The 144179-nt window shown below is 40.3% G+C and overlaps 2 protein-coding genes across 5 annotated transcripts; one reads left to right on the forward strand and one right to left on the reverse strand.

Annotated features, from left to right (window-relative positions):
- Nucleotides 1-1152: 1152 nt before the first annotated feature.
- Nucleotides 1153-46333, forward strand: SNX14 (sorting nexin 14). Of its 4 annotated transcripts, none has more exons than XM_040059838.1 (29): nucleotides 1202-1341; nucleotides 1429-1549; nucleotides 2355-2431; nucleotides 2540-2618; nucleotides 9231-9274; nucleotides 13660-13747; nucleotides 17329-17413; nucleotides 19606-19762; nucleotides 20037-20112; nucleotides 20962-21006; nucleotides 21093-21173; nucleotides 21318-21432; nucleotides 21824-21979; nucleotides 22267-22391; nucleotides 23457-23515; nucleotides 27101-27127; nucleotides 30802-30934; nucleotides 31576-31777; nucleotides 32733-32816; nucleotides 32953-33053; nucleotides 33331-33442; nucleotides 35234-35274; nucleotides 35442-35561; nucleotides 39803-39926; nucleotides 40446-40610; nucleotides 41649-41744; nucleotides 42442-42533; nucleotides 42688-42744; nucleotides 46138-46333. In XM_040059838.1, exons 1-29 carry the CDS (start codon nucleotides 1202-1204, stop codon nucleotides 46174-46176), a joined length of 2841 nt encoding a protein of 946 aa, XP_039915772.1. In that variant the 3' UTR covers nucleotides 46177-46333. The 4 variants fall into 4 exon arrangements, with proteins under 4 accessions (XP_039915773.1, XP_039915772.1, XP_039915775.1 ...); XM_040059841.1 differs by having other exon boundaries at nucleotides 1222-1341; nucleotides 2358-2431; XM_040059839.2 differs by lacking the exon at nucleotides 27101-27127 and having other exon boundaries at nucleotides 1153-1341.
- Nucleotides 46323-73396, reverse strand: NT5E (5'-nucleotidase ecto). Its single transcript, XM_040059843.1, has 9 exons — nucleotides 73073-73396; nucleotides 68230-68452; nucleotides 62673-62861; nucleotides 58027-58224; nucleotides 56461-56612; nucleotides 53154-53262; nucleotides 52189-52338; nucleotides 50480-50680; nucleotides 46323-48891 (listed from the first exon to the last, which is right to left on the reverse strand). The coding sequence occupies exons 1-9, from the start codon at nucleotides 73394-73396 to the stop codon at nucleotides 48734-48736; spliced, it is 1704 nt and encodes a 567-aa protein (XP_039915777.1). The 3' UTR covers nucleotides 46323-48733.
- Between the last annotated feature and the right edge of the window lie 70783 nt (nucleotides 73397-144179).

The raw sequence follows: 144179 nt of genomic DNA on the forward strand, positions 1-144179 counted from the left end.
TGAAATGATACTGTGCAGAGACCCTGGAAGAAATTCAAGCTGACCCTGGGCTTCTGCCAAGCTCTCTTGAGAAAGGTCAACATACTGAAGTCAAACTGCAGCATTTCACCTAGTCGAGAGGTCAAGGGAAGTGTTGCATAAACTGACAGAGCATCTGAGCAAAGATTCTGGAAGCTGTTTTTGGATTTCGATTTCTAGATGCTGACTCACCCTCCAAATATCACTATTTTATAAATAGCAAAGTTGCAGGGGATCTCAGTGAAGATTTGTAAACACGGTTCATCTGAACAGATGCATTTCAGTGTGCCCAATGTGCCTGTGTGGGGCTCGTGCAAATACAATGCAACATACAATGCAACAGCAACTTCTCGAAACAACTAAAAGTGGGCATCTCTCCCTGAGCGCGTCTCTTTCATATTTGCCAGTTAGAAGCCCCTTAATGGATACGAACTCCCAGAAGTTGCTTCATGTTGCCCGTTGAACTGACACACCCACAACCAGCAGTGTCTTATTAACAGAGCCTTGAGTTTCCTCAAGACTGAGTAGCTACAGAGCTGCTGAAAGCATTCCAGTGGTTTGGGAGCTTGTGGCTTAGTGTAACTGAAGGTGTTATTCGTGTGAAGTTGGCTTTAAATTCTCGCTAGCAATAAACCTTCTAGAATTACTCTCTTTTCAATGTCTTACTCTTCTATAACAACTTACAATGTAATAACAACTTACTGGTGTTGTTATTACATTTCCTACCCCGTTCCTTTTCTTTACAGCCAATTACGAAGCTTTGAGTGGTGTTTATAGGGTTTTAGTGTCCCAGTCACTGAATGATTTAGTTCAGTCATCATCCAAATATACAGCGTTTAATCAGACGTAGCACTTTCTGGCCGCTTGGCGCTGGGAACCCCTTGTTGTCCAGAGCCCAAGTATTTATAACTAGGTAAGCTTGCTGTCATCAGAGACCTTCTATTTACAGTGCTTAGCACGCTACGTGACACAGCACAGCTGCAAATGCCACGGCGGGGCTGCAGGGACGCTGTTCCCGGGGCGCTGCCGCGGCTCGGAGCGCGGGCAGCCGCTCCTCCCCCGCCGCTGGCCCCGCCCGGCCCGGCCCGGCCCGTGACGCGGGCCCGTCGCCGTGCCGCCATCAGCGGGCGCCGGCAGCGGAAGCGGCCCCGCCTCGGGCCGGGGCGGTGCGGGCAGGGCCGCCATGGGGGGGGTGCGGGCCGCCGGCCGGCGGCTGCTGCGGCGGCTGCGGGGCGCCGAGGGGCTGCGGGAGATCTGCCGGCAGTACCCGCTCTCCTGCTGCCTCCTCCTGGGGCTGGGCACCGCCACTCTCCTCCTCAACCGGTAACCGGGCGGGCCGGCGGGGGAGCCGGGCGCGGGCGGCGCTGCGCCCTCTCACGCGGCGGCTTTTCCTCCCCCTGTGTCTGTAAGGTATCTTCATGTTTTGATGATCTTCTGGTCGTTCGTGGCTGGGGTCGTCACCTTCTACTGTTCCTTGGGACCGGACTCCCTCCTGCCCAATATTCTGTTCACAATAAAATATAAACCCAAGGTAAATATGTCTCTGAAGAGTCTTGTGCTTTCTTTAAATATGATAAGAATTTATATGGAGTAGCAATTCCTGTCTAATTCTAGCTGCTTTCAGAAACGCTGTGCGTCAGTACAGCTCATATACTCCTATTGACAGGTGTTTTGTGGCAAATAGATGATGATTAAGACCTTGAATTCTTCACGTGTTTCTGCACAGTCCTGTCCAATCCACGTATGCCTGCAAGGCCGGTTGTTGGAGTGTCCGTGGATGTTGTTTCCTGCTTCCCTCATTGTACATTTTGAGCATTTGCGTAACAGGCAGAACGGAGAAGCTGTGTTTTTGTTTGCCTCTTTAATGGGGCTTTTTCTTTTCTAAAGATGCTCTCCTTTTGGCAAGCCAATGTCTTCTGAGCTCACTAATCAAAATTCTCTGAGCAGTACTACTTCAAAGAGAAAAATAATCCCAAAGCAAATTGCTCTTTGCTGATTTAAAACAATTCAATGTGAATTTCATAGGGCTAAAAATGTATAGTTGCACTAGTTCAGGGCTATGAGTAAGGCAGAGAAACCACCTGGTCTGTTACTAGAACTGAATAATGTACATGGAGATTAGTGGAGACGTGAAAGGCTATCTGTGTCCTCTCACTTTGTCTCAGCAGAAACGATTTTTCTTTTTGGTTCAGCTGTTTTTCATAGCATGTCATGTTATCTTGTTTTCCTGCTGGGAGTTCTCTGTAATAGTGTGCTCTGAAAGGAAATTCACAAACAGGTCGGTGTATTAATAAAGTCATCACTTTGGAGAATGTAAACTTGTCCAAATCTCTTAGCAGCTGGAATTGCCGGAGCTGTTTCCCCATGGTCACAGTTGTGCTGTATGTGGCAAGGTCAAGTGCAAGAGGCACAGGTAAATTACATATGCCCACTGGTAAGCTTGGTACTGCTGCCATTTTACACATCACAGTAGCAAGCTGTCAATTGCACATTGTTACATAAACTCCATGCTCTCCTACAGGCCTACTTTGCTTCTGGAAAACTATCAGCCATGGCTGGATCTGAAAGTGCCTTCCAAGGTTGATGCATCACTTTCGGAGGTAATTGGTGCATCTTTTCTTTAGTACATTAGGGTTCTTTGGGTTTTTATTACGTGTCTTTGAATCTTTTTGCTTATGGTTCAGTAGATAGTTCAGATGTATCTTGCAGGTGTTTAAACTTGTTCAGGTAAAAGTCAAATCATAAGAGTGTTTGCTGGGAGCAGGGAGCCAAGATTGCCTTCTTTTAAACGTGGACAGCTTGTGTAGCAGTACACCTAGAACATAGAAGAAATGTCTGTATGAATTGGAAAGAATAATGGTCAGAACAGTCACAACTGAACGTGTCTGAGCCTTAAAAAGTTAAGGATTTAGTTTCTTGTAGTTGAGGGTAAAAGATGATTGCTCCAACTACAGAAGTTCTGTAGTGAAGATGATAATTTGATGGTGGGGAGCTTACAAGCAAGATGGAAAGAGGCTGTTACAAGAGTATGGGGGAAGACCAGGGGGAATGCATTCAAACTGATAGAGTAGGTTCACATTAGATACTAAGAGGAGGTTCTTTACTGTGGGTGTGGTGAGGCACTGGAACAGGTTGCCTAGAGAACTTTTGGTTGCCCTATCCCTGGAGGTGTTTAAGGCTGGGTGGGATGGAGCAGCCTGGCCAAGTGGAAGGTGTCCCTGCCCATGGCAGGGGGTTGGAATTAGATGATCTTTAAAGTCCCTTCCAACCCAAACCATTCCATGAATCTATTTAAAATCATCAGACGAAATTTATCTAAAAAAAGAAATTGCTGAGTGTACTCAAAGAATAGCATATATATCTTTTTAGTAAGACTGTAAATAAGGATTTTTTGTTCTAATCTCTTTTAAAAAGAGCTGTTTGAAGAGCAGTTTTTGTTTGGGCTTGGTTTTTTGTTTATTTCCTTGATTAGTAATTGATGAAATGTATTGGGAGCTAAACAGATAAGCTTTGTGTTTTTTGAAGCTAGGAAAATACACAAGCACGTATGTAGATTAATATCCATTTATTTAGAATTCCAGCTTTGTAGTTCTGTGGTAGGAGAATGAACAACTGGCATGGCAGAAGTGAGAGGATTTTTGTGTGTCAGTTTTTGCAATTAACAGCATGGTCTATGAAGTCAAAGCCAAGTGTGTCTGTGGTATATGCTAACACTTCAGCTCTGTGAGATGTTGTCCCAGGCATGGCCCACGGCAGGAGTAGGAGGAGAATGATAACCTTAAGGGAGGCATGGACAGTTGAGGAATGTTTTTGAAAAAGAACAAGTAACAACTTCTTGACTTCCTCTAGTTGAAGGAGGTGACTGCTTTTGTGATTTCGGAAGTAAACAGTTATTCTTTTAAATTTACTTAATCTATTTTTGAAAATAAGTATAAGTGTATTAAAATGACAGTGTTGCCGAATAGAATTTCAATATACTATTGTTTAATAATAGACTATAAAATAAATGCTTCTGTGCATTTAATATTTTTAGGATTTAAGGCACTAAATAGCTGTGGCAGTCTACCCAAGGATGTTGTAAATGCTGAAGAACTGGAAATTTTCTTTGGCTTAAATGGGAATTTGATGCTGAAAAGGTTCTTTGTAGTATCTCTTTCTAAGTGATATGAGTAGATATCTTCTGTCTTCCTATATAGTTATCTTCTTGGCATTTTGTATGTGATTGCCGTAGTTCTGCTTTTACCAAAATAGTGGCTTTTTCTTTGCTGTTACTTTTCACTTTGGTGGCATGTCCCAGGCTCTGCTTTATGTAGCACTGCAGATGTGGGTGTTGTGTATCCATGCCCATGCTTCTCACTCCTTTACCTCCTTTGTGTGCTTAACTAGAGGGAAGAACCAGGCCTGAATTATGGATCTATCCAGGGCAGCAAGCCAGTCACCCTCCTTGATGGACCCAAACAAGTAATCTGAGCCACTTTTTCACCTGTGTTGGACAGATACTATTTGGGATGAGAAATCTCATTGCATGGCTCCTCACTGTAGCTCTTCTCTACTGGTTAAAAGGATAGAAAGGGGTTCTGCCCACACCATATTCCTCTTGAGCATCTGCTCTGAGGATGCAGCATGTAATGCTGGCTTGGAATTGGATAGCCTGCTTCAGGTTGGAAGGAGAGACTCCTCTTAGCTTTTTTTGTGGGTTAGTCATACATTAAAGAGAAGCTGATACAGTGTGAACTGAATTAAGGTTAATTAGATTCTAAAGGAGTGCAGAGTGCGGCCTGTTTCTAAAAAGCAGTTTCTTCAAATACATGGAATAATTTTGGATTTTTTTTTGGATAATGTTTTAATTTTTTTAGTTCTTTTTTTGCAGCTTGAAGACTTTTGGCAATATTCTCATTTCCAAATGTTTCTAATTTGAACCAGGTATATAGCCTTTAAGCTTGTGTTTTCAAGTGCTCTCAAGAATAATTTAATACACATTCAAATCAGAAGAAATCCAAGTTTCCCTCACAAGTATGGATCTTTCTTTCTTGGATTGTGATGATAATGTGTTTCACTTTGCAAATTCTTAATCTTTTGTAGCCTTGTTTTAGTCTATTCAGCTGCTGTGCATGGTTCAGAAGAATAACAAAACCTGTGCCTAGACGTTCCTCCCTGCATTTTTGTTTGTTGTTGTTGTTGTTGAACACTAAACTGTCTCAACCATGCATCCATCAATATTTTATAATTTGGGCTGTATCCTGCACAAAAATAATGCAGTGACCTAAGCATAATTTTGTTTCCAGTTTCTAATCCGTTTTGCGTAATGTTTGTTTCTTCAGTGTTTTCTTGCATTTTGAATTAGGACATGATATTTGTTGGTCAGTTTTACATTGTGTATAATCCAGGTGCTACAGATTGTATAACAGAGAATTTAATCCTGTTGTTCCATTAATGGATTCGTCTTTTTCTCTACAATGTCATTTTTGCTATGTGAGGGACAGTTGCAAGTCAAATCTGTGGAAAGGTGCTCAGCTACTCTTGATCAGCATTGTGAAAAAAAAGTCTCAATGAATCAAGGTGCTGCTGTCTGTTGATCTCAGTTTGTTGTTGTGTTTTTTTTTTTTTTAATTCTTCTCAGGTTCTTGACTCAGTTGTGGCACTAGAATATTTTTTTGTTTTCTAAAAGCAAGAAATAGACAAATGCATGACAAGAAATCAATTATTGCCTGAATGTGCTCTTGGCAAGTCCTGAACTCTCGTAGTAACACAGTGGACTGTGTGCTTTCTTATTGGAATGGCTTGTTCTACCACCTGGAAGTGGCTTCAGCTGTCAGGTTGTACTGTCTTTTAAGGCTTTATAATTGTTATTGTGGTTTATGTATCAAATCCTTGCTCCTTTCTTTTCTAATGGGGCCTGGTAGTTCTGACCTGCTACTGGCTCAGTCAGTACTCACCTCTGCAGGTCCTCCTCCTGACAATTGGGGTCAGTTGGGTGGCAGTCCCCAAAAAGCTTGTCTCAGCAGCAAAGACTGACTAGCTTGCAGTGTTGCAGTGCATGCTAGAAAATGTATATATTTTTTTAATTCAGCAGCTGCTTATATTGCTACCTGCTGCATTTGGTTTTACACTTGTAATCTCTTTCCAATTCAAAGCTACCCACACATAATAAAAGCAGTCATTTTGCAAAATGCTTGAAAAAATAGGTGGGCTTTAAATGAAATGACTCATCATCTGTATTTGAAACTGGAGAATAATACTTTACAGATAAGGAAATGGCTTATCATTAGCTGTCATTCTTTGAGGTGTCCCATCTACTTTATTGATGTGTGTGAAGTGTGGGCAATTGAGCCTGAATAATATTTTTGCTGTTGCTAGAAAGGAAGTGGGTGCACATGTTCTGCTTCCCCAGTGCTTTATGAAAGTGCGGTGGATGATGTGGCAGATTTTTTTCTGTCCAGCAGAATCGCACTGACATAGTCTGGAATGCTGATAGGGTTCAAGGGAGAACAGTATGGACTTTATGCCTTGAAATCCAGTTAGTGGCAGTCAATGGCTTATTGCTTCTTGAGTGCTTCTATTTTTGCAGTAGGGATGTTTTCACACTTCTGTACAGCACCTTGGTGGAATCGAGCATCATACTTAACTGCCTCTGCCATGCCATGTGTTTAATTAATTTGCAAGTAGGGGCTGCTTTCTGTGTCCACACATTTTTTATTAGGGCCACATAGATAACCTGAGTCCTACTCGAATGTGTCCTGCCTTCTGATATCTTGACCAGTGATAAGTGGACTCCAGTGAAAAGTGCATTTTGAGTTAGTTGTCTGTCTTCGTGCATGCTGTGTCTGTGTCTTTGTCTAGTGGGATTATCTGCAATGTTCTGTGGAAGCAGTATTATAAAGCTTTCTCTTACAGCATGGCTGTGGAAGAGAAGCACTGGCAAGTCTGTAAAATGGTTCAGCTGGCACTCAATTACTCCAACATGGGATGAAGACTGTCTTCCACTTTTGAGTGGGAAGGGTCATCAAGTCTTGCACTTTTTTTTTTACTTTTCTTGCTTATTTAATTAAATAACTATGGGAAGATGAATCTCAGAACAGTGTGTGTTTTGCTTAGGCAGCAGTAAGGATCAGGTCTCTCACTGTTGGAAATAATTCTTCAAGTGCCTTTGGAAGCCTCTGTATAGGACTATGGAGGACGAGAGGGCCAGTAAGTTATGTTAGCATCTGATGAACTGACTTTGTAGTGGCGCATTCTTGGAAAGCTTGGTAGACAGGCTCTCAGTTCAGAAGTAGCAGTCATAAATGAAGAAAGCTGTTTCAAGAGGAGTTCATTGAATTCCCTTTGAATAGTGTCCCATGCTTGAAGGCAGTGCAAGTGCACTTTCTACTCCAAACACAAGATGCTCTGCTGCTGTTGCTCCTGATAGGGAGGCCCAGTGCAAAAGTGGAGGAAGAAGGGAAAGGGCTCCTTTGATAGATGGATTTTTTTGCAAGCTTTCTGTAAGGCACTTCGTCTGAAGAGTGGACTTTGAGCCTTGAAAAGAAGATTATTTTGTTAGGAACTCCACATGAACAAAAATAATGTCACAATTCCTCTGAGACTGAGATTTCTTTGGAGTAAACTGGTAGCTCATGTAGTGGCAGTGCTATGGAAGGCATCAGGCAAAATTGGTTTAAGTAGTCTAATAGACTGTTCTTAAGGCCAATGGCCTGTGATTGCTGACTGGAGCTGGATGTGATCTCCTTTCTATTGTCTGAAGATTAACTTCCATAGAAGGTTCTCTGGGATTTCTTAATCTCTCCTAGACTGGGAATTGAAGCATCTGCTGTCATTTCCCTTAACCTTCCACCCTGCTTATAAATGAAAATACAAGACTGGGGGGTAGGGATGACAGAGGACAACATGATACTTTTAGCTTACCCATCCATCATTAACACATGATGATATTACAGTTTTGGGATCTATTACTGCTGTAGCACATAAGGGTAGGGGAAAAGACATTGATGTCTTTGTGTGGTCCATAACCCAGATGTCTAAAGTTATCCCAAGCTGCAAAACATCTCTTCAGAGAGAGAGGAAGAAAATCACTGAAGTGGAACAACTGGAAAAGAGAAAGTATCTTATCAAATCTGAGAAGGTGATATTCTTCCTAGTGAAGACAGAAAAAGAGTGTTCATAAGCTACTCAGCCTGAAGAGTTGAGAAGAATTTTTAAAAAGGCCATGTGTGTTGTTTATTGAGTGTGCTTTTATAATCATGAGAGGAGCAGAGGCATGTAGTGCCCTAAAGATAGGGCACTAATTTACTAAGTCTTGAATTCTTGCAGTGCATACTGTGTGAATGAATGTAGCAGCAAATCTTTTAAGAAGAGTAACTCTTAGTCTCTTGAATGACACTTGTATATCAGCTGTTACATTCATCTTTCCTTTCAAACAGACTTCACATTTTTCTTTGTGCACAGTGGCTTTGAAAAATCTTTCTACAGAGCATGTCAGAGCAGTCTCAGCAATACATGTATTCTCTCTTACTCCCCTCATCAGCATTGATGCTGTTGGGGAAAAACTGATCTCTAAAACCCTGATTCAAATTAAGGAATAGGTTGCAGTGGGAGAAAGAAGTGTGGGTTATGTCTCGGGGCTCGAGTGAAGGAAGAAGAATCTTGAGAAAATGTCATCCTTCTGTGTCCTTCCTTGTTACAGATGGCTTTCATAAGAATTGCTTTTTATGACTCTTCTTTTGCTTTCTTTGAGAGTGGTGAGCATACAGGATTGACCGTCCCACACTAAGGTGGAGGTTTGGGTGAAAAGGGATGGAGGCTTGTGTAAGTGTACTGTGTAACTGTGCCTGTGGGTCACTCCACGTTATATCAGAAAAGAACAGGGACTCATCTGAAAAATTAGGGATGGGCTGTTTAAGGTAAGATTATATTTTTAATAGCATTTGCCTGACAGTGGCCACAGCACTGTGCTTCATGTTACTGATAGTATTTGTGGCAGATGTTTCTTGCTGATACCTGATGAAACCATCACTTTGCTGTTACTTGCTCAGAGTACTGATTATGATGCAAAATGGTTGATCTAGCAACAGGATCACAACTTGCACATTTTTATGTTTTGTGAAGTATGAATTATATCCTATGAGTTTTGGAAGGTGTTCATGATGTTAACTTTTCAAACAGGGATCTGTAGTAAACTGTTTATTTTCTAACATGGTTCTCTTTATTCTGCATAGGTGCTTGAATTGGTGCTGGAAAACTTCATTTATCCATGGTACAGGTAGGAGCTTTACCAAAAAGTTACTATTTTTAATATCACAGATATTGTCAACCTGTTTAAGAAGTTGTCACCTGAAAATAAACACATCTGATTCCTTAGTGAAAGATAAAGCATACTTTTGAGTGCTACAAATCATTATTTTATTGTCTCTTAGCAGAGTAGAACAGATCTTTTAATAGTTTAGTTGTAATAGAGATGGTTCTGGAATTTGGATTTCATCCTAAAAACACTTTTAGATTGTCTCTTTTTGTATGTTCATTTTGTGATAACTCTTACTTGGACATAAATACAGATGGATGAAAACCTGTGTAAAAATTGAACCTGTCACTATCTCTGAAATTTATGTCCAGATCAGAAGCATACTGATCTATCACACTGCTTTAAGAAATAGATAAATAAATTAGCAGGGTTTTAAAGAAAAGACATTTTGAATACATATGGCCAACTTCTTGGAGATCATCTCATAATTTTCTGGCTTTTAAGAATGTCAGTGATTATGTTGCACTGGATAGAATAGTACTGTGTAAATAACTTTAAAATAGTGAATAAAGAAAAGACTATGGCTGATTATTTTTTCTGCGGGGTTTTTTTTTCTTTTGGGTTTCCTTCCTTGTACTTTTATATGCTAATTAGTACTTTGCAAGAAATTTTCTGTTCAGACTTTTTTGCCTCTTGGGTTTTTGATTGTGGCCAGTACCTGCATGTCTCACTTCTAACTTTGTGTGTTGAATATGCTGAAGTGTAAAACTTCACTGCTGATGTAAACAGCAGAGGGAGCTTTAGCACCGTGTGTTGTGAATGCAAGTTGGAAACCTCAAGGTTTTAAACTTTCAAATACGGAAAACTAGAGCATGTTCTATTGAGTTGTTGATAAAGTAAAAAACGTAAGGCAACCATGTCCTGTATTGCATAATTGGAAAAGAGTTTTTTCTTGGCTGATGGAAGGTGTATTCAACGTCTTTGTTATGGACTAACAAGGAAACTTGGCTTCCACCAATTACTTACCTCTCTGACACCCAAGGCAGTGGAAGTCTGGAATACATCATCTGGTAGGGATAATAATTCACTTTGTATATAATATATATATTAGTTAGAAATGTGGTGTAAAATATACTTGGTATGAAGCCAACCAGCCTACATTCTGCTCCATCTTGCCCTCTGGTGAGCAGTATAGGTGTTCCTGCCCTGTCTTAGCTTCTGCATGGCTGCACCTCCGGATTTTGAGCTAGTTCCATAAATTCACACCGTGCTGATCAAATCTAACCAGCTTTCAGTGGACCTGAAATACTGGGAGTTCGGTGAACTACAGTGAGTGCAGTGATGTCCAAGTAATTCTACAGGAAACGGCTTGGTCCTGAAACCTTACTGGTTTCAGTTTAACAGTAGTAATGTCAGGTCTGATCCTATTTGGTCTAGATATTCAGGCGTTTCCAGCAGGGGTTGTGCAGGGAGACCTGAGCTGTGTCTGTGTGCCATAGTTTGAGAGCTGGCTTGTAGAGCATGTCAGTTCTGACTTTTTGTACTCTAGCTGTACCTGTACTTTTGGCAAAGCTCACGTTACCTGGGAGAGTGGATTCTTGCATTCAGGACATGTTCATTTTACTGAGCAAATAAACCTCACTCAGGTTAATTCTTCCCAGAGCCTTTGCATTCACACTGTCCTTATTTAGCAGCGTGGCTGGGTGAGCACTAGCAGGCAATTTATACTTGACAGATAGGCTGGTAAAACAGTTGGCCAGGTTCCTTAGCAGGCAAATGTTTGAGCATAGTTCCTTATGCTAGCTGCTCTGCCTTTCACATGAATGGATTTTGTGCAGAAGCTACCTCTTTTTTTGTTTTTGTTGTTGTTTTGTTTGTTTTTGTTTTGTTTTATGTGCTGTGCCAGCTGATGCTGTCTTGGACATTAGTGTTATCATGATGTACCTCAGAAGCCAGGGAAGTGTAATATTTACAGGGTGTGTTGCAAGATAAAATCATGGATTTTTTGCTTAGGAATAAAAGTGCTATAAGCAGATAAAAGCTGGCTTATGTTTGTTTCATTAAGAAACTGTATAAGAATTTCTAGAATTTTATTAGCAGGTTAAAATTTAAGCAATTCCTAAATTTGGACCACTTTAGGGAAATGAGGATTAGTGCTTAAAATCCAGTGAACTCTGCTGAAATAGGTCGTTATACTTATGTGCATTTTTGGGGTTTATTTTTCAAAGTATTTATGCTGGTTATACTAAGCTATTTTTTTTTTTTCAACTCTGTGAAAAGAATAGGGCATCATTGTAGGTAATCCCAAGTTTGTAGAGCTACAAAACAGAGGTCTAAGTCTATCGCTTATGCTGTACAGCAAAACTATATAATAGCTTGCTTATACCAACCTGATTTTAAATAGAGTTTAAAGTTTGACTGGGTCACTCCGTGCTTACTAAATAGTTTTGGTCACTGATGGTACTACAACTCCAGTTCTCTCAGATTAGGACAGAATTCAGTAATTACCACATTTTTGTAATGCATTGCTGTGAAAACATTTTTCTTCGGTGACTAAACACAATGTTTTCACATATGGAGCTGTTTCTATTTTAAATGCAAGTAATGCAAGAAAAATTCAGAATTTTTGTTGAGTTACAAACCACAGCTTTACATTTTTATTAGCTTGCAACTTATTTTCTACATCTTTTTGAAAGGAATTTGCCAAGTTTTGTAAGAATAATTGACACACAGAGGAAAAATATCACTTTGTTATTTGTATATGATTTTCATTTATCAGTGGATCCCGTAAGACCTAGCATGTGATAGCAGTTGGGTGTATCTTCTCTTGAGACATTAGGTTCTGTAACTGTTTACAATTAGTATTCCTAAAGTTCTGGGAAAATACAGCCAGCTTTTAAAATGTTTCCAAGAGGGTTATTTGGCCTTTTCCCTGTGTCACTAGAGATTTAACATTTTACAGGTTCATGATGTTTCTTTCACCAGTCTTCAGTCTGCTGGTGATTAAAAGAATGTCTTTGCAAATCTGTTGTGAGAATATGTGGCATAAAGTCGTGTCCAAGTAGAACTAGCCAAGATACTGGTTATCCAAGTGTCAATAAAATAACAACTTCTTGATCCAAATTACTTCATATATCTTGTTGTCTGTCAAATGCTAGCAATACCATAATGCAGTTTGTTTGCTAATCCCTTGGCAATGCTAATCCCTTTGACAGTGTGGGTATTTTCTAACCATATTGCTTATAAAATGTCAGCTGCTGATCTTAAACCAAACTTTCCCCTACAGTGTTATCTGCATGTGATTAGCTGTTGGAGGATGGTTGTGGTTTTTGTGCCAGGCTGCTTTCTTTGAGGTGTTTTTTTAATGCAATTAGTTTCTAATTACATGCAGGTCACTGGTATTTCTAGCATCATCAACATGCCTTTGAATGTTCTATAACCCAGGCTAAAATTGTTTAGACAGTTGGATGCTGAATAATGTAAAATCCTTTATGCATAATTTTTTAAAATTATTTTTAAATGTCCTGGTCTTGCTTGTAATATTCTTTTATAATGCAAGTAATATTCCTACTTACTACACTCATTTATCACCAAAGAGTGTGATGGCTCTTGCATATGATCATTAGGTAAAGCTGGATGCAACTTACTTTGTTCTGTCATTGTTCAGCTGTTATACTTCAGTTTTACTAATATATTAGTCATGCTCTAAAGTTCATATTAATAACTGGTAGGTTTTTGCTTTTCGCTTGCATTTTGTGGAATGCTGGCATCTTGATCTCTTTTTCTACTCAGTTTAGTTGCAGTTTCTTCATCTAAGACTTACTGTATTTCCTGTTTTCATTCAGTTTTCAAAAAAAGTCTTGGAGTTAGGTATTTTTCTTCCTGAGTCACATTTAATGATTTTGACCATGAGTTTTCACTGAATAGATTTTATTGCAGCAGATGGAAACTGTCAAGCCAGATTAAAAGTTTGGATGATATTTTGACATAGCCGTTTGGAAATCTATTTAAACTCTTCTTTGCTTCCAAGCAGAAGCCATTTTAAATAATTTCAACTTCCTTTATACCACTGAGTTAGGATGTCTTTCCATATGTAGAAACTAGGTTATATTTTACTCAGTCAAAATCACGCAGATAGTATATGAGAGCAGGAATTGGTATATCATTGCAATTTCCTGATGTTTTTCTTAAGCTGTTGTGTGCACAGACATTGTGGGAATGCTGTGTATTTTCCTCAGACGCAAGACTGCTGACTGTCTGGTTTCATTTCAGTTCATTCCAGCTGAAGTATCACTGTTGAATGTTCTTACTCTTACGCTTTTAATAGTGTCAAATGTATTGTGGTTGGATTAATAGAAATGTATTTTATTCTGTTTTCTCACATGCCTTGCTTTGGAACACTGCAGAAATATTACTGATGATGAGTCCTCAGTGGATGAACTGAGAGGGACACTACGGTTTTTTGCATCTGTCTTAGTTCGGAGAATTCACAAGGTAAGGTGACTTAAAGGTATTTGTGTTGGTTTTCCATCACAAGTAATTGATATCCATTTCTAGTGAGTTCTTAATTTTTTTTTTTTTTTTTTAGTTGTGATTCCAAAGTCAGCCTTACACTGTAGGTTGTTTCTAACCATCTAAGTTACTTCTTTGTGGTCTCTACCCATCTTTCTGGAGCTTATCCCCTTCCTAGCTGTGAACCATCTCTGAAAATTCATCATTGGATGTATTCAGCATCGTGTTGGATGTGGCTTTGAGCAACCTGTTCTAGTGAAAGATGTACCTGCTGTGGCAGGGAATTGAAATAAGTGATCTGTGAAAGGTCCCTTGGGACTCAAACATTTCCCCAGTTCTTGCAAATGGATGTATTTTTTATACCAGTGCAAGGCATTATTAAAACCTTCTGATCTTCTGGCTGTCTTTTGGTGACTTAATCCAAGTGGAAACCATTTTGAGAATTACTGAAAAAGACTTATTAGAAAATGATGAGCTGTGTTACAGCTTCTGCTTGCTTGTCTTCTTAACATGCAAACAAGACCCTTACATTGTCTATAAAGAATAGATTGTCATTAGGTGACTAGATTACTGTAAGAATTAAAACAGATGTGGTTCTTATATTAATGCAACTCTTCAGAAGCATTTTGAGTGCTAAAGTTTTTATTTGCTGTGTTTAATCTATTAGCACATACTTTTTTGTATGTACTCTCTTTTTAACAGCACAGTCTTTTCTGGTAAAGTGCTTCAAGCCTGTTTCACAGGAACTACTTCTAACTTTCTGGCTGTTCTAAGCAGAAAATGGGTTGTTTACTCACTTTCCAGAATTAGTCAGTGCTGGGCTCTTTGTTGGAGCCATTACCATAAATCCGTGTCTTCCCCCCCCCCCTCCTTAGTAACAGCAATATTTTCTGAGCTACAAGTTGTACACGTACCCTGTCGTGACTTATTAACAGCTTGATTATCTCCTTCTTACATATCAAATCCAGATGATTTCCTTGTTTGCTCTAAATCAGGCATGTTGCTTTTTAAAGTGAACATGAGGGAAGATTAGGAAATGTCCATGTAGCACAGGCATTGTACGGTGGTGTGAAAGTGGAGTAAATCTTTGAAGTGAAAATCTAGACCAAGGTGTTTGTTGCATTGTTCATGGATGCATTGTTGACTCAGTAAATGACCATGTCTCCTGTACTGATCATACAATAAGGCATTAATTGGGATCTCTCATGTGAGTTACAGCATCTTGGAGTGTTAGTTTACCATCTCTGCCTTTGACAGTGAGGATTTAAATGCAGTATCTTCAGTTCTCTAAGTAGGCAATATGTGCAACAAACACTCAAGACATATGCAAGTATTAAGCACTCTCAGGAGACTGACATAAATATAGTTCAGAATAAAGTTCATCACAGAAATGTATATGTTGAGGAGAAATTCATCATCATCAGTTAAAAAATAAAATAGTTGTATACCTTTGCCAAGCAGCTGTACTCTGTTTTGGATTTATTATTAAATGCTTGAAAGCAATATTTCTAGGAAAGAGAGATAAAGTGTTTAAGTTGAGGAAGAATTGTGTGAGAAAACACAGGCTGTTTTTTCATTTGTTTAGATTATATCTTTATAATTTTTTTTTTTTTGCCAAAGAATATTCTACTTTTGAATTGAGACTTAAAATTACAAATTGCTTTAATGAAAAGAATGCTTTTGTTTTCTGTTTAAAGCGGCCTAGGTCGAAGTATAGTTATTGAATGAAGTTACAAGCACTTCAGGCCAGTCAGCTCTTAAATGTATGCTGAAATACTTCAAATCTGGATTTCCTTCCTTTGGCCATTTCTGGATTGGTTATGGATTTTGAAGGGAAAGGGAAGGGTTATGCCATGCCTTTGTACGCCGTGGTATAGGTAACCCTGCATCTCATTGAAGTTTTTGACAAAAGTTCAGTGTTTATTGCAGTGTTGACAGCAATTTCCTTGGCCTTGCTCTTTGAGTTACTTCTGCAAGAAGAAACACTGCCCTATCTTTACATGCCGTAGGAAACTCTTAATTTCTAGAAATTACTGTTGGAATGTGAGGCACAAGAGAGGGGGTTTTCCATTGATAAGCAGAAGCTTGTTCTTTTGTGCTTGTAAATAGGAGCTGACCTTGCTTTTAGGCAGCTCCAATCAATTGTACTGGCTTCTTAGGGCTGGCCATGTCAGGTCATAGCTGTGCACCTCAAATATTATAGGGGAATGTGCAGGAATATGTAATATTCTCCTTGTACAATTGAATAAAAACCACCAACTTTTCTCTCAGCTCTGGTGGCCTTTGCAGTTGCATTGTCTCTCCTTGTCTGGCAAAGTGCTGTATCGAGGAGGATTCCTCCATTAGGAAAGAAACTTGTTCAGAACTCTTACATTTTGAACATCAACAGGTGTATGTTTTTGCATCTCTGAGGTGTCTCTTCTTTAAAATAAAGAGTGTGCAAAGTGTAAATCACTTTCTAATGAGTTGCCGTGAAAACTGCTACAGTTGATAAAGAATCCCTTGAAACTCTACGAACTGGGGACTGGCTGGCTTCAGGGGGAAGCTCTGCTTGCTGTGAAGGACCTGGCCCCATAGCAGGCTTGTAAGCTGAATAGGAGGCATCAGTGGCAGCTTAAAACACCAACAGCATCCTGGGCTGTAGTGACAGGAGCAGCAAAAATTAAGGAAAGTGATTATCTGCCTTACTGGATGCTCTGTGGATGGTATCTAGGATACTAATCCAGTTTTGGGCTCCTCTTTTCAAGAAAGTGGAGCAGGTTCAACCAAAGGGCCACCAAGATGATTGGGTCTGGAGGAGGTGTCTGTGTTCAACTCAGGATGTTTTTAGAACCAACTTGGATACAGCCCTGAGCACCATGATCAGAGCCTTCTTGAAGCAGTGCTAAGACATCCCAAGGTCATTTGTGCCTGAATTGTTCTTCAGTTTCTGTAGTCACCAAAGAAAATAGAAATGCAGTACCCTAATATATTCCTTGATGAAAGCATACATATTTTTTGTTTGACTTATGATCACATGGTTTTTGTTTTGGTACTAAAAGTTTTTTGACTCTGCGACTCAAATTCTCTTCTGGTTCTGCCACCACCTGAGGGGTGACATTTTTTCTGCCTATGCCTAGGAAGGTTTTTCTTTGGTTTTAGTCCTTGTGGACATAATTGCAGAGTGTTGTTAAGGCATGCAAGTGCTAGAAGCAGAGCATACTTGACCCTTTTGTTGGTGATCAAATCTTCCCATAGAATTGGGCTTTGTATACTGTGACTCAGAAGTCACACTGCCTTGCTATATTTATTGCGATGAAAAAATCATGATGGGAATGAGTTGACAATAAACGTGTTAACAGTGTCATTTATGGCATTTAGTTCTACGTGATTTTATATAACTTGGCAGAAGAATGAGGACACTGTTAGCTCACCTAGAGGGTTTTGGGTTGTTTCTTAATAATTCAGTTTATGGTTCAAACCAGAATATATAAGCAAATTACTATGTTTGATGGTTGTCTGTAATAAATTTTGGGGGGGGGAAAAAATAACAGTTTTGGTTTTATTTTGAAATTCTTCTTTAGGTGGACATTCCAACGGTTGTAACAAAGAAGATGCTGAAGGCAGCCATGAAACACATTGAAGTAATAGCCAAGGCCAGGCAAAAAGGTAATGTCAAGACTTAATATGTTGTCAGTTTCAAAGGCCAAGTATGAACATTCTCTTATGCGCGCTTGATATTATATTGCTTTGTCTTTTTATCCTTATGACCTCTTTTTAAAAAAGATTAGGTGCTTTTTGATTTCTCTTCTGGTGGTTGCAAAGGCAAATAGGGAGAAAGTTACAGTACGTATTTGTATTCTCTGCTTTGATTTTTATTGCCCCACCATGAAAATACTAAATTTCTATATCTGTACGGGGGTGAACAGGAATATGGGTTTTGTCTATTCAGAGCAGTCAAGATCATTTAGGAATGCTTCTTGAAGTTTTTCCTTTATATTCCAGATGAGCAGTTATAGATGAAAATAGATAAACATCTGTGCACTGTACCTCATAGCTCTTGTAGATAGAATGATTTCAAATCTGCATTAGTGAAGTTGTAATATGTTGAAAAGTTAGGTTCATGTTTGTAAGCCATGGAGAGACTTTGAGCAGAAGCATATTTATTATCCAAGGTAAGAGTATCTTCACAAGCCTAACTTAAAAATTGCACTTAAACTGCACATTGAAGAAATATTTGGAAACACTTGCTGTTGTTATTGTTATTTTTTTCACTGGCTGTGTTCCACAGCACTGTATCTACTAAATGTGGTTTCATTCAACTTCTAAGTGTAGATGTTTACTTTAACTGGAGTCATGAACTTTTCTTCTTTCCCTCCAAATGTCTGCTTAATATCCATAAATACATGCCATTGGTCCTGTGAGTAGCGTTAATGATTAGGATGAATAATGAGACATCATGTTGGATGTCTTTCATGGCACAACAGCAATTCCAAGATAGTAGATAATCTTGCAGCACTGTTTATGCCAAATTCCAGGTTTCCTTTGATTTCTGTCAAGGAGTTGGAAACACTTTTCTTTAGAAGTAAAGAAATGCACAGCATTGAAAATATAGCCATTTTTTCTCGGAGTTTTAAAGGAAAAGACTTGTTTCCTAAGGGCAGATGTGTGAAGTAGCAGCTGAAAATGACCTTTAGTAGCACTTTCTAGTAAACATTGCTAAAGCAGCCACCACAACACATGGCAGCTTTCAGACCTTGGTTTTTGTTTGCTAGTTGAGCCTAGCCTTTTCTCCTTATTTTCTGAATCCTTTTTCAAATAATTGCTTTCAGGGGGCATTTCCTTTACTCCTGCTCTTTTTACCTTACCTCTTTTAGTAATTCCTGTTTGCACAGACACCTCCATGATGCATTACCTGTCCTTGCTAGAGGGTGCATTCCTTCTCTGTGCTTTTGGTGACACCAGCTAGGCAGATTTATCAGGTGATATATATTCCTGCACTCCCTCTGTGAGCTGATGCCACTCACGGGTTTTGGTTGTGAAGCTTTAACCGTGAAGGTAACTGAGGAATATATTATGTACTTCACTGTGTCTAGTGGTGGTGTTGGCACGAGGCTGTGCCACATTGCTAGTTTAGCTGTGTGTGATTTATAACAGTTCAGTTCTTGCCTTTGAAATGATCTGAAGAAATATAACATTGTTGCTTCTAATTAATATCTACAGTTTTTAATCTGATAAAGAGGTATTCTTTCAATTCCGCTGTAATTTAAGAGGCAGTACGCTTGCAGATCCTCCTGCAGGGTTTGGCTTGATTTACCCTGTGTTTAAAATGTATGTTCCTTCACATTTGTTTTTAAGTGTTCTAAGCAGGAAACAGATACTACAGGATTGAGTAAAAGATTACATTGATTTCAAATTGTGTTTTAAGCCAGAAAAATGGGAGATCATGAGGAAGGTCAGGAAAAAGGCAATTAGAGGCAGACTTTGCATAATGCAGTTTTTTTGAGAATCCAGATGTTGAATTTTTATATTTAGTTTATATATATATATATATTTGAATATATAAATATAAGTTTATATTGTTTTATAGATATTTATATATAATGATAAATTCTGGATACCATGCAAACTGTGATTGTTTGGTGAAGGAATTCTTATTTCAGTATGAGATTTTATTTTTGCATAGCTGGGCTTCAAAGTGTAAGCCAAGGTTCTTTTGCAGAGTTTCAACATTTTATCCCTTTGGCAGTTGTATGTGTACTAAAAGCATTAACTTTTTAGCTCAAATGAAAATCAATTGCCTTTTGTTTACCAGTAAGAAAAAGCTGAAGCAACTCTGTAATGCTATTTTTTACTTTCAGTGAAAAGTGCAGAATTTTTGCAGCAAGCTGCTTTAGAAGAATATGGACCAGAACTGCATGTTGCTTTGAGAAGCCGAAGAGATGAACTTCACTACTTAAGAAAACTTACTGAACTTCTTTTTCCTTATATTTTGCCCCCAAAGTCAACAGAGTGCAGGTATATAAATTATTTTAGAATTGTATTTTTTAAAGTGTCTACCTACTATGTAGTACTATAATTTTAGAAAAAGAAAGAATGAACTTCAAAGTCATCTTCCTTCATACCCCTTTTTAATGATTTTTTTTAATTTGTTAAAGTAGCATGCTTTTGATATTATTAAATCCTAAATATTTCCCAGTAGTATAAGACAGCATTGGAAACTTCACTTAGAAATTTACGTAATCTAATATTGCTTTGGATTTTTATTTTCTTTCTTTTATTTTCTTTCCAGATCGCTGGCCCTTCTCATTAGAGAGATTCTTCCTGGTTCTGTTTTCCTTCCCTCAATGGATTTCTTAGCTGACCCTGTAAGACTTTGGAGAATAATTAAGAATCATCTTATTTTATTCAAAATTATTGTTTACCTACTAAGTATGTTGTGGTAAAACAAATGTTGCACAATAACTTACTTGCTGTGCGTTTTAACTAAAGAAATAAGATGAAAGAAAAAGAAATCTTAGAGCCATTTGTTTTGTTTCTTCATACAAATTAACTCCCTGAACTGACTAAAATAACAGTATTGGTGTGATCTCTTAAGAATGTATTTTTCAGTGAAGGGCTACAGCTCCTTGCAGATGGGAGAATGCTGTGCTAGTGTAAACATCTTCAAGTTAGTATTGCTACATTTAGAGAGGGCTTGATGACTTGAATTCTTAACTCTATGGATCTTTATAGCAGTCTAAGTAAACCAGCCTTTTTTGCAGCTGTAGTGAAATAAATTTTTTCCTCTAATTCTTCAAATCAGGGGGCATTTACTTCTGAAGTGGCAACACTGCCATCCTTGTTTCTATATATGCATGTATTTTAATAGGCAAAATTGCAGAGCTTATGCAGGCATCGCTTGGCTGCAAACACAAAGGTCTGTAGTGTGGAAGTATTAGTCATTAGATCTGCACTTAGAGTAAAAATAGTTTGGAGGGCTTTCTTTCTCTGGGTAAAAAATATTTCTGTGCAGGTGTCTTCAGGAATTCCCTGACATGTAAAAACCTGAGGATTGAAGATCAGTTCTCAAATGTGTATTCCCAGGTTTTGTTTTTCAAAAAGTATTAGTATACTCAGCTTTAAACTTGGGTAAAATATAGTATTGAAATTACTTTAATCTATTTTGTTGGCTTTCTTTAATATTAATTTTATTCGTTGTGTTGTGTTTCTCACAGGATACTGTCAACCATTTACTGCTGATCTTCATTGATGATAGTCCAGTGAGTACTGACATAATTAAAACAGTGGCATTTTGATCACTCTTGAAAGCAGCTTTTTTTACCCAGTTGTCTTTTTTTTCCTGCAGCCCGAGATAGCAACTGAGCCTACTTCTTCATTAGTTCCATTCCTTCAGAAATTTGCGGAGCCAAGAAATAAAAAACCATCTGTAAGCAAAGGCAACATTTACTTCCTTTCCTGTTTTGAATAAGTGTTTTACTTTACCTGCTGATTTTGTTCTACAACTCTTTGCGTTATTTATGTTCTCACTGAAAGTTTGAAAGTTGGCTGACTGCATTTTTAACCTACTCAGGTACTGAAACTGGAGCTAAAGGAGATCAGAGATCAGCAAGACCTTTTATTTCGGTTTATGAACTTCCTGAAACAGGAAGGGGCTGTCCATGTGCTGCAGTTCTGCCTGACTGTGGGTAAGATTACAAATGTGTGCTTATGTTACTTGATGATATGGAAATCATTCTGATGGAAAACTACAATTTGCATTTGGGTAATATAGGAAGAAAAAAACCATTCATATGCCAGGAACAACCTCATGGATCTATCCTTACTATGATAAGGAATAATTTATTTTATTTGCAATATATTTTAGTAATAACTTTATGAACAAATCTGAATTTTGGTTAATAATAAGACAGCTACCATATTACCTAGGATTTTGAGATGTCTTATGTTTCTTTTAATTTTGAAGTTTTGCAAATTAGTTACCTACTGGAAAATGAGTTGATGTTATAGGGTGCTTCAAGATGTTATTTGTTTCCCAAGTTGACCAAGAAATGCTTTTTTCTTTCCTTTACTTCTCAGAGGAATTCAATGACCGAATTTTGAGACCAGAACTATCAGATACTGAAAAGATGTCTCTTCATGAGGAAGTACAGAAAATTTACAAAACTTACTGTTTGGATGAAAGCATTGACAAGATTAGATTTGACCCTTTCATTGTGGAAGAGATTCAAAGAAGTAAGTTGGAATTCAGAAGAAATAATGTACATTGGAATTTAAACAGCATTCTGTAATAAAGTGAAAACAAATTTTACGGAATGTCATCAAACTTTTTTTTGCTAGTTTTGAAAGTTATTCCTATGCTATACTGTGCTTAATCCTTGTTTTGTCAATTTAGTTCTATTTTTTATTTGTAAAACTTAGAGTAGCTTGCAAAATAGCCACAAACTCTGACCAGAAGGAAACATGAACTTTATATGCCTGTATCTCTCTCTCTCTCTCCATACTTACGTTTTTTTTAATAGTTGCTGAAGGTCCATATATGGATGTTGTGAAACTTCAAACTATGCGCTGTCTTTTTGAAGCTTATGAGCACGTCCTTTCTCTGCTTGAGAATGTTTTTACTCCTATGTTCTGTCACAGTGATGAGGTAAGTGTGAAAGACTTGAAGAGTAGTCTTAAAAGCAAGATTATATATTTTTAGGATATGCTACTTACAACAGTCATGTGTATGTGGAACTGAAAAATATGGCTCCATTTTCCAGTTCAGTTGATGTTCTAGAGCTGGGCCATTCTCAGCAGAAAAATAAAATTCAGTCTAGTCCAGCATATCATCATAGAATAAAAGAAAAACTTCATTTTTTGATGTAACAATTTGTGTCTATCACAGCTATTACAAAATCCTCTCCACCCCTTCTTTTGTGATTGCAAATTTGGTGCAAAAATAATCTGTCTGATAGATGTAGAACACAATCTCTCTATTGACTTTTACAAATATAATGGTGTTTAAAGACACAAAAGTCATATTTAGGTTTTTTCAGCATTATGCATTCCAGCAGCTAAAAGTCTGGTCTTCTTTTCAAGAAGATCACTCAAAGAAATTTACAAGGTATTTAAGGTTGTTGTGTGATTGGGTTCTAAGTGCCACCTTAAGAATTTCTCACACTGGGTTGACTTTATTTGCCTGTGGCCTTCTAGTAGGACACACTTTAGTCACAGGGGTGAGTCTGAATTCATGTCCCTTTTTTACATTTATGTGTATAAATCAGGTTGTGCAATTAAGCTTCCTGCACTTATTTGAGGCAGAATATATTGATTTGTCTTGGGAATGGGTACTTGCCTTACTTGGAATTAATAAAAAAGAGCATTCCTCAAAAATGGTTTTGATGGTCGTCACTCTCATGATAGCTATAATGCTTCAAATGCTTGATTTTTTAACAAGGAGGAAACATGGATTTTGGTGCTGAAGTTAATTTTTATTTCTGCTTTGTGGTTTTAATCTCATGGTTATGTAAGGTTAAGTAAGTAGTCCTAGTCTCATGTATTGATTATTGTATGGTCTGTCCTTTTCCAGATTAAAATTCTGATTTCTAGATTATGGTCAGTTTGGCTTTTCCTTCAGTTCTGGTTTCCTGAATTTTGCAGTGTTGTTGCACAGTAGCCTTTACCTCAGTTAATCCAGTGTTTTCTTTGATACCTTATTTGTCTGCTGCAGTACTTCCGACACCTTTTAAGAGGAGCAGAGTCACCAACCCGCAATTCAAAGTTTAACAGGTAGGTACGGTAGAACTTTTAAGTGGTTTTCTTTGGTTTTTAATTAAAAGCATCAATATATTAAAATGTAAAAATTTTGTTATTGCCTGATATTAATTTGACTAAATTTTTAGCTCTACTTTTTGTTTTTAAATTAATAAATTACATACTAAAGATGCAAGCAGTATCTTCTCTTTAAGCACGATGTCTCTTTTCTTTAAGTATTTTACATTAAAGAATGTAAAATGTGATTTAGACCTCAACATTTGAGGAGAGGGAATGGGAAAAAAGAGGAGTGAGAATAAGATTATGTGAAAATAAAGTGGTGCTATAATTGACTGTGTATATGTAATATTATTTTAGTGGTGCCAAGCTGTGTCTTCTTGGATTTCAGGGCTCTTACAGGGATATGTACAGTGTAGCCCATGTCAAACCAACCTAGTTATTTGATGGAGATCTCCTCTTGCTGTGACTGGTTTGAGACGGGTTTGCCACTTCTCCTACATGGAATGTATTTTCTGTTCCCCAACTCCATTGCGGAAATGTAGCATCAGCAGCCTTGTTTCTGAGCTTGGGCCATATACTTAGAGGCTACCTTGAGGCTCCTTACTGCCTGTGGAGGAGAAGAGCCTCTCCTGTGGTGGGAATGGGTGATCTTCCGCTCTGGGCTTGGCCTGGGTTGATAAACCTTGGGGTGTCAAAATTTCTTGTGTTTCACTTCATGTTGGATGGCTCCAACAGTCGTGGAGTAGCTCAACTGAATTTCTTTTAAGGTCTTGACAAAAGAAGGAAAACTTCAGTGAAACAGTCTTTCATTTGGATAGGCTTTCTTTCTTGGTATGAAATAAGATCCGTGGTACTGTGGAAAATGCTAATGCTTGTCTTCTTCTAGAGGTGTAACGGTGATTCATTTAACCTTTACCGCTTTCGTTAGAGTTACACCTGACAGAAACTCCTGTTTCATGGCCTACTGTAAGATTTGTATAACTGGCACATACCTTTCTTCCTTGCTCCTGTTCTTCAAAAATGGCATGATTGTCTTCATTATGATGTCCCCATGGGTGACATCTTTTGTGTAGTTTTTATAGTTTTTGTAGATCTAGGACTGGAGCTTTGGTGTAATGCTGTCTCACAGTGGTGCTGGCAAGCTTCTGTTTCTTAGCAAAGAGGCATGGAGTGAGGGCAGCTAGCCCAAACTGCATTCCTTTCCTGCATAGTACTCCATGTAGGGTGACCTTAAACACACTTCAGCTTCTGTTGAAGATATCTACGGGGTTTCACCTAGACCTTTAAATCTGCCTTCTGTTTCTTCCCCAAAATTATTCATGTCAGGGATTAGAAGTATCCTGTCATACACTTCTTAAATCTAGTTAAAATATGAAAACATGTAAGTCACCTCTTTGGTGCTTTGCTTTTAAAAACAGAAAGGGGCAAATTACAGGCCATTTCTGCCTGGAGTTTTTGAAATGCATCTCTGGCTGCAAAATAAACAGATTTTGTTTGGGAGCTGTTGCGGGATGTTCTCAAACAGCATCCATAGCATTACTGAAAATATATCTGGTTTACATTTTAGAACAATTTCAATGCCCTCAGTATATATGCTGATTTACAGTACGAGATACTGTGTGTTCCAGAAGTGGTGCCTCAGTGATTATTTCCATGAAACAGAGGTCCTCTTTTGCAAGTAGTTTGCCTTTTGCTTTGGAATTTCTCTCTGCAGAATTGTATACAGTCACTGCCAAGGGGGTGGGGAAAAAAATCAAGGTTTCTCACGGAATTATTCCAGATGTTATTCCATATATGTTGTTCTGCCTCCTCTTTCTTATTCTAGCATTAGTTCCAGTTGAATGTAATTACATGCAAAGAGATGGGTTTTGTTCCCCATATTTTTGATGTGCTTTTGCTATGGGTACTGTGTGTGTACTGCATAGGTACTGCTGGTTAAAAAATCAGATCAAGAAGTAGGTGTGAAATCCCAGTGGAACGTGCGTGCGGGTAGTGTGTTGAAACATTTTCCCTTATTTCAAGACAAGAAAATTACAGTTTCTAGAAAATACAGGTGAAAGAAGTGACATCTGTGTAATTTTTGGTTTGAATCACTTCTTTGAGCTGTACAGAAAAATCATAGCTCTTTAAAGACAGATAGGACAAATAATGTGCTGTGAAAACTGTTAAAGCAGTAGGTGGGCAGTGTCAAGGGTTTCTGGAGTGTAAAGAAGTTGCATTGAGGACACTCTGACAGCTTGATTACTAACTGTGGTTGTCATCAGTTGTAACTCTGTACTGATGTTTTTTACCTAATGTTTAAATGTATGTGGCCAATGATAACTGATGTTCCGAGTTCCAATTCTGTCAATTTAATTTGGACAGCGTGGAAAAGACAGCACGAATTCCTTTTTCCTCTCTCACATTTATGTATTTATAATACATTACTACATTACTTAAATGTAATCTGTGTTGGAAGTCTAACAAAAGAAAAAAAAGTTGTTATGTAGTTTAAATTCCCAGATTTCTGTGTTGCTGCATGTCTGTCTTGATTTTCTACATACCATAACCACAAATAGAAATAGACACATCGTTGTTTCTCATACTGGAATTGCAGTGAAATTAAAGCACTTTTAAGTAAAGGACCATGTGGAATAGATACTAACAATTTCAAGGAATGGTTAGGAGTAAAACCCATGGAATTATGCCTGTGAAAAGTTCTCTGCAGTCTAACAGTCACCATCATTTCTAACCTGGTAGGTTCTATTTCCTGTTTCACAGTTAACACTGTTAGCCAAAGCCAGTAAGCCAAAGCCAGTGTAGGATGTCTTACAATCAGACCCTTCTGTAAAACGAAATCTAAAATTTTAGTATTTTTTAACCCATATCAGTTTGTCCAGAATTCAGTAGCTGCAATGAATTAAAATGCTGTGTGTGGTGACAGCGTTCATAGTTAATTCATTTAAACATCTCGACTGGAATTATTGGGTTGATGTCCGAGGCATTGGTTCTATATACCAGGTTATGTAGAATGTCAAAAATACAAGACAGTTCTTAAAATCTGTGAAATAAAAATTTTAGAAAAGGTACTTTAATTTTAAATAGTGACTCTTACTATACTGTATTATATATGTATACACTATACTGATACAGGGGGAGAGGGCATGTATTATTACATGAAGTAAGTCCACAGCCTTTTCATTGTATTGGCCAAATTAGCTAGATTACGACATGACATCTGAACATAGGTAATAGGAAAAGTTAGCTGGTTATTTGGCACTAGAGATAACTCTAAGAATGAAAGTTGTTCTCCATTGATGGTGGTTGCTTGTGCTGAATCTCCTGAAAGTTTCAATAACCAATGATTTAAATTCAAAGGCCAGGCTTGTGATGCTGAGATGTGCAGATACTGTTCACATTTCACTTTCTTAGGATTCTAGATCAGGAGCTCTTAATTGTACTACCTCTTTTCTTAACCCATGGTGATGGTCAAAGCCTATTCAGCTTTGTTGGGATAGGTCTGTCAAATTTGGTTTAGTTTGGGTTCTTTTGTTGTTTTGGTTTTGTTTCATTTTTATTTCCTGCTGGGCTCTGAGGTAATTTATTTGCCTGTTGTTGCAGAAGTAGCCTGAGTTTGGATGACTTACGGTAAGTCTAACACTCAATAAATGTTGTGTGTTAGTTATGCTGCATCTCTCATGACTTCATATACAGCCTTTATAACAGGAATTAACTGTTCATTTTATTTGTAAAAGACATTAATGTCTTCTCTGACCTGAGGTGCATTTCTCCTCATAAAAAGCTTTACTTCCTAAGTCCTCTTCATAAGTGTTTAGAAATTGCTTAATTACTAATTTCATGTGTTTGCATTACATTAACATTGTTTACTATACATTAACACTGTTGTGAACAGTCTGTCTGTCGTGATTTGTTTTGAAATATATTTGCAGAGCTTGAAGCTTTTTTTCACTTGTGACTGCTAGCTGCTCCAAAATTTCATTTACTCCATGTCATATTGTTATCCACTTATGTGCTTGTGTTATCTTGCAAGCTATATCTGGAGTGATCATTGTCTTAGCATCACATGCAAATCTAACCATTTTATGATTTTTAAGCACTCGAACCAAACAGTTGCCCAAATTCTCTCTGCAGCTTCTCTTGTGACTGTTAGAGGTTTGATGACAACATATGCTATTTTTTATAATTTGCTTTAGGTAGTATGTGACTACTCATTAATGCCTTAGTAGCTGTTCAGTTGTTTGTTTTCGCATTACTCATGCCTCTGTAAATACATGATATCCAAACTCGGAAAACAATCTTTTCCTTATGGACTTTTCCGTAGAATTTATCAGAGCATCAGTATGACATAGATTGCTCATACTAGTCATGAGGAGGAATATTTCAACTTAATTTTTCAGGTTAAGAATCAAGGTAATTAGATGCTTTTATGTTTTATGTGGCAGTTCAGTGTGTTGAGCTATAACTTGCTTGATTCTTGAGCAATAAAGAGTTCTTGAGTTATAAATGCAACTCATTGATTTTCAAGTGCAGCAATATGTGGTCAGCATTTCTCCTAACTGTGTGTAGGGATTTTAGTCAGCCAGAGGAAGTGGTACTATGGACTTCACGTTCATGTTACTATTTGGCTTGTCTGATATATACAGATGGCCTGGTCCTTCTTGACCCAAAGAGGCTCACAGCATCATTCTTCAGCTGCACAGCCCTGGCTCATCACCTGCCAAGATCTGTTCAGTGCACTGAATGAGGCAGGCATCCTGTGGGAAAATGATTTTCCAACCATGCCTGATTAAAGAATGACACAGTGCACAGCGGACTACTGCAGTCTTCAGTCTGCAGTTCCCTGTTACAGAGAAAACTATAATTGTAATTTTTTTAATGTTAGGTATGCGCTACTTTTGGAATGTTTGAAAAAAAGAAGTGTTCCAAGCATTTGTTGTCACATCATTCTTCAGGAATGTTGCAGTCTGTAGACCCTGTACAGAGGGCCCTCCTGAGAGAGCAACTATAGAATGATGGTCTTATAATGCTGCTACATGGATTAGCACTAGAGGGAGTGGGATATTTTTCCAACAAGTTTTGGATGTATATATATTTGTTGACAGGCCTTAAACAAAATCGAGTCTCTGTTCTAAACTGGCTACCTCCTGTCATCTTTAGTCCTTCCTGTCTTGAACCTGCCCCTGTCCTAGTCCTGTCTCTTTCCTTCTACCCAGTCTCAAGGTCTTTCTTCTATTTCTGCTTAGCCAGTGAATGTACTCGATTTTCATTGTGATACCTTTTGTATATATTTTTTTATTGCTCCATTTCTTTGAAATGTCAAGTCATCCTGTTGTCTGTCTATCCATCTTCGCTAACATCCACAGATTTCTTTCCCATGCTCGTCTAATGTGATTTTTGATCAAGGATTTTTGCCAAACCAGTCCTGTGTTCTCTCCATATATTGTGGAGAGTGTCTGTATACCCTCTCATTCCAGTGTTTGTTCTGAATTTGTCTCTTCCTGTGAAGAGACTCCCATCCTAGTTTGTCACTTTATACTTGTCCAGTTCAGTGATTGCTTTTTATTCACATGGTGTAATCTTTGGGCTCTGTGCTGGGGCTGGAGGGGTTGGTTCCTAGCTGTCAGGTTGGGTTCTGGCTCCATACGGCTTACTACAGGCACAGGTGAATTCTGTCTTCACCTGAAACATTCTCAGTGCGAGAAAGAACTGCTTTGAGACTGGAGTCCTTCTATCAGATCACAAAACCTTGTGTAAATCAATGCTTTTGTTCAGACTCAGAGAACTGTATTAGTTTTCAGAGGAATTATCAAAACTCGCTTCAAGGTCAAGCCAGAGGTTTGAAATATCAGCCTTACCAGAAGCTAGTTTTGTCCGGTTGAGGTTTGTGTTTTCTAACCCAGTGTTGAAGCACTGGAACAAGATTCAGGTAAGGTCCCCTACGTGAAACAGCTCAGTTCGGGACAGTAATGTGTGGTAGAAGTTGTTCAAGAATAGAGTAAAATTGTTCAAATATGGATTTAGACTACAAGCACCCAAGCAACCTTGTCTTTACATAAAAGAGATAACTAAGATAGATGGTGCCAGTCTGCTTTGGAGGCAATATGAGATAGAAAAAGCAAAAGATTTGGAAAAACAGTGGGTGATTTACGCAACTGTCATGTACACAGTCTGTGTAAAATTATGAACAGGAAGGTTTATATTAGTAAAATGCACGTGCATGCTCAGAGTCAAGAGTTGATGTTGTCTGCATGGTTTTGTGAATGACAGAAATGCTTCATTTGCTGATTGCTGCTGTTCTCTGTATGATCCCAGTAGTCAATAGTTTCTTGTCTTAGAGGAAAAAGAAGCAGGATTTTTTGTCCTCCGAAGTACTAATTGTACATCTAATATCTGTCTATAGATTTGTTTTGAGTGTTTGATTCTGAAGTTTGCTGTAAACTTGTCTCTCAGCTGTATATATTGAATCACAATAAGGAACCTCAGGCTGATTCTGTATTCAACAGAAACTTTTTTTTTTTTCCCAAAATTGCTAGCATTTCTATGCAAGATATAATCTTCAGTGTCAGGATTTGTTTAAGAGTGTAAGAATAATAAAAAAAATCTGTTCTCTCAGTGAGGAGTGTGCTTGCTTGCCCAAGTATTTCTTTTTTTATTCCCATACCTGGTTTGTTGGCTTTTGGATGCTTTGTCATAAGTGCCAAGACTTTAAAAACTTCATCTTTCAGTCAGACTGATTTTCAAGCCAAGATTCTTCAACTGCATCTGTTTTCTCTTATGCTTAGTCTTGCTCCTTGCACATTTCTTTTATCTGTCTTTACTGCTTAAAAATGGAGATCTATCTTAAATGATATGTGCTTGTAAAATTCCATTTAAAACTGCATCTACACTTGGCAGAAGGATAAATATTTAAAAACAAGCACAAGGAAAAGGACAAAGTTAATGACCTACTTGATGTGCATGCCTGTAGCAATACCACAGTTTCTGCTGTCAAAACAAAGGGGTTTTTACCTAGCTAATTGTTTATTCTGTGTCATGAATTACTAGGATATTATTGTAAGAGTTTACTCATGGTTAAGCATATGGGAATCCAGTGTCTCTTGAAAAGTGTAATCAAGAAATTTTGCTGATTGATCAGAGAACAGATTTACCATAAATGAATTTTTATTTAAGTGGAACTGTAAATATTTTGGCTACCTGTTTACAGAGTTTCTCTTATCTGCAAATGGTGTGCAATGGCCTAATGAGCAGCTGTGTAATAATGTGCCTTGTGTTGTGAACTTGTGTGGCTTCTGTAATCCTAGGACCACACAGAAGAGAGGAGAATCATTTGGAATCAGCAAAATAGGGAACAAAATAAAAGGTGTATTCAAGAGTTCTGCAATGGAAGGAGCTATGTTGCCTAACTATAACTTAAATGAAGGAGAAGATGATTTTGTGAGTAAAGCCATTAAGTTTTACTTGAAGTCTTTGTTGGGCTTGGATTTTTTTGTTCCCCTTTGCTCATTTGAAAATGTTACATTTCTGCTGTCTTCACTGCAGTTTTCATGCTGACTTCTGGTTAAGTTGCCTTATCTTCCCTGTATTCATTCACAAGCCAAGGTTCCATCCCCACTTTGTCTGTTTCTGAGCTTACTGCTTTAGTACAGAGAACTACCAAAAGTAGCAGTGTCAGATATTTCTGTAAGCAATGATTTTTTTCTTTAATTCTGGGTAGTAAAGCATACATAGGACTGCATGCATGGCTCTTCCATCTGCAGCCTGCCACAAGACCTTAAAACCATAAATTATGTAGTGGAGAAACTGCTGTTGAGTTAGTCTGTGATGCAACACTTTCTCTATAGATCAGGAGCCAGTAGTCTTCTCTCATTTGTCTTGGGTGTCTCCCTCAGTTAATGTTTTTCTTCCATGAATAGAGCCAGTGGTAGAATTTACTGCACAGGTTATTGTTACCTGAGCCACCGTTGGGAGACAAATGGAAAATTTTAAAAAGGGAAGAGGAGGGAATTGGTTAGAAGCAGAGGTAGATTGTACCAGTTAAAATAGAACTGGAGATCTCTGTGTGTGAATCCTTACAGATTGAAGAAGGTGTTATGGTGATGGAAGATGATTCTCCTGAGGAAGCTGTGACTACCCCAAATACACCCCGCAACCTTGCTGCGTGGAAAATCAGCATCCCATATGTTGATTTTTTTGATGATCCTTCCTTGGAAAGAAAAGACAGAAAGGAGAGAATTCCTGTATTCTGCATTGATGTAGAGAGAAATGATAGAAGGGCAGGTAGGCAGTGTTGCCGATAAATAAAGTGGCATTTGAAAGTGAACTCAGAATGTTCTAGTGTGCTGTATTCTAATGGCTCTTGCAATGTGTATATTTGTATATGTAGTCTGCTTTCAAAATAATGGCTTGAAAGTTCCAAGAAAATGAGTTTGATAGGTAAATGATCACATTTAGCATCTGCAAGTTGAGAACTGTCTCTTCAGTATGAATCCATTCTATTTAGGCTTCATGCCAAAGTTCAAAATGTTCTCTTTCCAGAAATACTTACCTTAAAATTCATATTAATAAACACCTGGCACCTTTTTGTTTCACCCACTCTGAACTTTGGAATAATGAACAAGAAATAAGTTTTTATATAATCTTAAAATTAGTTCTTAGGAGATTAAAATGTTTTGCTTATTAGGATCCATCATGGTTTGCAGTCAGTTTATCAGTATCTAGATAACAATACATCCGTATGGAGTGGGGGAAAACATTATCCTAAGGCTGCTGGAATTTGTGTTAGTGAGACTAATACTTCCTCAATAAGCAGAAAGTATTTAAAAAGCATTTAGTGATATCTTCAATTATAAGATTAAGAATGATCAGTGTTCAAGCTGGTGGTGCAGAGGACTGTATTCAACAAGTACTATTTCTGTAATTCATTTGGTTAAAAGTTTGAAAATAGATCTAATATAGTCAGCTATCATAAATGTTGGAGTTATGCAGCTCTCCATTGTTTGGATTGTAAGGATCCCATAAATGATGTGATAATTTTATTGCTACTACCGTATCTGTCTACCAGTTATGCATTTTACTGTCACACTAAAAGTACCTTAAAGTTTATGTTACTGCAACAAGGGGGCTAATGTCATTGAGATTTTCCTTATCATCCAGCATGTGTTTGCTGTTGCTAATTTGTCTCTCGAGTGCCATAAAACCTGGTTTGTTTTTAACTTTTTTTTTTTTCCTCCAGTTGGACATGAACCTGAACACTGGTCTGTCTACAGGAGGTATCTTGAATTTTACGTGCTTGAATCAAAGCTTACGGAATTTCATGGTATGTTCTCCATCACTTGGAAAGCCATTTTCCCCCTTCTGTGATTATCATTCATTACTTAGCTGAAATTTAAAATAATAAGGTCAGTGTTTACTGCATTACAAGAATAATTTAATGTCCTTGATATCTTTATTAGGTACATTTCCTGATGCTCAGCTTCCCTCAAAGAGAATCATTGGCCCCAAGAACTATGAATTCTTAAAATCCAAGAGAGAGGAGTTTCAGGAATATCTGCAGGTATCAAACATTTGGAGCAAAGAATAGTCTAAAACAACAACAACAACAAAATAATCTGGGGGTTTTTGGTTGTTGGTTTCCAAGTAACTTTATAGTTAGAGAAAGGATTCAAGTGGGCAATGTTAAAGTTTCACATGACCAAGAGCAGAAATCATTTGCAAATGACAATATCTGTGGCAGTATAATCATTTTTGAATATATTTTTGCTATGCAGAAACAGACCTTTGAAGATTAGTTTTAAAGTACTTACACCTCTTTTGTTCCTTCTGTCTCAAAGAAACTTCTGCAACATCCAGAACTAAGTAACAGCCAGCTTTTAGCTGACTTCCTATCCCCTAATGGAGGAGAGACTCAGTTTCTTGATAAAATGTTGCCTGATGTGAATCTTGGTATGTAATATGCTACTCGATTATGCTGACAAATAGTAATGGCAAGGATGCTTTGGTAGAATTCTGTGATTCTGTGAATGACAGTAGCAATGAATATATAACTCTTGTGAATATAGGAAATAAGAACTCTGCTTCTTCACAGTCCTAAAAAATTATAGTTCAGCAAGCCATATACACTGATACTTCTTCCTTGAAGAAAAAAGACATTTTGAAATTTTGAAAAAAGTGTTCTAAGTGGTTGCTTTTGAATTTTTGTGTCAGCGAGCAAGATGATAAAGCTTCTCTTAAAAAACCTCATATATAGTTCAAGAAAATTTCCGTTATTGTCACAAGTCAAATCTGTGTGCCTCTATCATTGTTTGCAGATGAGATGGCATAAACACTTAAAAATCTACCTTTGGATTTTAAGTGATTAAAATCCTCTTATTTTATTCTGAAAATTACAATATTTGAAATTTTAGTATTAGCAGGTGTTAAGATATTTTCTAACATCAGCTACTTAATAGAATTTTGAGGCAGCAGTGTGTGTGATACAGGCAGGTCAAATGGAAGCTGAGAAGCTCTAATGTCTAATGACAGTAGTTCAAAATAAATTAAAAAAAGTTGACTCTAGTGTGACTTGGCTGCAATGTAGCTGCCTCAGAATAGTGGGTCTGAGCTGGTCAGGTCAACCTCATGGCCATTCTGTCTTCATGTCTTGTGCCACTTGTGGCTGTGGTCCCAGAGAGCCATGTGGTCCCAGAGAGCCATGTCTGAGCTGTGCCGTTGCACTTCTGCAGCTCCTGGTTATGGTGGTGTTCTTCTGGGGCAGCCCTTCGCTTAGTCTGCTTCATGAGTTGTTGAATGACATTTCTGTTCTCACCCTCCAGTCAAAAGGCTTTGGTTTTGTTTCAGGTCTCCCCTCTAGATCCAACTGTACAACCTTAGAAAAGCTTATAATTATGGTGTTTACTGTAATGCATTTCCTGTCTGAGACTGTGCCTCACTTCCATAAAGAGCATTATAACAAGTCTTGGCATTTCAACAGGGCTTTTTTGTGAGGATGAGAGTTTTTGTTATTATAATTTCATCATCGTACATACTTTCCAATGTAAATTCCAGATTTAATCATATGTAGATAGGAAAAATATTACTGTAACTGTAGTGCTTAAAATAAAGCTAGTCCTAGACACTTCGATTTTTCAGCATTCAAAGTTATTGTGCCGTATCCTGGTAGCCTTATCAGGACACAAGGGCTGATCGTTAAGGCCACAGCTGTAACCTGTCCAATTTAGAAAATTCTACTCACCAGAGTTTTTGAGGCTGGTTCCCCCCAGAATCTCTCCAGATTTGCCGATTTTTCTACAGCAAGAACAGAATCTGAGTTATCTTGGTCTCTTCTGTGATGAATGTTTCTATGACTAAGTTAAATGCAGGAAATTTTGCCTGTACTGGTGTTGTAGCTATACTGCTGTTACGGTGCTAGAGCTGTTTATGGTTAAACTCTAGAAGAGTTACAAGGTAGACCTTCAGTACTTTATTGTGTTTTTTTAAAAAGTATTCAGATTAATAATCTGTACATTTTTAAGTGTCTTTTCTTGGAGAGTACTAATCACTAGGTTACAAGCTGGTTATGTGCAAAACTATTTTCGTAGGGTTTTCTGCCAAATCAAAAAAAAACCCAAGTAAATTTTAAAGAATTACTGTATTTTTAAATAACTGCTAGACAATAAGTACATAAAATCTATGGAGAAAAATGCCTTTCAAATCAGGCAGTGATAACAGAAAGTTTTTGTTTGTTTCTAACTGTAGGTAAAATCATAAAATCTGTTCCAGGAAAGCTGATGAAAGAGGTGAGTAGGTCTTTCAGGTTGCCAATGTCTTAACTTCCTTAGCTAATTTTACAGGATTACTAAGTTGCAGGCTAATCAAAACTTTGTTTGAAAATTCTTTTTTGTTGTTGTTTTTGTTTTCACTTTCCTGTAATTGTGCAAGTGACAGGTCACTCATCTTTTTTCAGAAAGGTCAGCATTTGGAGCCATTCATCATGAATTTTATCAACTCCTGTGAATCTCCCAAACCTAAACCAAGCAGGCCTGAACTTACCATTTTGAGTCCCACTTCTGAAAATAACAAGAAGGTACAGTAAGTCATGTTCCTTTCCCATTTTACAGAAGTGGGGAAATCTGACCATACATTTTCCCTCATACTAGCGAACTGTCTTAGAACTCATTAACTAATATTATTTCAGATGAAGCTAAGCTGGAAAATGCTGTCTAGGAATGCAGACACTGAGAGTGTTCAGTCCAAAGGCCAGACCAAAGGCAGACTGGAGTAACACACTTTCTTACTCTCCAGAGAAGTGTGGCATAGACTTGAGCTGTTCAGTTCTGCACTTTCATTTCTGTTGTGAGATATGACGTCTTTGTGCAAATGTGTAGCTTTGCAGTTCCTGAGGGAAGCCTACAAGGAAGATGGAATGGGACTTTCACGAGGACATTTAGTGACAGGACAAGGGGAAGTGGAACTGAGAGTAGGTTTTGATTAGATATTAGGAAAAAATGTGTATCTGTGATGGTGGTGAGATTCTGCAACAGATTGCTCAGAGAGGCTGTGGATAACTCATTCCTGGAAGTATTTAATGCCAGATTGGATGAGCTCTGAGCAGCCTATGAAAGGTGTCCCTGCCCATGGCAGGGGTCTGGGACTAGATGCTCTTTGAGGTCCCTTCCAAGCCAGTCCATTCTGTGATTCCGTGCAGTAAATGCTGTGCAATAGCAAGGCACCTCACTTCTGGTAAAGGAGGTGAATGCCAAATGTCTGTACCAGGACTGTGTGAGCTGCCTGTATGGAATCAATGTGGACATCTGGCACGCAGCCAGAGAGACGAAAGGTTAGCACTTCCTGAGTGCCCATCTCTGAGAAGAACATGTTTCCTCATAGCAAGAGAGTTCTTTAGTTTTTTAGTAGATGATAGTTGATTTCCAGCTAATGCTTGTATTGCCACCATGTTTTCATGTGTCTTTTCTGACAGAGATCTGTTTATTTCAGTTTCAACACATTGGACTGTGCTGAGATTACAGTGCACGTTCCCTGGTGCTTGTGCTGCCATGAGTGGGGCACATGCAGGCTTCCCTCTTCCTCAGCAGGCTGAATAAGAAATGCCTGAAGGTCTGTCTGGGCAGACCCAGTCAGAAATGTCCCTAATGCTCTTGACAGATCTTCTTCATGCCCCTTCCTTTTGAATGTTCCTGGGGTGTGTGTATGTTTGTGTGTTTTAAATATTGGTGGAAAGGCTTCTAGTTAAAAATGCACAATGAATGTGGGCAGTCAACCCCAGTACAACCAGGAGCAATTGGATTTCATTCTGTATTAGATCCAGTAGAATAAGAGTTACCGACCTGCCTGGTTAAAAAAAACCAAAGTGAACAAAAAACTCAGTTTCCCCCTCCTAGGGGCACTGGAAGGATTTCTGGCCATGTTTCTGTTCTGAAGTAAGCAGCTTGATCGTCTTCTGAAAATACTTTTGTCCAACTTGCTGTAATATATTGGTCAGGACTTCTCAGCTGATGCAGACTTTGCAAAATGTGCCAATAAAGACACGGTTCTGCTGGCTTGTGATGGCCTGCCAACAGCAGTAAAAGCTGGTTTTGGAACACCAGCAGTGTAATATATGTTTTTGAGTAGCTACTTGGAGGAAAATGTGGTCACTCACACTGACTGATATGATTCAGACACTGCATACAATCTTTCTTCTTACCATTTTGATATAATCCTCTGTACTTTTTAAATGAGCAGGAAGAACAGGAGAGAGGTTTATGCCTCTGGCTGTAGATACTGTTCATAGTCATGGTATTGTTTTTGTACAGTTCACGCCTGTGCTGGAATGTATGGGTGTATATTTGCGTATGTACTCACCATCGAGTAACTTTTTTTTTTTTTTCCCCCTGTGAGACACTTTATATGAGTATTCATGCTTCCTTTGCTTGCTTTTCCCAGTAATAGCCTGTTGTGCAAGGAATTACTTTGTTTTTCTTAATACAGGCCTTTTATCTTTCACTGACTTCAAGAGCTTGACTCCCATTATTAATTAATACTAATTCACAGAATTTCCTCATTGTAAGCCTTTGAAGAATATTTCGTGGTTATAATCATGATTATTGTTCAATCTTAAATATATAAATAATGATAGCAGAGGTTTGTGGCGTTAGTCTCAAATATTAGCATGCACAGAAACATCTAAAGCAAAATCCTGTGCTTATCTGAATTGTGAGTATAATCTCAACTTCTGTGCTAGATAACGAATTGTGTGTTTCTCATTTGAATTCCTTCAGAGCCAAGATACTGGAAGGTGCAAAACATGGAAGTAAAAGTCTAATGCTGCTTTGTATTATGGCTGCTGCAGTGCATTGCAGATTGCATTCTGAAATGCTTTCAAAGTGTGCCTCTGATCAAGGAACCGTTACTGTTTAAGGTGCAATACAGATTATCCATGTATGGAGGTACAATCAGCATTCAGAAGATGCTGCTTCTGGTTTGGGATGAAAGTGGAAATAGTGCTTGGAAGTCAAAAAGCTTTGCCCTAAGCTGGCCTTCATGTTTGATTTTTTTAATAGGTTACCTACCAGATTGCTGTTAATGATTTAGTTTGGCCTCCAGACACTGCACTGAGCCTATGTCTACATTGCACAATGGGCTGCTTTGAGTTGGCTCAGTATGTATCACCTTTGTCAGGTCGTGGGTTGCATCTAAAAATAAAGGAGGCTTTTGTTTAAGTTACAATACTGCAGCTGAGGTTCTTCTGCTGTTCTGGTTTCAGTATTAAGGAGGATGTAGACTTCATTTTACACAGAGTTTTTTAAACAACCTATCAGGGATGCTTTCATAATGTAGGTGTGAATAATTATGTGTTCTTTTTAAGTTTGTTACATTCCTGGATACCAGTCATCCACCAGTGCATTAGCCATATTTGCCCTTGTATGTAATAAGTTGGTGGTGTTTAGTTTGAGTGAACCTTGTGAAGGTAATACCAGCAGCTCAGCACTTAACAAAAGAGAGGGCCTGAAGGAGTACAGGTCAAAACCCTGACTCTTGCCAGATGTCCTGATGTAATTTTTCCTAAGAGTGCAAAGCATTCTGTTTAGAGAGTTGTGTGATTCAAAGATTGTTGTGATTTGCATGTTTTTGACTTTATTTATTTTGGGGAGAATTGCAGTACAGAAAGCGAACCACATATAAGCAAATTACTTCCTGTTCCTTGGAGCTAATGTTATTTTGGGAGTGGTAAAAAAACCCTCTGTGAGTGGCAATCACCTCAGCCTAGGCAATCCTGTGATTATGTTGCATTTGCTTCTAGTTCTAGGATTTTCTTAGAACCCTGGCATAAACTTTGGAACTTTCTTTTCATAATACAGAGTATTTTGTATAAATCCTATTTTATATCTATTTATTCACTATTTGGGGGGTGAGTTAATTAAAAATAAACTGTTAGTGGGGATTGGTAGGTATTAAACATGGAAAGCATCAGGATTTAGAGACTTTTTCCTTTCCCTCTGTTGGGGCTCACTGACCTGGGGGAAAGGGAGGCAAGGACTACTACCTAGGTGTCTTGGGACCCCTTTTGGTGTGCAAGGAAGAGCCTCTTGGGGTTTTGCAAGAATCTTGGGGTTTTGGAGTACCTTTTCAGAAATAACCAAAGGCAGGGAAATAGAGGGATCAGGGAGGAGGGTGATGACGTAGGAGAGTAGAAGGGCTAAAGGAATATAAGTGAGAAATGAGATAAATGGAAAGAAACCCAAATGGTAGTTCATTAAGGTTTTACTATAAATAATTAAGCTGGCAGGGGGAAAAGATCTTTCTCTGTGTAAAAGACTTGCATATTTTGTGTAGAAACCATTGTATTTATTTCAAAGTGGCAACCAACAGGAACTTTTAGGAATACTTTCATGTTATAGGCTTCCCTTGTGATTTAAGGCAGACAAGCTCTGTATCTCTTAGCCCCTCGTTTTCAGAACAGGGTGCATCAAGGAAATCCGGACCTGTGATAAAAGTCTAGATGCAATACAATCATACAATTGTTTAGGTTGGAAGAAGGTGGTGGGAGCAGAAAGGCTCATGAACTAATGTCTCAGTGCTGATTTGTTCTGAACGCAGGTGTTTTGGTTATTGTCTATCTTGGCAACATGTGTTGTGCTCTTTATTGGAAAGTGAAGGATTTGAAAATACAAAACTGGAAACTATGAAACAAAACAACACCCCTGATCAGTTCTTTGAAAGCTCTGGAAAGAAGCTACTTCTATGAAAAGGAACCAACCCAAAGGACTGGTGGCTATCGTTTTGCCTTTGAATGCAGTGATTTCAGTCTTATATTTCTGTTTTTAGCTTTTTAATGATTTATTCAAGAACAATGCAAACCGATCTGAGAATACAGAAAGACGACAAAATCAGAACTACTTCATGGAAATGATGACTGTAGAAGGAGTCTATGACTACTTAATGTATGTGGGTAAGAAGTGATTTCTCTTAATTATTCATATACTTCATGACAAATATGAAGTTCACAGTTTCTACTGAGAAATGAAATTCTATTGTAGCAGACATATAACTCAACACTTTCAAGCTAGTATACGACTTCATAGCATGGTCATTCCTTAGAAGACTTTATTGTGGTGCTAAAATGTCATTTATCATTCATCATTGCTTTGTTGCTTTATGTCTCCATCCTTCTGCATCTCAGTAGTATGAGTTTATGAGAGTAGTAAAAAAGTATCCCTTTTCTGGGGTCTGCCTAGGCTGCTGGTAGACTCTGGGAATTGGAATTGTTAAATTAATAGCAATAGCTGAAGGAAGTATTTGAGAAGCACTGTGGAGAATATCAATATTTTCCATGCTGCACTAACAAAACTGAAATATTCTTTTCTTGCTTGCATATTTTTTTTCCTTTTGAATAAATGAGTATTTTATCATGAATATTAGGAGACCCTCATATATGTTACTATTCATGGATGTTGCTGTGACTTTGCAGGTAGGGTAGTTTTCCGCATTCCTGACTGGCTGCATCATCTCTTGATGGGAGGAAGAATTCTCGTCAAAAATACGTTGGAGCTATACACAGATTATTACCTGCATAACAAGTTAGAGCAGCTGTTTGAGGAGCACCGGTTGGTTTCTCTGATAACACTGCTGAGAGGTCAGTAATAGTTACATCTTTGATGAAATAATACTGCTCATTCTGGGGTCCGAAATCCCTTCAGCGAAGTTTCTGAGTGCTAACCTTTGCAATGCTGACTAACTGGTGGAGTATTAAAAATCAAGTGGGCCTGGACTAACTTCAAAGCTTGTTTTGGAAAGATGTTGAGTCACCTATGTTGTCTGTCAGGGATGATTACAGAAAAAACGTGTTATGAATAGTAATTTGCTTGGGTGTGCAAAGAACAAGAAAAACAGAATGAAGGTGGTTTAGTGTATCAACACAAATGTTTCATGAAGTTGTCAAGTTACTTCACTTGTGTACTACATCAGTCTTTTATTGTTCATTTTTTGGTTCTCTTTGTTGTGGTTGGCTCTTGAGAGTGCTTGAGTGTTCCCGACCTTCAAATAAGGGAAGGAGAGAGCAACTAAATAAAATTTTGAATTACCTCACAACTGTGGAGTATTACCTGACTGCAGTCTGACCCAGACAATGCATCTGGCCAAAACTCTGGAGTCAAGACAGCTCTGTCCTTATCAAACCAAAAATGAAGCTTGTGAAAGACAAAAAAGGAGTGCAGTAAGACTTTCAGAGCCTAAAACCAAAACTGAGCACCTCTTATTTCAGACAAAAAGCAAGTTTTGCTTTCTCATTCATAGGTAAATTTGAAGTTTTTGACAGTTCCAGACAGTGTTTTAGCATGATGTAAATACTGCTTATAGTTTTGAAATTGTGAGTAAGGAGGTCATAACTAACCTAAAGTAGAATTGATCCAAACTTAGAAGAGAATGCTTTAAACTTTGAATAGAATGGAAACAAATTGTGAAAAGATGATTATGCTTTGAACAGCGTGGGTATTCTGGATTTGATCGGGCTAATGTAAACAAAAAGTATGATCTGACAAGACTAGAATTCCCTTCTAATCAACACAATAGAGAGAAGAAATTCAGTTTCGAAGCCACAATCCAAAACACATTTCTGTGTCAGTGATGTGTAGCTGCCTAAAGATACATTTTTTTCAATGTGTCTTCGCTGCAGATGCCGTGTTCTGTGAGAACACTGAGCCTCGCTCTCTCCAGGATAAACAGAAACGAGCAAAGAAGACTTTTGAAGAAATGATGAGATATATTCCAGGTTCTGTATTCCATGACTGCCTGTTTGAGTGTGGTTAATTGTTCAAGCAGATATTTAACCCAAATACAGTCACACTATCTTTCCGAATCAAATAATACTCGGGCTGCTGAGATTTGAGTTGACTGGAATACCAGGTGTAAAAACCCATCAGTTCAGTTTTGTCGTTTAAGGCTGCTGATTAAGGTTGTAGCAAAGTGATTAATAAAGACATGGTGATGGAAATCAAGAGCTTTACACGTGTATTTAATACCGTAATTTTTCACCTTTTGAATGTTCCTATGGTTTGTATTTTATCCAGATGAAAACTGTGTTAAAAAAGGCACATCATTAAGCTGGAAGGTACATCTGAGCTCTCCTGGCACTGTATAAAGTAGGAAAAAGGGGCCCATTTATTTGAAAGTAATTTTAAAAAATCAGCTTGTGGTTTATTAAACAGTGCATTAGAATAAAATATTGATACTATAAAAGTGTAGTAATTACTTAGGTGTGGAGCTCTGAAGGAAAAGGAGGAGAAAAGCATGAACCCAGAAGTGTAGGCTTTTTTTCCATTTACCATTTGAGAGAGAAAAAATTGAACTCTTTCTTAAATTTAAACAGTTTTTTTCTTATTAATTACTGGAGTTCTGTAACTGCATCATAAAGCTGCTTTGCAGTGCTTCCTCATGACTTGTGTATTTGTTTTTGGAATTTGGTCTAGATTTAATAGGCAAGTGCATTGGGGAAGAGGCTAAATACGAAGGCATCAGACTTCTGTTTGATGGACTGCAGCAACCAGTGCTCAACAAACAGGTAACACATAATGTGTGACAAACTTGCCTTCTGGCACAGCATTTCCTGTAGTGAATGTTTGATATAGCAGAGGGATAGGCTGTTACTCAGAATTAAGAATAAAAAGCAGTAGTTTTGCCTTGGAGTGTCCTTAATTTTCTGTATTTTCGTTTAGTTAACTTATGTGCTGCTGGACATCGGGATTCAAGAGCTCTTTCCAGAGCTGAGTAAGGTATGTGCTAAATCCATTCAAGAACTGCAGAATTCTTCAAGCTGCTGCTGAGTCTGGTCACTGGTGCATTTTTGCTGTTGTTCTCTATTACTAAATCAATTCTAAATTTTGGGGAAAGTATGTGTTTTTCCAATATGTTGAAATAATTGAATTCTCGATTACTTACATTTTGGCTGTAGCTCTTTCCAAATCAGCTCAGGCCCATTTGTTTAGCATGCAGCAAGTCCAAGCTGCCTTTCAGTAGACTTGGACAGATTAACAGCAGTTGGCATCTCTGTGCCTTTCTCTTTGTCTCCACTCTATTTTATGCATTTCCCAATTTAGGAAAGGAATTCTGTATGCAAAGCTCATGTCAAGCTGCAGCATTTTTCTTGAGAATATCTGGCAGGAGGATTTCTTACCTCTAGTTTGGTCACTGCAATGTTAACTTCAGCTATCCAGATAAAGGAGAAAGAATTTGCACAACAAATTGCTATATAAGTGCCTATCATTAGGTTTGGGATCTGTCTGGTATTTATACTTACGTATATCAAACCTTCACAGATTTTTATATAGTAATTTTACAGTTTGATCTTCTTGACAAGGAGATAGTTAGTTTTCTACTGCTAGTTAGCTAGTAGAAAAAACCCCAAACAAATTAGGAAAACCCCCTCACTAACAATAAATGCTTGTTGCATGACCCCTGTGCCTGAGAACTGCTGAGTGCCAGCAGTGATTTGTTTTCAATGACAAACAGAAACAAATACAAGATATTGGAACAAGCCAGGACGCTTCCATTGTTTTCAGTGAAATGAGGCTGGCTCAGCAAGTCTGACCTACTTTGTGCTTCAGCTCTGAAGCTGCCCTCCTCAAGTCTGCTCAGACAGCTAAAAACAGATGAAAGAAGACCCATCTGACTGAGGGAACAAGGAAATAGCTTCGGAACTCAAGTGCAGAAAAAAAGACCTGATTTAGCCCTCTGTTTTACTGTGCTGAGCTGGTTTTGTATCTCAGCAGCTAATTATATATATGTATTGGAACACTGATCTTTCTTCAGTTGATTATGGAGAAAAATGAGTGGCATTTAAACGGTCTTAAAGCACCAGTCAGGCCTAGAGGGTGGTGATCAATGGAATGAAGTCTAGCTGGAGGCAGGCCAGTAACAAGGGAGTTACCCAAGGGGTCAGTTGTGGCTCCAGTCCTGTTTAACATCTTCATGAATGATCTGGATGATGGGCCAGAGTGCAAAGCCTGATGATGACACAAAACTGGGAGGAGTGGCCGATAAACCATAGGGTCATGCTACCTTCCAAAGGGAACCAAGCAGGCTGGAGAAATGGACAGACAGGACTCTCATGAACGTCAGCAAAGGGAAGTGCAAAGTCCTGTTCCTGGGAAAGAACAGCCCCAGGTGCCACGATGGGCTGGGAGGCAATCAGCTGTAAAGACACAAAGTTGAACAAAAGACTGATGGTATCCTGGGCTGCAGTAGGAGCAGTGTTGCCAGCAGGTCAAGGGAGGTGATGCTGCTCAGCATTGCTGGGGCTACACCTGGAGTGCTGTGTCCAGGCCTGGGCTCCCCAGTACAAGATAGGTATGGACATACTGGAATCTGGTGTAGAGCCATGGGATGATGAAGGAACTGAAGCATGTCTCCTATGAGAAGAGGCTAGAGAGCAGGGCCTGTTCAGCCTGGAGAAGAGAAAGCTCAAAGGGTCTTACTGATGTCAATAAATACCTGAGGGAATTGTACAAAGAGGACAGAACCAGTGGTGCCCACTAACAGGACTGGTGGCAACAGGCACAGGCTAAAATACCAGAGCTTCCCTCTGTACATCAAGAAACACTTCTTCACTCTGAGGGTGACCAAGCACTGTCACAGTGCCCAGGGATGCTGTGGGATGCTCATCCTTGGAGATATTTAGAAGCTGTCTTGAGCAACTCTAGGTGGCCCTGCTTGAGGTCTAGGCCAGGTGACCTCCAGAGGCACCTTCCAACCCCAGCCATGCTGTGATTTCATAGCGGTGTATATTTAATGGGCAGAAATATTTTTTCTTCAAAAACAAATCAAGAGAAAGATTATTCAAGGTAAATCAAGATCATGTTTTCTCCTTCTTAATCTGTTCTTTGTTCCTGCGTAACTGTGACACTGCCTGGCTGCTCTGCAGTGTTTCAAAACCACCTGCAGGGGAGGGACCTCTAGTGCCACCTTTGCTCCTGGTGAAATGGCATAGGGGAGGGGTGGGCTCCCCCTCTCCCCTCTGACTGAAGCTGATGGGGACAGAGCAAGGGAATCTCCAGCCCAGACTTCAGTACAGGAAAGGAAGAAAGATACTTCACCTGGGAACTTGTGCTTATTTCCTTATTTCAGGTATACTGAGAGAAATACAGAACAAAGTGCTGCCTCTGTGATGTCTGGCAGTGGGACCTGCTTGTCTGTGTACCAGCACTGAGAGGGGAAATGCAAGTTGGAGAGGGTATGGGTGGAGGGATGGCAGTGGTTTTCATTCAGAGCCCTAAAAACATTTTTCCAAAATCACTGCAAGCACTTGGCACTGTGAAACCACTTGGAAAGAGAATTGTTTCTTCCTAATAACTGCAGTGGGGAAGCTTAAAAGTAATGACCAGTTCTTACTTAGCTATCCATTATATTGGGGGGAATCAATCCAATGCCAATCCAATCAATCCAGTCAGCATAGACTGGCCCTTTTTGAGTTGCTTCACGTTTTTGTAGTTACCGTGAAGAATGGAAGAATGTTTCTGGCCAGTCAGCTTTTAAAGGGGAAACTGAGCATCCCAGAAGTTTTGTTTTGAGCACTGCTCCTTTGGCAGGAAAAACAGTGGTGAGCGAAATGGGAAGATTTTCCTTAGCGGGGATGTCAGGCTGCTTCCCACTCTTGAGATTGGTATCTCGAAGGTATTTCCTGCTGCACGTACCAGTGCGGATATACTCCGGATCACTCGATGTGTGCTGTGTTTGATGGCAGCATGTGCAAGTGAGCGAGCTCCAAGAGCTGAAAAACTCCTCTGAGATAGTGTACAGCCAGTCCCTTGCGAGTCTATCAGACAGGATACGAGGAGAAGAGTCAGCTGAAGGGGGAAAAAAGGCTGCAGAGTGAAAACAGAAATCCAATTGAAAAAATATCTCTCCAGTGCTATTCCCAGAGCAGAAAATGGCTGTGTTAAGAAAACTGCGTTTAGCAGTTAGGAATGGGGGAGTGGAGAACTTCTAAAGAAGAAAACACCTATTTTGAGAAATAGTATTAAAACCCAGTAGCCTTCCATTCTCTTAACTCTGGTTTCAAGTGAATGTTTTCAGATACCATTAATCATTGCAGCTCAGTTCAGTCATTTCTTTGTAAATACACACTTGCAAACTTAATAAGTAAATTTTGCCCCTTTTCTGTTTAACAGGGTCCAAAGGAAGCAAGCTCTGTGTCAAGTTGGATGTGAGTGGACACCCAGTAGGATCTGCTGTGCACTGTTGTAATGGAAATGTGATATTTTAACATTGCTTTGTATATTTTGTTGTAAATAACTTTAAATTTAAAAGTTCAAAAAATAACTTATGCAATAAAGACAATAAAATTTAATACCAATTGCAAGTAAATAAAATATCTGTACTTTTTATTTAAAATTTGTTTTAGCTGTTACCAGTAAAAGTCTAATTAATTTCACCAAAATCTCTCAGTGTATGAAATTACAGGATGACATCAAAAAAGACAGCTGGGCGATCAGCCAACTTACGCTTTGCTAAAAGAAAAATTACAGGGTGTCTTCCTGAAAGGATATGTAGAAAACTGTTTGGAAGAAGTTGTAGAATGTTCCCATTAAGTTATTTTAAAATGCCTTAACAAATCCTTTTTTTTTTTTTTTTTTAATTTTAACAACAGAAGTGTATGATTGAATCTGTTGCATACAAATAATCTCAGAACTGTCTTTAGCCTTCATCTTTCTGTGAGCATGGAAAATCACATTTGTAATTTAGTCTTACTTGATCTTCAGATCTCAAGCCCTCTTACAATAATGGATGTGAAAAGTGGTTCTGACTTTTAAGTCAAAGTCAGCCTTTATTTTTCTGCAGTTTCTTATCTGGCTTTGTGGGTTTTTTTCTGACATCCTCTTTACAGGCTTAGGAAAGAGGATATGAGTCTGTTCACAGCATTTTATGAAAATTCATTAATACAAAAAGGTGTGGAAGATTTTTCTCTGTAAATCTTAATTTGTTGGTGCAGCCTTTATAAAAGAGATTTTGAAAAAGACTTCTATGTGTGGATTTTTAACAACTTTTACTTGCAGAACATACAGAGATACTTTAGTAGGCATTCCTCAATTTTTCTTTTCAAACACCCATTTTCTCCTTTTTTACAAACAAACCAATCTAATGCAGCATTGGTGTTCTTTGTCAATATAATTTGTTTATTACTGTTGCAAACCTTTCCCTTCTGTTTGTCAAAGGAAGGTAAAAGTGTTATTTCTCTCCTTTCTGGCTCTGCCAAAGCAGTTGTTGCAATTCTCAGAACTGGTGTGCAGGTACAGCTCTGTCCATCAGTGCCCTCTCTGTTACTGGTTTGATGTTGATGGAGGGAAGACCATTCTGTAAATTAACAGCTTAGGCAGTAGTAGTGACAAATCATCAATGCCAGGGCAGAACTCATAATGTGTCAAGCTCAGTCATCATTTTTCTCCCTGTTCTACTACCCCTTACCCAATGCAGCTGTGTGGTCCAGAGCCTTTCAGGCACAGCCCTTTAAATTTCAACATACTGAATGTTTATCTTAATGTACCTTCTCCTTGTAATCTACACATGCAGTGAATGGAAGAGCTTCAGTGTTGAAAAGAGTGTAGTGAGCTTTCCAGGAAAGCACAGCAGGTTTATTCAAAGCACTTATAATCATTTTAAAACAGAATTAAACAACCCAAACATGTTGAAGTCAAAATTCCCAGTAATCTTACAAAAATAATGATTTCTTTTGGCCTAATTTATAAGCAATCATTTCTTGATAAAGCATCAGCAATGTACATTTAGTATTTAATCTGATTTCATACTCATTAGGCTGTCTCTTACAACTATTTTTTTAAACACAGCCTTCCCATAGAAGAGGTATAATCACATTTATCGTAAAGCCAGGTTATGTTGTGAAAAGCCCCATTACCTGACTATTTCCAAGGGCTGCCAAAAGTGCTGCTGGAGTCAGTGCCTGTTATCTGACATTTTCTTGGAATGTTACTAATGCAGAGTGACAGGCAGCAGTCCTGTTCTTTGGAAGAGGTATAAAATTGAGCATCTTTATATGAAATACAGTCACAGATTGTGTTCTCTCTGGACACAGTCCCCAAACTGGTCATATTTAAGAGTGAAGAATAGTCAATTTGTAAAAATTTATGAAAATCAGGTCAAACTTTCATTGCATCTTTTATTAATGGAAAATATAAGTGTGATGTTTCTTTTTCAAAAGTAAAACAAAAAGTTTTTAAAACGGCATATTAAACAGACCTCATGATTTTAATGGCACTGAGTTTAATCCAGCTCTTTCAGGCATTCATGTAGGTATGACAAATATGACTAGAAGCAAAGTAGAGATATTAGATTGAATACTTTAACCCTGAGTGGAGATCAAAGAAAGGAATATACATGTATAATAAATCCATTTCTAGAAGCTTGTTTACATCTGGAATCAGGTTCTTAACTCGCTGTCTAAAGCACCTAAAAGAAATTGACAATTTATTTTGCCCATTTCAGTTTGTCACTGTTTTATGATTGAGCTTTTGAGACCTCAATTTCGGTACCTGCTGATTCTGACCAAGAGAAGTCATGGATTCTGCCCCCCTGCCCTGCACACAGTACTCCAGTGGCACCACCAGGCTAAAGACAATGCAGGGGGCTGCGTTGTCACTGCTGCTATGCAGCAGCCTCACTGCTCATTCATTGTAGGGTGTGACAGAAGAGAACAGGTCTCTTACAGCTTCATCTAATCATCTCTCCTCCTGTATTCCTCCAAACAAAAAATCAAGTGTGCAAGAATGTTACAGTGAACAATACAGAGATCAGGGTGAGACTTGCTTCGATAAGACTTCCAGAAGAAAATTTTATTCGACCTTCAACTGCTGGGTAAACTCTCTTCATTCTCTGGAGGTAGCGGGAAACAACCTCAATGTCAGATTCACCTAAACAAACAAACAAACAGGTTTTCTCTGCATCTGCCAGGCTCTTAACCAAAATGTAAAGACTTGCCTAAATTCCAGTTTTAGCTCAAGAATCAATTTGTTTTCTGTGGTTTGCCATTCTGAATCACACACTTCACCTGTGGTGGTTTGTAGCCAGAATTTTTGATAGGAACTTGTATTTTACAAACAAACATTCTTTTTGCTTTTCCTGGCTTGTTTTGTTTTGAATTTGTTACAATGGTATTTTCCAGTCAGGTAGTTTGAGATAGTCTCCCACCTGTTTGGGGTATAGGGCTGTAGACCTGGCAAAGCTATCACTTACACTTTTTCAAATTTCCTTTTTTTAGGAGAATTTTCTAGTCTGGGCACTGCTTGTGTGCACACAAGGTGTTAAGTGGGTTTTCTGCAGTGGGAGACCCTTTTCAGTCACTGCTACCAACATGGAACGAGCCCCTTCTGATCCAAGCTCTTAAAATCCTAAAGTGTAACCCTTCACCTTAACAATAATTACAGTTTTACTCTTCTGTTGTACTGAAAGACTTTACCAGGACCTTACAGGCTATTCCTTTTCACTATTCCTAATGATTTTTCTCAGTCTCATGGGAAAGCTGATGTTTTAAGTCAAGTTTAGCTGAACTTGATTTAAAGCACCAGTCCTACCTGTGAGAGTCAATTTTAAATTTAAAGACCTGTAGAAAAAAAAATTAGCCTGTAACAAATGTCCAAATTCTTTTTGAGGCAAAAGAATATTTCACAATGCACAAGCAGAACGTACAAAATTAAAGTTCTGCAAAAATGTAGATGGGCTCCTACTAATTAGTCTTTTTTTAAACACAGCACTACACTCCTTTTGTGTTTTCAGGAATAATGGATTTTAATCTCAAATTTTTTCAAGTTTTGATTCATCCTAAAAGATGGACAACGTCAATTGTACAAACACAGACGTTCTAACACTTTCCATGCAGCTTTAGAGGACCTTAAGCCAGCGTTATAAAACACCTCTCTTCCACCTCTGTGTTGTGGTGTCTGGGGCACCCTGCCTTCTCCTGCCTGCAGAACTCCTGGGGGTCCATGGGTTTTTGGCTGGGCAGGCTAATTTCCTTAGAGTAGGTTGGCATCTTTCACCTTACCCTGTGTTGTTCGCCTGAGCTGCATGTTGTTTAGTAGTAGAGGTGATTCTGTGTTTCCAAATGCTTCCGTACAGTGTAAATTTAAGGTCTGCAGAAAATAGCACCTTTCTTTTTGATGCATGTTCAGTAATGAGTACAAGTGCAAGGCCATGTAAGATGTACTCTCCCTGTGCTGTGCTGCTTTTCTGGTTTACCACAGTTTCAGAATTGCTCTCTGAGCACTGCTGAATTGATAAAGATGTTTCTCTTTGAAACTTTTGTGGTTTTAACTGAAGAATAATGGAGTTGCTGCCTACAACCAAATCTAGCAATTTAGAGCTGTCAGAGTAGAAGCAAATTTAACCATTAAGTAAAGGCAAAAAGTCTGAGGTTTGTACTGTAGAAAGCTCTTTTAATTTTTGGGAATTGTTTTTCTGCTACCCTAGTGCCCATACTTACCTGGACTGTATCCCCCTTACCTTTACTGTATCCCAGATTTTTGTCTTTCAGCATAGTGTAGCCATCTCCTCCAAATAACATATAGGATGGCAGAGTCACGTTGTATATTTCATCCATCTGGAGTGGGACATAGGCTGGCACTCGGCAGGCTGTGCAAAGCACTTCTAAGCTAACAACTCTGCTTCCTGGGGCTCTGGAGAGATCATAGACCACGTGGATGCCTACAAAAATACACATTGGAATGCCACTTCGTGCAGTGCATGTTGAAGCAGCATTCTCCCTCATCCTCAGCTGGTTCTTTGCATTACTCTCTGTGACCGAGAGTTGTATCGTTGCGAATTACACCGGTTAATGCCCTGTGTTCTTTGCACACTTACTCCGCTTATGTGCAAGAGCATTCAAGAGAATTACGAATTGCTGAACCACTGTCCCACCTCATTTGCTTGTCTGTTCTCATCCCTACTCCACAAAAGGAACTTACTAGTCATTGGATTGGAATACTGCAAGATAAAAATACCTTCCCTTATTTCTGTAGTCACATGCTTTCTCATTTCCCTGGCCTGTTGGCTGAAATAACTTTTTTTTAAGGCCTGCCAGCCAGCCTAACTTGGTAGGTATCCTGGATAATAGGCACTGTCCTGAAAAAGGAAAGCCAGACCAGGGCTGTACACTGCAGTGTTTCCTCACTTTAGGAGAAGCAACATTTCTCATTGTGAGCCTTCCTTAATCAAGGCCAGGGGCGAGCCAGGACCCCAGAACAGCACTGCCAAGATTCTGCAGATGAGGAAGCCACAAAAGGTCTTCAAAGCACTGAGGCTCTTCCAACCCTGGCGCTCTTCCTGCTCTGTATCTTCCATCCTGAACCTTTTCCAGAGCTACTGGTTTTCTTCTTTTTCTGTGAAGAGGCAGCAAGCAGAGCTTGTTCCTGTTTTAACTTAGAGGTACCTAAGAACATGGGAACTTACTGGTAAAAGTGTGAGACACAGGTTGTGTCTGTGGCATGTGAGGGATCACAGCGTCAGGGTATGTGGGATGAGAGGCATGGAGGGAGGGAATGCGTCAGCCCCTGCCCTTGAAGTTTAGTTCTTCTGCTAACTAAACAATAAAATCTGCACTAAATCACAGAGAGACCAGGAATAAACATGACTGTAGCCTAATACACATCTGGATAAACATATAGGCATCTGCAATTAAAGATATGAATTGATTTTTGATATAACAGTTCATCCATAAAATATTTAGGAATTTACTGGAGCAATTCCATAGCCCAGTTGGACAAACTAAAACTGTCATCAATCATTAGAGAATTGCACAAAATTATTTTGGTAAACTGAAATTCAGCACAGCTGTTCAGTTTGGTGTTTCAGGTAGGCTGCCAGTTAAGAACTAAAACCTGGAGTTTGTTGCACCTATTTCTGTGTTACAGCTATACTAAATTATATTTTCCCCTAGTTAATTGCAGTGTTTAACTGATGCCATTATGGGTTCTTCAGGAAGCTTGGGAACAGTGTCTCTGCTGAAGGTAACAGCAATGGCCTTTGTGCTGCAGCAGCTCAGTTGAACATACATGGGATAAATAGCTTCTGTTGGCTGGCACGTGTGAGGCAGAGGGCGAGGATGTATGGCCAGCCTGACATTCTGTTCTTAAGAAAAGGCTTCCAGATGTAATAAGGTAAACAGGAGGGATGGCTGTTTTGGAAAACTGAGAAGAGGAAAGAAGAAAATATACCTCCAACCTGCAGCAGCTCCCCACTTCCTTTTCCATATCGTCTCACACTGTGCTCAAAAGCTTCTTTCAGTGTGGAGCCTTTTAACGTCACCATATCAAAACGACCTCCAAATGGCAGAACAGACAGCAAATCTTCCACAGTAATGCTACCTGAGGGAAAGAGACTTTGTTCACTTCTTGGTTTGGGTTTTTGTTGTTGTTGTTATTGGGGATTCTTTTGTTTCTTTTTGCTGTTGTTCACAGAATTATTTGGGGATTGTTTAACATCAAGTTTTTGACAAGGAACATGACAAATACAGTTTAAGAGAATGAGGGCTGGTAGGAGTGAGAATCACATGTACTGTCCCAAAGCACCTGCATCTTTTATCATCCAGCAGGTATCAACACCAATAAATCAGAGTTTGATGTAACTGCAGGTATTGCTATTAGAACAGAGCTACTAAAAGACATAATAACCCAGCAGCTTAAGGTGAATAAACACAGCTATTCATACTATGTCAGGCACTTTTCTTAGCTGATTAAGGTTTACTCACAAAGCCCTACAGGAAGACTTATCTAAATTGAGATGGCTGTTTGTTTTCAGGTTGCATTTATGGGGTATCAGGAAAATAAAAACTAAAACCTTAGCATTCAGAAGAATCCAGAATTTACTTACTCTACAGCAGAATACAGAAGGCTCACAGCGACCATACCAGATGACCCTGTACAGCAGGAGACCTTTCTTTGTTCCAAGGCAGCAAGGAGAGAGGGAAATTATAAAAAGCATTGTGTACAAACAATGCTAGAAACTTCTGTCAATGTCAGCCTGAGTGCAGTTGTGCTCAAACTTGCCGAAGTTTGAAATCACTTCTAAACACTCTGCAAACCCCATCAGAACAAGCCAATAACTAACACTGTGTTCAGGCTGGCATAACTTGATTCCTTCTTTCTGATAAAGTTGTCCTTCAGCTGGTAATTTTACGTACCATTAGTGCTCTGCTCATCGATGGGTGAGCGTATCCCACCTCCGTTCAGGATGCACATTGAAACGTGGTTCCACGTCCTTTTATCCGGACGCCCAACATTCTCATAAAGCTACCAAAGAAAAATGTTTAATCAGATTTTATCTCACTTATTAGAGGCTCTGGAAATTTACACCAAATATGGTCTGAGACTCAAAAGAGACAGAAAGGGGTTTTTTTTGTTGTTTGTTGGTTTGTTTTACATTATCTTCAGTTGGTACTGAAGATAATGTAAAAAAATGTTTTTACAGTATCTTCAATTGGTACTCTCATTGCCCATTGTAAAATACTTTGTTATTAAAAAAAACCCAGATAACTCTTTTGCTTTTTAAAATACTTAACATGAAAAATATTTGCCTTTTACTGTAAGGTACTCTTGGGCTCTGGTCTGTGTGTCTATGGCATGGCCAAGGCAGGCCAGCTGAACAAAGGAAAAGTGATTTTTTATTTCAATGACTGTGATAAAGACAAATTATTTAAGCATATTTGGGGAACTGAAAAGTGAAGAGGCCCTTAAATACTGTTGTTCATTAAAATCTCTTAGGGAAAACATAAATTAATAATTTTGCAGGGAATTAAGTTTTTTCAGCTTCTCTGTGGTTGGTTTTTAATGTTTGGAATGGTCTTGAGTAACTAGAAAGTTGCAGAGCACTGGAAGAACAGGAAACAGGCATACTAGATCCGAAAGTCTACTCTGCACAGCAATGTGTCCCCAGCAGTTCAGTGGCGAGGCTCTGACAAAATGTAAGGACAGGACAGAATTTGCCTTTGACGTCCTTACTAGTAAAGAAAATGGAGACGAGATGTTTACTCAGTTGCATAAGGATGATAAGCCTCTAGTGTTAATCCTCAGAAATAACTGAGTGGTATGGGAAAAGGCTGAAATGACCTAGGATAATAGAAAGGATGGACTGGTTTCCATACAGGAATGACTATGGTCATAACTCTTCAGTCTCACAGAGAGAAGTACAGCAAGCACATGACAGAAGCCTATAAAATGAAGAAGGGCATGTAGGAGGCTGGATAGGAACTTGTGTCTTTTCTCATTTCAGAAAAAATTCTGAATGTAGAATGATGATGTAGACTTGGACTGTCTGACCTGGTTAAGAGATAATGGAAGGAAATATTCAAGAAGGCTATAAAATCATGAGTGGTGTGATGGTGGATGTGCTCCAGAGCATGGACCATGTGACCTCCAGCAGTTATGCAGGCAGTGGGCAGCAGCAGGATACACACTGACAAGTCCAAGGTCTCTGCAGGATGTGCAGGTCCGTGGTGGAACACCCTGCCACCAGCTGCTGGGAAGGCTGGAGGCAGGCAAAGGGTGGTGGAGCTGCTCTGCGGGAGTTAATCCCCACTGTCTCCCTCCCTTTCTTCCCCTCTCTCCCTGTTGTTGTTTCTTATCCTCCTCACATGTTCCAGTTGAGCCAGTAAATGTCGAGAGACCACTTCTGCCTTGGGGATGCCTGAGCTGCAAGTTGGTGGGACACCTGGGTAGATCTGAGTAGAGTAACTCCACAGGCTTGTCCAGGAGTATGCTCATCCCCTACCATCCCCACTCCGTCATTCTTGGAGACAAAATTTTGGGATGAATGATCCTGTCATCTGTTCCAGGTGGGTCACTTCTCTGCTGCACACCTATGTGAAGTGTTTGTGACCTCTGACTTGCAGCTGTGTAAATGCTTTGTGCCTCCAGCTTAGTCATCAAAGTTATGCCCTGAGGCCAGATCCATGCTTAGGTTTGTAACTCATAATCAAAGGATTGCAACTTCCCAGCCCTGAGCTCAGCCACTTTAAAAGAGGAGCTCACACAGTGCTGTTATCAATTGCACAGTCTTTTCACATCTGAGTCCCTTTAAAGTCCTTGGTAAAATGCCATCTAGGCCTGTCAACTTTTTATTCTGAGATTTTGGGCTACTGGTCACATCACTGAACTAAATGGACCTCTGTTTTGACCCAGCATAAACAATCAATGAGTCTTCTGCAATTCTCAATCTCTCCATTTCTCAGGACAACTCTAAATATTAAAGCTTGTGGAACAGGCAGGTCTATTTTTTACTATTATACCTCTGATCCCACGTCAGGAGACAGGAAAGCAAGTGTAGAACTGATAAGGCAACGTGGAGAGAAATCAGTGTATCTACTGATGACTGCAGGTGATTGTCTAGAGTAAAATAGAATTTGACCCCCCACCTAAGAAAAAATGTATAGCAAGAAAATCTACAGACTTCTGAAAGGTTACAGGCTTACTTGTTTTAAGCTTGAAAAGTGCCAAGGCATTTGCTCACATTTTTGCAAATAAAGATATTAAAAATTCTAGCAGAAAAAAAGCACAAGATACTGCAATTCTAGGAGAACTGTATGCTGACTTCCCAAACATTAATCTGATTTGAAAATTAGCCCATGAGCTAGAGAATCATTTTAAGAACTACAATAAGAACAATACCGTGGACTCGATAAATAGTTTTGGGGACATAACTAAGTGAAAACTCATGATTATTAATTGTCCCTTAACTTTTTCCCTTTATGGGAAAGTTCATTTTCTGGAAACAGTCACATTAGTGAATATTTTCCCTGAAACACTTAAATGAAATGCTGCTGCTGCAGGGCAGTAAAACAGTCAAACTCAGGAAGTTTAAAAACTGGAAGTGATTTCTTGTAAAAAGAGTTTTCTGGAGTTATGTGACTGTTAAAGCCCAGTAGTGCCTGTCAGAACACAGCAGGGGCTGGTGGCTCCTTCCGGGCTGGGGTGGTCTGTGCCCAGCTGGGTGTATGGCCTTTCCCACCCCCTCCTTGCTTCAGCTGGCACCTTTTATGTCTTCAGGGGGACAATTCTTGTCAGTAGCTTGACAGAAAGTTACCCAGTTTTGTTTTCTGCGCTAGTGCACTGAAGTGACAGCAAAACCCAGTGAGTAATGGGAGGACAGAGGGTGAGTGCTGTGAGCAGGGGCCAGTAGCAGGAGAGGGGCAGGGGAGCTGAGCTCTCCTCCTTGCTGGGATCAGACTGCCATGTCCCTTAAAAGTGCAGCCTCGAAGCCAGCTGTGAAAAAGCTGTTCTCTCTATGAGGCTGTGCACAAAGAATAAACTGCTGCTTACTTTCTACAGCAACATTCCTTACAGCCTTGCTTCTGCCAGGTCTTTCTAGGGACACCCTGGATATTGCACTGTTGAAAAGCAGACACAGAGCCCATTTGCTGATAATTTGGATCTGGATAGCTGTGGAGTAACCCTTAGATGTAATTGCCACCTGTAGTGGTGAAAACATCTTACCACAGCATCGCAAAGCAGATTTCCCATGTTACATTCTTGGAAACGGCATGCTTGGCTTGTACCATCCAGGTAAACACTAGTTTTTCCAATCTCTTCAGAATAATTCCCCAGGTTTTCTCTCCATTTTTCCACTTCTTCCTTAATGTGCTCGTCTGTAAAATAATATAGAAGTGTAAAATAAGCATCATACATATCTCATATCAATGACAAAAACAAACCTTACGGAAAGAAAAACGTGTTCTGTGGTTCTAAAAGGCTGTGCTTTTCCTAAAAGCTTCTCAAGCAACATCTCAACTGTATTCACTTCAAGAAAAGCCTGTAAGGGGAGAAGGCAGCCAGGACAATCAAGGGAACAAGCCCACAGCAAGGTTACCTCCTCTGTACTTTTGCCCAGTCCTGTTCTAACCTCTAACTGAGGTACCTACCTTGACAGGTGAGAGAATTTTTAAAATACAAGCAAGATTGTCTTTGATGTAATTTTTTTCTTTTTTTTTTCTGTTTGTAATTTCCTCCCTTTAATGTTGCGCTAAAATGAAAAATAGCTCAAATATCAACGTCAAGGAATAAACTCTTTATAGAAATTAATTCTCTATGCACAGCTGTCTCTCAGGTGAAAATTTAATTATTTCAGAAAACAACCCCAAAGATACTTGTATATGCAAAAAGATGTTGCAACTATTTTACATCAGCTACTAGTTTTAATCAATTTGCTCACACCTGTCAGCAAGAATAACATTTATAAAATTATATCACCAATGTATCGGAATTTTAAGTTTTACTGACTTCAGAGGGAGAATGTAAAGTTTCATTACATCATCTCACTACATTAATATGTCACTGAGGATAAGACAGTCAATATCTATGAACAAATAATTTTTAAAGGATTTCTTTTATAAATACTCAGGTAGAACTTAGAAAGTCTGATAAAAAACTCAGAACTTCATATGGAAAACACTGTAGAAGAAACAGAGATTAGAAAACCAGCCTTGGGTAATTACAGAACTGACAAAAAAGCAGTTAACAGAGCTCAGATGGCGTTACAAACAAAAAGTGACAGAGAGACTCTCCTCCTCCCACTTCTTTAAATGTTTGAGTTAAAATGTTGAACACAGTTAGCACTGAATACAAGAACTCATGGGTTTGTATATTGTATTTGCACGTTGGCAGAGTAGTTGACAGGGTACTTCAAGTTTTTCCTGGAACGTTTCCACTTCCCTATATTGCTCTAAACTCTGTTCTGAAGAACCCAACCTCTGGCAAAACTGTAAATTAGTCCTCATAATCTTTTAAATCACAATTACAGGTCTAGGTAAAACAGGTTCTACAGAGTGGTAAGGTATTGTATCACCTGAATTCTTACAAAAGGACTTTCAGGGATTTTAAACAGATAAAACCCACACTCTGAATGCATGCATATTCAACTGCAACACAGGCTGAACCCTACACAGAAGAGAACAGCAAGCTCAGAAAGAAAGCCGAGTCCTTGTTCAGACATTGTATTTAACATGACAAGACTTGAATTGTAGCAGGGTGCTGCAGGCAAACTCAAATGCCTAGTCCACATACCTTCAGGAATACTGCTGTCCAGCAGAATGGGGTTTCCAACTGCTTCGACTACATTTCCTTTCTTGTCAAATGTAACATTTAAGTAACCAAGATATTTTCCATAAGCATAGGCTTGTACAACTGGCACCTTCCTCCCGTCATCTGAGTCAACCATGAATGGATACGGGCCAGCTGGCTGTTCAGTAGACGGTGGGGTGCCTGCACAGAACAAGTATGAAAAGCAGATCTTCAGCTCATGTGACCTTCAAGGAGTTACTACAGTGACATTTCAAACGTTTCTCAGCCTTAAGAAACCCAGATAGGGTAGAAACAGCCACGACATATGGTAACAAGCACATATTTGATTGTTCAGTTATCTCATGAGAGACAATGTTGTTTTCAGGACATGGACTCAAATAACCACCACAGTGTTTTATAAATTATGACAGCACACTTTGCCATGACATCACATCAGAACAGCAACAAAGCAACTTTTCATTCCAATTATTGCAATCTAAACCCCTCTAATGCAAACATACCAGCCACTGGATGAAAAGCTTATTGTTGAGCCTTCACACTACATTATCCTGCATCGGATAGAAAATAAGGATCTTAGTAAAACATACATCAGACATCTTGATCTGAAAAAGTCTAATGCATTTTTACTGTAAATAGGCAGATAGAATACCTACAAACAGTTCTGTGAGTTTGTACATAGATCCGGCTGATTTTTTTTTTTACACTATGCCAGACAGCCTCCAAAATTCCAGCTAAACTGCAAACCCTCTGCAAAAACAAACTTCATTAGCATTAGAGTTGTGTGGCCATGGATTTAAAACTCCTATCAACCTGCAAAGTCTGAAAGGTGACTAGAGGTTGGACTTGGAAACAAATTAAGGCAAGTCACTGGCAGAAAAAAAAGAGAGATAGCTCAGTTGGCACAGGCTACCACAGGATTTAGAAACCACACAGGGGCAGAAAGTGGCAAAGAAAGCTGGAACTGCACAGTGCAGCTCTTGCCTCAAGGGTACCAGCCTTCTCCGTGTTTCCTTGATGTTTTCTGAGTAGTGAAAACATTATCTGAGTAGTGACAACATTATCTGAGTAGTATCTCTCCCTGCTGTCATTCCTGTCATTATTTCTGGGCCACCGTCAGGCCAAGGCTGGGTAGCTCCAAGAGGCAGTGTGACAGAGCTCCCCCAGAAGCCTGCTCCTTACTCCTGTCCCAAAGGAAGTGGCATTTCCCATCCCTGTGTTGGTGAGAGCTGGGCTGCTGGCAAGGCAGGGGCACAGGATGCAGAGGACGTGGATCCAGAGGAAAACAGCCCCTTCACTTCCACTGCTCACAGAAAAACTTGTTTCCTTCCATTTACAGTTGTTTGCGTAATATTAAATCCTAGGATAAGCAGCATGATAAATATTCCTTCTAGAACTCCAATACAATTCATATTCCTCTCTAATTCCTCCTGCAAACTGAAACAAATTTACCACAAAACTAGCTTTTCTACTTTCAGCCAGGCCAACAGAGTTGGTTTCTTGGAGTGCCATATAACTATTCATTTATTTGGGCAAGAATTTAAGAAATCCTGTAGCTAATGAGGGCTCTCCAGGATTCATACACACAAAAGTGGCTTTGAGGCTTTCTGAACTGGCGAAGAATCAGTTTTGATTTCTTCTCCTTTTTTAGTCCTCAAACGAACAGAGCATTAGAAAAACATTCTTTCTAGGCACTATTTTAGTTTATATCAGCTGTATGTAGGTAAGTGCCTGTCCAGAATCTTACTAATTTCTTTCTTTCTAATGAAATACTTTCTGATAATGACACTTCCTTGCAGGATTAATTAGCACTACGACATCTTTCCCTTGTAAAATAGATATGCTCCTTCTGAAATTCAAAGACTACTCAGTGCATCTTACCCCAAAGAACACAGCACTGGAATTCATGCTCAGTCGAGGCATGAGATGCTGTTTCATTACGAATGCACAAACTCATACTGGGTGCCTGAAGAACATGCAACACTTTCCTATTTCCTACCCTGTTTTAGCCAACACACTACATTTTCAGAACATCGATGAAAACCAGGAATTAAACTGCTCTACCCCAAACTACCACTGCTGTTTGAATCAGCTCCGCAAACCAAGTACACACCGGAACAAGTCAGGTCAATATTTGCCTTATAACCTGTGAATAAACCAGAGATCGGCAAATTAATCTTAGAAACAGGTTGGACAGTCCAAGATGAAACCCTTACACTAAGATTTCTCTATGGAAATGCCTTCATGGGCAGTATGTCTTTAAACCTTCACGACAGAAGAGGCTGGACAGCTCATACACCTCCACTTAGACTGAGCTGAAACATTCTCCAAGATTGTGCTGCCAGTTATTGATTTCTCCTCCTGATTTAAATGAGAGTTTATAAGCATAGTATATGCATTGAGACATGCACAAAGACATTTCAAATCAGATGTTTTACTCTGCAGTGAAATCACCTCCATAGATGTGGCTGCTTCTCTGGGAATGTTGACTGATGGCTTTGACTCAGCAGGACATGGTTCACAAATGCACTCATGATGCTCCTGAATGAGTGAGCATGTGTTTCACACTACTTGAGATAAAAATTATATTCTCAGATCAAAAAGCATATTTTGACTAAATAAATAGATATTATATTGGTGTATCTACCCCAGACTTTACTTATTATTTATTTGTTTGTTTGTTTTTCTCACCTTGCCAGTATTAATAGAAAAAGTAAGATAGTTTTGTTTTATCAAAACAGTAGAGTCCTTGGAAAAGAGACCAGAACTCATTCCCAGCTGGGATTTTTAACCTGAAGGTTGCAGAGTCTCCTGCAGTGTGCTCTCTTTGGCCTTCTGAATCTCGGACGGCTTCAAATGGGGAGGAACAGCTTGACATAGTCTAGTATAACAGCAAGGTCCTCCCTGGAATGACTAGAGGTGTGCTTGCAAACTCCTGCAGGTCTAGGCAGGATATAAACTCAGATGTTTCAGCTCCTGCAACACTTCACATTATGATTCCAAATTGTGACAAGTGATGCCTCCTTAGATCACACCCAAAAAGGTATTTTGACTACTGTGGTTACCACTATGAGGCACAAACTCTCTACAGGCATTGGCCAACAAGACTGCGCAAGAGAATACGGATTCCACTGTGTAAATCCACAATGAACACACACTTTGAATATGAAATCCATCCTTGTTTTTCCCATCTCAAAAATGATTCGATAACATCGCAGGCTGCACCCCAAGATAAGACCAAGGTCTCTGTGGGTTGTGCACGTCAGTGCCCTGCTATAGGCTGTTGTGGAAGTTGAAGGTAGTCAAGAGGAAATGGAGTCACTAAATATCAAGACACCACTTCTGGCTTGGGGAGTCCCTGAGGTGCAAGCTGGTGGGAAACATGGGTAGATCCAAGCAAAGTGTCTCCACAGGCTCATCCAATCCCCTCAACCATCCCCCATGGTCACTCTTAGACACATGGAATTGGGATGGTCCATCCTGTTCTTCCAGTTTGGGTACTTCTCTGCTGCACCCCTACAAAGTGTTTGTGAGCTCCGACTTGTAGGTAGGTGCGTAAAAGCTTTGTGCCTTCAGATTAGTCATCAAAGTTACTCCCTGAGGCCAAATTCAAGAGATATTCTGATCTGCTCAATGTATAACTGTGGCATGCAATTCTTTCTTTTTAACAAGTGAGATAACAAAAAGGTAAGAGTCCAGATAAAACAAAAAAGGCATGAGAAACAGAGAGGAGATGAATAGGGAGAGGAGAGGGTGATGGGCAGTACAAACCTTTTAAGTGTTCAAGTTCCTAGGGCAGGGTACATTAATTGTATCCCTGTGACTAGGGTGCATGGGAAACTTTTTCTGAAAATTACAGAAAGTTCCCATTATAGTCTCAACCAGTTATTAAAGTTTCTGCTAAATTAAAGAACTTAAAATTTTCAATCAAACAGAACAACAAAACAGCCTTTTAACTCTTTTACTTGTGTCCTTATGCTCTGGGAAGGGTAACAGCACTGGGGAAGCTGCTGATGGTAGGTGTTACCCAAAGTAACATTACTGCAAGAGAAAACAGGTCAGCAGTGTTTATGTCTGGAATGACATCTGCCTCAAGAGAAAAGAAGAATAAAGTCAGAGGCTAAAAAGAGGGATTGAAATAAACAGATGAAACTTTGGGGAAGTATTTTAATGGCAGGCTAAATTGTGACCTATGAATATAGAATCAGATTACACAGAAAATCAACACCAGCAGCACTTTTGAAGTCTTCTACGGCTGATTTTTCTGGTTAAGTCACATACATGCTTAAAAGTAGATAATCAATTTACTCTTTCATAGGCATGAGCTTGAAAGAAGTACAGTATGTTCAGCAGTAATTTACCAGTATTACCACCTTTGTTCCTCTTCCCCATTTCGTACAGGTCACCTTGGACATCCACAGCACTGTGGAAGCTCTCAGTGAGTTGTAGTATTTGGTGTGCAGAGGCTATTCTGATTTGGTTTCTTCCATGGAAGTTATGGACATGTTACAGCTATGAACCTGGCTGAGTGCAGCTAGCAGTAAACTATATTGGTGAAAGCTCTCCGAGTTTAAAGACAAAAAAATTTCAGCTTAGCTTTAAAAGCAACATCTTAGTAAGAAGTAAAATACCTGTATAGAGAAATGTGTTTGTATGTCCTCCAATCACAACATCCACTCCTTTCACTTTTTGGGCAATATTTTTGTCCACAGTAAAACCAGAATGTCCTAGTGCAATTATTTTGTTCACTCCCATGGCAGTAAGTTTATTCACTTGCAGTTGCAATGCTTCAATTTCATCTTCAAAGGTTACATCATCCCCTTAAAAAAAAAAAAAAAAAGAATTTACTTACAAAATACCTTAATTGCTCGTTAAAAATAAAGTAGCTGACATCATATATTAGCTTATATAATTAAAAGAACTTTGAATGGTAGTGCCTTTCACATATCCTCAGCTGATTCAAGCTCTTGATCTGAGCCACTGTTCTTCAGTCTCTCAGGAGCACCTGTGTGCTTAGACATTTCTGCAACAAGCTGTATGTTCTTGCCTAGACTAAAAAAGTTATAACTCCATAAAAAATTTCAGTGACATCAATAGTAGGATCAAAAATTGAATGGCTTTTATTATCTAACTAGAGAAAGGAAACTAAATGTGTTAGTGTTTGCATATAAACACTTGTAATTCTATTACAAAGGTTTTTTTTCTTCCCCAACTGTATTTCTTTGAGATTGTCTATCTTCTCCCAAGTTAAATCTCCCTTTTCACTGCATGCCCATCTTGTCTTTCCTTTATTCCCCCCTCCCCAAGGCTTTAAACAACAGCTTCTTCCACGTCCTCCATTAAACTCTAACTTGTCTTTTTATGCAAATTATCTCACCTAATGTGAACCACTCTCAGTAATACCAATACAGCTACAGGGCAGCACAGATCTGAGATACCATCTTGAAATGACAGCACGAGGAAAGGAAAGACCTTTTCTCGACAAGGATGTTGGGAAACCGACAATCTTTCTGCAAGTTTTCTGTGCCTGCTGAAATTATTCTAATGTAACATGAACACTAGAATAACAGGCGTTTTTACCCTGGGCACAGTGGTTTGGTTGCACAAAAGGACTTCCTATGCAAGGGGATAATTTCTCTGACAAAGTTTTAAAAATTGAGTTTAACGACAGATTCAACCAACTGCAAATTTAGACTTTCTGGTGAAGACAACCAAGTGACTTTTCTACAAATTCCTCATCTACCTGATTCCTCTCCTTCCTGCAGAGTTGTGCGATCATATCATTTTGAAATATGCCTTTAAAGTAAAAAGATTTACATTATTTCATAACAAAGGGAGGAGTGAAACGAATTCACAATCCACTGCAAAATGTTTCAGGAAATGAGGGGGAAGCTGCTACAATGGAAAAGATAAAAGAGGGTTACATAAATTGTTTCAGCACCCCACCCATTCAATAGTTCTGTTAGTGCCAGAGGGAATCTCTGTACTGCACATTGCAGAGTGAATTGTGCAGTGCATCCCCACGTTTTCTTCCTGTGGACCTCTTCTCAGAATCAAAGAGTCAGAAGTTAATTGAGGTTGAAAGAGACCTCCAGGAGCCATGTAGTCCAAAACCCACTCAAAACAGGAACTGAAAGCCAAATGAGGATGCTCGGGGTCTAGTCTGAGCTTGCTGAAATTCCAGTCTCTTTGGGCAACCTGTTTAATGGCTTAACCCTGCTTACCATGACAAATTTTTTCCTTAAGTCGCACCGTACTTTCTTTTGTTACTGCTTGAGCCCTTTTTTTCTTGTCCTTTCTCTTCCCCTCTGGGAAGTGTCTGTCCCTGTCTCCTCTATACATTCCCTTACACCAGTGGAAGACTGCACTTGGTTCCCTCTTACCCTCTTCTCCAGGCTGAAGGAAGCCACTGGCTTCAGCCCCTCTTTGCACATCATGCATTTGACAGCAGCTGGGCCTGAAGCAGAGCTGCTGGCAGAAAGGGAAGTGCAAGAATTGATCCCTGAGCGCAGGCTCTCACCACCAGGGACCAGCTGCACCCCGATCGTTTGGGGACCAGTTCTGCAAAGAGAGCTGAGCTCTTGAAACAAAGAGCAGGAACGAGCCACTGACGAGCTGTGCCAGCAGGCAGGTGCCTGTGGGCTAACTTGTCCCATGGCCAGTAGCCAGGTGGTCCATGAAAACCAAACTCTCCCCATCAGCACCAGCTCTGTTATCCCTCTGTGCCACTGCAGCCTACAAATGTGCCATACATTGAAGATACATCGTTATTAGTCTTCAACCCACAGAATCATGGAATTCTTTAGGCTGGAAAATGACTCTAAGTTCACAGAGTCCATTGCCAGGTCCACCACTAAACTGTGTCCTTAAGTGCCACATCTACACCTCCAGGGATGGTGACTTCAGCACTTCCCTGGGCAGTCTCTTCCGGTGCTTGACAACTCTTTCCAAGAATTTTTTCCAAAAATCCAATGTAAACCTCCCTTTGCAAAACTTTGAGAGCATTTCCTCTTGACCTGTCACCTGTTACTTAGGAGAAGGGCACTGTTCCCCACCTTGCTACACTCTTCTTTCAGGTAGTTGTAGAGAAAAGGTATCAAAACAAACCAACCCACTTCCATAATGAGGGACAAAACAAGGCCCATCCCATGCAGGTAAGCCCACCCCTCTCCCAGGACTGTTATGGCAGGACAGGCAGACACCAGAGCTCAGGTGCCAACCACCGTGAATCCACTCACCCACTGATCTCCTGTCGTCTGCCTTGCCCTCAGAAAGGGAATTCTGCTTGGGGCTGCAGGGGCTTCTTTCACCCCTTCTCCATGGCCTAGCCATGGCATTGCACACAGCTTTGCATCCCAGCCATCTGAGTACTTGATGTAGTTGGGAAGAAATGGGCCAGCAGGTTTGAAAGTTATACAGCAGGAGATTGTCAGAGCAATTACACAGTGTTCAATTCTCTAAGAAAGCAGGCAAAATGCAATATACTGCTTAGCACTCGTCTGGGCATTTTTCAAAACAATCTGAATCAAAATGACTAATTTATTGCTCAGGTCAATATTTCACTTCTCTTTCAAGGTATTAAGCTGATGTGGCACCTTCTTCTCTTTTTAGATGAGGCAGAGTTTCAGACAAACCAGCCAAACTGCTACAACTGAAAGAACTGTCTGCCTGTTAAAAACATTATGCAAGACAGCCAGAATAAAGTGGAATAAATGCATTTTAAAATTCCATTGATTGATAGTTTTAGTAAATACGGTTACAGAGTAAGTAGCTTTGGGTTTACACCTTATACAAAAATACAGTGTACCAAAAAACATCACAGAACTAAAGCAAGTGAGCTGGAACCATCAAACACTAGAAAGATAGCCTTGTGATTATTAGTTCAAAGTAAATACACAGATAACTATGTGCCAAGTTATGAGCAGCTCTTGCAGGACATGGAAAAACCTGCTGGGCACTCAGCTGAGATAGCTGTATGCAACAAAACAGAGAATTCCAGAAAAACTGCCAACTGGCTGTAATCTATGTGTTCCCCATCCCTATGGTTTCCAAACAGTGACATTGATAGTACCCTCAGCAGAGATTAGTTGGTCCCTCCCAGTGGAAACACTGAGATTTAAGCATTTTATATCCTGTTCAAGTCTTTCGATAACCTTTTTAAAGCAGACTGTGAACAGTACAATTTGTAATTTCATAGCTGGGTGGAAGTTATTGAGATTTAACAACAGAAGAAATCACACTCACAAAATACTTCCACAGAGGGCAGTAATGTAGGAATTCACGTTTCAGCATTCTCAAGCTTCCTGTTTGCTTTGAGAATGCCCTAAGAGTGTTGAGCATGCCAAAGCACACAGAGGCAGAGAAAACGGAATCATCTGGAAGAAATGTGTAGAGATTAGCAAGGTGCTGAATTTAAAATTTGCAAGGCCCCTTATTAATTGAATATAAGGAACTAGGCTGATAGTTACCACCGACCCATGTCTTCCATGATTTTACCAGTCCGAAGGATTGCTAGGTCATGGGCAATAGTCACTCATAACTCATAGTCACTGAGTTATATTAATGTGTCCTGAGGTCACATTTTCAAAGCTTCTAAATGTTCCTCCACACACCGAGAAGGCAAAGCACAAAACTGTAAAAACTCTGATCACTATAAATGTTGGTGTTAGCTTTTGCTCAGTTACACTTTGGAATATACTTCCTTAGGGCTGCTTCAGCTCCATCTGTGGAGCTAACAAGACTTCCAATTTGACACTGCTTTTTTATCTAGCTGTGGTCTCCTACAATGTCTTAGCATACTGAGGCACTGGATATGATGTCTAAATGTTATTGGAAATGTATTCAAATGCTTCATAGAATCCTTCCAGCAGTATCTGGATTTTCACCTAGTGTATTTATTTGCAAAAAAGTTACTTTGATGATCTCGCTGCCCCAGCACATGTGTTTGGAAGAAGAGCGGCATCAGATTTCATTAATCCCTATAATGGAGGACAATATTGACTGTCATTATTCAAACTTAGCACGACATCCCATGATATCCACCCTTGTGCCCTCAGGCACAGGTAAAATTCTATTGCCAACACAAAATAGAGATCAATATTCTTTTTTGTTGGGGAGAAAAAAGATAGGAATCCAAAACCACATCACTGAAAAATAGAAGTGAGACAAATAAGTCTATTCAGACCTCAGATGTCCATCTCTTGACAGGTTAAACATACAGCACTAGAATGAGGAAACACGGAATAGTTTTACATTCTAATATGTCCTGAAATGATTGAACATTCTTTTTGTCAGGAAAACAATGCACTATTTCTGTATTACTTAGGAATAGAAAGAGTAATAATAATATGAAATCCCTTTTCAATGTGAAAATGTTTCAAAGCAGTGCTTAGAGCATCCCAAACTGCAAAACCCAGGGAAGAAACTCTGTTTTTGTTACATGTAGCCTGAACTCAGTGGGCAGTGACTCATATCTCCTACAGATGATTTAAATGTGTTTCTCATTCCAGCAGACCGTTTTATTTTACTAAAAAAACCAAACCCAAACAAAACCTTCATCAAACCAAACACCCTGAAATGCTGGAGAAAATAGTCAGAAATTGAGAAGCTTTTTTCCTCATCAATTCTAATTTTACTCATGAATGAAGCAATTGTGGTAAAAGCTGAATGGGTGTTCCTTCTGTAGTCTATTCTGCAAATATTTTGAGAGGCTAAAAACATCTTGGGCAACTTTTGCTTCAAAAACAAGTATGAACCTCTCTTTGTTTTTGGGCATGAAGGGATCCAAGAACAAAATTTCAACACACAGAGAAATGTCACACTTCATGCTAGAGACAAGTTGTATTTAACCTTTTTTTTTTTTTTTTTTTTTTTTTTTTTTAAGTGGATAAATAACAATAAAATGTCATGGAATATAACTTTAAAAACCCAAGCAAGAATGAAATCCCAATGAGCTCTCCTGCAATCTCACTGATATTCTTAGATATGGTCCAGGTCTGTATAAAAGACGGTTTTAATGTTAGCAAGCCTTTTTAAGGTTAAAAGTCAGGTAAAGTTGAGCAATACAAGTAAATCCTGATAAAAAAGACTTCTTACTTTTCAGCTGAAAACATTCATCTTTGGATTAAAAAAATGTAGGTAAATAACAAAATAGTAACTAAGTACATAAACTTACTAAAGAAAACATACCTGGCTGTGAAAGAAAAGAAGTTTCCTTTGTAGTGTAGCCAACAATTCCAACTGATTCTGACTCAAAATGAACTATTTTAAACGGATGAACATATTTCATCATTTCATTTGCTAATGGAGTTTTCGCTTTAACATTTGCACTCAGGACTGTAAAATTTACATTTTTAAGAAGAGGATCCAATAACCCACTCACACCTTCATCAAACTCATGGTTACCCAAAGCCTGCAAAAAGAAAGAAGAAAATGAGAGACCCTACCTCAAATATTCAGTGTAAATAGTCTCTTAAGTTATAAACATGGTATGTTTGAGACAACAAAGTCTACGTTCTGTGAAAGAAAACCCTAACTTGTCTACACCAACACATTCCTGTTTCTCATGAACAGGAAGTTCATGAGAAGTGACTGGTTTATTTTTCTTTTTAGATGTAGGTTTTTGTTTTTCAGACTCTTACATGAGTACAGACGTGAAAATTGAAATCCAAAACCTATCTGTTTGTGACTGTGTACCAGATCAAAACCCACTTACTTTACATCCTGTAGCTCTAAAAAGGAAGATTAACAATAACCATAAAGGAAAACATATATTTTGCATATGGGAAATATGTTGTTTAAATACTAAAGAAAACAGACATTGTCATTGATATTTAGCATTTTCTTTAAATAAAAAGTGCATTATAAGAGCTTTGTGCTTGGACTACAATTTTTAAAACATACCTATGATGCTCTTAGTAAAGGTTCTTCTGTGCTTTAACATGCAACAAGAAAATATTATTTTCTATCCACCCACAATATCTTTACTTGCCTATGGAAGATCTAATGTTTATCAACTAGGAAGAATCCCCAGAGCCAATCCACAGTGGCTGTGTGTGCACAGGTGGGTGTGCGCTTAACACGGTGAAGCGTCGAGACTGCCACATGAAACGAGCAGTCCAGTTTATTTATTAACAAGGGAGTACCAGCCAGATGAGAATGTTTGGTTTTTCCAGGCTGGTTAAGCAGACAAAAGAGGACTTACTTCGAGGGAAATTTCTCCTATTTTTTCATGCTCAGCCTAAGTTGCCACATGCCTGTGCTTGCAAGTTTGGTGATAAGCCAGCAAAACCTCCGTAGATGGCACTTTGCAGAAGCACAACGCACGCAAGGACTTTGTAGCACACTAACGTGTTTGGGAAAGAGAAGATGTATCCACAGAAACACAATAATTGTGTAATCTGGTACATAATATATTCACACGAGATTTTGAGGTTACGGGTTGCAGCTGGAGCAGTGCATGTAAGAGGTATCAAAGCAAATGGACCAACTCTTCCAGGAAAAAGTGTGCTCTTAATTTCATTCTGAGATTAAGTGGGGAAAGCTGCATTCATCATCTCAGAAGGCTTATGCACCCTTCTGTTCTACTTAAACAACCTACACACCCAGCTGTGCTTGCCCCAACTTTTATTCCCCAAATGGGTGTATTAACCCTGATCACGTTCCAAACCAAGCAGGACCTTGAAGCCACCACAGGTTTGGGAGCTCAGTATTTCAGTCAATTGATTGGCAATGTCTTTCTTTTGGGACAAAGGTCCCTGACTCCTTTTATCCTCACAGGCAGGTAGTCAATGGCTCTGTGGAAATTTCAGGGTATCGGCAGTAACTTGCATTGGAAATCAGCTGCTCCTGCTGACACTGGTGAGAACACTACTCACGCCCGGGAAGGAGCCAAATTGTTTGTGTGCTGCTGCAGCACTTTTCCAAAAGCATCAAGAGCTATAGAAAAATCCTGACTTGGGAAGACACAAGGCACTCCAACTATGTCCCATTTCTAACTGTATTCTAATTGCAATCTAATCTGCTGTTAAAAAAAAAACAAAAACAAAAACAAACTAATAAAGAGAAAAAAGGAAAAGGACATTCATCTTGATGCTGTCTGGATGTTCTAAAAAGGTATCTATGGACTGGTAGAGTATATCAGAATGGTAAAGAGCTCTTTCTTTTTGGCTAGTGCATATGCCTTCTGTTCCTCCTTAATATGCAATCAAAACCCAATTAAAAAGTTGCAAATGAATTCAGAAATTGAATTGGTATAACTGCCAGCAGTTTGTTGAGGGAAAAAGCCCCAAAGCCCTAACCCAACCAACCAGTTCAGAAAGATTTCTTCTCTTGGCTTTGTCTTGCATTTGGATTATTTCATATCCATTAGGACACTTGCTTTAATCAAAACTTTTCCCATGGTGTGGGTGGTTACATCACTGGTGGCTAATGAGACAGTTTTATTTTTGCTGCTACTCCTCCTCTGAGAAGGAAGATGTGGACCATTTTGGGTTCCTATACTCTGTCTAACTGTCCTTGCACCCAGAGCTCCTGAACTCTACCTGCGCACAATCCCTTCACCAAATCCGAATCCGTTGGCCAGTGTAAGTGCAAGTCACAAGGGGGAATAAACAGAAATATCCAGGCACACAGCATGTGATTATATAATCCTCTTTTTCATGAGGAGCATGTCTAAAAATATTTCAAAAATCAGGATACAAATTAACAGAATGATGCAACTTAAAAGTAAAGCTAGAAGACTTCCATCACCTCTCCAACTACTGCCTACTGCCTTTGAGGTATTTAAATTGGTTCACAGTCTTAATTACACGCACACACACACACACACACACACACATACACAAAAAAAAAAAAAAAAAAAAAAAAGGCTACTGCCATGGAAAATTTTTTGGAAGACAACCAAACAGGAGAAGAAAAGACTGGAGGTGATAACAGGTATAAATGAGAAAAAGGTAAACTGAAGAAAGGACATTTCTCCCATTAGTGGAGAAAACCTCTAATGTTTACCGGCTGTCCTAAATCCTCCGATGGCTCCTGCCCGCATCCTGTAACAACTTCAATGACTCATGTTCTCTCCTTCATCCTGTTTGTAATCCTCGCGCTGTAGTTCACTTCTAAACATTTCAGTGTTCCCCACCCCTTCTGTCAGAGATGCGACTTCCCAAATTTTGCTTGAAGGAACACCAGCTCACCCTTCTCAGTGCGGCTCTTACCTTGCTCCCTGTGCCCCCACCCAGCCACCATCCCCACTGCACGGCCCCCACCACGGTCCACAGACAGAAGAATAGAAAGAGATGCTGCAGCACTGCCGAGTGTAGACTCGGCATCAGTTCCTCCGGCTTTTTGGTCGCAGAGAAAGACTGAGAAGCTACAGAAAGTTTAGCGCCTATTCTGTCACCTTCTATTCAAATTATAATAAGCAGCACCTCCACAGAGAACAAGTGGCTGACTACTTCACCTAAAGCCTTCACATCTGACACAGGCCTCTGGATATCTGGTATGGGGTGGGTTTAGTTTTAAAGCTTATTCTGATGGAAAAAGCTCATGGTATCTCCAAAACCAGGTGCTTCTTACATAATTTTTTCTAAAACTGAACAGTACTTCAACACTGCCTGAAAAAATTTCTTCTTGTGATGTAATCAGGAACTGTATAGGCTCGCAGGCTGCCCATGAACCAGTTATACCAGCAAGAACAAGACTGAAAAATGACAGGTAGCAGAAAACTTTATGAAGAAAGGTAGGAAAAAAACACCTCAAGCTATTTCTGCAGTGCAGAATCCCAAGGTACTTCCCAGCTCTCAGTGAGGATGAGTCCTGAATGCATTCACTCTTCTCCATCACCATTGGCAGCAAAGATCCTGTTAATGTTAGTTTCACAACTGGAAAACCGTTCACTAGGTCATGTGAACAGGGAGCAGTATTCCTCACAGACCTCTCTGACTGGTGCTAAGCCTAAGAAAGCTCACTGGAGCATGACTTTCCCTTCCACAGCTGTCCTGAGGCAGAGGGAATACACAGGTGAAGCCATTTTCACCTGGAAAGGAAAGACAGTACTTTCCAGACAAAGCAAAAAAGATGAAGACAGAGAATGTGATATGCCCAGAAGATTTTCCCCTCAAGCTGACAACTGGGATGAAATAAATATCTGGTCACTCTCACAACAGCAGTCATTCTCAAATATGAGTTTAATCTCTCTCCTTTCCGGGGTTGTACGCAAACAAAATTAGTCACCACGCTGAGACAAAAGATTTAAGGACACGGAGTGACATCCCCCAATCTCAGCCACAAAATGTACCTTCCTCTCAGCACTTGCACAACCGAAAGAGACAGAGAAAAGGTGTACGATTAGCACAGTCTCAGAGACCTTCCTCACTACGGCGCTGTTGTAGTCTCTGGGCTGTTTGTACACAGCCCCTTATATACCCTGTCATGAGCACAGCTCTGAGCGGACTGGACGCAACCAGGGTGGGATTGACGAAAACTAAAAGCCTCCACCCTTTGAAATAGCACTGTCAACGTGTGCCATGTGTCCCCTGCTGCACGACCCAAGCAGGTCAGCCTGCGAGCCTCAGGCAGAGTTAACTCCTCTGTCTCAGATCAGATTCTTCGCCGGGCTTTTGCTGGGAACATTTCCATGGCTTGCCAACCCCTCTCCAACAGGGCCGGTCCAGCCGCTCGCCCTCCCTCAGCCCTTGCATCTGCCGAGGAGAGTTCCGTTGCATCTCTCTGCGCAGCCTTGCCATCATCCCCCGGTTCCTGGCAGCTCGTGGGCTGCCAGCTCACGACTTTATTCTGCCGGGAGTCCATCACCCAACAAATCGCTTCCCTTCTCCCCTGCCTCCCAGCTGCCTTTGGCCACGATTTTAGCATTACCTGCAGCCTTTCCTGATGCAACTTTACGCATTGAAAGAGGCGGCAATGAGAAAAACCGACAGCGGGCGAGAAAAGGCAGGAACAGACCCAGCACCCGAAGGGAGAGAGGGAGAGGAAGACCCCCCGGCCCCTCTCGCCGTGCCCCGGCCCTCTTTACCATGGCATCGTAGCGCAGGAGGTTCATGAAGTGGACCGCCTCCCGGCCCTTGAAGCGGGAGAACCACACGGTGCCCTGGTACTGGTCCCCGGCGTCCAGCAGCAGCACGTTGCGGTGCGCGGCCCGCTCCGCCGCCACCCGCGCCGCTCTCCGCGCCACGCCGCCGAAGCATCCCGGCGCTCCCGCCGCGCAGCGCCGCGGGCCCTCGCCCTGCGCCTCCACCCGCCCGTGCACGTCGTTGGTGTGCAGCAGGGTCAGCCGCAGCTCCGCCGCCGCCGCGCACAGCCACAGGCACGGCCACAGGGACAGGCAGAGCCCCGCCATGCCGCGGGGGCTGCGCGCCGCTCCGCCGCGCCGCGCACGGGCTGTCAGCGGCGGGGGAGGAGGGCCGGGGAGCGGCGCGGCGGGGCGGGGTGCGGGCGAGGCGCCGGGAACACCGCGCAGGCTGCGCGCCGCCCCGGGGAACCTCCGGCCGCCACCCGCCCGCCGCCGGGCACGGGCACGGGCACGGGCACGGGCTGCCCGCCGGGCGCGACCGCCGCAGGCGCTCCGCATCTGCTGGGCGTGCGCCGGCACGGCTCGCCGCGGCCGCCCGCGCCGCGTCCTCGTCGCGCCTCGCTGCTCGCTCGCTCGCTGTCCGCCCGTCCTCGGGGCTCCCCGAGCTCCAGGCAATGTCCTGCGCCCGCGCACGTCCCAGTCCCCGCTGTCCCACCGACGTCCTTCACCCCAAGACAGCTGCTGTCGGGTTGGAGAAGGGCATTCAGCCGGCCGCTGGAGGTCAAACGGGATGGAAATCCAGCCAGCAGGGAAAGGACAAACTCCAATGCTCACAGGAAGCCTTGGTGAATGTTTAGTACGCTGAAAGGAGTTTCCAAGCCTTCACATGGAAATGTTTTCCTCCCTCCTCCTCTTTCTCCAATGATGCTTAAAATAAAGACTGCTATTTCAGCCATAAAAAGAGTTACACTACTTTAAGAGTTGATTTAATTATAGCTCTAGTGGTTTTAGTGTAGATTAATGAATTGCTTTCAAGATTTTCCTTCCGTGGCTAAATGCAAAGCTCTTAGTTGCGGTTTGGCAAATGCACGGTGAGGGGAAAATCTGCCAATGCCTTAAATAAACAGCTTGTTAGGAGTACAGCATGGGGTGACCATCTCTTGGGTAAATCAGACTGACTGGGGGTCCCACCTGCTCCTTTAATTCATGCACTCACAGTGCAAGTCTACATCTTCCAATATTAAATGACAAAATTATTTGGAGAAAAAATTTTTTCGAAGTTGGAGCGCTGTCACTTCCATACACTTCGTTGGAACTTCTGGACAATCACACATTGTAAGTGGAGACTGACAGGTCACTTTTTCCCTTTAAAACACTGGCTCCCCCACTGTGCAGAGAAGTGGCGGTTTCTTACAACGTTACAGAAGCTGAACTGGCTGCTGTCTCTTTTCTGCTGGATGATGTCATGCCCCAGTTTCCTGGGTACCTGAAGTCCATGGAATGGAATCTGGACTCATTTGGTTTGCTTGTTTCCTCATATGGCTGGAAAGTGAATGAACCTGTATTTTCTTCCATGATGGCTGTGCTCTGCTGTCCCCATTCTCCCATACATGACTTGAATTAAAACAGCTGTGTGGTGTCTTGTTATTGTCCTGGTGACTGCGCTGTGCACTGCTCACCTCACCACAGGGCAATCCTCAATGGCAAGAGCTGCACGCTAGCAAAACCTGGAGTTATGCTTCCTCCCCTCCTTTTCACATCCCCTTTGGCCATTGCTTTCTTTCTCAGCTGGCCTCTGCTGGCAGCCTGGCTGGGATTCAGTTCAAAGCCAGAGCACGTTCAGGTGTCCACAAAGAGGTGACTACATGTGCTCTAGTTCACTTAAACTTCCTCTGTGGCCAATGGAGACCTGGTTGGGATGGTCACAGGCAGTTAGAGAGGGATCTGGTCACACTAAAGTAGACTCACCAGCTGGGATTCATCACTCAAACAAAAGTGCTGGTTTTGCTCGGTGCTCTCCAGGTTTCCCTCCAGTAGGGAGGATCTTGTGTAGGTCTTGTGCCATATCTGCCGGCCTCATATGCAGAGGTCTGGGTGTCTGGCTGACTCTTTTTGGGCAACTGAGTGTCCCATGCTGACCAGGTGGCAGACCTGATGAATTGCTCTTTGGGGTGCATTCTCTGCAGTGACTAGATCTCTGCTGACATGGTAAGTTTGAATGGCCCACAATATGTTGAAAGTAAACGCTGATCCCGAGTTTAGTCACATCCACTTCATCTGATCCAGTGGCCTTGCTCTAATCTGCAAGACAAATAGCAACACCATCATTAGCAAGTGTCTCGAATCTGCTAGGAAGTCAGCTGTGTGACAAACAAAGATAATTTGGCCAGTCGCTCTGCTTCTGGATGTTTGTGTGCACCAACACCATTTATCTTGTTGGCATCTGTCTGGCCTTGTTTCCTCTCCTCATCAATCCCCGTCTGCAGCCACATCATGCTGGTTCTGCCCACCACAGCTGTGTGCAAACAGAGACACAGCAAAACCCCAAAGGAAGCAAAAAGGACTTGTATACACAATATTGTCTTTGGCCTGTACAGCACAGCCCTACCCCAAACACCACAGAGCTCTTCATGCCTGGAACACGCATACATTGGTCTGGTTGGGCAGAGAGCGTAGCAGAAACAGCTTGGGCTGTCCTGAATTGACCCTGTGCCTCAAGGAACAGGGTGGACAATGAAGCACTTGTGGGGGGTCATCCTGCCACTTGTGTCTGCTGGCCTTGGCTGTTCATGATGACTCTCTTAGGAAGCTGCTCCTTCTGATGCTGTGAAGGTCTCATCTCATGTGACATCCATTTACGAGCTGATCAGATGCATAAATAGGCACCCTTTTGCTGTGGGAAGGGATCTTTGGATGATGCTGTTTTTATCCTGGAAAACAGTTTCTTGGATATTAATTCAGGCAATAAGAGGAAAATATGTGGGACTAGCTTTGTGCTAAAATGGCCTACTCCAGAATCAAAACAAGGGTATCCGAGCCAAGGGATGTGCTACTAAAACAAGATGTCACTGGATACCTGATCCATCTGCTCCTACTGCTGCCTCTCCAGCCTATCACTGACGCTTTAAGGAAAAGAGTAACATCATGAAATGTACATGAATAAACCTGAGACTGCTGGAACTGAAGTGAGAGAAGTCAAGAGAGCATCAGAGAGTGTCTGTCAAGCAAGTCTGTGAGAAAGAGAGGGAGCTAAAGAGGGAGAAAAAAGGGACATCAGTCTTCATACTCAGCACTAGCATGTATCTCAGAAAAGCTCTTCTGAAGTTTCTTCAGCCATCTCCAAGCCTCTTACACAGGACTAGTTCTGACATGGGTGAGCATTGCAAACCTTGCTTGGTGACCTCCACCAACCAGCCAGCAGTACCTTGAGAGACCCTGAGTATTACCTCTCCTTTGTTGTTTCCCTCTATGAAGTAGGTTGCTCTGTAATGTTCTTCTAGGTCACCCAGCAGAACTGGATGGGAAACAAGATCTTGGTCTTACTCTGGAGGCCAGCATGGAACAAAGGCTAATTTATATATTCTGACTTTATGGTTCAGATCTTGCTAGAAGAAATTTCTGGAGTGTCCGCACAGGACTTCCTGGTAAAAGGCTTGTTTTGTCACTGTATTCCTTCCCGGCATCTCTGTTGCAACGCCAGGCAGCTCACATCAGATATTACAAAACACTTGGTTTCCAAATGTTCTGGAATGGCCAAGACAGGGCCACTCAGCTGCACTGGATGAGGAGCTCAGAGCAGTGAGGCCAAGAGAGCCCTCTCTTCAGGGACTGGCTCCAAGATGATTAAGAGCTGTTGCAAACCCTGCCAGCCGGCTGGGTAAATGTCCCACATAGATGGAATTTCTCATGCTCTACCACAAAGATTCCAGGATGGTCTGGCTCAGCAATCTACTAAGCTGCAAGGAATGGTGATTCACAGCATTTCTTTCCTTGGAGGTATTATAGGAGTAACCAGACTTCACTCTTCATCTTTGACATAGGCTATCCTTCTAGATGTGTGATGGAAAGAGTTTGAATTGAGTGGGAACCCAGAGCAATAAACTGCCTCAGCAGACTTCAGAAGGCTGCCAAGGACTTAAAAATGTCCTTGGCTTCTCATATAGCTCATCCTCTCCATGCATGGCTTCATTTTGCCCTGGCTTACATAATCTCTGAGACATGTTGTCATTGCTTTTCCAAGGAAGAGCAAGAGCATGACCTTCTTGGGCACACTCTCATGCCTCAGGTAATGGGCTCACAGGCATGTCTTATAAGACAAAACAATCCCCCACACTGTTCTTTCCCTCAGTGAATCCTCTGGACACCATTCTCATTTTCATCCTGGTGCAGTGGGGATCCTCATCAAATGTCTCTCCCTTCTGTTGGGGAGGATGAAGCCAGAAAGCCCTATAAATATGATTGCTTAGATTCTAAGAATGTGAAGTCTGTAAGTGAGATAGATTGAAAGAAAGTTTTGATGTCTGAGATGTCCTAGCTACTGGATGTCTGGGAAAACAGTTATGTGACCAGCTGAAGGTTACCTGCAGCCAGACCCAGAGGTCAGATGGAATGTTCTGTCTCACCCCTCAATGTATGGTTCATCCCACACCTGTACCCCTCCCCTGAAGTATCAGGTATCTGTAACCCCATTGGCCCAAGCCCTGTTCCAGCCCACCTTGAAGCCCCCTGATAAGGGGTCCCCAGGGGGCTGGATGCTCTCTTTGCTTGCACCCTTTTCCAAGGACTTTCCTCTCTTGGAATTTCCTCTCCCTACCTCTCCCTTCCCCCACCTCCCTAGGCCTTGCCACGAGCTGCAGCCTGGCAGCTCAGAGCAGGGCCTCACATCCCTTACAATAAACCTAATCTTCTGAAACCTAACTTCAGAGATCTCTAGTCTACATTCATCCGCACCGTCCTGGAGTCCACAGCAGAGAAGTTATTTCTACACCCTTCTTTGTCTAAGAAGTATGAGTCTCCCTTCTTTGTCTAAGAAGTATGAATTTTCATTGCAATATTTAATCCTAACAGACTCAGTCACTTTTGATGCAGCTATATTTTTTACTTTTCTCGATATCACAGAATCACAGAATGGGACAGGTTGGAAGGAACCACAGTGGGTCATTAGGTCCAACCCCCCTGCTCAAGCACATGTGAAGTGTCTCTCTCTCCCTTGGAGCCCCTGCTCCATTTTTTCCTCGGCTAGCTTGAGAGAGAAACTACACAAGAAGGAATTTTCCCTTCAGGGGCCTAAAAGATCCCAAGGAAGCTGCAAACCTTTTTCTTTAGAGAGAGCAGGCATCCGTCAATGGCAAAAGGAAAGAGTCTGCCCTTGGTCCAGGGGGAATCACGGCTTTATTCTGGGGTCCTGCTCCTGCAGAGTCCAGAGCTCAGTCTGGTCCCTGTCCAGGTCCCAAGTGCTAGAGAGATCCCCACATGGTCCCAGGGCTTTTACCCAGGGGGAAGGGGCTAGAGGCAGGGACAAGTCACTACCCAGTCAGGGATAAGGTGGGAGTGGAACAGAGTTGGGTTACATTCCAGTGTGGGTGAATGGGTGGGGAAAAGGAGCAGGGACAAACCTCGTGATACATTTTCCAGGGGAACAGGGTGCTACAGAAGAAATCATTACAAAACCCAGTACAAAAATGAAATACAATATAAACCAAATTAATGCACTACAACACACAGGATTGCATCCAGATGGTTGTCAAATATCTCCAGTGAGGGAGATACCACACCCTCTCTGGGCAATCTGTTCTAGTGCTCAGTTACCAGCACAGTAAAGAAGTTCTTCCTCATATTCATATAGAATTTCCTGTACATCAGTTTCTGCCGATATCACTAATTGCTCTTAGCCTTGTGACATTAACTGATGTAATATCTAATGCTTTATATCCAGTATAGTGATTTTAACTTAATAAAATGAGAAGGTGCTTTGCTTTCCTTGAGGATAATTCACTCCTCTGTGCATATGATTGGAGAGTTAGGGAGAGGGAGAGTGTCTATCACCCCTAATTTTTTTGGGGAGCTCTATAATGACATTTCTCAGGCAGTATGACTAATCAGAAAAGAAGGGTAAAAAGAAAAAAAAAAAAAACAAAACTCTAGAAGAATGCCCCTTCCATTCCACAGTAGAGTAGAGCTGAGTGGGAAGGTGCCAGTGACTCATAGCGCCCCTTCCAGCTGCCACAGGACAGTCACTACTTCTTCCCTGAGAATGGAACAGCAACCATGTGTGGTTGGTTGAACCCTGTGCTGCTACTGAAAGCAAATTTAACTTCCTCAGTCTCTGTTTCCATTCCTATAGCATCTTCAGGTAATGGCTCACTGCAGAAATTTCACCACTACTCTAGATCTCCTGGATGCAGTGCTAGATTCAGCTGTGGATAACTGACATGTACTGCTTCACTTCTGCATCACTGAAACCATTATGATACTGGAATTAGGAGTATTTATTACCTGTTCTATGGAAGTGCTTAGTTCCAAACCCAAGAGGTGTCTCAGATCTTAGGTGTTACACAGACAGCACATAAAAAAGAGCCCCTAGGCCAGAGTTTAACAGTCCAGATTAGGAGTACATGAAGCAGGCTGTTAAACAAAGAACTGTCTAGGGAAAAGTATCAGGTAGGGGGAAGGAAAAAAAAAAAAAAAAAAAAAAGGAAGAAAGAAGAAAAAAAAAGTGGAAAAGATAATGTAGGAATCTAAAATAGAACAAGTTTTGACATCAAAAGTTGGGTTTTACCTTTATTGTCTGGTCAGAAAATAAAGCTTGGAACTCAAATTCACCAGATAGCTGTGTGTCTTCTTGACTGACCTGGTGTAGTTGTGTATTTTGCACATACCATTAATAAAACACATTGGTTTTCACAAACAATGTGAAATATCATAGTAATTTTTAAGCCATGAAGCAAAATACCTAGTTCTTAAAATAATTTTTCTCTGAGAAAGCAGCTAGCAAGCAGACACAGAGAGACAAGTGCCTGTCAGAGATGCCTAATTTGAAATAAAATCCCTACTGACTGGAGACAGTCTAGATGACTAAAACTAGGTCAGATGAATCCTGTGTTGGCCACACAATATTAATTTCACTTCACTCTGTATGTGTTATGATTGGGTTTGAATTAGAGGATGATAAAATATGCTTTTTAATCGCACCTCTGATTCTTGTGCAAGATGGACTATGGAATCCCTAACTGCTGCACCCTCAGTGTTACCAAAATTTTATTTAATTTCGAGATTGCTTCTCTAGAGTAATGTAGTGACATCATCATCACAATTTTATAAATCAGGGACTTATGCTGAAATTCAGTTAGAATTGTCACCTTCCCCAGCTTCCCCAGTCTCGTAATACCTGTTTTTCCAGAGCACTCAGGTGCTTGTCTCAAGCAGTGTACTGCTTCAGTTGCAGCCTTTGGTAATCCTACACAGTGCACACCACTGATCCTCAAGTCAAGCACCCTTTTACATCACGACTTAGAAAACAAAAGTGAGCATAAAAAGCAGAAGAGAGCAAAAACAGCTAGCAAAGTTTCACTAAGTGAATTCCCAGATATCATGGCAAAGCTAGGAAGGTGCTAAGGCACTGAAGTAAAATGCTGTTATTCAGGGTTTGTCCAGTGACTCTAACGATGTCATTGTCTCCTTCTCCATAAACTTCTCTCCACATGTCTTATGTCCTTTGTATTTTTGCAACAAATGAGGTATAAAAGGAGGGAAGTCACCCTCCTTCACTGTACAAAACTGATCACCCCCAAAACAAGATTTTCCATACAGAAAATGAAACAGAATTCCAGTGGGAAAAGACCCAGTTGGCCATGTACTTCAAGGACCCATCATAATGCCTTTTCACAGAGAATTAGGTAAAATACTCTGACTGTCTCATTGCCTGACTTTTCCAGATTTGACTCTGCAAAGAAGAGTATTTTCTTTTAAGAAAAGAAAATGAGAACAAAAAATCATAAATTCTATCACATGGCAGCTTCTTATTATCTCCATGACAGCACAGTTGGCTTGGGACCTCTAAATCCACAGTATTGGTCTCTTCCTTGTGATTTTTTTCAAAGGGAGAGACGGCAACAGCATGTTTTCGTCCTTGATAGGACAATATTATATTACGTCACACATGGGGTTTCACAGAGACTCGCAGGAAGCAGAATAGCAATACATATGCATCCCAAGGCCTCTGTAGAGAGATGAGCTTTACTGGTTAACAGAATACCCTTTCTGCTTATTCCTTCTCTCTTTGGTCCCACCTGTCTCATCTCTTCCAGTATGTTTTTGCATTTCCTGTCTCTGGCTCCAGGTACTAATTCCCTTCTCTTTGCCTGTACTTCCTCTCATTTCATTGTCTGCTCTGTCAGTCCCATGAGTTCATTTATTTCCAATGTCCTGCCCTATCACCAGGCTACCAGTCAACCTATTAATTTTTTGGCAGACTTTTCACTCATCCCCATGTGTCTGGCTTGGATCTTCCTGGCTCCCACTTCCAGTTCCAGTCCCAGATTCTTTCTCCTACTTTCCATCGCCAACACATTTATTGTACACAGTCAACCATTTAAGAGCATGTAAGAATTATTCAAAAGTCAAAAACTGAAAAGTGTTATTATTTTTCAGAGAGATTTATTTGCAGCAGACAACTACTATTTTGTCTTCTATCAGTAGGCAAGCGGTTCTCAGACTTCATGCTCATGCACAGCTCATCCGGGGTGATGCTGCACTCTGCTGGAAGTGTCTAGTTCTGCTACCTGCACTTTTTCGTCTGCTCTCCCCTATTTTCCTGGAATTAGTTAGCACTTTTCAGTACATTTCTACTCCGCAGCATTGATTTTCATGAAAGCCGACAGACATCCTTCTTTCTGATTTGACTTCCATTATTCTCAAATTCTAAGTCATAAGAAAATCAGAGGGAGATAAAAAGACCCCCGACCATCCAGGTGTTTCCTTTGTGCTTGCCAGTCCTCAGTTCTGTAAGTGCCATCTCCTATGAGAATTCTCCATAGTCCAAGCATCAAACATCCCAACTATGATAGGCTCCAGGCATCTTTCTGTAGTTCCTCTTCTTTAGAAGCACCGCTAAGGAAAAGTCTGCATGAAATTTGCAAACAATCAAGGACTCAACTGGTCTAATTAAAACAGAATGTACTAAGAATGTATAGGAAAACCAGAGTGGACTGAAAGGACTTGTCTGAGTGAGCGACTAACTCAGTTTACTCAGTAGATGTCAGGCTATGGAGGTACATCTTGGATTCATTACAAAGGAAGCAATATCTTACTAGTCCTCCGCTCCTATCCTCGGGCAGCTGTCAGCAAGACAATCTCTTCCTTCCTCTCCTTTCTGATCCTCTTGACTACAGCGTCTCAGAGACACAGCCTCCAGTGTCCGACATTTCTTGCCCCTACTGCTCCCACAAACACTGTTCCTTTATAGCCTGTGACCACTTTTGATGTTCCAGTTGTGACAGATTTCATTACCTTATAACATGGGCTGGTCACAGTTGTATTTCAACAATGAAATGTCTGCACCATCTGGGATAAGAGTCTCTCTTCTCTCTACAGTGGTTAACACCTTCTAACATGACCCTCATCCCTGCCCCCTCCAGCTAGCTCTGGAGTTATATTTCCCAATTTCCTTTCTCAGAACTTGGCATTTCAAAAGCCTCTTTGATCTTGCCATCACCTCGGCATGCCTGAAGGGTAAAGATGTATAGACCATGGTTTGCATGTCAGTCTCCCCTCATTCAAGGTGTTGGACTGGCTAGGTCAATTTGTCCATAAAGCAACAAGACTGGTATTTTCATATCATTTTATTATTGATACTTCTCTGTAACACTGATGAATTATTGACAAATTAAAGTCCATCTATCCCAGTGACTAGGGAATTCACTGCTTTTTAGTCCACAGAGTTCTGTTTCTGGACTGCTTTTAATTCTGCATTTCTCATATCTGTTGCGTTTGATTCATGATTGCTCTGAATTTTCAGCAAATCAAAAGAAGATTTCAGATCAGGGGAATGACAAGCAAAATGAAAAGTACAACACGGCACTTCTGACTCCTTATTTATTGCAGCAACAGGTATGCAGGATCTGAAAGTCCTCACCTATAAAGAATAAGTCCAGCCAAACTTTGGAGAATAAATTCAAACCATGTGTTCACACAGGAATGGTGTCATACTACCTAGCTGATAATACCCCGATCACTTAAGAGTACAAATGGCAGTAATTTTGCTTCTTCAGTGCTATGCAACAACAAAAGGCAGTATTTTATTCTACAGAAACCCAGGACAACTTCAAACAATAAAGTTTTCACTGAAGGACAACCTCAAAAATCTGTAACTCTCTTTCCCTGGCTCCAGCTCAGGTACTTTCCTTCTCGCACTGTTCATTGAGCGCTTCACCAAGGACCTTGAACACAAGAAGGACCCAGTAGGCATCTTCTTTTACCATATTATTTTGCATACTCAAAAGCCAGCTGCTGTTTCTGACCTATTCCCATACAGTTTCCTCTTAGAAAACTACAAGTATTTCCCCTCAGCCCATTTTTTTTACCACCCATCTCACATTTTGAAAGCAGATTTTATTTTGTAGATGCTACTGCCATAGCTAAATGGAAACAGCAGGTATTGCACAGTGCTGTGTCTAGATACCAGAGACACTGGGATTTCAGAAGAGAACTGGGATCGCTTGCAATTTGTGATGCCAAGTTGTGTTGGTGATATTATAATGATGATTACTGTGATGATTATCATCCCACCAGACAATGTTTACATTTGAAATAAAATGTCAAACAAAAAGGATCAGTTCCTATTAATCTTAAAGGAAAAGTGTTTTGAAGAGGTGCTAAGAGCATAACCTGTTTCACCTTCTAAATTGAAACCTTTTATTTTTTTTTTTTTTTTTTTTTTACATTTAGAAGGACACATCATTTTGAATTTTAGCTAGTTTATTCTTAAACTGGTGGAAAAATGTTAAAGTCAAAATAAATTTCCTTTCCCATTTTTTAGTGGATCTGTTTTATTTTCTATACAGATTATTTGTTCATGAAAATATCTGAAGTGGTGCCCTTTGGCTAGTTTTGGAGCAAGACTTCCAGTTTCAAGACGTCCGGTTTTCTGCTACAAATCTTTCCTGCAGGGCTATAATGCCACTTGCCTGAGGTGTGTATTTGCAAGTCACCCACCAAGTTCACAGATCACAGCAGGCCTGTGGGTGACAGCAACAGAATCACAGATTCAGTTAGGTTGGAAAAGACCTTTGAGATCAAGTCCAACCTATGACTGAACACCGCCTTGTCTACCACAGTGGCACTAAGTGCCAAATCTGGTCTCTCCTTTACCACCTCCAGGGATTGTGACTCCACCACTTCACTGGGCAGCATCTAATCACTTTTTCTGTGAAGAATTCCTCCTAACGTCCAACCTAAATCTCCCCTGGTGCAGTTCTAGACTATGTCCTCTTGTCTTGCAGCTGGTTGCCTGAGAGAAGAGGCTGAGCCCATCTGGCTATACCCTCCTTTAAGGAGGCTAAACAATCCAAGCTCCCTCAGCCACTTCTTGTAAGACTTGTGCTCCAGACCCTTCCCCAGCCCCACATGGGAAAATGCAAGTACAAAATTAATGTGGAGGAGTATTTAGGCAAGAAGGCTGCATCTGGACTCAGATGGACTGGGATCAAGCTCCCAGGAGGAGCCAAGGATGCAGTACGTCCCTAAAGTTCAGCAGGGCACCTCAGCGTCTTCCAAAGGGCAGTGTGGGTGACAGTGGTAACGTGTGGGAGAGGTTTATAGCATGAAAATGAAAGTCCTGCTCTAAAACCAGCCAAAAGGCACCGCTTCAGACGTTTTCATGAACCAGTAATCTGAATAGAAAATTAAACGTGCTCACTGAAAAGCGGAAAGGATGTTTCATTTAGACCTGAACACTCTTCCACCAGTTCAGCACAAATTCGCCAAAATTCCAAGCGATTTCCCGTGCCGTTTTCCTGCCTTTTCTGAGGCGGCTCCGTACGCTCCAGGACGCTCCGGGCACCCTCTGCGCCGCGTTCCCGAGGCACAGGCGGTGATGTGCGGCGGTGCCCGGCCGGCCCTTCCTGCCGCCCTCCGCGCCCGCGCTGCTCCCTGCGCCCGGCGCTGGGGATGCGGGCAGCGCTCCGGCTGGGACAGGCCATGGCTCCGAGCTGCAGGGGCTCGGTCTTGCCCCCGCCGCCTCCTCCCCGCAGCCCGGGGTGAAGCCTCGGACGGGGTGACCGTCGGGAGCGATTGCGTGAAGCTTTCTTAGACGACATGTGGCTAACTGGGGGCCGCGGGCAGCTGAGGGGACGCAGCAGAAGGTTTCCCCCTCCCCGTTGCCCGCGGGGGAATTGAAGCAGCCTGCTTGAGGGGCCGGTGGCGGGGCAGGAGCGGCCGGGGCAGAGCCCCTCGCCCGCCTCGGGTGCGGCACGGCCCGAGCGGGGCACCTGCCCTCTCCCGCTCTCTCCCCAGAGCATCTCCTCCGAGGTGTAGAAACGCCTCGGGGCCAAGGTCTTGAATAGTTCTTCCTCAGACCGAGGCGGAACGAGCGGCAGGACCCCCCTTTGCCTGGGAGGAAGAGCCCTCAGGGGGTGGAGGCGCTCCCGGCTCCGTGCCGCTCCTCCGGGGCCAGCCGGGCTGCTGGGCTTCACACGGGAGCGCCAGGGCTCTCCCAAACCGATGTGCCCAGGAGATGCCTCATACGCCCTCCAGGGCAGCGTCTGGATAATCCCTGCCTGCAATTCCATGTGGAAAACGGACGCTACAATCCTAGTATGCAAGTATTGCGTATTTCAGAATGTTTAGGTTCTATGGTATATGTGAAGCTCGAGTACAATCTGTCGCAGAAAAAACTTTCTGCTAGCGTCTTTCACCGAGAGAGAAACATTCTGCTGGTCTCTTTCGTATCTCCCCCCGCTTTCCTCATCAGAAGGAAAATACAAAGATGACATTTTGTTTAGATCCTAAAAATAGCAATAAAATGAAGTAGCATGAATGAGACAGCTGAGTTGGTGTGCCTCTCTGCCGACAGGGTGCAGCAGACCTGGGGCGAAATGGCTGCTGGCTTTGTACGTGAGCAGCAGTGATGGAGACATGGGGAAAACGCGCACAGATCCCTGCTCCCTAGCTGCATTCCTTGATGCCACCCATTATCCTTTGCAGATTCAAGGAGATGGGTTTTGCTCTGAAGCTTGTGGGTGTCTGCATTTGTAACTTATTTAACGCTGTGCAATTCTTAGTATTTTGCCTTTTTTAAGGGTTTTCAGGCAGTCAGTATCAGTATTAATTGCTGTTACCCCTAAGGCACAGTTTATGAGTATCATAAGGGCTTGGATAGTTGAAATTTGCCTTTTTTTTTTTTTTTTTTTTTTTTTTTTTTTTTTTTTTTTTTGTGTGTGTGTGTGTGTGTGTGTGTGTGTGTGTGTGTGTGTGTGTGTATAATAGGGAAAGTGTGTGGTTGAGACCAGTTTGAGAGGATTTTGTTTCACCAAAGGCGTTAGCTCCAGTCCTGCTAATCCAGTGGAAGGGAGACGTGTTACCAGGTACTGGGCACTGTCATCTTCACAAAAGACTCCAAGTCTGTGAGTCTTCTCCAGCTCCCAAAGGGAGCTTTCCTCCTGGAACGGGCAGTTGATATAAGAGCTGATAAAATTTAAAATTATAAGCAGCCTGAAGATGCTCAATACCTGACAAACAGGTAAAGTAACAGATGAGGGAGAAAAAAAAAAATCCTGTTTTTTCACCATTCTGTTGTGATTATCTAAGGATGCAAATGAGGCAAAGTTTGCAGGGAGTTAATGTTTTATTAGGTTATAGAGCTTATAGAGCTAGAAAAAGACATACAAGCTCTTGGGCTCTTACATGCAGATAAGCACTTCTTAAGAGAGTTTATCTGTTTTCTCCAGTTATATCTCTTTTGATATTCAGCTGAATATATGAATTTTCAGGTGTATGAATTTGTCAGAGCCTTCCAAGGTCTTTCTCAGAGCTTGATACACAAATTTTGTAGTTTATGTCTTCAATTTCTTTTGATTTATTTATTTTACTACTAGATGTATGCATATGCAGTGCCCTGATTTCTTCCCTAATACCAATATAAAATATGGAAATGAAAAGATAAATATGCAGAAAGTTATTTCCAAGAAAACAAAGTTGGTTATTGCAGTAGCTAAGCACACAGAGGACTGTAACTATATAATTCAGGAAGTGAGAACATCTTGCGTTGCATAGAAGATTTAGGATGTGCCTCTTTCCAGTCGACTCTTACTTCCCAGTAATAGCTGCTGTCCATCAGAGGGCACTCCTGATCCTACAAAGAAATAACGCGACTTAGAACAATAGTGAGCAGCCAGACTTTCCTAATCTGGAAACATGCTTTACATGATTTATATCCCATTGGCATCTGGATTATGAGTCAACAGATGATAAAGTCAGATATTTATGACACCTCCATTTACCACCCTTTACAGCACAGTGCTAAATATCGTATAACCGAAGCACTTGATTTAAAAGTCACTTGCAGCATAGTAGTTCTAGTGATTTCTTCACAATTTAATATGGAGCTTAGCTCAGGCTGCGAGGGAAGTTTGCTAAAAGCAATGATTAACAATAGGGCCTGTGTTTCTTTAGCAATGTCCTTGGTGTCCATGCAAGAGTGTTAGTCTGGGTCAAGATGCTGAGTCTGCTGTGGTGCAGTCTGTTCTTACTGACATTCACCAAGGAGCAGCTTGGCTGTTGTGTGTGAGAGGAGTCAGACAGGTTAGGTGTGTGATTAGCAAAAAAGTTAGGTAAACTTTAATATTTCCTTTATTGTGGTTTTATATCCCTGTAAATTTTGCCTTGTGTGTCCTTTTGGATGAATGTCCTTTTTTTTTCCTGTGAGAAACATTCCTAAAGTATGCTTTTTTTTTTTTTTTTTTTTTTTTCCCTATGCACTTCTGTCCTGTCTTTGAAGGGGAACACTTTTTTCTCCTTGCAAGGCAAAAACTTGAAAACAGTTTCTGAAAACAATTTCAAGAATTTAGAACAAAATGTTCACAAAAAACAACAAATCAACTACCAGAACTTTTCTTTTTCCCTTCCCATTGAGAAAGGGGTTACCTAATGACACTTCTGGCCCTAAGCCAGGCCTAAAATGAAGAGGGGGTGACAGGACGACACCTGCTAAGCCTTTTTTTACCTCCAACCTCAGCCCCACAGGGTATTTGAATGTTTCTTCCTTGAGAATATACATCTTCATGCAATTGGTTATACGTGGTCTCATCTGTACCCGTGCCCAGACTGCATAGAGAGATGTGGCAGAGGAAGGAGCAGGCATTACTCACGTGGCTGATCCACTGGCTTCAGCAGTCTTAAAATTGCTCCCTGCTCCTGTGATGGTACAAATTGAGCTGATATCTAGCTTGACTCAAAATCCCAAATTCCATCCCAGATCAGTGTGTCTCCAGGAGAGTTCTGGAGAGAATTTTCTGGCCTTTGCCACTGCTGTTCTGGGAAGTGATACCTTAGGTTTTAGCTTTCATATTTTTTAGATTCTGTACTGCCTTAGTGTATGACTCTGAACTTCATATAAAGAGTTAGCAAGTTCTCTTCACAGGGTAGTTAGACAAAGCAATCCTTTTCCAGCTTGAGACCAAGGACACCATTGCAGCTTTAGGTTCAAGAAGTATAAATGACCTGGGAGGTTGGGACTTCATAACCTGAAGCTGTGATTGGACAATTAACACCAATATGTAAACGGACCAAAATTTCTAAAAACGTGAAAACTCCTGACAGTTCATCCATCTTGCATCCATCTTGCATCCATCTTGGGTCCATCTTGAGCAGAGCCCCAGCCAGGCTCTTGTACTGCCCAAGGTGTATCCTTGGAAGGCCTTCTAATAAATACCTGCTTTATTCCTTTAACTCTGTCTAGCCTTTCATCTAGCTCAGCCTCTCTAGGCATCAGTGTCAGTTGATGGCTGGAAAACAAGTGTATGTAGGCATCTTCAGAGGTGGTTTTCAAGTTTCTGGGAGTGCAAAAGGGAAAGATTTCTCCTTCATATTGTAATAATAGGCTTTTTACTTCTCTAGAACTAATTTGCATGATAAGGCATTGGGAAAATAACATGACGGAGGTCTGTTTACTTATTACTGTGTCTCATATAGATGACAGAAATACCCAATATGAGAGTAGAGTTTGCTTTTTATGACTAAAACAATCTTGTTTCATGTATGTAACTTGCTGTTGAGTTCTGGGGGTTTAGGAAGTGTTGCTGTTTGGTCAGCTCTGTTTCTGTTTACGGTGTAGGTTCAGGAATACTTTTAACTGAGCAAATTCATCCAGAGCTTTTTTTGTGGCATATTAAAATGTCTTTACTGATAGCAAAGAATATGAAAACAAAGTGTGGGTTAGGAGTACATGCCAAAAGTGTATTTCTCTTCAGCCAGTCAAATATTTCCGAGCTGGGAACAAGAAACATTTTTAATGGCCTGGCACACTCACAGGGAACCGCCTGAGGTGCGTGTGTGTGTGTGTGTGTGTGTGTAGACACTGTGCTCCAACATTGACTGGAAGCTTGTAGTAATGGAAAGCCCCTGGGCTGGGCGGGGTTTGGCCTGGATGAAGCACGCATGATGGCTAAGGTGAGGAGAGCTAAGCAATTGTCACCTGCCGGTGGGATACTTGGACTCTTTGCTTCAGGCCATGGTCAGATAACCTAAATCCCACCGCATCCCCTCTTCCTAGCCTGTGGGGAGAGCCAGGCAGCTTTGATCGCTTCTGGAAAGCAGCCCAGAGACCATAAACAAGTCACTGAGCAGGGAGATACCTAAAGGAACAGGGAATTGGAATTAGCTTCGCTCGGTAGTAAACATGGACAGAATGTCCTGACATGCTGAAAACTGAGATTTGGGGGAATCACAGCTATTAGAATATGGTTCTTCTGTTCAGCAGTTGTTTCTCCCACCTTAAGGATGGAAGTACGCAGCTGAACTGTTGAAGAAGAGGCCAAAGTCAGTCACTCTGCTCATGAGAGGGATAGTATCCACCATAATCCATGCAGTCAGGGGCCAAGAACTGATGTAGACCCTAAGTTCCGTGTGATTAGAAAAACGCAGACTTCCTATTTTTACTTAAGTTCCAACTTTCACTTAGAAGGACAGTACAAGAGATTTTTTGTGGTTCAGACTTGCAAATTACTACCTATTAGTTTTTGACTTTTTTCCTCCATGGGAAATTATGACAAAGAACTCTTGTAATTACTTGGCTATAAAATTACTTTAAACAATTTTTGCTGTCTATTTTGAAAGTATTTCTCTTATCAGTGTCTCCCTTTTCTCCATATTTTCCTCACACTTTCACAAGATTTATTAAATGCTTTTCTGCTGGAAAGAGTTGTGCAAGAGATTTCTGCTCCTCTTAAATCAAGGACAGCGGTCATAAGACTTAGACTGCATCTGATCATAGAACTGTTTTTTACATTTCCTTGAAATGACCCATTCATGGAGAAAAATGATCTAGGAATAATGAAATTGTTTGAAATTCAGCAGCAAAGTCCACCTGGAAATGACCTCCAAGGGTTTTAGGTGTGGTGATTGCAGCCACTGCAGACCTCATGATCTGCCACCCTGGGCTGTCCCCAGAGCAGAGCTAACAGAAGAGGGCTGTTGGGGCGCAACATTTTCTGCCATCTTCGAGCTAGGGGGGGGGTCACCTCTGGAATTGGGGAAAGGTAAGGCCTGGGGCACCAGTGTCTTAGACTGCTCCTCAGCTGGGCCTGTCAAAGGCTGTACCATAAATCCCAAGCAGAATAGAGGGCTTGTTCAGTGGCAATCTTCCAAGCAACCCTGAAGAAGCTGAGCTCATCCTATTTTTCATAACTACAGAAGGGATGTGTGAGGTTGGCTGAAACATTGGGATTGTAGAGATGCTGGAGAGGGACAAGTGGAGAGCTACCAAGGTGGCCAGAAGCCTGGAGGATGTGCCCATTACAGAGAGGTGAAGGGTGCTGTGCTTGTAGTGCCTGACGAGAAAGCAGCTATGGGCATCCTGGAACTGCTTGAAGGCAAGCTATGGAGGTGATGAAGCTAAACCCTTCTTCATAGCTTCAAGTGGTCAAAGAGGGGTCACAACATCAAATTTTGACTGTGGGAGTTAGAATGGAAGCTAGGAATAATCTTTTTGGTTTGGATGATTGGAACAGGGTAACCAGAGAAGAGGCAGAATATCTATCCCTAAAGGTTTTTGGGGCTTGACTAAGGAAAACCATGGGTGGCTTTGTCTGGCGCTGGTGATAGTCCTGCAGACAGGCAGAGGAACTAAACGACCTCTGGAAGACCCCTCCAATATCAGCATGTTAGTGATTGTGTGAACAATGTAAATTTTTTTCACAAAATTCCAGAATCAATTAGGTTGGAAAAGACCTCTGACCAGGTTGGAAAAGACCTCTGAGATCACTGAGTACCATATTTGACCAAACACCCCCAAGTCAACTAGACCACGGAACTAAGTGCCATGTCCAGTCTTTTCTTAGACACTTCCAGGGATGGGGACTCCACCACCTCTCTGGGCAGCCTGTTCCAATGCTTGACAATCCTTTCTGTGAAGAATTTCCTCCTGTCCAATCTTTTTGCCCAAGACTGACTTAAAAAAAAGACATATTTGCAAGTTGCAGCATATTGCAATTCTGAAGAGGTGAATTTTTAAATTAAAATTCATACTCAGAAGTGGTCACAGAAAACTTACAACACTGCTTCTCAGTGTTTTAAACAATGCCAGTGTAGCTGTAGGCTTTGATTAAAATTATCTTCATTTTGAATAACCTTAAAAAATGAAGTTCTGTCATTTCACACAAAATAAAGAACTTTCCTTTACTTTTCTTTCAAGACACTGTATAAGCACTGTAGATGATTAGGTATTTCTCCCTATTCGGTATGTATGAATAGCTGCTGCACATGCATGTGTGTGCATATATAGGATATCTCTAGAAAGGATAAAGGCAAACATTTTTTCACTCAGCAGACTGCTAGCTCTCAGTTGTCACCTCATAACTATAAATAATAGCTCTGGAGTTAGGTATATTTCAGACAGAGGCACAGAAAGAGCAAGCAAATAGAGTTATTTTTTTTCTCTGTCATTGGCACACCATTGTTCCGCTGTGGTCAGTGGTAGGGTGTACAAACAGTATTTCAGATTCCATAGGAACCTGTTTCCTATTTATACTAGGCTAGCATCATGTGCTACTCGACCGACCGAAGGGATGGGAATGATAACCAGCAGCTTTTTTGGGCAAGAAGGAAGAGGTGCTCTTCCCTAGTTAATAAAGAGGCAGAAACTTGAAATAAAATTGGACTAAGATATACACTTTTAGAACTTGAATTTGCCTATATCAGCTAAGTTTTGTCATGGCAGAAGTGCAAAGAGGAATGTGGGAATGCTTTCACCAGGTTGTCTTCATTTGGAAAAACAAAGTGAGAAAGTAATCAAATGTTAACCAGAAATTGAACACTAGTCAGTTCTGTGAGTCTTTAAATATTAACATCTATGGAAGGAATACTGTATTGCTGTGGCTTTTCCTTAGTGCATTTGCAGGAAATGCCCAACCATAATGCTCTCCAGTTAAAGACATGAGTCCTCTGATAGAAGGAAAACACATGTGCAAATAATAGATTTTCTTCATAAATTTTATTGTATTATGTTTGTTTGTTTGTGTCAGCTTTTTGCTATAATCATTTCTATGGTATCACTGTAGAAAAGCAATGCAGTGCTTGCACACAGCTGTACTCTGGCAGTGTCCTGCGATTCAGCTGCACACCAGTTTGCTCCTGTTGCATTAAGAGTGTTTTAAAATGGGCCATCATTTACAGAATCCACTTAAAGTAGTTCTCAACTGGCCCTGCAGTGCGTCTTTATTACCATTTCCTCTGCTGCATATTTGTCCTTGGAGAGTTACAAAATGCAAAGACCAAGTTCAGGTTCAGTGAAATGCACAGGAAGGATTTTCACTGATAATTTCAAATTCTGTACTAACTTAATGGAAAAATATTTAATATCATTAGTAACCGGACCATATAATTCCCTGTGCCACTTTTTGATATATTTTCATGCAGTTTTAAAGAAGGACAAGCCCTACTTGAGTCTGACATGATTTACCTAAAATTTTTGGAGATTTTGTTATAATGTTAACCTGCCATCTGAGATTCAGAGTACAATTGTGGATTCCTAAATTTGTATCATGGCAGATTAATGCTTTGCAGTTTGCCTACCTGAAGTCGAATTGCCAAAGAGAGTGACTGTTCTGTTGATGCAGTGATGTCCAGTCAGCTCTGTGGCTGACAAGTGGACTAATCAGGCACAGAATGTCATAAGGAACTACAGTTCCATTGGTTGCACAAAAATTAAGAGCACCATGTGCTCTTTCAAAATAAATGACTCAAAGTCAGTATTCAGTTGAGATTCAGCTTTATCTTTAAATACATTCTTGTGGAAGTCTTCTTACATCAGTACTGGAAAGACTAAAAGACCTGCTCAAAAGTCACATTTCTGCTTATTTTATGCTTTCACTGTTATCATTAAGAGAATTCTTTGGACACATTGCAGTAGAAATTACTGATGTTTTATAAATGTATCTGTACTTTCCTATTTATTTTGGTACCAAAGGGCCAATGGCAGTTATGTACAATAACGCAAGTTCTTAACGCTTAAGTCTGGTCCTGTGTGTATAATAAATGAGATCTACTCTGAAGAATTTGGAAAGCCAGGAGTTTGCAGGGTTAGCCTGCTATGGAATACCAGGGGACTGAGGCCCTGATCCCCAGTCCATTCTTATTTGTAAAAGCACTTCAGCACATATGTATCTCTAGGCATGTGTTTAAGACCCATTGACATCAATGAGACTTCAGCTGATGCTTAACCTCTGAGCATATGCTTAAGTTTCCTGCCGAATAAGGAGGGCCTTGAGCATATGCTTAAAAATACCCTGCTGAATTGCTGATCTCTCTCAGGCCTCTAGCCTGCCCCAAATACAAACCTTTACTTGCTCCACTAGGTCACTTGTTTTGGCTTGGACTTCAGATTTTTTCTTTTTGAGCATTTCCTTTTCACTCAGCTGGCCAGATCTATTTTCTACAACTCCCATTATCACACACACATGGTGTTCATTATCACTCCACATTGCTCCACATTACAAAGTCGAGTACCCAGTTGGTTAATTTAATGCTTTCAGTGAAAGTGCTATCTATTTATAGTTTTCTGCAAATTTAAAATTGTGTATGGAAAAAGCTGTTGTCAGTTAAACAAACAGGTTGTTTATATTCAGGTGCTGCTGGGATACAAACCTTTCACTGTAATCTTTTCACACTCTCACTTTGCAACATTATTACTGCATTAGGTGGGATTATTTAAAAGGTTCCAAAAATCCATTGTAGCTCTCTCAGGCTTTTGGATAAATTGTAATTACTCTTGGCCACAGTATTTAGTGCAAAAGATTTTCTTACCAAAAATACTGTTTTGTTAATGCTGACTTTTTATGGTGTTACTTTATTTCCACTGGAAATTTTCAATTTTCCTGCAGCAAAAACGTCCAAAAAAAATTTTTTTTTCCATACTAAATCATGTTTCAGAAAGAAATATTTCTGAATCATTTTAATTTGTACTATTAGGGCTTTTTGGCAAAAACTCTTGATATTTTGAATTAAAGTGAAACTAAAATACTCCTTTAAAATTCTCAAGGATTTCCCATGATGAAAACCTGCAACTTCAAAGGAAGAAGTTCAAATAAAGATTTCTTTTTTCACTTCCCATGTGAAATAAAATGTGACACATTCTTTTTACTTATAGTTAACAATGCAAAATTTACCTGGTGTCTTTTACTACTCCTAAGAGGAGCTTGTGAAAGAATAAGCTAAATGTGGGCTGATTATTTTGAATTTTATGCAGTAGTCATTGTGTTAGAGGAGCAACTATGCTGATTCAAGCCATGGATATGAAACCCCACAAAATTCATGGGTCTCAACATGAGTGTTTCTTAGGTCTAGTAAAGGCTCTGAATGTGCCTGCAAGTCATGGTTTTCTGTCAGAATGTAGGAAAATCTTAGCACACACCTTGGTGCACATGAAAAGATAAAACATATCCCAATTCTAACAGTTGTCTTGGGAAACGAAAATGATTATTTACTTAACTGTTGTTTTCATTACCTGATGTCCACTTTCAGATGTTTGCCATTGAACATTCATGACTACAATGGTTTCTGCTGCACACACTGTTTGAATACATTTCTTGGATGAATCCAGAAAACCACCAGTCAACAAACTGAAACTCGAGCTCCTCCTTTACTTGTCAAGAGATTCTGGATCCTCACGTTACATCAAAAAATAACAAACTGCTAAGACCATTTCATGCTTTGTTGGCTTCAAATAAACCAGAAGTACCCTGAAAAAGGTTTCCTCCAACTTCCATCTGCATCTGAATTTGCTAAAATTCAGATGTTTGGCACACTTTGCTCCTGGCTTCAGTCACTGCAGCCAACTAGTAGGGCAGTGGATTTTGTTTTCCTTGCAAGTGAGGAAGACACCTTTTTTTTTTTTTTTTTTTTTGCACTGAAGCAGTGTGGTTCAGGCATAAGGGGACATTTGTATCTTGCTCCCCCCACAGGCCCACACCATTGCAAGGTGTTGTCTCTGGCTGATGGAGTCCAAAGCCTCCATGCAGTGAGGGAATTTGCAGTATTGCTGCAGGCACACAGGTCTGGTGCTAGTGCCAGGAAATGTCATTACCAAGAGTGGGTATCTTCCAGGACAGATGGAATCCAACACATATTTTATAAGATTTGAGGACAGACTGGATTCTTGATTCAATGAAAAAATTCTTCTGCTGCTTTCCGCCCCCCCCTCCCCCCTCCTGCTCCTCTTCTTCTTCTTCCTTTCTTTTGCTGACTCAGCATATTGCTTGCAGCTGGACCGGAGTGGGAATGCATGGGTAGAAGAGTTATATGACTTTCTGGAAAAACTAACTAGTATGGAACTAATTGCAGCCCACCCAAACCTAGCAGGAGGCCGGGTTTTCCTTTCAATTAAAAGCATTCTGCTAGAAGGCAGCACACAAGAACTGATGTGTGTGTTCCGACAAATGCTTAATAACAGCTTTTGTGGGCTTGGGGGGGGGAAAGAAAAAAAAAAAAAAAAAAAAAAAGTCTTCAGCAATGAAGGCAAATAGGCCATGAGGCCATGGAATTTAAAGAAAAGTATTAACTAGGGGGTCCAATTCCAAACCTAGGAAGCTAGGAAAATCTTTCTTGAAAAGAATTTCTCATCTACTAAATACAACTGAAAGGAAAATTAAAAAGGCCATTATTAATTGGACTGCTCTCATTTATTAGAACTTCTGCAGCAAGCTGGCACTGCTAATCTTCTCAATCCCTCTTGTTAGCTAAATTTCTGGTTCCTGCAACTCTCTTGCTTATTTTGAGTCAGGTAAAAGACACTGACTCTATTCTGGTTGTAAGACAGATGGAGTTGGGAGAGCAATTATCTGTAAAACACAGGGAGCTATGGTTTAGGACAGGAATTTTACTGAGGAAAGCTCAGGAACAGCTTGGCTCAGTTAGCAATTGTGCTTGTGCTCTTATTACTCAAATTACTGACAAAACTGACTCATCCCCAAAAAGCTAAAGGATTTGAATTAAATATGGTGGAGGGGAGCTCTTCAAAGCATGTTGTCTTGTCTTCCAGATGGTAAAAATGAAGTCTGAAGCTGCCTGCTGTACAAAAGAAATTGTGAGCAGGGAAGACAGGAATGGAAAAGCTGTGGAACAGCAGGGGGAGGTGATCTGATCTCTAGATAGGCTAGAAATGGTGATGACTGAATGATTTACCCTCATCAAGTGGGAAAGGGATTTTTCACAAAGGGCTGGTAAAGAGGGAAAGGTAAGAAAGGCTGAGGGAGTCTGTGTAGTGCTGGCTTCTGATGGGAAAGGGCCTGAGGAATGTCCGTGGTGCTGTGAGGCACTGGCGAGGAAGTGCACGTGAAATGTGCTAGGCAGACTAAAAACTGATGTGCGAGAAGCCCACATGTCCGGGGGCTGTAGGAGTCTGCACACAGGGAAAGGACAGCTGGAGCCTGGAGGGGAGCACCACAGCACAGTTGCTGCTCTGGCACAACTGTGGGCAGGGGGAACCAGGAAACCTACTGGGATTTTTGTGGTCCCACTCAAAGCTGGGCTACTCTACCATCATACACAGCCATTCTCATCCTCCTATGTTGCTCATTTTCTGGGGTATTGTATGGATAACTTTTCCTCCTCCCCTTTTAGAAATGTAACCATTATTAAAAAAATACTTTTTCATGTTTTTTAAGTGAAAGGGCCCTGCTATCTGCCGAGAACCTCTGGCTGTCTTTGAAGAGTAATGTTTGAATAAGGATTATTTTCCATCCAGTAATAAGGGAGAAAGATGTAATCTTAGTATTGTGGTGCAAGTTGCAAAAATAATTTCTGCTTTCTTGGTAACTTCATCCTTTGAAGTATCCCGATTCTCTCAGGGGTGTATGTGACCTCACCTTCTAGTTACCAAACTTTTCCAAATGTCGGATTACACTCAACACCAGATTAGGAATGTGCTTGACATTTCTTTATAAGGTGCAGGAAAATATCTGGGTGGAGATGAAAGCAGATACAAGTGTAACTGGGATACTGGAATAAATTATATATTGCTACTATTACACTTCTCTTCCTGTGTTTCAGCCTACCTTTGTGCTGGATCTTTGGCTAACGTTCAGTTGTCTGCATACTTGCTGAGGATTCATGAGAAATTTGTTCATTATAAATTTGAATCACCTGAGAAAAGGGACTGCAAAACATTGCTCTTTAGCATTCATATTCAGGAAAGCTGAAAGTCTAATTTTACACCCTTGACTATTTACATATACATCTTAAATTACAGGTGGCATTCCTGGTGCCATACAGCTGCCAGTTTGATGACTGTGGACTACTGGAAATACCAGCAGAGTGTTTGAATCTGCTGCTATTTGTATACAAAATGTATGTGTGGAAAACTATAAAGCAATGCCTGACAATTCTTCAAAGAAATTTTGTTTTAAAATAATAAATATGATTAATATTTTTCAGAAGACTCAATGACTGACTGATCACCCAACTCACCAGGACCTATCTTCTGTCCATCACCGATAAATTTTTAAAACCTCAAGACAAAACTTCACCATTTGGAATAGAAAAGAAACAGGAGTTTGCTGGAAGCTATGCTGGGCTGCTCGATAGGAGTGCTGAACTCTGGTTATGACATGAATAATAGAGGCATCATCAAGATAATAATCTCCAGGCATTCAATATTTCTTATTCATTCTTATTCAATAGCATTCCTATGGTGCATTCAGTATTCAGTTGGCATGGCTTATGTTAATACATTGTTGCTTTTCCTTAGGCAGCATGGGTCTTAATATTTATCATAAACTTGTTTAAGTGAGTTCAATTCAATGAGCTGAAAAATAAACCAAGTGTCTCTGTTGAATGATATTTGCTGGTTCGTTTACTTTTCTTAGTAAGATTTGTACCTGTTTGCTGCTTGCTCTTTTTCTGGAGCAGTCTCCCGTTTCCAGCTGGGGGTGTGGCTAAAGGGACCATTTAATTAATCTCTTGCATCTCGACCTCTTCCTTATCTGAGCCTTATTCCTGGTACTTACAGAAATGGCCATTGCCTGTACCTTCTCACCAAGTGCTGCTCTGATTTTCTCTCTTAGCAAGTTCCTTCTCTCTGGTCGCTGTCTGGTTACTTTAAGCAAACTACCACTTGTGTCTCTCATTTTGGTTTTCACAGAGGGCAATGCATGTGCTTTCTCTGCCATTTTCCAGGGTTTTTTTCCCTTATGACTTAGTAGGATTGTCTGAATGTCGTTTTACCTTTTCATAGTATCTAATTCAGAGTCAATGTTCTTGTGTGAATGAGTTTGTAACTGCTCATTCACTCTACTCCCTTCACAGTTCTTGAATAGCTGTGCTCCTCAGCCAAGCCTCAAGTCTCTCCTGACACCAACACTTCAGCCCAGAGGTCTGCTTTGGCTTCATACTGCTTAGTATCTCCCAAGGAAGAAGCTGTGACCTATGGACCTTTCTGACGGTGTAAACATCATTTTTGCTTCCTTCTAAACCACTAGATTTGACATCAGGATGAGTTTCGTCATGGAAGGCATTGTGCTCAATGCACTGTTTGCCCAGGGAAGTGATGGAGTCACCATCCCTGGAAGTGCTCAAGAAACAACTGAACATTGGCACTTGTGCTGTGGTTTACTCGACAAAGTGGTGTTCAGCCAAAGGTTGGACTTAATGCTCTTGGAGGTCTTTTCCAACCCTAATTGATTCTATGGTTCTATTGTTATAGCCCTCAGTAGTTATCCACAGCTCCTCTTATCCTGCAGCAGGCTAGTGGGAATGTAAGGGTAAATTAGGTGGGTTCAGTGCTGAGGCTGTGCTGCCTGTGTCGACACCGGGCTGTGGCCTTGTCTTACCACATCATCTGCTGTCACTCACCCAGGGACTCCCAGTATGGTAGCTTATGAGACAGAAGCAAATGTAGAGAGGACCTGCAGCTGAATAACACTGGGGTTAGCAGACCATAATGTTAAAGGCTGATCAGTACTCGAGATTTAAGTGTTTACTCTTCTAATCATTTTTGAAACCTGCATGTGTCTGGATTACCTTGTACAATGCTTTATCTCCTGAGGCTTTAGATATAATCTTGATTTCTGAACTGAGAGTTGTTTGAACAAGGGGTTTCCAAGTGTTTCCTGAGCAGTAAAAGAATTTCATAAAATGACCAGATGGCCACAATTTTTTTTTTTTTTTTTTTTTTTTTTTTTTTTTTTTTTTTTTCCTTGTTCCCAGAAGCACAGTGTGGGGTGCGTTTGTGCATCTGAGATTCGGGTAGTGACTGTGGTCTCACCCTGAATGATCAGTGTCACTTGTCAGTGCCCATACAATGCAGACTGAAGCATCTGCACAGGACAGGAGTGAGTAAAGTGCTCTGCCGCTGGCCTGTCATGAGGAAAGTGGGTGGCTCAAGGGTATGTTCTGTGGTCACTGAACCTGCGCATAATCTGTACAGTGGAAGTTGAACCCTGTCTGTGGCAGAAACCTGAGAGTGACTGTGAGCCTCTTGTTGCTGTTGACCTCTGTCTGTCAGGGATTATGTTTTTGTTTTGTTTTCACTATTGGCAATGTGCCCTACTAAACTACAGTTAATTTCGAAGGCGCTATGAGGTTTTTTTGGAAGGAAAGAGGACACTTGTTTTCTCATGCAAGTATTTAAGAATGATTGCTGACTTGTGACTACTTTTCAAACCTGAGGGAATATTCCAGAGAGCACCAATATCTGCTGATTACTTAGTGTTGATTAAAAAAATAGAGACAAAGGACACTTGTGATATTGGAATTGCACTTCCTGAAAAACAGACCTGACTGTAACTCAGACTAAGGCATTCGTCATACACAGCCCTGTCATTCAGATCTGTTTTGTAAGAGTTTTTGATAAATCATTCTTCTTCAAAACGGAGAAATAAGGAACAAGAATAACAGTGAGAAGGAATGGGAATTTTTGGGGGGTTTCACAGGTTGAGGTCTGGTATTTGAAAAGATCAGGAACAGAAGATCATAAGTGGATTGAAAGGAACACAAAACTATTTGTGGAAGTAGTGGAGGGAAGTGACCAGGATGAGTGTACTTAGCTTCGGGGAAATATTGGGGCTATTCATTTTAGGCCAGTAGGGAGAGTTCTGTTCTGTATCTGCATCTAAAGGAGCTGTTCTTGACTAACTGTGGAGAGAGCCAAGAGGAATTAACATCTCTAGGCTAAAATTAGCCTTACTGGAGTCTGCTTTAGGAAATGACTGAGCTCATCCACTCCACCACTTACTCCAAGGCAATTATCTACATTTATTGCAGGCACTGATGAAAGTTGTTCATAAAACTCTGTTAATAGATTAGGACTGTTGAATTTCCACTGCACCACCTCACTAGTCTTGCTAGAGAAAGAAGTCTCTAATGTCAACCTAAACCTCTTTTGCTGTAAGTTCAGAGCATTTTTGACCAATTCAAAATCAGACATGTTCATGCTAAGTGGTTAATCTCCTTCATGTTGCACTACTCTATCTTTAAAGTATTATTACAATTTTGTAAATCAGCCTGGGTTTTAAATATTTAAATAAATAATAATTTATTTAAAATATTTAAATATTTAAATAAATAATATCAGACTTAAATATTCTGAGTTCCTTCATCAATTCCCAATTTTTCTCATATTTCTAGACTTCTCGACTCGCCACAAGAGGCTGGCATCTTTTGTGAAATGCTGTGCCACCATCTGATAATGAGACATAGATTGGAAGAATTACTGCTTTTTGACAATGCCCTCATTGCTGCGTCTTTAAAGAACTGGACTCTTTTTTTCTAACCTGTTAAAATGGCATTTCTTGATAGCTCTTTTCCTAAAATTCCGTTGTCCTCTTTGCTCTTTGCCACTTTGTATTCTAATAATCCACAGTCAGGAACCCACTTCCACCTTCTTTACTTTAACCCTCCCTATTCCTTAGAGAGGACTCCAGGCAAGTGCTGTCTGTCCTTTTTGTGCCAGGACAGATACATTTCAAGAACTTGCTGGGAAGGAGTCAGCTCACGTATCCTACACATCTAGACATTGGGTATCTAGACCAGATGTCCAGGCTGTCTCTCCAGTCAGTGGATAGGAGCACTCCCAAGAGAGTGTGACTCCATTTAGAATATCAGCCTAGGGTTAGTAGCTCTTGTCAGGTATTTAATATCTGTTCGCTGACTATAGAAGTGTTTGAGTATTTGGCCAACTTGAACAGGCCTTGTAATATTCCTTTTTTTCAGCTAAAGTTTGGGAAATTTGAAACACCAGATTATACACTTGAGATTCTTTTTGTTGCAACCATAACAAGTTTTGCCGTGTGAATTTCTCAATGTGATATTATGCTGTGCTTTAATCCAAGACAGTCCAAATAGTCTTCTAGCCCTTTTAGTATGGTCCAAAGACCTTAAAGCAACAAGTCTCTCTCTGTTTGGACTTCAGAGAATGTGTATGCAAGCTTAGTATGTCAGATTTTTCCTTTCAGCTGAGCAAACTGTAACTTTCTCTAAATATACCATAATAGCATCCAATGCTAATGAAATATTTCAATAAGACCTTGGGCTCAATGCTCTTTTCCCCTTAATTACTTCATGGAAAAGAGATGACTCATTGGCCACCATTGTCCTTTAGCCTCTATAATTTTAGTGAAAAATTTACCTTTAATTATTTTAAGCCCCTCCTGTGGCTGCCCTCATTTAACCATTCCCTGAAAACTTCAAGTATCCAGCAGTTCTGGTTTAAGACTATGCTCATTGTGTTAGCAAGCCAGTGTGCAAATATATTGTTCTTTTTTAACAAGAAGCTCAGGATCTGAGGGGAGACAGTGGAATGGTGGGTTACTGAGGAAAAACCTGCAGAAGAAGTCAAAACACAGGCCTAATTCCATTTGACTTTGAAAGTATCAAGAGAAAATTGAAAAAAAAAATTAAAAACCAAGTTTCTATCCAAAATTTTGCAGTTCTGGCAAACCTCTTCACTAAACTAAAGTAAGATGCTAGGGTTTTAATGCTAGTTAGTTATCTCACATGAAAAGAAAAATCAGGTTTATTTTAGCAAGATGGGTTTTCTTGTGGTTTGTTTCCAGTCTCTTTCACAGTGTGCTGATGCTAACAGAACTTGACAGTGTAGTAGAGGACTTGAAAGTGCATGTGAAATATAAAAGAAGAGAGTAGAAGTTTGTCACTGGAACTTTTGTACTGGAGGGTAGTTTGAAGCAGAGGTTTTTTTATTCTAAAATTTGAGTCTGAGAGATCTTATAAGAGCAAACCTACGTACCTGACAGTGATCTATGTGATTTCCATCCTCCTCCAGTGCAAAATGTTGCATTCTAAGCAGGCAATGAAATTCTCTAATGCTCAAAGTTTTTTCCATTGGCCTTAGGAAAATGTCAAACCTGGTTGTGATTGTATTCCATTAAATAAAATAGCTGTTAAACAGTGTTTCATAGAATCACAGAATGACTGGAAGAGACCGTAGTCTCAGTGAATTTCAGTTCATATCCAGTTACTAGAGAACTGGCCCTGCTTAATACATCCCATCAGACTTAAACCGCTTAGCAGTTTTAAAATTCTGCATTGGCTTAAGAATTGCAGATGGTTGTTCAAACACCAGATTTGCAAGGAAAATAATGGATTATATTGGCTCCTCCTTGCAGAGAGGCAAAGACGTTTGCAATTTCAGCCTATGTGTCACATTAAGCTCTCTGGAACTTTTTCTGTTGCACCCAAATCTGGTCTAAGGTCATCTGTGAATCCTTCTGCTCAAGACTCATGATGGATTCAAGGCTGCTTTCTTTTGATGGCAGAGGAGTCTGTCATATCCTCTTTCTTTTGTACCACTGGTGGCCCTAGGAATCGAGACTTTCTACGTGCTTGAAAAATTGCTGGATAAATGCTGTCAGTGATTTAGTAGACTGCCAAAATGACATGTGTCTGTATGTTACTGATGGCAGTTATGCAAGTGATGGAGTTGCTTTCATGCCTTAAGTTTTAGCTTTCATGTTTTTCAGATTCTGTGCTGCCTAGGGGTGCAGTTCTGAGCCTCATATTAAGTGCTACTCAGCTCTCTTCACAGGGTAGGTAGACCAAACAAATCCTTCTCCTGCTGAAGATCAAGGACAGCTTTCAGGCCCAAAAGCAGAAACAATGGTGGACTGAAGAGAGAAACAAGAAGGATGAGACCTCACAACCTGGAGGTGTAAATGGACAATTAAACCCCAATATGCAAATGTCCCAAATCTTATAAAACGGTGAGACCTCGCGGCCAGTCAGCCATTTTGTGACCATTCTAAGTCCGCCTTGGGTGTAGCCTTGGTGAGGCTCTTGCCCTCCCCAAGGTGTATCCTTAAAAGTCTTTCAACACATATCTACTTTATTCTCTAGCTCTGGCCAGTCTCTGTTTCAGGTCAGCCTTCCCAAGGCATCAGCTTAACAAGTGAAATCTGATGAACACAAATGAAGTTCTCATAAGATCTTGAATACGGGTATGCAAATAACTGCTTCTGAAAGTATTGTAAAAGTTCACACATTGGTTTGCTTGCTTTAGGTGTTAATATTTCTTCTTTGTAATCTTTGGATATTAGATTCATCTGAAGCCTAATTGTAGATCTGGGAAAGACTTCTTCTATAGGATGTCTCCTACAGAACTTTGGTCCTTAATTTTGTGAAATGAGAGAGTTTAAGTATTTAGATACTTACAAATACAGATAGTCCATAGGTCTATTGCCTAACCAGGAGCTAGAAAAAAATTGAGCATTTTTGTCGCTTGAGGTTGAACTTATGAGGAACAAGATCTTATTTATAAACAGGACTCAGATTAAAGCTCATTATGGTAGTCTACTCTAAGACCATGAAGGCCAGACCCTCAGTAAATTTGAACCCCTAGTAAATTACCATGGCTTCACTGAATTCCGAGAAGCTGCATCCATTTATACCATTTGAGGATGACAAATTTCCAAGGGCTGGAAGTGGGTGGAGGCATGAAATTACTTCAGTATTATTACTTCAGCAAGGCCTTCTACACATGTTCCTACCATGGGACCACCATGGAGCATTTGTCTGAGGAGCAGTTTTGTCACATCAAACTAAATGAGTTTCTGTTGCGGCTCTCAGCACTCAAGGCCCCTCACATGGCAGCTCCAGCACACAAGAATGCATTCAGGAAGGAGCTGTGATCAAAGCTGTGCTGAAGCTGGCAGTCTGGGCAGAGGACCGGGGCAGTTCCACAGAGCAGCACACCCGGGTGTGTGCTCGTGGGGGAAAGAGGAGGTGAGCTGGCTGCAGCTGGTGGGTGTGGATTTCAGTTCTGCTCCAAGTTACATGTCTTCACTCATGTTCCCTTCAATGTGAAATTATGTTTATATGTATTTAATTCACTTTAACGATTTGCTTTAATTTGTCTCTTTTTATTAGACATCATAGAAAAAAATCCAAACTGTATCAAAGAAAAAGCCAAGTCAACTGAACAAAGTTGCCTGATGCAGGTTTTTCAAGAGTCAATGATTCACACTAGCTGTAGTCTTGGCCTTACTTAGTTTTTCAGATTTTGCTGAGGGTAGGGATAGATCTGGGGTATTTTCCTGCTTGCAGTTTGCAGCAGATGACTTAGAACGCCTCTTTCCCCAGAAATGAACCTTCTGAACAGGAACTGGCAATTGAGCAACCAATGAGCCAAAAATGCTGTCAAAGTGGTCTCATTCACACTTCCTGTCTGCATGTGCAACCGCACACCTAGGGCTGGCTGTGGGACTGAGACACTCTGGGAGCTGATTCAACTCAATGTAGTGGCAGAAAACAAGCCTGGCAAAGATGTGGATGATTTTCTGCTGTGTAGTGAGTTAAATTCCCATAGCAAGGGTCCCATGAGGATCACAGCACAACAGAAGTGATGGCTTGGTGAGGCTGGGAGTAAGAGTGGGAGCAGGAGTGGGATACCCTCACTAACTCCTTGTGGGAGTGTGCTCAGTTGGGCTTGCTGGGCATGGACCTGCAAAATAATTGCCTGTAGAGTTTTCAGGCAGAGGAGGAAAGTGCCTGATTTATCTGAGTCCCTAAAAGGTTAGAGAGTTCTCAAAAGAAGGCAGAATGGATCACTCCTGATTTACATGGATTTTAGAGGCAGAAAAGTTTCATGTTTGGCAGGATTTGAGCAAGCCAGATCCCACCCTCGAAGATCTGCTTATAAAACAAACAAACAAAAGGGTTGTTCTGTATTTTTCACTGGAACACCACTAACTGTGTTAATGACAATGGGGACCACCAATAGTGTGAACTCCCTGTTCTAATGCAATACTTCCAGGCTTCTTTATAAGAGGCATCAAAGGCGAAAAATTTCTGCATTAGCTCTATGGGAGCTTAGTGCATACATCAGAGGGCAAATTTGGCCCCCAGTGTTCTCCCTGCAGTGGATTTGAGTTTCTGATAGCATCAGTGCAAGAAGAATAGCGCAGTAGCTTAGGAGGCATGTGGCATTTCCTGGCTGGGTGCAATGGATTCCCCAGCTGAAACCAATAAAAATCAGTTCAGGAAGAATTTTTCAGAAAATCGGTGGTGAAAATGACAGTCTTGAAATGCTCACACAATTCTTGCAGCTGTGGAGTCCTTAAAGTCAATGAGTTCCAGGAAAAATGACAATAGTTCTGGAAACTTTCCCATGACTGCCTCTGGGCAGGCATTCAGAATAGCTCGTTTACTTCAACGATGCTAATTCATTAATCATTAGAATACTTTTGTTCAGTTCCCTTTGAAGTTAGCCACAACTTTTCTTTTCTCCTAAGATGAAATGTGGTCAATTATAGCCATACATGGATATAACACGGGGCAGGTTCTTCTCTTTGACAAATTATATACTTGCTTTGTCAACCCAGACTTCTTGCTCTCTGATGTTTCTCAACTGTATATACTAACCAGAAAATGTTGCATGTGGTCCAGTTTTGCTGCGTTAGAGTGCCTTTTATTTCAGCTCAGTCCTTTATGTCCTCAGTTGCTGTGGTAAACTTTGTTGTAATTGGTCCTTAATTTTCTTATTAGAGGATACATAATTTTTTGTGCTCACAGCCAACTGTAGCATTGCCCTGTCACAGTCATGATTAGTCCAGCAGTACCCTTGCTCCAGGGACTGATAGGCTTTGACAACCTTCCTTGTCCTTCCTGCCTTTCCTTCCATTTTGGAGCTGATGGGTGTCCAAATTTCAATCCAGAGGGTGTCACAACTCTTCTCTCAGAAGGCTTAGTCTTACCTAGCCCCGATTTTCTAGCAGCTTGGGCCCTCCAGCACTCCAGCACTGAGGACTAGAGAGGTCTCACTCTATCTCTCCTAGTCCTCTTCAGAGTATCTGGCCTCTCCAACAGGCTTTTTCCTCTCCTGTGGGTGAGGCTTCATGAAGCAGCTGATTCAGCCCACGAACTTGCTGCTGGTGAAAGGGGCAGGCCTGTTCCTGGACACATGCTCCATTTGTCTCCCTTCTGTCATCTCTGGGATGTGTCTGATCCATTAGCTCACTAAAGTGGTGAAAAGTATTCACTTTTTCTTGATTTGTTTTGTTTTGTTGGGTTAGATTTCTGCCAGTTTAGTGAGCTAAATTCACTTTCCAAGGAGTCAAATGAATGCAGGAGCTGGTGAAAGGGAAGGGTAAGTCTCCATTGTTGGCAGCAAGAGAGGGACCAAATAAAGTGTTGGTTAAACTGAGCTGTTTTGGAGAAGTATGGCAGCTACTGCTGCATTTTGCATGTTCCTTCAAGCACTTGCTAGATTGAGTGTCTCAGGAGAGATTGAAAAAGAGTTCCTGGTTTTTGGATCTGAAGAAGATTCAGGCCTCAGGTAGGTGTTGAGCTGCTCCGGCAGTTCATCCTGTGGTGTTTCCCAGTGACTGTCCAGAAATGGATTTTGAAGGGCTTCAAGGGAGATGTAATTTGGGAGCATCAAGAAGAAGGACATTCTGCAGTTTTGGAGATTAGTGCCTAAATTCTATCAAATGTCCTGTTTGTGGGTATTTCTTCCTTCTGTTTAGCCACGAAAGTTGTGGTGGTGAAGATGACAGTTATAGTAGGATATCATGCTGGTGCTCATAGGATCTATTTGGACTTGCAGTTTTAGCATGTAGTTCTGAAAATTATCTACAAGAGAGGCTCAACAAATTCTGCTGTAGGCAAGGGACCTCTCCAATACCTCTTCTGAGATACGACAGAGCAGAAGAACAAACTTCTTTCTCACTCTAATGTTAGAGATCTCAGCTACTCACTCTTTTGGGGACAGCAGGATTGACAATAAAAAATAACCGTGACCTCAAGGAAATCTGCTGCTGGCTGGAATCCTAAGCCCTAAAGGTTTTTGCATCTTATTTTGAACTTGTTCTGGATTTCTGTGTCTCAACTTCTCACTCAAAATCAAGATACGTAGAGATCTAAGGTACACAAATCACTCCCCATTTTAGTTGTTCATCCTAGATCTATGTTTCTAAACTGGAGAAACATGATTTTATGGATAAACTACTCAGTGGATAAGGAATTATCTGGATAGTCATGCTCAGAGTGATGAGGGACATCTCTCAGGGACTGATGCTGGGATGGGTGCTGCTTAGCACCCTTCTCAGTGACATGGACTGGTGGCTGAGAGCACCCCAAGGAAGTTCGCTGATGACACCGAGCTACAAGAGGCAGACAACACACCGGAGGTAAAGGATGTTGTCCAGAGGGACCTGGACAGGCTTGAGAGGTGGGTCTGGGTGAACATTATGAAGTTCAACAGAGCCAAGTGGAAGGTCCTGTCCCTGGGTCGGGGCAATCCCAAGCACAAACACAGACTGGGTGGAGAACGGACTGAGAGCAGCCCTGAGGAGAAGGATTTGGGAGTGATGGTTGATAGGACGCTCAACATGACCCATAATGTGCCCTCACAGCCCAGCCAGCCATGTCCTGGATTGAATCAAAGGGAGCGTGACCAGCAGATCGAGGGAGGAGATCCTGCCCCTCTGCTCTGCTCTTGTGAGACCCCACCCAGAGTACTGCATCCTGCTCTGGGGCCCCAGCATCAGAAGGATGTGGACCTGCTGGAGCAAGTCCAGAGGAGCACCATGAAGACGATCAGAGGGCTGGAGAAATGAAATATGAAATACAGGTAGGGAGAATTGAGGTAGTTCAGCCTGGAGAAGAGAAGCTCTGGGGAGACCTTCTAGCACCTTCCAGTACGTAAAAGGGAGTGACAAGAAAGCTGGAGTGGGACTTTCTACAAGGGCTTGTAGTAACAAGGGGCAATGGCTTTAAGCTGAAAGAGGGTAGGTTTAGATTAGATATAAGAAACTTTTACTCTGAGAGCCATGAGGCACTGGAATAGATTGCCCAGAGAAGTTGTGGATGCCTCATCCCTGACTGTGTGCAAGGCCAGGCTGGATGGGGATTTGCGCAACCTGTCTAGAGGAAGGTCTTCCAGCACAAAGCAGGAACTAGATGATTTTTATCATCCCTTCTTACCTAAACTATTCTATGATTTCATCATCATCATCAGGGACACTATTGCCATCAGCTTCTGTGTGATGCATTCTGGAGGAGAAAAAGAGAAGTTCAGCAACACTGTTATCTTGTATATAAGAGCTGTTTGTGCTCCTGGTTCAGCTATTTCTGGGTGAATTTGTAACTAGGAAGGTTCTATGTGTCTCAGCTTCGTGGAAAGGCTGAGTCTAGGCAGATCTACAGGTGACTGAATCCATGCCGGAAATGGAACCCTTTCCTGGGGAGGAAACACAGAGGTCTGGAATACCCACTGCAGACTTTAAAAAAAAAAAAAGGAAGGAAAAAAAAAAAAGTGTCAGATCCTAGTTTCAGTTATCTTAGTCTCCTAAAATTACACCTTCAGGATGGAATAGTTAATTCTGACTGATTTTGTCTTGTGATGTGTTGAGGCCAAATATTTTTTGCAGGGCATTAACATACATGGGAACTAGCTATACAAAAAGAGGAGTACAGTAAGTCCTTAGATCTATTTTCTCTCTGGATTGTGTTTTGCCAAAAAAATTTGAGCTCCTGGCTTGCACTTATGGAATATTTGACATTTCTTATATACTTTAATCAGGTACTCTTCTCTGTTTGCATACTTCTTACTGTATGGGAGGAAGTGATATTAATTCCCATTATAAACAGAGGTGAATTGATTATACGCTAAGTGGACTTGCATTCCTTCGTCTCTCTAGTGTCCTAGGCTGTTCTTTTCCAGCCCATGAAAGTTTGCTTGTTTCTCTTTTTTTGTTAGTGTCTTAATATAGCTGAATAAACTAAATCGGTGACTCTTTTGTCTTCTGGACATATGATTATTAATTATCAGAATACATAGGTCTCTCAGAATTATATACACATAAAAATAATGGTGTTAAATATTTCTCCCTCCTTCATATAGTACAGACACCTAACACCATCTCTCTCGTCCCAGTGTTAAATGACCTCTGTCAAGATATTGGCTAAACACAGTGTGGGCAAATTAGACTTGCTGATTATCTCTCATGTATTTGGTATGGCACATCAGATAGATTAAGCTTGTCTTGAAAGGAGAAGCAACCCTGTTGGACATTTTAGCCTGAAAAGTGTCTTATACATTTGCTGGAGAGTAGAGAGGAAGAAGAAGTAAGCAAGAAGTATCACTAGGAGAGTGAAAGAGAAAGCAAACCTCCCACTTATCTAATTTGGTGCTGTGGGATACGTTGGCCTCTCAGGAGCCATGTTCATGCACCTGATGCAATCAGCCACTCCTATCAATGACTTCAAGCCTGAGAGTTACACCCATCTACATTAGGGAATGGAAATATTCCTCAAAGAATACTTAACTCTTTGGGACTTTGACCTTTAAGCTACTCTACTTTATAATTTGTTTTCTGACCAATCCCATTGTTGTGATTTAATTCCAACTGCTGCAAAACTTGGCTTATAGTGTACTGAACCAGGCAGGCAAAGCAGAACTAGCTTTGTGAATCTAATTATTCAAGGAAACAATTATTTTAGTTACAAAATAGAGCTAGTTTTGTGCCAAAACTTAATTCTGTTATTGTTTTTACTAGACTAACTGATAAAATAACACAGACAAGATTTTAGGCATACAAGCCTCTTTCAGATATGAAGCAGAAACAGCAAATGTCAAGGGTGTAATTTATTGCATGTGTCCATGCCCCATTCCATGAACACTCGTTCTTCATGCCAGTCTCTGTCTGCTGACTCCTGTGTTATGCTGACAGAACCATTTGCAACAGCTCCTGCTGAATTTGATCAGAAAACTGATGCAGGTGAGGAATGGCTATGTTTCCCTTCTTCTCATCCAGGCGAGCTCTTTGGTGCATTGCTGCCTGAGTGCTTGTCCTTGGAGAAGAAATAGAAGAACTGAGTGTAAAGCAAAACAGATTGACACTAAGCCAAGGGCACCACCTCTAGCAGTACCTGTGTTTAAGACAAGCTCAGATTTAGCAGTATGATGTAGTACTTGCACCTAGGAGTACAGGTCCCAGCTTATATTGCAAAGAGACATATCCTTTGAAACGACTATTTATCTTACCTTTCTTTTCAGCTCAATTTACTTGTCCTGGCAATTTCAGTTTTCTGTTATGACCCATCCCATATTTTTCTGCTGTCCGTTCCCTGCCTGTCTAGTCTGGCATGCAAGTCTTTATGTGATATCACCATTTTGAGAACTAGGAAGTACAGGTATCTCACCATTCTATCCTTTCTTTTGCTCCTGAAGGTTTCTTGTTTCTTTTGCACATTATCCACTTTTCAACTTGCACTTCTTTTCCATTCCCTGCACAAGCTTCTCCTTGAGTTATTCTTCTGCAGATTTATTTTATAATATCTGCCTGTGTCTCTCATTGATCTAGGAGGATCTGAGGTTATTCCAAAAATGCTGTGACATTCTTCTTGCAAATGTATCTTGTGAACTGAAGGTAAGAAAAACGTACTGGAACTCATTTAGTGTCCAGCTCATCTGAAATGGTCCAGCGTGGAGCAGTGGTCAACCTCTCCCCTTTGACATCTTGTCATAAATGCTATTGCATTGTCATGCTGTTGCATAAAGGATGAGAGCTGTGCTGCAATGGATTTTATCTGTTTGCAGTATTTCTCTGTTTAATTGTGTCCCTACTTCTGAAACTAGGAACAGTACATTCCTGGGAATTATGTTTCTGAGAAACAGCGGCAGCACAAAATGGCATGCTGCACTGCTGGGAGTGACCCTTTGAAATAAAATGAATGTTCTCTGACATTCTTTCTCTCTTCATTGTAGCTTAACTGGCATCAATACAAAGGTTTACATCTGTATTAAAGATGTTGGTGATTGCTGAATGCATGATACATGAATGGCCATTATCATCTGCAGAGAGTTAGTGTACTATGCATATAATCAATCAGATTCTGTTCATGTCAGGAGCTGGCCAGTTCATTACAGCCCATATCATATTAACCCTTGCAGTAGAGTGATAAAAGGCAGAAATATTCTGAAACAGGCCAAGTGGTCATCCAATCTACCTACTTTTTTGCTTGATAACCCCATAGGAAAGCAGATTTGTTAGACACCAACCCAGACAGCCTGAACACTTTCATTTAGTCACTCATGTCTTGTCTTGAATCTATTTCTCTCTCATTCAAGAGAGGAGTTTATTTCCCACCTAGCACTGTCCTGATACTAAAATTCTAGGCATTCTGGTACTGTATCTGGTCAAAGAAGTGATTTTCCTCATCTGACATGCTGCCATCTGCCTCTTGCATGATGGGCTAGTGCTAAAAACACTCAGTTGAGAAATAGGAGGTGGAGAGCAGGAGGCAGAAGGGAGCCTGTCTAGTCCTCTACTCTGCTTGGGCCAAGGGCAGAACTGGGATTTCAGATCATGCTCCCAGGGCTCTGTTGTTTTATCCAGTGACAAATAATTGAAGGAAAGTAAAAACAAAATTGACAGCATGGCCTGGAAGTCCAGCTTCCTAATGTGCACACACTTCAGCAATCAGCAAAGTGAGCCAGTAAAATAATAGAGGAAATTATGCATCTTCTGGAAAAGTTAAACGGCACTGATAAAGTCACTTTAGCTGTGAGACACATGGATTTAAGGAATTTTATCTGTTATAAAGTATAATCTATCTGGCATCATAATCTATGAAAGGCCTTGATCCTTGTGTTTGCTGATCTACTAATGCTTCACAAGTCACAGTGCTGGCCACATCCAGCGTGGGAGGAGACACGGCTTCAGCAACAGCTGGAGAAAGATTATCCGATCTGTAAATCTGTCATTTTGCCATGACCTTTTCAAGGAATATGAAAAAACAAGGAACCTCATGTTTCAACCAGAGTTAGCTTTGCATGATTGTGGCTTTCGGTGCTCAACTCATTGCTAATTTCCATGGTAACTTTCAGGCTCTATAGGATACTGAACGTGATCTGAGGGAAAGTCCACTGCAGGTCGGAGAAGCCCGGAGATGTCCTCAGACATATGCTCCCACCTCTTGACTGTGCTGAGAGCTGAATCCCTATAAACAGCTGAAGGACCTCTTAAAATAGCCTTAATTTTTACAGTAAGATGATGACATCTTTGAAACTGTAGTCAGGCTTTGAAGCTGACAGTAGCAAAGCTGAAGCTTCTGGAACTGCAGTCCCAGACCAGCACAGATGCCTGCTCTTTACCCTGCATTTGGTTTATAATTGTTGGCATAATTCTTGAGTTATTAGAATTTCAAGAATAAGAAATTCTTCTAATCTAAACAAGTAAAATAGCACTATAAATAACATTTAATCTTCATTGTGACTAAATTAAGTGAAGCAAGACATTTTTAAACACATTTCAATTCATTGCCATAGTTTCTCTTAAATTTTATGTGAAGCAGGAAGCTGCAGTTGAAAGCAGGGAAAGACAAAAGTTTCTGACTGATCCAAGGATGCAGCACAGCTGGGAAAAAAAGTAAATATAAATCTCAGGCAGAATATTGCTAGCAGAAGCATTAAACAAAAGAGCAATCTTTCTGTGTGGTACCAATATGACCTTAGCTGAATTTGCACACAATTTTATCTGCTTGTGTTAAAAAACACAAAAAATTCAAAATAAAACAGGTGCAAAGAAAGGTGGAAGAGGAAGCCTGCTTCAGGAGGACAAACTAAAAATAATTGATATTTAGCCTGATAGATGGAGGCTGATAAGGGATGTAAATAGTTCATAGATGTATTTTTGTGGGTTAGGACAATAGAGAATTGGGAACACAGCTGGGAACTACCCAGTCTTACCTAACTCTGGAAGGAAGGAACAGGGCTGCAAAGTGGTATAGATACATTTAGACTGAAAGCTAGAAAAGCATCTGTAACCAGTGGATTGTGGATATTTTGTCCTTTTAATTTTAGGACTAATGTTCAGCCTTAAGCAAGTCTTTACCAATTGGGACGGCATCAAGAAGCAGGAAACAGAGGAATTAAGCCACAAGGAGAATTGATAAAAACTGAAATGACATGGCATAAAGGTTGGGAAAGAGGTTGCTAAGGGATGAAGTGGGGGGTCACTGAGTGCCCAGGGAAGTGGGGGCAGCTTCCTCGTGTGCTGGATTCTACTCAAAAAGAGGGGTGAAAGAGGGAATTCACATGACCTCTGCCTCTCAAACTTGCTGTCATCCTTGTTGTCATTTGTTTTCCTCCTGCAGACCCGGGGTGCCTGCTTGGCCACGGCCAGGAGGTGACTGTGGAGGAGACTTGATGAAGTTGCCTTCCAGTGGGGCTCTCAGAGTGAAAAAAATGTTACATTTAAATTTGGATTTCTCTGCACAGGAAAGAACTGTATGTTTTAGTCCCATGTACAGCAAGGTGAAGCCAATCCATAGGAACAGTCCATACGGTTTTCTGCTTTTACTGTCTTTAAAAAGTCCCCTCAAAAGCTAACTCTTCTCTTAGTCAACAGTGTAACTGTTAAGAGTCTGAAGATTTGTTTTATCCCAGCTAACTAGCATCACTTTGCATTTACATGTTTGGGAAATATAAGTCAGGTTTTTGGCTGTTTTGTCTTTTTTCTTTTCTTTTCTTGAGAGGTATGGCAAAAGGCTTCAGGTTTCATGTCAAACTCTGATCACAGCAAAAAAAGCTGTACAGAGCCAGTTGTAATGACAACTGCCTGTGTGAGTTTGACATACAGCAGGGTTTTATTGTGAGGTTCTTTTAACCTAGAAGTGCAAAACTTCTTGGATTGATATCTTTATGTCAGTATTTCATTCACTGCATGGAAATGGGTGAAAGACTAGGGAGCCTTGACAACGTTATGTGCTGGAAACTGTCTTGTGAAGACATCTTTCAAGCATTTGGCATTGTTAGGTTCTCAATTTCTCTAAGAATTAGATAGGAATGGAAAGAAAACTCATGACATTGCAGCTAGAATTAAGGGAAATTTCTGGAGCTATCTTGATACGAGTGGCAAAGGAGAAAACTTCCACTTGTCTGGAGGAGACTTCATTAGAGTTCATACCAGACTCAAACTGGAAGCATAATTCCATCAATGTTGCTCACAGATTCTTTTAAATTACCCTTTTATTTTTCCTTCCCAGCTCTACAGCTATTTCTATTCCCGATTAATTTGTTGGAAGAATGGATGCCACTAGAGCCTCACCAGCTTACATGTGAAGATTTCATGAGAATCTAGTTTCCTTGCCAAAATCTCTTTGGATTCCTTTTGATATGAAATAGATTCTTGCTGTAATATGGCAAGATGAATGTATGACACATACCATATAACATCATTGCTGGTTTTGGATGACTTTTTGTCTGAGACACCAGAGAGATTCTGGTTTATCTCTGTATTATTATATACCTGAACTAATTTTTCAAACCCTAACTGCTAAACAGGCTTAGAAAGGTTGGTTAACAAGGTTGTATCCTTAGGAAAATGTTTTTATGTTAAGCAAAGCAAAAAGATCCCCTCAAAACTCTCCAAACCAACCACCTGTTTAAACACTTGTATTTTAACGGCCCTGTGATAAAAGCTTATCAGCGCTATGAAAGTAAAATAATGACCAAAATCTATAATGATGTCTACTGGAAGAGCAAGTTTCAGGGAACCATCCTGAGTCTGCAACACCTAATTTTTTTTTTCTTTGACATTAGCCTGAAGAGCAATAAACTGAATCTACGAGACGTCACACTAATTATGGAAAGTTCTTCTGTGTCTGAACTTTAATGTTTTCCCTACCCTGTTTTATGCATTGTCTCTTTCAACACTGTTCCTTTTACAGTAGAACCATTGGACACATGCTGAAGCACATTTTTTTGCTATTTGCATGGAGCGTATTCATTTGAATATAAATTTAAAAATAATAAAAATACCCCACATAGTTTTAAGATGCTTCAAAGTTCTTTCTCCCAAGCAAGAATGACCAAATATTATGCATAAAAGAATTAGAGACCGAGAAGTATTTTGCTGTCTAACAGACTTATTGACATTGGTTAATTTTTACGTTCTTTGACTGGCATCATTAAAAGACTGTCCCACATTTGGCTGACATTCTTACGTGAATTTAGGTGTTTGACCTGGTAACTCAACTAGGAGTATCGTCTAGACTGTCTCTACAGTGAGACAGGAGACTTTAATCAGCAGCTCTGAGGGATGTCCCACCCTCAGAAGAATTTCCCTCCCTCTCTTTAATACATTTAGAGTTTAAGAGCTTTGAATAAGCACCTAACATTTGAATGATCACCTTGGGATAGCATGTAATGAATCTACACTGATTAGGTAAGTGTGATTGTGACTCCAAGGTATTCAAACCTTTTACCATAATGTATTTAGTGTTAGGCCTATGGCTAGGCCTATTTTAAATAATCAGCTCTACAAATGATACTCTCTACAATTATTATTTTACTTAGTGGTACTACAGACTTCATAATTTGGTCATGAAATAGTGGTTTTTTTGTCTAGCCCAACAGTTTGTGTGATAGTAGAAAAAAAAGTATTTTCTAACTTGTATTAGTTATGCTATCTCTTGGGCAACATATACTTGAGATAAATAAGAAATGGGCAGTTTGTGCAGATTAAAAACATGTGATTTGAAACAAACATGCATTTTAGAAAAGGAAACATTTGGAACTTGTTAGCTTTGTGAGCACTTCTTGCGAATACATGTAATTCTAATGGTCTTAAGGATCTATGCAAGGAAAAGAAGGACTTTATCTTCATTGACCTCTGAAGCAGAATGATTGGCAAATATTGGGACTTAATTTGTTGGAAAACAAGTGATCTCATGGTTTAAGTGGCTTTGTCAGTGAGTGCAGTAAGAATTATGAAGATGCAAATCACGGGGAATGAAAGAAATTTGGTTCCACATTGTTTTATTGTCATGAATGCTTTCAGTAATATATTTACTCTAGTATTCTCTATGCTGATGTACAGAAACATCTGTTAGTCAGAGAAGTCCAAGTTTTAATAATTGTCTTGTCAAGGCACAAAAAGATCAAGTAGCTTGCTCAAGGTTACACGGAGAGTGAGATTTAGTTTGTGCTTGCAGAGAAGTATTGCTGGATCCCAGCCTTTCATTTAGCTGGTGGAGCTCATATTCTCCTTAATATTTAGAACTTGTTCCATATAGCACATGATTAAAGTGCCTGCGGCTGCAGCTTCAAAACCTACTGTTATTTGAGTTGGAACCTAAAGCACTTCTATTCAGAGTGCAAATTAAAGGTATTAGATAGAAAAGTAAACAAGCCATGATTTTGTAATATGTAGCTCTAATCATTTGGAAAAGCTAAGCTTATAGAGGATAGTACAGCTGCTATCAGCACAATAAGTAATGTGCAGTATTTTAATCCTGCTGTTTAGAAACATTTTTGACATTACTTCTAGACAAGTGGGAACACAAAAAGATCTATTCTTGTTTATATATTTGTTATTTAACACACCAAGCTAGGAGGTTTTAAAACACATTATAGTCCTAATCTCCTTAAAATTTGTTATTTAGTTAAAGAAGAAGCTTCACTTTGGGGGCTTTTTAATTTAAAATATCTCTAAAAGCAATATTTTGGAAATAAAATTCTTTCTTTTTAAAGATGCAAATTACAAATGACTATTGGAAAAACAATTTATTTTAATAAAAATATAGGTGTGTGACGCTGCAGAATGTAAAATTTGTTGGATATTCATTCCAGTTAGAAGTAATTTGGAAAAATCATTGCTGTGGATTGCTCATGAGTCCAGCATGTTGATACAAATATGTAATATCTGTATTTAAGTCACAAAACCATGAGATTTTTCTTAGCAGTTCAGAGCAAGCTGAACTCCTTTACCATACTCCTGATTCTAGATGCTAAGAATGAGCAGGGACAGGACAAGGATGTGTTGGTACTGTCATAACACCTGCTGTAGTCTCCCAGTTCTAACTATTCTGACAGCTCAGATTTCCTGGATGTGTAGCTTTTGTATTTTGTAATCTTCAGTGAATCTGGTCATTTTGTGCATATCCTCCCTGGTGATGATGTACGTGTGCCTTATCTGCAGTGCTCCTGGTCAAGCAGCTGCATGGGTTTATCACATCCTGCTTTTTTCAGTTGTGGCTCTTACCTGCTTTGATGGCTGTTTGATGGCTCTTTGTAGTGGAAGCTGCCACGTGTAGTTGAACCCTTCTTCATGTTATCCAGAATTGCAGACCCTCCTAAATATCCTGTATAAACCAGCCTAAAACTTACTTTTTAAATTTCTTCAGTGATTCCCAGATCTCCTCAGATTGTATTTAAAAATATATTTTATAGACTTGCCCAAGAGGCCTTCTGTGCTTTTGCGTTTGCACTACTTTCAATGTTTAACTACCCAGCTCCCAGCTTTTCTGTCAGGTCTATCTAAGGTCATTTTTGTTTGGAAAACCTTGAGTTTGTTACCTATGCAGTAATCTTTAGGCCATGATAGAAGGGAGATTCACTTTGAATTATGTTTGATTGACTGTTTTTCATTATTCTTGTTTCCTTGTTGTCTTGGTTTGGAAAAAAAACCAACAAACTGGTGTCTGCCAGGGAAAGCTGGAGCTTACTTTGGAATGCAGAATGCAAACCCCCTTCCTCCAAATTATCATAATTTTGCAATTAAGGGCCTTCAGGCAAAGATTTGGGAATAGGAATAACAGTTCTTTACTAGGAATATTAAAAATTACAAATGTAGTAAAGCGAACAAACAATTAAAAAAAACCCCAAATCCTGGAAACCTTGACAGAGTCAGAATATGACCTGACAACTTGTTGGTCAGGGTGTTGGAAGCAGTCCAAATAAATCCTCCTCGAGTGACAGATGCGGTTCTGTTGGAGTAGAGACTATCCTGTAGAAGGGTCCAGTGGTAGTGAGATAAGTCTGGTCTTTCCTCTGGAAATCCAGTGGAAAACAGGCTGTCCTGCTGTGCTGAATTTCAGCTTTTATCTAGATAGGAATCCTTGGCTATTCTCACTGGGTGGAGCATCTTACAATGGGATGATGTAATGTTGTGGTGAGCCTTAATGGCCCATTAACAGAAGATATCCCCCTGGAGGAAGGATGGATTGTGGAAGAGATAAGGAACATTGCTCCACCTGGTTTTAACAGCTGTTCCAGTGGCACCCTCCCCCTCCCACCTGTAGTTAAAAGAAAAAAAAAAAAAACTGTTCAACTGGTTTAAACAGAATGAGAATTGAATACATGCTTTTGGTTATATATTGCAACCCAAGACATTTGTTTTTAATGTCCATAATTTAATCTTATTCTTAATTTCCTTAATTGAAAACTAGAATGCTATGCATATAAAATCTCAAGTTCCCAAATATTACAATGACAGGGCTGGAAAGAGAGTAGATATTTTTAATACATTAATATTACAAATTTTAAACAACTCTGGTAGCTTGCTGGAGGACTGTGCACCGTTTCAGTTCCTGTTCCCTTTAATTTTTCAGGGAGAGGATCTGAAAAAATAATGTACAGTGAAATTGCCAGTTAAAAAAATCTATTTCTGCATAAAGTTTATCCTGAATAAATAGCTTACTTTTCTCAGGATCATAAAATTAAATATAATATTTCAAGCTTTTTTTAATTTAAAGGGTGATGTTGGCAGCCTTTCACAATATTCTCCAAAACATTCAGCTTCATCAAATCTCAGGCTGTGGTGAGGTATTTGGCACAAGGACCAAACAGTCTGGCAGAAACTCATTGTCATTAAGCATTCATTGCTGCTCATGAGTCTGATCACCCTGTCTTCTGACATATCTCTGGGTATAAGCTGCAGAGGTGCATGTGTAAATGTGACTGATATTGGAAAATATGCCTTTAAAATAAACGTTGCCTGCCATACTTTATCCATTTCAACTCTTAGATGGTGAAAAAATTGATGTAAAAAGACTTGGAACACTGCTAAGAGTCTTTTCCATTGGAAGGGAAGGTGAAGTATGGTATTAAGCAATTGCTGGGGAAAGTGACTTAAGCTGTAAGATATAGAGTGAGTGACTCTTGTCCAGAACTGTCTTGAGATATTCAGCTGGCCAAAAAGAAAATTTGCTCTACTTTCAGGAACAAATATCACCGCCAGTCTCAGGCCTTAGAAAATCATGGATTAGGCCTCAAAAAATCACAAGATGAAGAAGAAGAACTTTTAGATACAGTATGCACTTGGAGATATTTGTACCCTGTTTTTTCAGTATTTTCTGTACGTTGTAACATGGTTTCCAAGTAATCTTGCACACCCCCGAGGGTTAACAGATACTCTTAAAAATGGAGGTTTTCATGAGGTAACATGACTTGAAGACCTTGGGTTTTGTGAAAACCATTGCCTATCAGAAACTTGGATAATACTTTCAAAAGGCTTAGCAATAAAGAGTAAAAGAATGGGGAAATGAAGTACAAAGGCTTCAGAAAGCTTAAACTGCCTCTCTGAGTGAGTTGACAGCACTGTTACTGAAATTAAAGTGAGGCTGGCCAGATGAGAAGAGACTGTAAAGATTTTATCGATTAACCTTGTGCAGGGAACACACATCTCATTTTTCCTGGTAAAACAGAACAGGCTCCAAAGAGTAAAATCTGGTGATTTAGAAAACTGCTCAAAGGAGAAGCAACGACAGGATTTATGGCATTCCTAAAAACACAGAAAATAACTAAAATGTGGAAATGTTGTCTCTGTCACTTATACAATCCTGGCATTTTGATAGTGTATGCTAAGATCTTATAGGGCAGAAGCACAAAACCCCTCAAGATGCGTTGTTTTCTGTTTCTAGAATTATCAAACTCAACAATAATTTTTTACAGGCAGCTGGGAAGAACAATGAAGAGCTGTATAAGAGCAAAATTATCTATTCTGATGACAATTACTACCCTGAAGTTCAGAAAATTTGGAGACATTTTGGAACTAAGCAAAACCATCTTAGGAAAAGGAATAAGGACCTTCATTTCATAATCATCTCAACTAAAATGAGCATTATTATATAAGAACAACAGATCCTAGAGAAACATTGCCAGTGCCTGACAGTTCAGGCAGGCATTGTGATTCTTAGAGAGAAGCAGCAGAAAGATTGAATGTCCAGTCTGCAGTATTTAGACCAACATCTAACTTTATAGCAAATTCACCTAGATTTTTAGACATGAGACCTGATAAACATTGGCATTCCAGAAAGGGAAGCAGAAAGAAAGAAATGAAATATGAAGTCCGGATGCTCTATTATGTCCAAAGAGCAACAAGGACACCCAGGGGAGGAAGTATAAAGCTGCCTTTTTCTGAGTTGCAATGTTCCTGCATCCAGACCCTTCAGGAACTTCCAGCAAGGCTGTTTGGGGTTATGTATTATCTGGCAATGGACTCAAGGGTCCAATAAAGCAGCTGGAGATCAGCTTAGAGAAATACTATCTCCTGTGGAAGCAGCAAGAAGGAGAAATTCTGAACCTAAATTTCTCATTTTCTAGTAAATGTAAGAGCATCTCTACAGCTGTATGAATCCCTTGCAGAATGGATATGTCAGGCATAAAAGCAAAGTCTTTGGGCTGTGGAGCCACACCATCATAATAAGCAACAATCTTTATGAACTCCATGTTTTGCATTCTACTATAATGGTAGGTTTAATAATCAGATGTCAAAGATGGATATTATGGATACCAGGAAGGGAAATAAACTATGGGATAAAGGTATTAAAAAGGATGGGCAGCAGGCTAGGTAAAATGTGCAAGAAAATACTGATAGAACAAGGGGTAAGTAAGCAGAGGAACATACAGACAGCCTAAGTCAACTCCATCTATTTCAGACTTGCCTTGTTCTTTGTCTTATTATTCTGAAAAGTAAAAGAGCAAAAATTAGGAAAAAAAAAAGGTAAAATATGTTGCTGCTTTCTGAGCTGTTTCTCTTTCCTTCATATTCTTTTAATAGGAAGCAAACGTTTTCTGGGCAACCTTATGGGAAGGCAATTCTTTGTCTACTTCCACTGTTAAAAATATCAGTCATAGCTCTCAGCCTACTGATCCTTGGAGCCACACAGCTTTTCTGTCCGAATGAATTTGAGTTCAGGGACTACTAGCTTAAGTTATTTGCTGATCCTAACGAAGTGTTAGGATCAACCTGTTTTCCCCAGTCAGAAGGATTTTATACCCAGGAAAAAAATGTAATTATAACTGCATTCTTATTGCACTGGATATATTTGTATTGCTGCATCAGGAGCCCAAACTTGGAACAAAGACTTGCCTTTTTTGGGGCAAGGATGCCCACTTTATTCCATCTTAAGTTCCTTTGCTTACAGAAGTAGGTCCATACCTACACATTAGTGAATACCACAGGCCTTCTGTCTTTCATGTGGAACAAAAGTGATGGTGTTTTTCTTCTTTGCATTAGTCTATTTTTCAGGAATATTAATGTGAATATATAGATTTTTGTACAAGATTTTGTGGCTTGATTATGAAGCATGAATACTGAGAATTTAATAAATTACATTTAATATTTTAAGGTTATGGTGAAAGAAATTTTGGTTATTATTCACATAGAAAGAACTTTAAGAACTGAACGTCACAGAGCATCTACAGTATTAATTGCCAATTAAACTTTCAGAGTGTGGACTCCTAAAACTCAGATGCCAGCAAGGGGAGAAGCACATGAAATTTAATCAGCAGGTTGTGGGCTAAAACTTTTGGACCTCCTCAGCTGTGCTGTACTTAGCTACAGTGGTATGAACGTCAAATTATCTATGCACTAACCTCAAGACACAGCCAACCAGCCACAGGGACTTTAGGGCTGAACAGATTCTGCTTTGTTCAAATACAGCTAATACAAGCAACACATCTGCTGATGGTTAGAGAGATCTCAGTGTGGCTGGGAGACAATGTATTGTAAATTGTATGAGCAAATTACTGTTGGCTCTGTCTGTTACTATGACAGTAATAGTGTGTAAAATATGAAGCTACAGCCAAGGTCAGGATGGACAGTATCTCAGTGAGTAAGATACTAAGGTACAGCTTTCAGTGTTATTCTGGCCAAATATAAATTTATGCTTACTATGTTTTTTAATGTGGCACAGCTTAGGTCTCTGAAGACAGAACAGAAAACCATGCTGGCCTTAATTCTCAGTTGATTTATTTAAAGATAATAATAGATACAAGTAACCCTGTATAGATAGCTGTTTCATATGGAATATTTACCCCTGTTCTCTACTGCCGTGTCATAACAGTGCAAAATCTACAGAGACATTCTGCTTATGTGAATTTAACAGATGACATAACTTATTGGTGCTAAGATTTGCTTGTATCTGAGCTGTCAGAAATATGAGATCATCCTTCTTTCTTGCTTAGGCTGACCTTTTCCTCCAGAAAATATTTTAGCCATATTTTCCATTACAGTCCCACTTTAGGCATTGCGTACATGAACAAAAAAGAACATTTTAAAGAAACAACACTATCATCCTCCTCTCCAAACTTGAAAAGAGTGCCTGTCCTGACATTCCACATCAAATGGAAAAAGTAAATAAAGTAGAGAGAACAACGTAAGCTAGCAACTGGTTCTGAACTATATAATAAATAAATAACTGTCTTAGCACCCCAACTGAGAATCCTCAAGCATACTTGTCCTAACTTGCTTCATATATTATTCACCTTATGTTGCAAGACATGCTCAGTTACTTATAATTTCACTGCCACAGTCTACCAATCATTTTGGTTTATTTTCAGCTGTAATATGTATAGTTATACATCCAGGGGTAGCAGAGTAGAAGGGTGAAAGCTCAAGCAGCTTAGTGACAAATTACTGAATCTTGTATTTGAATTCAAGAATGAGGATTTAAAACAGTCTAGAGCTAACCTGTTCCTAGGCAATCCAGAATAACTAAGCTAGGCCCAGAAAACTGCAGACTTTGGAGTGTGATGGTGGAAATCACTCTCTGGTTCCTGCAGGTAGTTTTATAACAATCAATTTTGAAGGCATAGTAGCATAGCCACTTTGTTGAGACTGTGCACTTTTGGTTTAGTAATGCATATTTTTAGAAATGCCACAGTGCCAATTGCAGTTGTTCTCTACCTGAAATTCTTGAATCAGTCATATTTTCTGATACCAGATTCCAGAGGACAAGAAGTGTTGGAATGCTGGAAAGCTGACTGGCCCAACAAAATGTGATGTTACTGCTTTCTTTATTGCGTGGGTGAGGTTGAGCTCTTTCCTCACATCATTGTCTGGCTTGCTGACTTTTCTCGGTCTGGAGTTCTGCTTAGTAATTGTCCTTCCAGTGGTCTCATTCTCTTGTGCATCTCTTTGAAGTGTTTCAGTCACCGGATGTCTGAGTTGCCAGGCTCCAATCTCTGAATGGAGGGCTAGTAACCCTACAAAATTCCTTTGTGCATGTTGTCCTCCATTACTTGTTTTAGCCTCTGAGCTCCTTCTTGGATAGACTCAGCCTGCTCCATTCCTAATTAAATGCTGAAGGCCTGCCCAAGTCCAGCCCTGCCTCTCATATATTAGATTGCTTGTCCAGACTCCCTCTTTCTTAATGGTCTCAGAGGGAGCTTCTGATTTCTTTTCTCATTTGAAGCTTCTAATTTCTTCTTTTCTCATTTGTGACTTCAAGCTAAAGTGGAAATTTGTCATGATCCTTTTGTCATTTTTTCACTTCTTCCCCTTTCTTCCTACTTTGTGCTCTCTTCCTCTGCTTGCTCTTTCTCTTTTGTCCCTTGCCCCCATACCTCTATTGATCTCATCCTGTGGATGAACATCTGCTTTTCTGAGACGCTGAGGTCGGATGTTGCAAAAACATTTTTGTTTCCTTCCTATTCCTTCAATTTAGTCCCTCTGGGCTAAAGTCCTGAGCAGAGGGCAATGCTGCAGAAAACACCTTTGCGAATAACTACAGTATATTTAAAAGTAGTATATAAGATAGCATATCAGCAGAGTACGTGTAGGTGCAGTGGTCAAAATAAGCAACCTTCCTGCCTTTCTTATCAGGGTACACCACCTCCATCTCTTGGGCATCCTCAGATTTGGTGGTGCTCCTCCAGCACAAACCAGTATAACCCAGTAGTCAGCACCACTTCACAAATATGCTGTTGTTCTCTGCTAGAGTGCGAAACCTAGGTCCGCTCTTCTCTTAGAAGAATTCTGAAGGAGAAGGATGTTGACCAACTTAACATGGTAAGAGGCAGTTTCAATTCTTCCTTTTGAAGCTGGACTGCTCAGTAGAAATAGATGCAAATTTCATGTAACTTGATAGGGGTCTTTGTATATGAGTAAGCAAATGTTACTCAGGGGGGACAGGAGCTGAGCTCTAATCAAGTCTTTTAGGGCTTGACATTATTATACCTGAAATTAAAATCCCAAATGGACAGGGTATAAGACACTTCTCTGTAGCATTTTCTGATGGTTTTCCAGCAGGTCCAATCTTCACCCAACTGACAGCCCTGTGCAGAGTGTAGAGAGCAGAGCAGTGGCTGTTCAGTGCTGTGGAATTGATACTAATGGCCATGCAGTGTATAAGATAGTCATCATTTACCTGGGTCGTTTTGTGGGTCAAGCCCTGGATGCCTTTTTAAAATAATGAGAAAAGATATGGACAGGGGGCAATCCATCTGCTCTCCCCAGAGGTTTGTTCCTAACAGTGGCCCCAGCTTCTCTCCTGGAATGGATGATGCCCTTCTATTCTATTTGTAGCTCTGCCCAGTCTGCAGCTTCTGCTCTTTGCTTTTATTTCACTCAAATGTTCTCAGTCACCAGCTGGTTCTCCCATCCCAGCCACTGGATCACAAGGCAGAGTAGGGTGACATACTGAGTAGTATCTCAAAAGGTAGTAAATAAAGGCTTATTTATTCAAAAGAAATGAAATATATAATAATGAAAAAATTAATTGATTTTAGCTTAAGAAAATAAGTCTAGTGAGATTTATTTGAAGTGTAGATATTTTTTGTATGTGTTTATTTTTTAAAAAAGTTCATGGATGCCAAAGTTCCAGATTTTTTTTAGAATAAATTCATGAAGTTGTCAGATGCAACTTTGAAGCTTTTCCCAACCTTTTGAAAGTAATAAAACTGGGTGGGTTCAGTGCCTCAGACGGAATCTCCTAGACATAAAATCCATCTACTAAGGTGTTTCATATTTTCTAAAAGCCAAAATCGTGCAAACTGCAGCCCAAACTACGAGGTGCTTGTTAAGCGTAGGCAGAAAACAGTGTCAAATGTTCTTTAGGCTGCCTTTCATAATCACTTGTTGGCTCCACTCCTGCAGGACCTCCTAGAAGGAGGTCTTGGCCATGTTCTAAAATAATACATTTATCCATAAGCAGCAAAGGCTACATCTGCAGCCTGGTGTTTGTGTGAGATTTAAACACCAATGGAAAGGTCTTTTAACTTCTCTGAATTCCTCATTAAAATGCTGGTGTGATTTTCTGCAGCCACCTCAGCTGAGAGTAACAGTCCAACAAAGAAGCATTGGAAGAGATTGGCATTGTGTAATTCCTTTTGAAATGTGGCAAACTGAGGAATAAATTTGGATCCCCCATCAAGAAAAATTGGAGCAGGAAAAGTATTTTCACCACTAGCTGCTGTGGGGAGGGATTCTGTGGGGACAGCTCTCCAGCAAGGAGCTGGTGGTGAGAAGTTCAACAAAGGACTGTAATCTCAAAATACTGCATGTCTTTGTGGGTGCTCTTGTCTTCTTTTAAAAACAAAACAAACCAACCAACCAAACAAACAAAAACATCAACCCCCAAACAACAACAACAAACCAAAAATAAACCAACTTTTTAAAGTGTAATATTTTCCCTAGCTAGGCTTTCCCCTTTTTAACACATGAGCTAGTCTGCCTTTGACATCTGTTCAGATATTTGGGAGCTGCAGAGAAAACAGGATAGGAGCTTCAGGGTTGTATATCTATGTGTATGATTATGAACAGGTTTATTTGCCCAAGGAATAATGAAAACCAATAGCCTGAAACTGAAGCAATAAGTCATATGAGAAATAAGACACAAGGTTTTAACAGGGAAAAGACTAACCTTCGGAAAATATCACTTTAGGGGATGCTGGTGTCTCCATCTCTGGATATCTGCAAATCAAACCATGGCCCTGGTGCCTGATTGGTGTGCTGCACTCACAGGACTCAGCCAAGCTCAACCTGCTGAGCCCAGCGCAGGAGTAACTGGGTGTGGGTTAAAGACCTGCAAACTCAGACCATGGGATCCAGATCTAGCGCGTTCTCCTCACTTCTTGGGTATGAGAAGTTTTTAAAGAAAATAAGAGCATTGAGATATATCCCAGCTTGAGATTGACAGACTTGACTTTTACATCTGCTTGTTTTTACTAGATGTGTAATGACATAGTTAAGAGGTATAATAAGTAGTTTTATTTCAAGTCTTCTAATGTGTATGAGCTTCTGAAACCAGTTTCCCAAGGTTAGCATGCACCTGCTTTGTAGAAGTTTCCTGAGGCAAATGTAGTCAATTTTGTCATATTTTTATCACCTCTTCTAGACTGTTACAGATTTCCTACCTGGTCCTTGTGAAGTGATAGTACATCTACCATATGAGGAAGGCCTGAGTTGGATGCACAGTGTGACACATTCAGGTGAACTGAAAGGGGTGGGACCATCTGCTCAGTATTAGGATGAAATTTTCAGTCGGTGACAGTTAATATTTCTTTCTCACACATGACCAGAAATATTTTACTTTTGGAAAATACCATCTGTTTTCAAAAACTAAAAATAAAAAAATCGGAGTTTGACATTCTTACAGTGAATATCCTGACACGAGTCCACAGTGGTACTGGATTGGCCAGATTTGGATGCAAGTGTGAGTGACAGCTGTGAAAATCAACCCTGTTACCAGAGAAAATACTTAAAGAGAGAGGAAAACAAAGTTGAAAACAACTGGAATTAGAAATGTTTTTTTTTTTTCCCTAACATCCCCTGAAGACAAATATGTGCTTATATCCCTGTCTTGGAGGTGAAGTTTAAAAGTCTGTTTGATTTTATTTTGTTTAGAATAGCTGTGATTCTGTTGTTGTGATTCTGTAGCTGTGATTCTGCTGCATCTGAAAATCTGCATTAGATATTTTGTCACATTTCAAAATCCATCAAACTTTCTAGATGTTGCACAAATCTGCTTAACTATACAAAGTTTTTCTTAAAGGATTAAATAATTTGACATTCTCTTGATTTTGGAAAGGCCACAAGATTTACATGTTTAATAGAAATCTTCGAGTAAAAAATGATCATTTTGTTATAGAATTAGGGAAAGAAATCAAATTGTGGCTAAGATGAATGTTCATGTTGACAGGTAGACATTGGGCCTGAAAAACTTTGTACTGCTTGTGAAATGGTGGTTTGGGGGTTTTTTGTTGTGGTTTTTTTTTGTTGTGTTTTTTTTTTGGGGGGGGGGGTGGTTTGGGTGGGGTTTTTTGTTTGTTTTTTTTGTGGTTTTTTTTTTTTGTTTTTTGTTTGGGGTTTTGGTTGTTTGATGTATTTTTTTTTTGTTTTTTTTTTTTTTTTTTTTTTTTTTTTTCCTTTTTTGTGGAGGAGAGAGTTAAAATACACCAGTGCTTATGAAAGAAAACATCATATATGTTGAATTATCACTCTGCAAGGGTGTAACCAAAGGGGAAAAGAACTTCACCCAGAATTTTATTTGCCTTTATATATTTCTTCTCAGAAGAAGTTGAATCTGGTTGGGAACTGTACTGGGACACGGATGTGGAGTGGTAACTATTGGTGTGAGTCCAGTAGATGCACCAGATAGAAGTGAAGGAGAATCCAACTGTGTAGCTGAGGACATTACCCAAACAGACTTTGGAAAAGAAAGGTCATCAAACTGTGACACTAAAAGGCACGGTAGTAAGAGTTTAAGAGCAGGTGTAGAGCAAAAGGAGTGTAAGTGAGTGCAACTGGATATCTGCTCACATAATTATGTTCCTCCTTCTCATTCAGATTCAGTAGCACAGACCATTCACATTCTCCTGGCCTAAAATACTGTGAAGAGCGTCTGTGCTTCACTAAGCATTTGTGACAGGTTGTCTTAGAAGCTGAGCACCTTTCAGTGGTGGATGAAGAGCTCCCTGTATACACTGGCCATGTATCAGCTGAAGTTTGTAAAACGCTTTGGAATCCACTGGGCCATAAGTCCACGTAATGTAAGGCCATTATCATGTTTGCAATGAAAGCTAGATTTGTTGCCAAAAATGACAAAATATCCCTAAATTTTGAAAGACCCTAGCTAGACTCTCCACTAAAGTAGGGCAAGAACAAAGTAAAATCAGATTAACCAGTAATTTTTGTATTGCCTTGGCACTGCCTCTTCTCCCTGTAGGCAATGTTGATCCTATTCTTTTTTACCTTCTTCCTCTGGGTTCTCCAAAGTCCATGGCTATAATCATGGGGTGGACTTGGCAGCAGTGTGCAGGACCCGGAATGTGTTTTTCCAGCAGCTGTGTCTGGCTTTGTGGCTGAGATCTTTGGCTGACGCCGCGGCTGGCTCTGCTGGCAGACACATCTTCGGGGGCTGTTTTGGGTTCACAGAGCTGTCAGCTTACTTTCTGTTCTGCCCTGGATGCTTTTTTCCTTGAGTCACACTTCCTTCTTCCTTTATTGTTTCTGGTTAGGTGGGTTTTTTTTTTGGGGGGGGGGGTTGTTGTTGTTTGTTTTTGGGTTTTTTTGTTTGTTTTGTTTGTTTTGTTTTGGTGGGGTGGTTTTTTTTTTGGTTTTTTTTTTTTTTTTTGAGGACTATGTTTATGGACAAACTTTTCATTATGAAAACACCTGATGCAGCAAAAATCTTTCCATATTTCAGTGTTCTTGTAATTGTTTCCCTGGGAACCAAGCGCAAATGTGCACATTTGCTCAGCTGCTGCTGTACACATGGTGTCTTCCAAATAAAGCTGCTCAGCTTGGGACCATCTTTAGCAATTTCTGTCACTGGTAATGTGGCGAATCTCAATTTCCATGACAAATAGTGTCTTGTTGTGCCCTTTGATGAAATTAGACCTGGATCTGTGAAGATATCTCGGTGACTAACCATTATGTAAGTGCTTCAATTCCACTGACCCCTATTAAGTGCACTAGCAGCTTTTGAGGATGTGGGCATTAAACCTTGCAGAGAGCTGGAGCCAGTAGGTCATGGCTGTGATGCCAGCTTGGCACGATGGAATCTCTTTCTCAGTCGTGGATTTCCATGTGTTTGCTTCTTTCTTGACTAATTGCTCTGCTGAAGTTTTTAGTAGATTTCTGTGAATACTTTCACTAGGAGATAAGACACTAAACTGAAAGACCCTTATTGGATCCTGATGAGACTTCTCCATGTTTTTGTTGGTGGTTTGTGGTGGTGTGGTTTTTTGGTTTTTTTTGTTTGTTTGTTTTTTTTTTGTTGTTGTTGTTGTTGTTGTTGTTGTTGTTGTTGTTGTTGTTTTAGCTTTTTCTGATAATTTCAAATATATTTTCCACGATCAATTTTTGTTTTGTCTCTCACACCTTTCTTCCTCCTTCTCGCTTCTCCTGCTTTTACTTTCTAGATTCATTCCTTCCGGGATGGCCTGGAAAATAAGGAAAAAAAGCCTAAGAAATTAGAGCACTGTGACTTTTGTGAATTTCACAAAATACTTCAATTTGAAAAAGCCACCGCTGCTTTATAGAAATGCTTTGAATGGAGAATGTTGGTAACTGTTATCTTAGTAAGTGGGCTGAGGCAACAATTCTCAACCTATGTTCAAGTTGTTTTTTGGAAAAAGAGGTTTCCCTTTTTATATTAGATACTCTTACAAACATTTTGCATTTTGGTGTCTGTATCCCTTAGCTGAAGCTGTGAGCATGTACTCTAGGCTGTACCAGCATGTCAGCAAAGTTCCTTTGACTCATACCCTCTTTTGGCTGTGGACCCTGGTTCCTAGCTGTAGAGGCCCTTGTTTGCTACTGGACTGTTTTTTTCTCATGTGAGACAGCTCGTGGTATATCTCCTTTGAGTAGCTGATTGACTGGCATGGAAGTCAATCCCCCTAGGGACTTCTGTAAGACCTTTAATCTCCCTTCTCTCTAGGGAGAACTTATAGCCCCTTCCAATACCTACAAGAGAGCTGGAGAGGGACTTTTTACAAGGGTCTGTGGTGACAGCACAAGGGGGAATTGCTTTAAATTGAATGAGAGTCAATTTAGACTAGATGTAAGGAAGATATTTTTTAAAGTGAGAGCAGTGATGCACTGGAACAAGTTGCCCAGAGAGGTGATACTTGCCCTATCCCTGAAAATATTCAAAGCCAGGCTGGATGAGGCTCTGAGCAACCTGGTTTTAGTAAAAGATATCTCGGATTATTGAAGGGGCGTTGGAATTAGATAACCTTCAAAAGTCCCTTCCAACCCAAACTGTTTCTTTCGTCCCATTCTGTTTCTTATGTCCATTAATTTGCTGAGCTTGAGTTCAATTATTTCCAAAGCAGATTTTTTTTTTGAGGTGAATTTTCCCTGGAGTTCACCTAGAGTACATTTTTATCTTTTATGTTCTATCTTTTATCTTCTAATCCATCTTTAAAACACAGAAGCAGGACTAAGAGGGAATTAGTAAATAATGGTATGGCTTTGTGTAAGAGGAGTGGGAATATCAAGTTCCTCTTTTGCAAATAAATGGGAATTCCAGCCTTTTGACAAGGAACAAGCTTTTCTTCTTACAACGGCAGGGCTGAGTAGCAAAGGAGAAGTACAAAAGATCATTTCTGAAGCTCTAGAGGAAAAGAAGACTCCCTGAATTCTGGATTACAAATGCAGAAGATGCTGGTTTTCTGATAGTAATTCCAACTCTGTGTCCAAAACAATTGTGTAGGAACAGTTTTGTTTGTTGGTTTGTTTTAAATGGGCAGTGCTATTGGTTTTATTATTTTGAAAAATATCTGACAGAAAATACCTTCAGGAAGTGTTTATGAGTATAGTTTGCATAAGGGTGTTATTTTGTTTGCTCTAACATTTTAGAAAAGTAGGGCTAATTGAAGTAAATGACTATTTCAATTCATTGAGTGACCATTTGTCTTTTGCATTTTGATTTATAAATACCACAAAGGAAGATATTATCAAACAGTAATAGCTGTCAAGCTCTCTTACCAGCCAGCCCAAAATAGATATTTAATTAGTCCAGTGATTTGTCCAGTTTACTCTTTAAGTTATAAGGAAAAACGAGACTCCTGCAGCTTTTCTTCAGATACTTATCTGTAATTAACAAAGCTCATTGTTAGGAATTTCCCCTAATATATTTATTTTCTGTATTTTTAGTTACACCTTCTTGTTCTAGTTAATTATTCCCTTGCTTGCTGTTTACCCTCTTCAGATACTTGAAGTGTTTAACATGGCCTTTGGACATTGTGCAGACAATCAAAAATCATTCCTTCAATGTCTCTTCATAAATCAAACCCCCCAGCTGTTCAATTATTTTTATGGCTTTTTTTTCCCTGCATGCCCATCTTTCTGCTGCCTTTTTCTGGTATTAAAATATCCAGATTTGTGCAGTGATTCCTGCATATAATCCCCCCAGAGGGAGGCTGAATAATTCACCATTCACTGGTACAGTATCTGTGACCACATACACAGCTAGCTACGAACTTCAGTTTGGGTTGCTCTCTGACATCTGATAATTTGGTGCTTTTTAACTTGTCTTTAATTCTGGTTAGATGAGAACAGTATTTTGGATTGTTTGAAAGCCTGAATTAATAAATTTATGGTATTTAGAAATTTTAGAAGAGATGTTGTTAGCTAATGATCACAGATTTACATAACAAGCAACTGCAAATAAGGACTAAACTTGATACTGCAATGTCAGAGAAGGAGATCTAAATGGAACAAAAGTTTTGACATGGCACACAGGAAAGAGATGTAGCATTCACATACAGTGAAGGATAATTGGTACTAACTGGTACTAAGGAAAATAAGTCTGGAAGGATTTAAGACAACCCCTTGTCCATTATCACATCTAGGGATAGGATGCAGTATAGTCTGTTGCTCCTGAATAGTTTATCTTTCCTATTATTAGGCATGTCTGCTAAAGAGGTTGTCATTCCTACAGCAAATCTATACCAGTATTTACAAAGTAATCCTAGTAGACGTTTTTTTCTGTTTTCCAACCTGCATAATACTGATGTTTGATTACAAGTTGTCTTTTTTCTACTTGAAATGACAATGTTGGTGAAATATGGGGCTGGGACCTGGGTCCACCTGTTTCTTGCAACAAAAAAAAAAAGAAAGACATGAAAGAAATATCATTACTGTGTGGCCTATTAATCTACTTCTCTAGTCACAAAATACTTGGGCAGCCATAATCAGTGCTCTTGAGAATGACTGTCTGGGAGGGAGATGCTGACAGGGAGAAATGCTATTAATTCAACAAGAAAGACTTTACTCGTGCTAGAGACCCAGCTGCTGATAAAGCTAATTGCAGTAGTGTTGTGCTGATTTGCTGTATCCAAAGGTCTGTGATTTATGTAGGCTGAGTTTGCCTGAAAAATACAAAACTGTAGTGTAATTTTTAGACAAATTCCTTACATGTGTACCCCAAGTTTCCTCTGAAATAACTAAACTTCACTTACAAAGTACTATCAATTAAAACTTGTTCTAACAGATAAAAATAGCAGGGCAAGATGCAAAGCCTGCAAAACTGCTCTGGAAGTACTGCAAGAAGCTCTTTCTATTTAAGATAAATTTAGAATACTAAATTATTTAGGGGAATGGGGCAGTAAGTACATAGCAAGTGATTCGTAGCTTTATTGATGCTTCAATTCCGCATTCTAGCTAGTGTCAGGAAGTGCAGGGAGACATCATGGAGAAAATGTTACCCAAGTCTAAAAAGTGTTTAGTGGTCTGGGAAATGGGCCAAATTAGATATTCAAAGCAAAATATAGCACATCTTTTGAAAGTCTCAGAAGTATTCCAGTTTCCATGTAAGTATTACTATTTACAGGAAATGTAGTACAGACATACACACGGGTCATTCTTATCCAAAACCAGATTCATTTGATGAACAAGTGAATGATACCATTTTAAATTAGGTGCTCAATTTCTCAGTTTTGAGGTGTGGTTGTTGCAGCAATCAGATGTTCAGATGATTACACGCTGTACTCTGTTGCCCTTTGCTGCTCATAAATGAACTAGTATTAATATCCTCTCTGTGGATGACCCTGGGAATTTTTTTCCAGATTTTGTTCTCAGAAAACATACAATAAATGTTTCATGCCTCAGAGAAGGGTGCAATAGGTAAGAGTAATTCTTTGGAATTTGCCCCTATTAGATAGGAATAAGGTCATCAAATATGTCTAGAGTGTGAGCCACCATCCTCTCTGATGTTCCTCTTAAAAACAACAACAAAGGAAATCAAATAAAATGGCCCCATTGCACAACTCCATAATAGAAAATCACAACACACTGCCACATAATCTTGTAGAGCTTGGTTTACACAAGCTCATTTTAAGCACTCAGCTGAAATGCCTAAGTAATGAGAAAACCTCTTCAGGAAGTTATCTACAGTCCATGGAAAGTGGTGGACACCAGTAGAAGGCAACATAGGTCTTCAAGTCTAAACTGTAGTGTTGGGAGACAAAAATTCTGCTTCCTTCCCCAAATCAAACCTGAATATATTTTTAAATTAGAAAAAGTAATTCAGTTTGCCGAGTAAACTAAAATGCACACCTCAGTAGTGTGCTTTAATCACGCAGATTGAAACTTTCCCACAGCCCTTTCCCAGTCAGACTCACTATGGGATATTTTGAAGAAAGGGATACTGATGTACAACAGATCTAAAAAGTAGTAAAATTAGACTCTGGGGGAAAAGTAAGGAAAGAAAACGTCAGAATCAAGATTTTCTTGCCTTAAGTGTCCTGTATCTAATATGATCCTTTCCTATTTAAATTGGGATCCAGTCATGTTAGTGATGGAATTCCTGGTTTTTAAGGATGACACTTAGAACTGTATAGAAAATTCCTTTATACCACTCAAAATGCTTGAAACCCACAACTAAGGATGTATGTTTCCCTATATTGTGAATTTTATACATACATATAAAGTATATAATAATCTATTATATTTTTAAAATACATTTCTGGTTTTGTAAGCCCATGACACCACTGAATTCTCCTATCTTGAGCATAACTGAGAATTAAAGCCTGAAAGCCTTCGGGAGCTTTTCAAGGATAACTGTATATCTAGCAGTATGAACTTTACTAAAGAATAATGATCTACAGTGTCTCTGTTTTACTGAGGTTTTTTGTTCTAAAAGTGATATTTATCTCTTGTAACTGACCTCATCTAAATGTGGGTAGGACACACCTAACCTAGGCAGCTTCATCTCCATTTATATTCAGTTAAAAAAATGGGGATCCGCAGGGAGCAAATGCATCTGTGCCTTTCTTTTCCTAAAACAGAACCACAGAGTGGTGCAGGTTGGAAGCAAACTCTAGAGTTCATCTAATCCAGTTCTTGGCTCAAAACCAGAGCCCGGTTCTTGTCCAGTCTGGTTTTTGAAAATCTCCTGGGAAACCTATTCAATGTTTGATCAGCCTGTGGTAAAAGGCTTTCTTCTTTTATGTGATCAGAATTTCTGATTCAGCTGAGCTCCAAGTGGCTTCTCTTACATCTCATTTTGTGCCTGTGCACCTCTGAGGAGAAGCTCCCTCTGTCTTTCTTATTTGCTGTTCTGAGCTAGTTACAGGCAACTGTAAGGTCCACCTGAGCCTTCTGTTCTGAAAACTGTACAAACCAAGTTCAGGCAGCCTCTTCTTGTGCATCCTGGGCACTGGTGTCCTGCTCACCCTTCTGGCCCCCCACTGGGCTCACTCCAGCATGTCCATGTGCTTGCGGTACTAAGCAGCCTAGAACAGGGTGCCCTACTCCAGGTGCAGTCTCCAAGGGAAAATGCAGGCAAACAGTTTGGCTTGCAGGAACAGTATTAATCCTTGCCCACACAGTTCAGCTGGCCTTCCTTGCTGCAAAGGGACGCTGCCAATTTTCATTCAGCATATTGTCCATCAGGGTGCCCCAGTCCTTTTCTGCCAAACTTTTCCAGATGCTTGAGCCCCAGCCCTTTTTGCTGCCTGGAGCTATTCTCTCACAGATACAGGACTTTGTATTTGTCTTAGTCCTCATGAGGTTCCTTTCAATGCAATTTCTTCAGCTTGTCTAGGTCCCTCTGAACTGCAGCCTGGGCTCCTGCATACTGTCTGGTATTACCTGCAAAGAGGCTGAGTGTCTTCAGTTATTGGTAAAGACCGAGCAGTATCAGCCTTGCTGAAGTGGAGATGTACAACATCTTTTGTTACTCCATTGTCCACAGAGCTCGTCAATTCAGCATGGAAATAGGTGGGATTGGTTGGGCATGATTTGCCCTTGCTAGATCCCCTTTGCCTTCTTGCTTTTAATGTGATCAGCAACGGCTTCCCAGAGGATTTGCTCCATAATGTGCCCAGGGGCTGAGATGAGGCTATTTGACTTGAGTCACCCTGCTTGCCCCTTTGGAAGATGGGCGTGATGATGACCTTTTTTTCCTGTCATCAGGAACTTCCCCTGAGTGCAGTGACCTTTCAAAGATGACATCTCTTTCTAGAATGATGTCAGACAGCTCCCTCAGCACCCTTCGATGCAGCTGATCTGCTCCCATGGGTTGTATGTGCTCAGTTTACTGAAGCTGTCCCCGACCCTCCCTTCCTCTACTGCAGATTCCACATCATTCCCATAGACTCTGCTGGTAGACTTTTGGGGCTGCAATGCCTGGACACACCTGCCTAGTGAAAAATGAGGAGAAAAAAAGAGATGGAGAACCTCTGCCTTTTTCATGCCTGTTGTCACTCAGTCCCTTACTCCATTGAGCAACCTGCCCACATTCACATCAATCTTTTCCCAACTGGACATATTTCTCTTCAATGAATATAAAGACAGAGCAGGCTGATTAGCTTAGTTTCATTAATTTTCAAAAGTCTGGAAAACAATTACATCAATCGTATCTCAGCTCTAAATAGACCTTTGTTTTGTGAATGATTGTTGCCATTACCAACCTGCACTGGGCTCTTGGCATATTTGCAGTGGTTGATAAGTGCCGTCAGCAGCCCGGCAGGCTAGTGCCACCACATTGCACAAGAAGCAAGGGCTTTGATCCAGCATCAAAACCAGGGGTTCCAGGCTTTTATTCTTTGTTGTGTACTGCCTTGAATAATGGTTTTAATTATTTGAAGAGTGATTCATGGCAGGGGAACACAGCTCCATCATCAGTGCAGTCTCAAGCAGTTACTGAGCCTGTGATGCCGTGGATCACCAGAAATCTTCCAGCTCTTTGGAGGTTCCTGGTGGTGTGCAGAGGGACATGTGCTTGGCTTACTTGCCACATACAGGAGTTTTGTAAGTTTAACTTCTGACATGAAGTGGTATTAAGTCAAATAAAGATGTCAAACATTAAATTTCTCTTATGAACTAGCACTAAAGTAAGGTGATACAGAAGGTACCTCTAACATATTTAGAAGCACTTAGGAGAAGTCATTCTTTTGTTGCTGTTCTGCAATGCTGTTATGTTTGGGGCAGTTTTACTCACAGGAGTAAAGGCATATATTATCTTTATTGGTTATTCCAATGCTCAGTGCCTCTTGACAATGTTGGGTGTGCTTTTGGAAGCCTGATTTAGCGTGTTTTAGACATCAATTTAATGTTAAAAATCAAAAAGTGACTTAATCTGAACAGAGCAAAAGACAGTTTCTACCTTCAAGCTCCTAAGGAGAATGCTCTAAATAATATTTGTGGGGGTACAGTGAGGGGTGTCATGACAATAGTGAATGGGAAAAGAAGTAATATTTATGAGAACGCAAAAATAAATTGGTGAAAAAAAAGAAAGAGGTTATCCTATTAACCTCTCTGCTAGTGCAGTCCTTCCATAATATCTGTTGTAATAACTATTCCAGGAGATGCTTGCCTGCCAAAAGAATGGTGTTTCCACGGAGCATGCAACACTCTGAGGGTCTGCGCAGCTTCCAGTGAAGGTGAGGAACGAATTCCAGGTGACTTCAATGCCTTTTCAATCCAGGTCTAAAGCCTACAGTTTGCCCAAGACAACAGTTAATTAAGACCTTACTGTGCTTAAAGGCCCAGATCCTCCACAGTAGGCAGTGCCAGATTAGCAGGGCAAAAATTACTTTATAGATCTTTAGACTGCTGTAAAGCTATTATAAATTAATCTTTGCTACTTGTGACCCTGAAGAGTACATCTGGCAGCAAGAGAGGAATGTGGTGTTGATACTGCACCCTCCAGCTGAAGAAGAGATGGTGGCATGCAGCCACTATTCCTGCTTTGAATTATCCAGTATTACCCCTGAGGAAAGACCATCAGGAGAGCAAGCCTACTGGGTTTCTGGCTCTTTTGCACTGCTGAAGTGGCAAAAAGCAGCTGAGACAGACCTGAGAATTGAAACTGCGCAGCTCAATTAGTTTAACACGCTAATACATTTTCTTCCTCGTTTTGAGCGATATGGAAAATGGCAAAACTTTTGATTGGCTTTAACTGCACAGTATGTTGAAATATAACTAAGCATTCTTCTTACATTAATTGCCCGCAGCTTTCTAAAGATGCTTAATGACATGCAACGATTACACAGGAGATGTGCATCTCTCATAAAATGCTTAATCTTCAATAAGTTTATTTCTTGCAATAATTCTGTAATTATTTTATATTAACTATATTTAAATTTAGTAGGATAAATTACAAAATACTGAATTATTATTTAAAATAATATTTTAAAAATCTAAACTGTGTAAGTTAATCCTACAGAAATATGTCTTCAATAATCAACTGGTATTTTTGAAAAATGCAATTAGAATCTTATTAAATCTAAATTAAAAGCTTACATGCGAAACAATTTAAAAATAGATATTGAAACTTAAGAATTCACACTCTTTAGTGTTTGTTCCTATTTTAATGGTGACTTAAGAATTTAATAATTTTTTCCAGGTGGACAAAAACAAAAAGGGTTTAAATTTGTAGCTAGTTTCAGATTTTAAAGTAAACAGGCTATTTAAATGGAAGGACATGGTTTGCCGTGTTGTACCCATATGGGAACATTTAATATTAAACACATAATAAAAATAACGGAGATTAACAATTTAAGCAGCATTGTGCCATTTGAAGGGAGGTTTTATTTTTATTTCAGGCACTGAACTGAGCTTGGTTTTTCCAACGTGAATTCTGAGTCAAGGGTAGACATGTTGAAGCAAAAATGAGGATGCAGTGGGTAGGCGTTCCTTTTCACAAGGTGAATCAAAGTTAAAAAATCTGTAGAGAGCACTGGCTATGAGGACACAAAGTATAACAAATGAGCTCAGTCACTGGAGTGGTGCTAAGCTCAAACAACTGGTAAAGCCCAAAGCCATGGTTTACTCTCCTTGCTTCTGCAGAAGGGTTAAAATCCCAGCTATTCACTATTTGGAAGCAAATTTTTGGTAACTACTTCTAAACAAGGCTATTATGAGGTACTTCTCTTACCATGCCATGTAATATGTTTATGCATTGAAACCTGGGCTTGGTATTTCTTGTATCATAACCACAGGGCAAAAGCAGATACAGACACAGAAGCAGAGGGATCCCTGCAGAGACAGCAGCAACAGCAGTGTGTGAATTTGTCCTGGTATTGCATAGAGATGTGTACTATATGATCTGGAGTCGGAGGCTGTACTTTTGAGCTCAGATGTTATACAGCTGATAGCTTTACATACTGAGAGCCATCAGGATAACATAATAGCTATATGACAGTCATGATTTTACTGACTTTCCATCACTGCTAGATATTTTTCAGGCTTTCTGGGAATTTTTCCATCTTTACTATATAGTTAATAAGCACAGAAGTCTATCAAATGTCCATTGTTCTCAAAGGATTGCCTTTGGGAACTCAAGGGATACTTGCTCGCTTTTTTTGTGGAAGGAAGATAATTAACTTATTGGAAGAAAATCAGGCGCATTGGATCCGGGTATACTTACAGTACTTCCAACAGTTTGCGGTGAGTTTTCTGAAACATAAATTTTCTTCTCAGCCGCAGGATTGGGTCAATGACTTCTGATGAAAATAGTGAAATGACTAGAACATGGCTTTCTTTTTCTAGAAGTTTGTAGTAAGAAGGCTGTATCATCATTTCTATGACTTGTCTGTCTCACTTGATGTCTGAGGAAAGGGATGGTCTTGCGAGAATAAAAGGGAGGCATTATCAACAAACATAGTGCGTTGTTTGATCTTTCACATCCATCATGTAACAGCATATCCTCTGCACCTCTCTATGTTACCCTGTGTGTATGTAAATATGTAAATAATTAGATGTCAATAATCTTGGGGAGTTGTTTTTTGGTTTAGTGGCAGAAGAAAGGCTGAGCTATCAAAGCATAAGGGAAACAGCAACTAGAAATGCCTAGGAAGAGTAGGGTCTCCATGACATGGGAATTCACAGTCCTGCTAGGAAAGACTGTAGGCTGGCCAGGAGTGGATGTCTGGAAGATGGATAGACTGTGTTCTGTGAAAGAGACCTCTCAGTATTTTGAAATACTGCCATACACACATGAGTTGCTATGCAGAACTGCACTGGAAAGACACTCTGAAGGCCTGAACCAGAGAGTTTCTCCTTTGCTGGGGGAAAACTTGCTTTCCATTCTGGTCCCATTGAAGTGTTCGATAGAAGCTGCTGATGTGATTTAAGTATTTATTAGCTTAGAAAAGACTTGTGTAACATACTCCCTTGTGCTTTCATTGACTTTTTGAGCTGTTACAATGGATGGGCTTGATACCCAAATCTTTCTTTTGCCTAGAGGAACACGTTCATTCTGCTTTACAGAGGACTTACTTTCTAAGAAAGGATTTGTAAAAAGTGGTTTTCAGTCCTCTTTCTGTCCTCAGAAGGCTTTTACCATTCCTAATACAAATGTTCCAAGTGAAATAACTGCCTGCCTAGCAGCAGCTGATTCAGTTTAAGGACCTATTTGATCCTCCTTTCTACCTTTCTGAGCCTTTGACATATGCTCCAGATAAAGACTTAAACCCCTACTGTTGTGGTCCTGCAGAGGTCAGGAAAGATTCCTGCCATCTAAAGTGTTTGAGAGATTACATGAATGTCCGGTTCTTATGCCTCGCTCTGTGGAAACTCAAAGCCCCAAATATTATATCATCCTTATGGCAGTGCTGTTGGGCAACCTTTGAAGAGTCTGCTTAAGGACCTCCAAATCAAGTTTACTTTCCCTCTTTTCCAGATGTTCATACTCTCAAGTGACTACAAAAGAGTACGGACAACCACCTTAGTCAGAGATGTCTCCTCTGTTTAATGCTGGGTAAGCAAAATCCTGCTGCAGAATCTCCTTGCTTCTCAAAGTCTCAGCCTGAGTATGCCTCGAGGTGTTTAGCTCTACTTAATCCCTTTGCCCCTCAGCCCACTCTCCTGAGCAGTGGTAGATAGCTTACACTCTGTGATGGAGAGTTTTGGAAGTTTCCAGCTTCCTAGCTGGAAACAACTCTTTTCTGAAAGCATCCTCTGGCTTTCTCTCTAAAGTATTAGTCACAAAATACGTGTTTATAAGGGACTGGAGCCCAAATACTACAGCCAGGCGAAAGGTGGATAACTCTCATTCTGGAATATTTTATGCCAGGAGTCTTAGCAGAAATCGCAAATATTTATTCTTAAGAAGACATGGGTTCTTTAGTTCATTAACTTACATTTTTCTGTAATATCCATCTAAATGACCTGTGACCCAAAATATTGACCAGAACGGAAAGGAGGTGAAAGAGAGGAAGGTATTATATAGTTCATTATCATTATAATACTGAAAGATTTAAATTTTAGTTAGATGGCTGAGGCAAATGGATATTACTTATAGGAGACATAAAAATTCTAAGTTATGCTTTATAGAAAGAAATATGTGTTTATCTATTTCTTGGGCTCACTCTCAGTTTGGTAAACCTTGATTTCTTCTAAAATTGTTTTTGTATGAATATTTTTTGAGTATCTTAAACCTTTCACATACCTTATGATTATAACCTGGGTAAGTCAAAGGAGTGGATTTTCTTGGGCTGCAGATCAGGTGTTGTAGTTTTAACACGGTATTCATAATGTGTTCCTGTTTGCCTTTTCTCATCATCTTGCTGGTACAGATCACTGGTGAACATGAGCTGCTTTTTCTCTTTTTATGACCCTCTGACTAACAGGTTTTTGTTGTTCATAAACCATAATATGAGAGAGTTGTGAGAGAATTGGATAGTAATTTCATTCTTTTCTTTAGAGCCTTAGCCAGGGTGGATGGATCAGTATGACAAAGGCTACATAATGTCAGAACTTCTGAATTATTCAGGGATTTTCAGAGGTTTTCCTTTACTGTCTGAATTATTAACCTTGTTCTGTCACTTGTCTCTCACAGAGCTGCCTGGCTCTGTTTTCGCCCAGGCTAGTTCAAGACAAGTGGCAGACAAAAGAAGCTTCCCTGGGTCCTAAAAAACCAGGAGGTGGCCAAGAACCTTTCCTTTCGCATGGAAGAGTGAGACCCCGTCAGCAGCAAGGGAAGGAGCTGGGGCTTGATCTGGGGGCAAATGAAGGATTTATTCAGTCTTTGTTAGGTCCTGCCCAGACCTTTGCCCTGTCCAACTGCCCGAATCAAGAGAGCTGACCTCGTGTGGCTTGGGCTTATATCCAGGGGAGGGACTAAAGGAGGGGACAAGCCAACACCCAGTGAGGGGTAAGGCAGGAGTGGAGCAGGGTTGGAGGTAAATCCAAGGAAACCAATGGGAACATAAAGGGAGGGATCTCTTCAGCCCTTTCCCTGTCATTTGATGTCTTTTACCTGAACCCTCCAGAACCTGGGCCAAACAGCCGAATGACAGACAGGGCCCGCAGGAGGGGACTGGGAGAAATGTGGGAGGATGGGCAGAGAAAAGGGCAGGGACAAACCTCATGATATAACACTTTCCAGGAGAACAGGGGAGCACAGAACAAACCATTATAAAACCCAAAATACAAATGAAATAGAATATTAAACCAAATAACACACACCAACATTGTTCATTTATGTCTTTAAAAAATGATGAAATTAAAAGTTGAGTATGAAAGTAGTGACATTCTTTTCATATTTTTCCAACTGCAGATTTGATTCTGCTTCCTGATAGCTCTAAGTATATACTTGTACCTCATCCTTAGAATTTCCTGTGGTTTGAAGTTCTTTTGCTGACATGAAAACTGTTGTGATTTGAAAAACAGAACAGTGTTGAAACTGGTAATACATAAAGCAGTTGAACTTATTAATATGACTCAGAAACAGGATATAAGTAAAAGGTGCCATTTCCTGTGTGTAAATGGAAAACCTATGAAACTGAGGTCTGGAAATCTCTTGTGATTGCATTGACAGACTGAAAATAGCAGGATCCACTTAAAGAGGCAGACTTGAAGGACCCAAAGACAAATCCAGTCTCATCCCAGCAGCAAATCTATGTGAAGATATTTTGTACAAGGAAATGCTATTGATGTAATGAAACAGCTCATTTAGAAACCGTCTCTTTGGGAACCCATTGTTACCTTTAAAGGGATGGATGGCAGGAGAAGGGATATTCCCTTGCTTTTTAGTGAAATAGTCCTAGAAATAAGAAACCTGTATTGACTGTTCATAGCAAGGTTTTGGTAGCAGGAGGCAGCAGGGTTGACTTCTGTGAGAAAGTGCCAGAACTTCCCCCATGTCTGACCCAGCCAGTGCCAGCTGGCTCCAGGATGGACCCACAGCTGGTCAAGTCTTAGCCCATCAGTGGTGGTGATGGCCTCTGAGATAACAGACTTAAGAAGGGAGAAAAAAACCCTGTTCAACAGTCTGGGAGAGAGGAGTGAGCATTTGTGGGAGGAACAGCTCTGCAGATACCAAGGTCAAAGAAGCAGGAGGGGATGAGGTGTTTCAGGTGCTGCAGAGGCTCTCCTGCAGCCTGTAGGGAAGGGCATAGCTCTTTGACTGCAGTCTATGGAGGGCCGTGGGGGAGCAGAAATCCACCTGCAGCCTGTGGAGGATCCTCCACCAGAGCAGGTAGATG

Source organism: Hirundo rustica, chromosome 3 (assembly GCF_015227805.2).
Source record: "Hirundo rustica isolate bHirRus1 chromosome 3, bHirRus1.pri.v3, whole genome shotgun sequence".
In the NCBI taxonomy this organism is placed as follows: Eukaryota; Metazoa; Chordata; class Aves; order Passeriformes; family Hirundinidae; genus Hirundo; species Hirundo rustica.

Bases quoted from the DNA above. Each gene is read 5' to 3' on its own strand.
- NT5E (XM_040059843.1), bottom strand. From the start codon at position 73,396: ATGGCGGGGCTCTGCCTGTCCCTGTGGCCGTGCCTGTGGCTGTGCGCG. The intron at 53,263-56,460 runs GTAAGATGTTTT...TTTCTTTGGTAG, and splicing joins ATCTGCTTTGCGATGCTGTG to CTTTATGAGAATGTTGGGCG. The intron at 52,339-53,153 runs GTACGTAAAATT...TCTTTCCCTCAG, and splicing joins CGATGAGCAGAGCACTAATG to GTAGCATTACTGTGGAAGAT.
- SNX14 (XM_040059838.1), top strand. From the start codon at position 1,202: ATGGGGGGGGTGCGGGCCGCCGGCCGGCGGCTGCTGCGGCGGCTGCGG. The intron at 21,174-21,317 runs GTAAGCAAAGGC...TAACCTACTCAG, and splicing joins CAAGAAATAAAAAACCATCT to GTACTGAAACTGGAGCTAAA. The intron at 35,275-35,441 runs GTGAGTAGGTCT...ATCTTTTTTCAG, and splicing joins CAGGAAAGCTGATGAAAGAG to AAAGGTCAGCATTTGGAGCC.